This window comes from Eubalaena glacialis, chromosome 14, assembly GCF_028564815.1.
Source record: "Eubalaena glacialis isolate mEubGla1 chromosome 14, mEubGla1.1.hap2.+ XY, whole genome shotgun sequence".
NCBI classification, from domain to species: Eukaryota; Metazoa; Chordata; class Mammalia; order Artiodactyla; family Balaenidae; genus Eubalaena; species Eubalaena glacialis.
The window spans coordinates 8,830,174-8,974,352 of record NC_083729.1 but is presented as its reverse complement, the minus strand read 5'-3'; the positions used below and the strand labels follow the sequence as shown (position 1 = coordinate 8,974,352).

At 42.3% G+C, this 144,179-nt stretch overlaps 1 pseudogene; it reads right to left on the bottom strand.

Annotated features, from left to right (window-relative positions):
* Positions 1-20,872: 20,872 nt before the first annotated feature.
* On the bottom strand, positions 20,873-21,243 carry LOC133105243 (gamma-aminobutyric acid receptor-associated protein-like; annotated as a pseudogene).
* Positions 21,244-144,179: the final 122,936 nt, after the last annotated feature.

Genomic DNA, 144,179 nt, shown 5'->3' with positions numbered 1-144,179 from the left:
TTTCAACTATAATCTCTTCAAATATTTTCTCAGTCCCTTTCTTTTTCTCTTCTTCTTCTGGGACCCCTATAATTCGAATGTTGGTGCGTTTAATGTTGTCCCAGAGGTCTCTGAGACTGTCCTCAGTTCTTTTCATTCTTTTTTCTTTATTCTGGTCTGCAGTAGTTATTTCCACCATTTTATCTTCCAGGTCACTTATCCGTTCTTCTGCCTCAGTTATTCTGCTATTGATCCCATCTAGAGTATTTTTAATTTCATTTATTGTGCTTGTCATCGTTTCTTGGTTCCTCTTTAGTTCTTCTACGTCCTTGTTAAATGTTTCTTGCATTTTGTCTATTCTATTTCCAAGACTTTGGATCATCCTTACTATCATTATTCTGAATTCTTTTTCAGGTAGACTACCTATTTCCTCCTCATTTGTTAGGTCTGGTGTGTTTTGACCCTGCTCCTTCATCTGCTGTGTGTTTTTCTGTCTTCTCATTTTGCTTATCTTACTGTGTTTGGGGTCTCCTTTTCACAGGCTGCAGGTTCGTAGTTCCCGTTGTTTTTGGTATCTGTCCCCAGTGGCTAAGGTTGGTTCAGTGGGTTGTGTAGGTTTCCTGGTGGAGGGAACTAGTGCCTGTGTTCTGGTGGATGAGGCTGGATGTTGTCTTTCTGGTGGGTTCGTCCACGTCTGGTGGTGTGTTTTGGGGTGTCTGTGGCCTTATTATGATTTTAGGCAGCCTCTCTGTTAATGGATGGGGCTGTGTTCCTGTCTTGCTAGTTGTTTGGCATAGGGTGTCCAGCACTGTAGCTTGCTGGTCGTTGAGTGAAGCTGGGTCTTGATGTTGAGATGGAGATCTGTGAGAGATTTTTGCCGTTTGGTATTACGTGGAGCTGGGAGGTCTCTTGTGGACCAGTGTCCTGAAGTTGGCTCTCCCACCTCAGAGGCACAGCCCTGATGCCTGGCTGGAGCACCAAGAGCCTTTCATCCACACGGCTCAGAATAAAAGGGAGAAAAAATGGAAAGAAAGAAAAAAAGAGGATAAAATAAAATAAAATAAAGCAATTATAATAAAAAATAAGAAAAAAAATTATTAAGAGTAAATTTATTAAGAAAAAAATTTTTTTTTAATTTTTAAAAATAGATTTATTAATTTTTTATACTAAAAATAAGAAAAAAATTATTTAGAAAAAATTTATTAAGAAAAAAAATTTTTTAATTTTTTAAAATAAAAAATATGAAAAAACTTATTAAAAATTTTTTTTAAAAATAGAAAATGAGGAAAAATTATTAAGAAAACATTTATTAGGGAAAAAAAAATTTTTAAGCCAAAAAAAAAAACAAAAAAAAAAAACAAAAAAAAAACGGACGGACCTAACCCTAGGACTAAGGGTGAGAGCAAAGCTATACAGACAAAATCTCACCCAGAAGCATACACATCTACACTCACAAAAAAAAGGAAAAGGGGAAAAGTTAATATATCCTGCTCCCAAAGTCCATCTCCTAAATTTGGGATGATTCGTTGTCTATTCAGGTATTCAACAGATGCAGGCACATCAAGTTGTTTGTGGACCTTTAATCCGCTGCTTCTGAGGCTGCTGGGAGAGATTTCCCTTTCTCTTCTTTGTTCGTACAGCTCCCGGGGTTCAGCTTTGGATTTGGACCCGCCTCTGCATGTAGGTCCCCTGAGGACGTCTGTTCCCCGCCCAGACAGAACGGGGTTAAAGGAGCAGCTGCTTCGGGGGCTCTGGCTCAGTCAGGCCGGGGGGAGGGAGCGGTACGGAGGAGGCGGGGCGAGCCTGCGGCGGCAGAAGCCGGCGTGACGTTGCAGCAGCCTGAGGCGCGCCGTGCGTTCTCCCGGGGAAGTTGTCCCCGGATCACGGGACCCTGGCCGTGGCGGGCTGCACAGGCTCCCGGGAGGGGCGGTGTGGAGAATGACCTGTGCTCGCCCACAGGCTGTTTGGTGGCGGCAGCAGCAGCCTTAGCGTCTCATGCCCGTCTCTGGGGTCCGCGCTGATAGCCGCGGCTCGCGCCCGTCTCTGGAGTTCGTTTAAGTGGCGCTCTGAATCCCCTCTCCTTGCACGCCGCGAATCAAAGAGGCAAGAAAAAGTCTCCTGCCTCTTCGGCAGCTGCAGACTTCCTTTCGGGCACCCTCCCGGCTAGTTGTGGTGCGCTAGACCCTTCAGGCTGTGCTCACGCAGCCAACCCCAGTCCTCTCCCTGGGATCCGACCGAAGCCCGCGCCTCAGCTCCCAGCCCCCGCCCGCCCCGGCGGGTGAGCAGACAAGCCTCTCGGGCTGGTGAGTGCTGCTCGGCGCCGAGCCTCTGTGCGGGAATCTCTCCGTTTTTCCCTCTGCGTCCCTGTTGCTGTGGGATCCGCGCTGATAGCCGCGGCTCGCGCCCGTCTCTGGAGCTCGTTTAGGCGGCGCTCTGAATCCCCTCTCCTTGCGCGCCGCGAAACAAAGAGGCAAGAAAAATTCTCTTGCCTCTTTGGCAGCCGCGGTCTTTTTCCCGGACTCCCTCCCGGCTAGCACCGAAGCCCGAGCCCCAGCTCCCAGCCCCCGCCCGCCCCGGCGGCTGAGCAGACAAGCCTCTCGGGCTGGTGAGTGCTGGTCGGCACCGCTCCTCTGTGCGGGAATCTCCGCTTTGCCCTCCGCACCACTGTGGCTGCGCTCTCCTCCGTGGCTCCGAAGCTTCCCCCCTCTGCTACCCGCAGTCTCTGCCCACGAAGGGGCTTCCTAGTGTGTGGAAACCTTTCCTCCTTCACGGCTCCCTCCCACTGGTGCAGGTCCCGTCCCTATTCTTTTGTCTCTGTTATTTCTTTTTTCTTTTGCCCTACCCAAGTACGTGGGGATTTTCTTGCCTTTTGGGAGGTCTGACGTCTTCTGCCAGCGTTCAGTGGGTGTTCTGTAGGAGCAGTTCCACGTGTAGATGTATTTCTCATGTATCTGTGGGGAGGAAGGTGATCTCCGCGTCTTACTCTTCCGCCATCTTGCCCCTCCCTCCTCAAATAGGTTTAATTAATACTGCTATTCATTAGTGGTCCTTTATCATTTTGGGGAAGAACTTTTCTATCCAACATGTAATGACTGAGCCTCTAATCTGTGCAGAGCTCTGGGCCAGAAGACAGAAATACAGAGAGCAGTAAGTCCTGGCCGGCGATGTCCTGGAGCTCCAGGTCTAGAGGGGAAAACAACCCATAAACCTCATCCTGATGTCATCTGACAACTACTGCATAGCCATGCAGAGTGATGGGGTAGGTAGGGAGTCCATTCTTTTTGGCACAGGGAGGGATGGAAAAAGAAACTTACAAAAGTTTCACTCATCTTCCAGGGCAACAGAAGAGATAGATATTAAATGTACTGGTATCACATTTATAGATATCTTATTAATAATTTAAAAGTTTGCTTCAGAAAGGGTTACCTGTCCATAAACATGTTTCCCCAATTACATCATTCTTCTACTTTTCCATACAATTCTGCAAATGTAATTTCTAGGTCTACTTTAATTCAGATAATCACAAATTATAAATTAACAGGACCTACATTTAATGTATATTTTTCTTCAGGCTATTAATGCTCACTCATGTCAAATGATTATTTCTTCAGAAGGATGAGAACCATCACAAATACTGTAGGAGTATTTGCATGCTAATAAATTTAATTAGAGGCAAGATACAATTTCTCCTCGTGAAGATGGAATTCCTGCTTTGGCTTTACCCTTCAGCAAACATAAAAGGAGCCTCACAGTGGAACTAATATAAAATTTCAGAGCTGAATGGATACCTGAAGTCATAAGTTCCCATCTCCAGCTTCCAGATGAGAAAATTCTTAAAGCATCCAGGAGAGCCGGAGGTATTTGAGGAGATTCCAGAGCTTCAGCCTCAATGCCATCCTTAGCTGGCAGTGTTCAATCAGGCCTGAAGGCATCCTTCCTCCTGCTCACTAAGCAAACATGCTGGCTAGGAAGTAAGACCATTCATTTCTCCTCCACCCTTCCTGGAGAAAAAAATTCAGACAGTATCCTCCCCCAGGAACACTTCACATATTGGAAGTCAGTTGTTTTGGTAGCTCCATGATAACAAACATCTGAATGTAAATGATTGTGCTTGAGTCTTAAATAATATTCCACTTATTCCACTTAAATATTCTACTTTTTGCCTTCATATGACCCCAACTCCCTAGAGCTTACTGGAAAGTCTCCATCTAATGTAGCTCTCATGTTGCTCGTCTACAGACCTGCTGCAATTCCTAAGCATTCTGTTTTGAAACAGGGAATGACATTTGTCTCTTTATTCTAATAATGGCTTGATGAGTATTTGACCCATCCAGGTATAAACTCATACTAATCAGGAAATGAGACAGTTTGACCAAGACAAGTATTTGTTCATCCCTTTTAAATAGATGATGCTAGTTGTTTGAAACCTGCAGACAAATACATAAGCTGGGAATCTCACCCCTCCATCCACCAACACTCAATCAATCCCCAGTTTCTATGATTCCACTTCCTTCCATATCAGATATCTCCTTCTCTCTAGCTTTACCATCACTGACTTAGGATATACTTTTCTTGCCTTTCACCTGTACAGCTGGCACCAAACGTACCTCCTTTGCTTCATTCCTTCCACTGAAACTAGAGGAATCTTTCTCAAATCCAAATCTGACTATGCCATTCCCCTGTGTAAAGACAACAATTTTCCATATCCAAACTTCTTGGCATGACATATGAGATTCCTCAAGGAATCCTGTTTATTTAGGTTTCATCCTCGTCTCCCAACACCCCGCTGTGATTTAAGCCCCCGCAGTACCAACCTACATATGTGCTCCAAACCCACTCCGGGGTTCTACACATCCATTCCTTTCAAAGTCCTCTCCAGACCTCCAGCCACATTCTCTTCTCTCCACCCTTCTACTGGTTTGGCCGGACTTCTCCAACCTGGGACGAGGTATAAGGTCATAGTCCCAATAAATTCTCACACTACAAAGTAAGAGCTCCTCTTTCAGACCCCAACCTACCTCTGGGCTCCCAGTTCCTTTCCTATTTCAGGTGTGCTCCGGAATAAGTATCTCGTGTTTTCCCACTTGACTGCGTTTCCAGACCCCATGCTTTCCCCTAACTGCAGCAATACCCTGAGGATAACAGAACAAAAAAACAACACAGAGAGTAAGTTGCAACCGTTCAAAGATCTGACAACTTTCAATGTCTACAGACTCAAGTCCACCATCCGTCTGATCTGCGTAAGGCTCCCGCTGTGATGCTGGCCAGTCTGCAAGCTGCTCTGCCCACCATAAAAGTTCCTAGGGCCTGACCCTCATTATGGTCTCAGAGAGAAAAGAGGGTCACCTTTCTCTGGTCTGAAGCCAGCCTCCCCACCCTAATTTCTTATTCCCAAATTTGTCTCATCCTAGGATGAATGATCGTGGGAATATCACTTCCCCTGTTGGGGAACCCTATTCTCATCCACAGGGGTGTGGTTCTAAATTGCAGCCCCAAAAGGAGAACAAAATTCCATCAGCACACAATAGCTGAAGTCCAGTACGTGTTGGGTTATTCAGTCTTAAATTCTGTGAGTAGGATGTTAAGAGTGGGACCGTGAGTGTCCTGTTTCACAGTCTCCAGCTACAGGTAAACAGAGAGCGAACGTGCATGCAGCCCCCTGCGCCCTGGGGGACTCTCCAACAATGAACCTCAACTGACCTGAATTCCAATGAATACATGGAAGAGGTAGGCTGCCAGTTTGCAAATTCTTCCTGTTTTTAGGGAGAACCATATCGCTGCAAACTTTGTTGCAACTTCAGGAGTAATTCTTTCTTTTCATGTGTTCAGGGGGTCATTGTGACTCTCCTTCATTTGCAGAAGAGACAGATTCATGGTGCTCAGAATAAAATCCCCTTCCCCCAGAAGGCTGTGAGCACTCAGACTTTGAATATTCTCCAGTACCCCCTTTTGCTGCTCTCTGCTTTGCCATCTGGAACTTCAGCTTCACGGGTCCCCCTTCAGTCCTTGAAAAAGGTAAGCAGCTAAATGATTCCTTACACTAGGGCCTTTGCACATGCTGTTCCCACTGCCTGGAACACCATTCCTCCCCACCCTGCTACTCATCCCTGAATCTTGCAAATTCCAGATGACCTTCTGAGACCTCTCCTCCAGCATCCTCAGACAAGGTCAGGACTGTCTCTCCCATAAGTCTGTGCTTATCCTTCATGATGCACATAATTCCTGTCTTTCCAAACAGGCTCCTGAGCTCCAGCGGGGCAGGAACCACATCTTTTCTGTTTGCCTCTCCCCAGTGCCTGGCCAACACAAGTGGACATAGTTAGTAATTCTGAATAAAATGATTTTCACCAAACAATGGATTATCCTGGTCCAAAGGTAAATTCTATTTTCCTTGGTGGGTAACAAATATTAGTTTAAAGCTTTGAAATGTCAGGTTTTCTTTTCCTCTAACTGTACCTATTTGACATACATTTGGGGCTTCTTTTCAGCCACAGAACATTCCGTTACACTTAATTCAGAGGTTTTTTCTCCCACAAAATCTCCAGCTAGACATGACACAGATCTTCAGTAAGCTTTTCCGTCATTTAGGCTGCCTCTTCCTTGCCTGTAGTACTCCTGCTCTACTGCCAAATCTTATCTGCATTTCAAATCCATCTTCAGTGTCACCTCCTCCATAAAATCCCCCTGGTTCTATTCAACCACAAGTTCCCCGCCCCTGCTTTGGACTGGAATCCCATGGCATTTTCTTTAAGGATGCCATCACACTCTACCACATGTAATCATCAGCTGGGGAATGGTTTGACTTTTTTTCCCTCACTCCACTAGCTTGTAAAGTTGCACTGTGACACTTGAGACTGAAGGAAATGGAGAGCTTGAAAGAGGTATGATGTTTTCTGTGAGTTCATTTATGTTTGTTATATTTATTTATTTGTTTTATTTTTTAGATTCTACATATAAATGAGAACATACATTATTTGTCTTTCCCTTTCTGACTTATTTCACTAAGCGTAATACCCTCCAGATCTGTTCATGTTTTTGCAAAGGGGGCGGGGCAAAATAGGTGAAGGGGATTATGAGGTACAAACTGCTTGGTATAAAAGAAAGCAGTTACAAGGATGTAATGTACAGCACAGGGAATATAGTCAATATTTATGATAACTGTGTATGGAGTATGATCTATAAAAATATCAAATTTCTATGTTGTACAAATGAAACTAATACAATATTGTAAGTCAACTATACTTCAATAATAAAAAGAAAAAAAAAGAGGCATGATGTAATGAAAAAGGCAACAGCTCTGCAGTAAGAGCAACTTAACTGTGTCTGAAACCAACTTGCCTTATGACCTTAAAAATGTTATGAGCCTGCACAGAGCTAGACTTCCTTAACCATAAATTCTGACTATTATTACCTACCTCATGGAGTTGTAAATGTTAAATGCAACCATGGTTGTAACATGCCAGGGGCCCCCGGGCACAGGCTTGTTTCTCTTCCTACTCTTGTTGGCATTGGTAGGCATAAAGAGCTCAGGAGAGGGCTTCCCTGGTGGCGCAGTGGTTAAAAATCCACCTGCCAATGCAGGGGACGTGGGTTCGAGCCCTGGTACAGGAAGATCCCACATGCCGCGGAGCAACTAAGCCCGTGCGCCACAACTACTGAGCCTGTGCTCTAGAGCCCACGAGTCACAACTACTGAAGCCCGCGTGCCTAGAGCCCATGCTCCGCAACAAGAGAAGCCAGTGCAATGAGAAGCCTACGTACCGCAAGGAAGAGTAGCCCCTGCTCACAGCAACTAGAGAAAGCCCGCGCACAGCAACGAAGACTCAACGCAGCCAAAAATAAATAAAATAAATAAATTTATTTTTTTTTAAAGAAGAGCTCAGGAGAATCACTTCCACTTTCCTGTTACTGGATGATAATTATATGACTTGACTTTTGCTGAGACTTTCTCTAGTTGGAAGATAAAGACATTCTGTCCCCATATTGCAATTTCTATTTCCCAAAACTGAAATTCTTGCTCAGTTAAAAGGTTTTCATCAGTACCTGTAGGTAAAAGCATGTCACTTTCACTAGTATAAAATAGTAACTAACTCCTTGAATTGAACATCCAGGCCATATAAGAGTATGCTCCTTATCGTGAACTTGGCACTGTTTCGTTGAAACAGGCTCCGTGGGATAGGGCTTCCTTTGATTTCTCTGGGGACTTTCTTGCCATAATTTGATAGATAGATCTAGTCTATTGGAAAAGCTACTAGTTTTTGTTGGGCAGGTAACAAATGATTAAGTAACCATTTGTGATTATGACATATATTCTGATCTCAGAAACTGCCCATAGTTTTTTTTTTTCCTTCTGATATTTTTTGCTAATCCAAATAGGCAGAAACAGTGACTTTTTATTTATTTCCTGGCTACAGATAATATATAATTCCTTCTGCCTCTTTGTGCAGTCTCCAGACCCTTCTTGTCTAATCCATCACACCAAAAAAAAGCCATTTCTGGGACCCTTTACCTGGCCTTTTCTGTTCTCTCTACCTGGAATTCCATTCCAGAATCAACACAAATTCATCTTTGCCATGAAGAAATACCTGACTTTTGCCTTGGCCTTTTAAAATTACTTTTGAATCAATATAATTATAAATAAGTGAGTAAAATAAATTATTACATAGTCCAAGTTTGTACCCGCACACCACATGACAGACCAATAAATCGAGAGAAGAGTTGTTGAGGCAATGAATAGCGACTTCATTCAGGAAGCCATCAGACGGAGAAGATGCTGGACTCGTGTCCCAAAGAACCACCTTCCCTGAGTTAGAATTCAGGCTTCTTTTATACTAAAAGGGGAAGGGGATGTGGTTGGTTGTTGCACACTTCTTGGTGAGGGAATCCTTTCTTCTTGCAGCTTTCCACTTAGCTCAGGTCATGATGTTCCTGTAAATCTCCAACAAGACAAATGCTATTCTCTGTTCTGCAACTTTTTATCTCTATATGAATAGAAAAGTGTTATATCCTTAACAATGGGCTCTCCTGTATATTTCAGGCTATAGGCAACATTCTTAACTTGTAGCAAAAGCAATAGAATACAAAGGTTAAAGTAAAAGAAGTAGATCTAATGTGTAGTCAGATTTGTTCTTCCCTATCATAAAACTATTCTATCATCAGGTACATGTATATCTATTCTCATTAAATTGTATGTGTGTATTACTAAATTTAATTCTCATTTTATTCTGAATATTTGTGAACCCAGCTCAGCTACTATGAGGTAGTAGGTGAGCACATTTTTTATCATTTTTAAAAAACTATATAGTACCCACTATCCTCCAAAGAAACATATCAAGCAACTTCTAAGACCCTTAGTAGATATTCAGGAAGTATTTTTAATTGGATGAATGCATAGCTGAGCTACCTGATAGGGTAGTCACTAGCCACATGTGGTTTAAATTTAAATTAATTTAAATTAGATAAAATTAAAAATTTAGCTCCTAGCCACACTAGCCTTATTTCAAGTGCTCACAAGTGTCTAGTGACTGCAGTATCAGTAAGTGTATTTCTGGGGTACATGCATCATAACAGAAAGTTCTCTTGGACAGTCCTGGATTCAATGAATGAATGAATGAATGAATGAACAATCCACCATGAGGCTTTCAATGAAGCCCCTCTCTACCTCTCTGCCTGATTTCTAACGTGGAACATTTTGCCCGCTTTGGAGATGAGCTTCCCAGGGCAAGCTTCACAGCTTGGATTATTTAAAAAGAGCTCAGGAAAGCAGTGAACACATCCTGCAGGCGTGGTTGCTTCCTTTCCACAGACCCATCAGCCACATTATGACAGGAGTGCTTTCCAGCTCCAATTTGTCTAATTCTCAGCTGTTCTGTTAACAAAGAATGCCTGGCCAGAACATGTCAGTCATCTCCACAAAGAGTTATTTCCGTCTTCTCTCTTTTTCCAGAACTGCAAAGATTGATTTTAGGCAGATAATCTTTTTTGTGTATTCCTGCACACAGACTGCAGCTGTTCTCAAATGCAACATCAATACATGTTTTATGAGTCACTTTTTTTTGTAATGTCTGAAGCTAATCATTTTTATTATGACACAAAAATATTTGCCTTGAAATCTCGAGTGCCGTGTTCCTCGTTCAGTCTTGCCGTGAGCGTGGCACTCCTTGGACTGTCCATTGCGTTGAATCTCAATTTCATAATGCAATGATGCAGCAAGGTATAAACATAATAAGCACTTTTCTTTTAAAAAAGAATGAAATTTTGCCATTTGCAGCAACATGGATGGACTTGCAGGGCATTATGCTAAGAGAAATGAGTCAGAGGAAGACAAATACTGTATGATATCACTTATATGTGGAATCTAAAATACACAACAAACTGGTGAATATAATAAAAAAAGAAGCAGACTCACAAATATAGAGAACAAATTAGTGGTTACCAGTGGGGAGAGTCATGGCGGGAGGGGCACCATAGGAGCAAGAGAGTAGGAGGTACAAGTTATTGGGTATAAGATAGGCTATAGGGTTGTATTATACAGCACGGGGAAATATAGCCAATATTTTGTAATGACTGTAAATGAAAAGTAACCTTTAAAAATTGTATAAAAACAAAATATAATAATAATAAGCACCTTTCATATTGGGCTTCTGTCTTAGCCTGAGTCATCTAGAAAACAAACCTAAGACTTTATTTGGGAGGTGCAAACCCAGCGTAGAGAGAATGAAGGAAAGGCAGGGTAAAGAAACATGGGAAGCCAGGTTGAAGTCACCATGATTCTGCTTCACCATGAACCCTGAAGATACAGCAGGCAGCTCCACATTTGTGTTCACCAGGCACACAGGACTTGTCAGGAAGACTGCAACACAAATCTGCATTTTGGAGTAGAACAGGGGAGAAAGGAAGGAAGGGGATGTATCAACCTAGGACCTTCCCATCTCCTCTTTCCATTGATCTGTCCATGCCATGAAGAGTTAACACCTCCAAGATTCCAGGTTGCATTGGACCCTTCAGTAGCAACTCAGGTATCAGATCTCAGCCCTGTGTGGGGTACTTCGTCCATGTCTGGAAGTAGACAGGCATCTCACTGCAGATGGGCTAAGTGTGTGGCCACATGGGCCAGGCAGGCTCAGGGGTTCCACTGTCTAGGGCTGTGCCCATAAGTGAAGTCTGGGAGGTGGGTGGTGCTTTAGAAGGAAGGACAGTCAAGGGAACCCAAAGGGGCACATGATTTCTTGGTCCAGTACAGCTTCTCTCATATGCTTACAGGATTTACCTTCAGTTGTAGGAAGTATTACTTTTTAATGGAAAATATATTCTTCTCCAGACTCTTCAAAAGAATGTCATTTTTTTTTTTAAGGTTTGCTTTTTTTTTTCTTTTTAATTTATTTATTTATGGCTGTGTTGGGTCTTCATTTCTGTGCGAGGGCTCTCTCTAGTTGTGGCAAGCAGGGGCCACTCTTCATCACGGTGCGCCGGCCTCTCACCATTGCGGCCTCTCCCATTGCGGAGCACAGGCTCCAGACGCGCAGGCTCAGCAATTATGGCTCACGGGCCCAGTTGCTCCGCGGCACGTGGGATCTTCCCAGACCAGGGCTCGAACCCGTGTCCCCTGCACCGGCAGGCAGACTCTCAACCACTGCGCCACCAGGGAAGCCCCAGGAATGCCATTTTGAGAGGAAAAGCCTCAGAGGTGATCAAATCCTACTCTTCATATGTCACATATACAGAAATTGTTGTTGAATAATTTGGTGTTTGACAGACTTAAATCCCCACAACCTGGAAAAGTGAGTTAAATGCTTCTGTCTCATCTCCAAACAACAGGAAAATAATATCTATGCATTGATTGGTGAAGAAAATAAACCTAAACCTGGAAGGCTTCACTGGATTTGATTCTAATGAGTCTGAGAGCTTCCTGGGCAGCTGGGGCCATTAAAACCTGAAAGCATGAAGAGTAGAATCTAGATGGGTCTAGATGATCTTCAGGTAGGTGAGTCCTGGGGCTGCAGGGAGATGAAACATGAGTAATGGCACTTCCTAGAAACTAAGGTCTGTGCTTCAGATAACTCTGAGTGTGAGGAAAAGGAAGCTCAGTGACAGGAAAGGAGGCCTGAGTTCACAGAGGGGAGGTAAGAGCATTGTGCATGGTGAGGAAGGCCCCAGGGGTCCCCAAAGACTGTGGGGTTCAGCACTCAGGGGACAACTGAAGGAGGGGCCAAAAGTGCCCCCAGCTGGGAGCAGTGAGAGGAGCACTGAAGCTGTTTACACAGAAAAGTGATGTGATCATTTTTGTGTTTTAAGTCAGGGACCCCCATCCCCCAGGCCATGGACCGGTACCAGTCCGCAGCGTGTTAGGAACCGGGCCGCACAGGAGGAGGTGAGCGGTGGGCGAGTGAGCGAAGCTTCATCTGCCGCTCCCCATCTCCCCTCATCGCTCGCATTACTGCCTGAACCATCTTCCCCGCCTTCCCCAACCTTCCCTTCCGTGGAAAAATTGTCTTCCATGAAACGGGTCCCTTGTGCCAAAAAGGTTGGGGACCACTGGTTTAAGTCACTCTGCTGTGTAGAGAATGGAGTTGGAGTGAATTTTCTGGGCAGAAAGACCAGGGTGGAGACAGTTGTCCCAGACCCAGTGAGAGGTGATGAGGGTCTGAGAACGGCCCAGGTATGGCACACTGGCCTCACTAGGGAATGACTTTATTTTCAGATATGTGACAGATGAGCACACCTGCGGTCACCCAAGGCCCCTAAAATAGTGAATGAAAGATGCTGTGTCATCTTAGAGCAGTAGGGCCAAGAAATCTCAATTTAAACCCTTAACTTTATAGGTGGGACACCTGGGCCCTGGAGAGGAAGAATAGCAGGAAAAGTGGAAACCAACAGTCGAGTCTCCCCATTTTCATCTCCTTGCCCTCTTCACTGTCTCCTGCCCTCAGTTGTGATCACTATGGCCGCAGTTATGTCAAATTAACCATTCCCCATCCCTTCTCTCGGAATCCCAGATTGTGCCATGGAAATAACCTAAAAGAAGCATCATTGTCCAGCCAAGTGGACGTAAGAAGGCTTATGAGATCATCAACAATTAGAATATTTCACTAGGGTTTGTTTGGGGATGTGGTCCATGGACTCACTCGAGATACACCTTTTTGACTTCAGCAGGATATATGCTACCCTCTATGAATGATGTCAAGAGACTGACACACAGACTCAAAGACAGAATCTCCCAATTTTTAGCCTACCATACATAAGAGTTTTCTAAGATGTCACAGACAAAATAAATAAACTTTCTTCAAAAGCAGGCACATGGAGGAGACCTTCAAGATGGCAGAGGAGTAAGACGTGGAGATCACCGTCCTCCCCACAGATACATCAGAAATACATCTACATGTACAACAGCTCCTACAGAACCCCTACTGAATTCTGACAGAAGACCTCAGACTTCCCGAAAGATATATATATTTTTTCTTTTTCTCTTTTTGTGAGTGTGTATGTGTATGTTTCTCTGTGTGATTTTGTCTGTATAGCTTTGCTTTTACCATTTGTTCTAGGGTTCCGTCTGTCCGTTTTTATTCTTGTTTGTTTGTTTTTAAGTATAGTTTTTAGCGCTTGTTATCATTGGTGGATTTGTTTTTTGGTTTGGTTGCTCTTTCTTTTTTTTAATTACTTTTTAATTTTTTTATTTTTTATTTTAATTATTTTATTTTATTTCTTCCTTTCTTTCTTTTTTTCTCCCTTTTCTTCTGAGCTGTGTGGCTGACAGGGTCTTGGTGCTCTGGCCAGGTGTCAGGCCTGTGCCTCTGAGGTGGGAGAGCCGAGTTCAGGACATTGGTCCACCAGAGACCTCCCTGCTCCACATAACATCAAACGGCAAAAGCTCTCCCAGAGATCTCCATCTCAATTCTAAGACCCAGCTCCACTCAACGACCAGCAAGCTACAGTGCTGGACACCTTATGCCAAACAACTAGCAAGACAGGAACACAACCCCACCCATTAGCAGAGAGGCTGCCTAAAATCATAATAAGGTCACAGACACCCCAAAACACACCACCGGACGCAGCCCTGCCCACCAGAAAGACAAGATGCAGCCTCATCCACCAGAACACAGGCACTAGTCCCCTCCACCAGGAAGCCTACACAACCCACTGAATCAACCTTAGCCACTGAGGTCAGACACCAAAAACAACGGGAACTACGAACCTGCAGCCCGCAAAAAGGAGACCCCAAACACAGTAAGTTAAGCAAAATGAGAAGACAGAGAAACACACAGCAGATGAAGGAGCAAGGTGAAAACCCACCAGACCAAACAAATGAAGAGGAAACAGGCAGTCTACCTTTAAAAGAATTCAGAGTAATGGTAGTAAAGATGATCCAAAATCTTGGAAATGGAATGGAGAAAATACAAGAAACATTTAACAAGGACTCAGAAGAACTAAAGAGCAAACAAACAGTGATGAGCAACATAATAAATGAAATTAAAAATTCTCTAGAAGGAATCAATAGCAGAATAACTGAGGCAGAAGAACAGATAAGTGACCTGGAAGACAAAATAGTGGAAATAACTACTGCAGAGCAGAATAAAGAAAAGAATTGAGGACAGTCTCAGAGATCTCTGGGACAACATTAAATGCACCAACATTCGAATTAGAGGGGTCCCAGAAGAAGAAGAGAAAAAGAAAGGGACTGAGAAAATATTTGAGATTTTAGTCGAAAACTTCCCTAATATGGGAAAGGAAATAGTTAATCAAGTCCTGGAAGCACAGAGAGTCCCATACAGGATAAATCCAAGGATAAACACGCCAAGACACATATTAATCAAACTATCAAAAATTAAATACAAAGAAAAAATATTAAAGGTAACAAGGGAAAAACAACAAATAACATACAAGGGAATCCCCATAAGGTTAACAGCTAATCTTTCAGCAGGAACTGTGCAAGCCAGAAGGGAGTGGCAGGATGTATTTAAAGTGATGAAAGGGAAAAACCTACAACCAAGATTACTCTACCCAGCAAGGATCTTATTCAGATTTGATGGAGAAATTAAAACCTTTAGAGTCAACCAAAAGCTAAGAGAATTCAGCACCACCAAACCAGCTTTATAACAAATGCTAATGGAACTTCTCTAGGCAGCAAACACAAGAGAAGGAAAAGACCTACAATAACAAACCCAAAACAATTAAGAAAATGGTAATAGGAACATACATATCGATTATTACCTTAGAAATAAATGGATTAAATGCTCTAAGCAAAAGACATAGACTAGCTGAATGGATACAAAAACAAGACCTGTATATATGCTGTCTACAAGAGACCCACTTCAGACCTAGGGACACATACAGACTGAAAGTGAGGGGATGGAAAAAGATATTCCATGCAAATCGAAATCAAAAGAAAGCTGGAGTAGCAATTCTCCTGTCATACAAAATAGACTTTAAAATAAAGACTATTACAAGAGACAAAGAAGGACACTACATAATGATCAAGGGATCAATCCAAGAAGAAGATATAACAATTATAAATATTTATGCACCCTACATAGGAGCACCTCAATACATAAGGCAAATGCTAACAGCCATAAAAAAGGGAAATTGACAGTAACACAATCATAGTAGGGGACTTTAACACCCCACTTTCACCAATGGAAAGATCATCCAAAATGAAAATACATAAGGAAATACAAGCTTTAAATGTTACATTAAACAAGATGGACTTAATTGATATTTACAGGACATTCCATCCAAAAGCAAGAGAATACACTTTCTTCTCAAGTGCTCATGGAACATTCTCCAGGGTAAATCATATCTTGGGTCACAAATCAAACCTTGGTAAATTTAAGAAAATTAAAATCATATCAAGTATCTGTTCTGACCACAACGCTATGAGACTAGATATCAATTACAGGAAAAAAATCTGTAAAAATTACAAACACATGGAGGCTAAACAATACACTGCTTAATAACCAAGAGATCACAGAAAAAATCAAAAAATACCTAGAAACAAATGACAATGAAAACACGACGACCCAAATCCAATGGGATGCAACAAAAGCACTTCTAAGAGGGAAGTTTATAGCAATACAACTCTACCTCAAGAAACAAGAAACATCTCAAATAAACAACCTAACCTTTCACCTAAAGCAATTAGAGAAAGAAGAACAAAAAACGCCCGAAGTTAGGAGAAGGAAAGAAATCATAAAGATCAGATCAGAAATAAATGAAAAAGAAATGAAGGAAATGATAGCAAAGATCAATAAAACTAAAAGCTGGTTCTTTGAGAAGATAAACAAAATTGATAAACCATTAGCCAGACTCATCAAGAAAAAAAGGGAGAAAACTCAAATCAATAGAATTAGAAATGAAAGAGGAGAAGTAACAACTGACACTTCAGAAATACAAAGGAACATGAGCAATTACTACAAGCAATTATATGCCAATAAAATGGACAACCTGGAAGAAATGGACAAATTCTTAGAAAAGCACAACCTTCCGAGACTGAACCACGAAGAAATAGAAAATATAAACAGACCAAACACAAGCACTGAAACTGAGACTGTGATTAAAAATCTTCCAACAAACAAAAGCCCAGGACCAGATGGCTTCACAGGCGAATTCTATCAAACATTTAGAGATGAGCTAACACCTATCCTTCTCAAACTCTTCCAAAATATAGCAGAGGGAGAAACACTCTCAAAATCCTACGAGGCCACCATCACCCTGATACCAAAACCAGAAAAAGATGTCACAAAGAAAGAAAACTACAGGCCAATATCACTGATGAACATAAACGCAAAAATCCTCAACAAAATACTAGCAAACAGACTCCAACAGCACATTAAAAGGATCATACAACATGATCAAGTGGGGATTATCCTAGGAATGCAAAGATTCTTCAGTATACACAAATCTATCAATGTGATAAACCAAATTAACAAATTGAAGGAGAAAAACCATATGATCATCGCAATAGATGCAGAAAAAGCTTTTGACAAAATTCAACACCCATTTATTATAAAAACCCTCCAGAAAGTAGGCATAGAGGGAACTTACCTCCACATAATAAAGGCCATATATGACAAACCCACAGCCAACATCGTTCTCAATGGTGAAAAACTGAAACCATTTCCTCTAAGATCAGGAACAAGACAAGGTTGCCCACTCTCACCACTATTATTCAACATAGTTTTGGAAGTTTTAGCCCCAGCAATCAGAGAAGAAAAAGAAATAAAAGGAATCCAAATCAGAAAAGAAGAAGTAAAGCTGTCACTCTTTGCAGATGACATACTATACATAGAGAATCCTAAAGATGTTAACAGAAAACACTAGAGCTAATCAATGAATTTGGTATAGTAGCAGGATACAAAATTAATGCACAGAAATCTCTTGCATTCCTATACACTAATGATGAAAAATCTGAAAGGGAAATTAAGGATACACTCCCATTTACCATTGCAACAAAAAGAATAAAATACCTAGGAATAAACCTACCTAAGGAGACAAAAGACCTGTATGCAGAAAACTCTAAGACACTGATGAAAGAAATTAAAGATTATACAAACAGATGGAGAGATATACCATATTCTTGGATTGGAAGAATCAATGTTGTGAAAATGACTATACTACCCAAAGCAATCTACAGATTCAATGCAATCCCTATCAAACTACCACTGGCATTTTTCACAGAACTAGAACAAAAAATTTCACAATTTGTATGGAAACACAAAAGACCCCAAATAGCCAAAGCAATCTTGAGAAAGAAAAACAGAGCTGGAAGAATCAGGCTCCTGGACTTCAGACGATACTACAAAGCTACAGTAATCAAGACAGTATGGTACTGGCACAAAAAGAGAAATACAGATCAATGGAACAGGATAGAAAGCCCAGAGATAAACCCACGCACATATGGTCACCTTATTTTTGATAAAGGAGGCAAGAATATACAATGGAGAAAAGACAGCCTCTTCAATAAGTGGTGCTGGGAAAACTGGACAGCTACACGTAAAAGAATGAAATTAGAACACTCCCTAACACCATACACAAAAATAAACCCAAAATGGATTAAAGACCTAAATGTAAGGCCAGCCACTATCAAACTCTTAGAGGAAAACATAGGCAGAACACTCTATGACATAAATCACAGCAAGATCCTTTTTGACCCACCTCCTAGAGAAATGGAAATAAAAACAAAAATAAACAAATGGGACCTAATGAAACTTAAAACTTTTGCACAGCAAAGGAAACCATAAACAAGATGAAAAGACAACCCTCAGAATGGGAGAAAATATTTGTAACTGAAGCAACTGACAAAGGATTAATCTCCAAAATTTACAAGCAGCTCATGCAGCTCCATATCAAAAAAACAAACAACCCAATCCAAAAACAGGCAGAAAACCTAAATAAACATTTCTCCAAAGAAGATATACAGATTGCCAACAAGCACATGAAAGGATGCTCAACATCACTAATCATTAGAGAAATGCAAATCAAAACTACAATGAGGTATCACCTCACACCAGTCAGAATGGTCATCATCAAAAAATCTACAAACAATAAATGCTGGAGAGGGTGTGGAGAAAAGGGAACCTTCTTGCACTGTTGGTGGGAATGTAAATTGATACAGCCACTATGGAGAATCGTATGGAGGTTCCTTAAAAAACTAAAAATAGAACTACCATACGACCCAGCAATCCCACTATTGGGAATATACCCTGAGAAAACCATAATTCAAAAAGAGTCATGTACCAAAATGTTCATTGTAGCTCCATTTACAATGGCCAGGACATGGAAGCAACCTAAATGTCCATCGACAGATGAATGGATAAAGAAGATGTGGCACACATATACACAATGGAATATTACTCAGCCATAAAAAGAAATGAAATTGAGTTATTTGTAGTGAGGTGGATGGACCTAGAATCTGTCATACAAAGTGAAGCAAGTCAGAAAGAGAAAAACAAATACCATTTGCTCACACATATATATGGAATCTAAAAAAAAAAAAAAAAAAAAAAAAAATGGTTCTGAAGAACCTAGGGACAGGACAGGAATAAAGACATAGACGTAGAGAATGGACTTGAGGACACGGGGAGGAGGAAGGGTAAGGTGGGACAGAGTGAGAGAGTGGCATGGACTTATATATAGTACCAAATGTAAAATAGATAGCTAGTGGGAAGCATTCGCATAGCACAGGGAGATCAGCTCGGTGCTTTGTGACCACAACCTAGAGGGATGGGATAGGGAGGGTGGGAGGGAGATGCAAGAGGGAGGGGATATGGGGATGTATGTATATGTATAGCTGATTCACTTTGTTATAAAGCAGAAACTAACACACCATTGTAAAGCAATTACACTCCAATAAAGATGTTAAAAAAAAAAAAAGATTCCACATATAAGCAAAAAAAAAAAAAAAAAGCAGGCACATGGGATGGGAACTACATGAACAATATGGAATTATTAATGCTACAGACATCTAAGTGTGCAGAAGGTATTTTGGAAAATGGGGACAGTAATCCCAACACAACAGGAACTGCCTTCATGGAACTTGATGCCAACTTGGGGAGACAAAATACGCATGCAGAGTAGCCAGAATGCAAAAGAGAAAAGGACTTATGCTCTAATAAATGTAGTTACCTATAAAGTACCTTAAGAGAAGAATGTTCCAACTGGAAGTTTGAGACAGCGTCTCTGGAGGATGCTGTTCCTGAAGCAACTATGGACCAATGGTTTGGATTCTGACAAGTGAAGGTGAAGAAAGAAGACACTACAGGAAAAGCTGGAGCAAAGGTCTTGAACTGGGGAATGAGGAGGCCACTGAAGAAAGAGGAGCATGCAGTACGGTCTTTGCTTCAAGGACTATGCCGTCTTATTTAGGATAAGTCTTAAAAAGATATTAATCTCTGAGGGGCAGAAGAGTAATTTAAGTGAGAATGCAGGCTCTGCAGACAGACTGTCTGGGCGTGTAGGCTCACACTGTTCATTTCTTAGACACATGTCTTTAAACAAGTGACTTAGTCTTTCTGTACCTCATCTGTGGAATGGGGATGATGAAATTACACCAGAGGGTTACAAAGTGCCTAGTAGAGATCTGGGCACAGAATTAGCATTCAATAAAATATCATTATCATCATCAGTATCATCATTATCATCATCATCATTTCATCAGGGATCAAATCAAAAGGTAGGCTTAAATACTAGTTGCCTAGTCTTTCCTCTAATTTGTTGTTGATAACATTAATCTTCCCAATTCAACAATGTTCAAAAACAGTTTATTGAGCTTCTCGATCTTCACTGTCCAGTGGACATCTCTTCTGTGATGAGCATACTCTAGACCTATGCTGTCCAGTGTGGTAGCTGCTAACCACATGTGGATACTGAGCACTTGAAATATGGCACGTGTAACTGAGGAACTTGATTTTTAATCTTAATTTTAATTAATTTAAATTTAATTTCAAAAGCATACTGATTCGGTTATTTGAAAACTTTTATTTCTTTTTTGCTTGGTGGTTTCCTCTTTATTAATGTGCCTCCTACCTTCCCCCCACAATTTCAGTCCCTTCCATCTACCCCAAGAAAAGAAGGTAGCGAAAAGAAGGGATTGTTGGGGTTCTGAGCCCCTTGGGCAGTTAGAAAGGGAACAGAAACCAAAACAATCACGGGGTGTGACAGAGATTGGCAATCAAGAAGTCTAAAGCAGAATGGGAAAGGTGGTAAAGAAAGGGGAAGAATGGAGAAAGGAGAGGTACTAGAGGCCATCTCCCCCATTAACCCTTGTGTTAAGAGGGGCTGGAGGAGAGTCTCAAACATTAGGAAGTGCAGGTCCTGAAGAAGGGAGGTGGTGTTTGACCCTCAAGGAGGAGTAGGTCAAGGAAGGAGGGCCCCCTCTCTCTTTGTATAATGGGACTCCCCCCACCTTAGGGACAGCAGCTTCACAGACCATAGACACTTTCATCACTGGAGGCAACGTATAGAAAGAAGTCTTCTTCATGGTGTTCCTGGTATAGCTGACCCATCGTGGCACTGGTGGGTGGAATGACATTGTTGACAAAGGAAAACAAGGCATCCTCAGCTCGGAGATGAATTCACTTCCGGATCAAGAAGTAGAACTGACCAAGTGTAAGATCAGAAGGCAGCAGGCATTTCCTTTTGTGCAGGTCTCCTATCCGAGCTTTGGGAGCCTTTTCTACTATCACCGGGAACCGGTCCGGGTATTTCTTTGGATCTTCTCGCCCTCAGAGCGCCGCTTCTCAAAAGGATGCTCCTCTTTATACACCAACTTCATCCTCCGGGGAACCGGGCTGAGGGAACCCCAGGGTGGGGGCTGGGACGCGGGGGGGGTGGTGGGGGTGGCGGCAGCGAGGCGCGGGCTGAAAACTTTTATGTTTAGAACAATTTGGGTATGTGAATCTACACTTATCATTGCATAGTTTACGAAAACTAAGTATAGATCAAATATTTCCAATGAAAATGTAGCTTCCAAATTGAGATATTCTGTAAATAAAGTACACACTGGATTTTGAAGACTTAGTAGGATAAAAAGAATGCAAAGTAGCTTATTGACAATTTTTATTTTGAGGGTATATTAAAATAAGATTTGGGCTATATAGGGTTAAGAAAAATTATCATTAAAATTAACGTCACCTATTTCTTTTATTTTTTTAATGTGGCTACTAGAAAAAAATTTTAATTGCATTACATTATACTGCTATTGAATAGAACTAAACTAAATCAATAAATTCAATCAATGCATTAAAAAATAAAGTTCAAAATTATTTTTGTGTTTAAATAAAATTTTAAGTGAATGAAAAGTAATAATAATGCTCCAGGCATAGCAAATAGTTTAATACGGAGTTATTTTACAAGTCTCAAATATACCAATGTCTTTATATGCACACATTTGAAAATCAAAAGTATTCTCAAAACTACATCTTTAAACATAAAGATTTGGTGAAATGACTAGAATTTTCAAGTGTATTTTTCTGTGGTATCTATAAACCAGCTATCCCCTGACCTTGTTCACCCAAAAATGTGGGAAAATGTCTCCTCACTCCAAATCAAAGTATTCCCATACTTAGATTAGAAAGAACATGATAATCACAGGGACCCTCTTGAACTGAATTCTAAAGATTGTTTTTTGTGAGAGTAAGAAAGAATCAGCCTCACTGAGATGATTTGAGTGGCCTGGCCCTTGAGGCCAGTGAACCTAAAATAGCTCTGTTAAGAGATGACTGTGATGGCTTTGGGGAAGAAGAGGTGTCACTCAACTGTCAGAGGCCAAGATGGAAGCAATTTCAACTGCTCACGCCTGTTCCATTCTTGGAGGTCATTCCATGATCTTCCCAGGAAAGAAGGATAAATAACACCTTAAAAGGGCAAATAAAGAAGGGTAGGAAAAATAACACTTGTTTTGATCTGTATTAGAATTCCAGACACATTTCTACTAACTTGTGATCTTTGGGCAAATTACTTCACCTCTGGGAGGCTCAATTTCCTCATCTGTAAAGTAATAATAATATGCATCTCCGAGTGAAGCTGAAAAGATCAAGTATTCAATATTGCTAAAGTTCCTGACACATAGTAGCTTTGGTGGAAAGACTCTATGTTGGCCCCCATGACTTATTCCTCCTATTCTTGCCCTTGTATAACTCACTCTTCTTGACTGTAGGTGAGACCTGTGACTTGCTTCTAAACAACAGAATACAACAAAGGTGACAGGATTTCACTTCCTTGATAATGTTACATAAAATTGTAAGGACCGTCATGATGAAAGACTCTCTTCCCTCTTGGCTTTGAAGCAACAAGCTGTCATGTCGGGACCTGCCCTAAAGAACAAGGCACATGGCAAGGAACTGAGGGAAAACTCTGGCAGCCAGCCAGCAAGAAACTAAGCCCCTCGGTCCAGCAGCTTGCAAGGATTTTAAAGATGACAACAACCATATGAACTTGGAAGTCAATCCTTCTCCAATCGACCCTCAGATAAGAACTCAGCCCTGGCTGACACTTAGTTAGCAGCTTTATAGAGAGCCCACCTAACCCATGCCCAGACTCCTGACCCACAGAAACTGTGAGATAATAAATGTATGTGATTTTAAGCTTCTGTGTTTGTAGTAATATTATTCTGCAGAGTAAACCATAATACAGTGGTCTCTCCACAATCTTTAGCTCCCTCACCATGGGACTATCCTATCCCTGCACTGGCATGGTGAGTGTGAAAAATGTTATTGATATCATTTATTCATTATCCTTCCCTTTAAATATATCTATAAAAGATCTTTAAGTTTTAGAAGAATTTTTAAAGTGTGTGTCTGTGTGTGTGTGTGTGCATGCATGTATTTGGGGAAAGGATACAAAAATGCTCAACATTATTTACACAATGAATTGTGCACTGTAGCCACTGGTCTTCCCCTGAATTAGAACTAGTGACAAGTACCAGCAACTCCTCCCCAGACTATGAATATAATTGTTAAGGTATATGTACTCTCTGAACCTGTGTCAGCTTGCCTGCATTTTAGCATTTTAACTTTGGCAAGTTCTTAGCCTCTCTGATTGCCCAGTTCCTTTCTCAGGACTTATACACAAACTGCTTCAGTGCCTTTAGCTGCTCAATTTCCATTTTACAGTAATTGCCCAAGGGACCTGGGCTTCCCTGTCCGTTCTCTTCCAAATGCCCTCTACTTGACTACTGTGGTGGGAGGGACAATCCCATCCTCCTTGTACGCTTGGTGGGAAGAAGGTCAGAGTTCTGTCTGAATGATTTCCCCCTACTTCTTACATGCCCTTTTTCTTGTGGCTATTTACAGTGCCTCACTTTTTTTTTTCCTCTTCTATCTCACTTCCAAATATCCCTTGAGCTATAGGAGCTGGAGACAAATGTTCTCTTTTTCTGGTAACATTCTCCTTGGGGTAAGAAACCATTTCACGCTCACTAGACAAAGTTTATGCCTATGCTTTGGATATTCAGGATGGGGTGATATTTTCCAGATTGTTGATTTTTTCATTTTACGCAACACAACAATTTTATTAGTTATATTAATTATGTCTACTTGGGAACAGAATAAGAATCAAAATTTCACCACTATACTTCCCACACTGAGAGTGATAAAGTTCGTCATAGTTGCTGATAATCAAGGGCCTCAGAAAGTGCCATGCATGTGCTGTGTGTTTAGCATGCCATACTGTAGTTGGTTCTTCTTGAACCCTACAGGATGAGTTCTGTAAGAATCCCATTTTACAGATGAGGAAGCTATTTGGACATTTGTGAACTTCAGCTGGTCAATGGTAGAGCTCCTTCAAGTTGGCTTTGAACTTTCAGCTTTTGCTCTGCTGGAAGAGGTGATTTGGACCCTGAAAAGAGGCACTGAACCCTGAACAACTCCATCATCAGTAAATCCCAGAATTGTTCCCATTACTCTTTCTTGTGATACCAGTGTACTATTTTTCATTATGCACAAAGTTTCAAAACTGAAGTCTGTTTTTACTTCAAGATGTTTCAGAATCATGGTGAAAATTGTTTTTGGTAATTCTTTCTAGATTTATATGCAGGACCACAAAGGTGAAGGTGATAACCATCTCCAAAATTATGATGAAGAACTCCTCTTATAACACACAAAGTGACTAAGGTCATATCTTGGCAATGCTATCGTGACAGCACCTCCTCCCCTTTTCTTATTCTTTGCCCTTCTTTAAGAAATGTAGAGCAATTTGAACTTCTGAAAGATAAAAGTCAGTAATAAAAATGTTCAATATCTATAAACATCTGTATTAAATAGTTCTCAATTTTAATAAACTGCACAACATCTGGTTCCATAGAACACTTCAAAATTTCCCTCAAGTTCTTGTCTGACAAAATCCCTCCTGCCACTTTCAATTTGTATTAAAAAACCAAAAAAAGCACGTACATCCCCAACTCACTGAGTCATTTGATAAAAGCAACAGGGTGCAGTTTGTAAGCAGATGGAGAATTCAATGAATGGGCTGGCTGAGGTCACAAGATCTCACGACCCCTACAATTTCTGTCCCGTGGCTGCCGGGAGTAACACACACTGCTGAGGGGCAGATCAATCGAAGTCACTGAGACAGAGAGGAACGCAGATTTTCAGTACTTTCGAGGGCAAAAGCACAATGATGCCTTCTTATTTTCTCGTGAAGGAGGTCATAAGGGTGAGTGTGTGCCATGACATGGAAACTGTGTGGCCACCAAATGATTCGCTCCAGCTCCGTATGGGAAGGTCCCTTTATTAAAGCCAACAGAACCAGAAAATGTTCTGAATAAGAGTTGCTCTGATCTTACACAGGGAGAGTGTGAGGCAGTGAGTGACCATGAAAGCAGCTCTATTGCTGCAGAAAAGGTCACACAGGTCTGCCAAGTTAGTGACACAGTTGTCAGCTGCTGGCGATGGCTCCAGCCTGACTACGCATCTTGTGGGGTAAGATGAGCTTGAGGTTGAAGAGGACATTTTTATGGGAAGAGATGATAATGATCTTCTAGTCACAAGCATGCTCTACCTTTTCCTCAGTAAAGGAACTGCAGCTCAGAGAGGACAATGTCCAAGGTGGTGCAGCCAAAGTCACAGTCAGATACAGGACAGTAGGTCCCTGCCCTTGAGATTTGAACTGCGATGTCCCAGATCTGGAAGGAGAGATTAAAGCGAGGGTTTAGCGTTACTTAAAAGACTGTGGCCATCAAGATAATAATCTGTTTGTGCTAAAACCTCGCAATCCCTCTGCTGGCTGAAAAAGAAAAAATGTTAAGTATATTCATGATTTATTGGGGAGGAGGGCAGGTGTCAGTTAGATATCATAAAAGTGATTACTATCCCACTGGCAGTGTCGGGAACCCCGCGCAGCCCAAAGGGCTCACTTGCAGCTGCAGCAGGCTGCTCTCTGCATTCTTGCTGACAAGGCTGTAAGTGAGCTCGGAGAGGCCTGTGGGTTGAGTGGAGGTGACTTGTGAATGCAGAAACCTGCTCTAAGGAAATGCAGTAACATTCCCGTCACATTTTTAGCTTCAAGGATAGTAACCATGGACTGCACAGCCAGTTCTCCTTACAGGGGGCTGATGAGTGCTTGCAGGGCCTCCAGGCAACCATTCCCGAGCTCCAAGTGGAGCTAAGCAAGGAAGGAGAGGAAATGGAACTTTCCTGAGGTTTTCCAGTCACTCAGTTATATATAATCCTTTATGGGAAATGCTTCTAAACATGGAAAGTATGCCAAGGTTTTATGCCTGACATCGTTTCCTGTTTTCTACTAGTTTTTGTTTTGCGTTGCTTTAAATCAATCTGGATTTTGTTTTTCAGTGTGCTTTGTCTTTCTTGCCCAACCAGGCAAGCTTTGTAATTAAATGACAGTAACAACTTGCAGATTTTAAAGCGCTTTCACAGACCGTATTTTGTGTGGTCTTTATAACAACCACGTGAAGTATGTATTTTCTCCATTTTCAGATGAGGATGTTATTCAGAAAGTTTCAACAACTGGCTCAAGGGCACTTGTTTATTTGACAACACGTTATGCTCAAGCCCAGGCCTCTGACGCCAAATCCAGACGCTTGGCTCTGTACGGTGATGCTGCTAATTAGGGGACCTGCCCCCGCCGCATCCCCTCCTATTGACCCAATGCTTCTTTAAAGATGTGAGTTAGTTTGCTTCCATCCCCTGTTCTTTGTTTCCGATTCTTCCATCATTTTGCATTCAGTCTGTTTCTGGTTTTCTCCCTTAGACAGTTGGGCCATGTGTGAGACTTAATTAATCGACCATGCTCTTTGCCAAAGTGCCATCCATCAGTCAGTGAAGAGGTGCTGCGGGCACACTGGATGCAAGGCCCAGAGCAGGCAAAGAGAAGACTAAAATCAAAACAATTGTTCTGCATTCATGGGGAAACACTCCTGACTTACAGACAGAATAAACAACATTGCCTCTGCTCCTGTTAAAGGGATTATGAGTTGCTGGATGAACAAGGAAAATGGGAACAAATGCAGCATTAACGAGGAAATCAATTCAGGACTCTGGGTGACAGCCAGCCCAAGGAAGGAGAACCTCCATGGAATGGGCCTGGTCTAGCTGCCATGATAATCTCCCTACTTCTGTCATAGCCAAATACCAACAGTGACTCAAACTTGCCACGCACTCTCAACACACAGTGTTTTTCTGCTCCCTTGGCCCAGAATGCCCTTATACTTTATCTTCCAGAATAACTCTTTTGCCTCAGTCTTCCCCTCTGGACCACTGTTCTTCCATATCACAATAATTCCTGTGCTTGTTTCCTCATTACGTGGATTTCTGTCTTTCCGACCATAGAAATAATCACATTTTACTAAGACATGAATATATTAACAAAAAATTTAAGATAATAAAACTAATGCTTTTGTGTACACTAACAGATTTGCTTTAACATATAATTGAAGATTTTTAATCTCTATGTGATAAAAATTTTCTTGTTTGGGTGCTGAAATCATATTGGCTGATAAAATAAGTTAGATAACTGTTTTCATATCTTCTGCATCATTTTGTTTAAATCACTGTTCTCTGAAAGTTTAGTAAAAGTCACCTGAAAACCATGTGAGCCTGCATCTTTTGGTAAGAAAATCTTTGATTACCTATTTAACTTAGTAATAGTTATAAGCTTACTCAGATGTTTTCTCTTTTTTTCAATGTATATATGATTTCTTTCTAGAAGAATTTCAGCTCTATCTAAATTTTTGAAATTTATGGGCATAAAGTTGTTCAGAATATATTCTTATGCATTTAAAATCTTTACTATTTTTATGCCCTTTGTTTTGTTTTTAATATTGTTTATCAATGACATATCTCATTGTTTTTTTAATAACATTATGCACATTGTATTAGCTAAAGTTATGCTCATTTTATTAGCTAGTACAAAGAACAACACTCTAGGTGTGTTGATAAACTATACTTTCCCTATTTTTAAAGGAAAGGCAAGGAAAGACAAGTACATCATACTTTATTAAAAAGCATTTACTAAGGGAAACTCATGGAAACAGGAGCAGGGGCAGGTGTTTGGGTGCTGTATTAGTCAAGGTTCTCCAAAGAAATAGAACCAATAGTATGTGTATATATAGAGAGAGATTTATTTTAAGGAATTGGCTCATGCGACTAAGGAGGTTTTCAAGTCTAAAATTTGCAGGATAGGCCAGCAGGGAAGAGTCAGTGTCGCAGTTCAAGTCCAAAGGCAATCTGCTGGCAGAACTTTCTCTTGTTCAGGGGAAGTCAGTTTTTGTTCTGTCCAGACCATCCACTGATTGGATGATGTCTATCCACATTATGGAGTGAAATCTGCTTTAATCAAAGTCCACCAATTTAAATGTTAATCTCATCCAAAACATGCTCACAGAAACAACCAGAATAGTGTCTGACCATATGTCTGGACACTGTGGTCCAGTCACATTGACACATAAAATTAAACATCACAAGTGCCCAGTTCCAACTGCACTCTGGAGAGTACACAGAGATCCATTATGACTCTGTGTCAGTCTAAAAAGAGAGGCCCTCCACCTCTTGAACTGTAGGGCCCTTAAGCTGCATTATTGGGGAAGCACAGCCCCTTCCCTGGCATTAACAGGGGCTGGCACCCAACAGCAATATGATGTGGCAGAACTTTGGCCCCTACTGCTGTTTTGCTGTCTCATTCATCAGTTAGAAAATCTCTGGCCTTTACCCTGGCATCTTTAGAGACCTGGTGTCCAAGCTTTCCACTGTCTTCTACCACTATGTTTTCAGTGAACCAACATTTATTTATTTTTCCTCTTTTCAAACATATTTTGCATTGATAATAATTTCTATATTCCTTTATTTATTTTGGGTCTTAAAATTTTTCTTGTCATCCAGTGTTTGGGAATCTATAATCATAATTCTAGTTTCACACTTACTGTTCTTAATTTTTAACTGTACACTCATGATATATATATATATATAGAGAGAGAGACTTTATATATATATATAAAGTCTAAAGTATGTGAGGGTTTTTTGTCTTTTTCCAGAACATGTATAAATTATCATGTTTTAATGGCCGCTGAGCACCACTAACATATCATTGTTATCTAGAGGCTTAATTTTGCACTTTTTAATATAAAACAGTTACTTTTATAACCAATAGTTTCTGACATATTTTATTAATTTATATATCCACTCATTATTATTACTTTTACCCCTGCCTTTGTTTAAGTGTCATCCTCCTGCAGTAGATCCTTTACAAATATGTTTAATGAAAACTAACAGTAATAAAATTCTCTGGTCCTCTTACACATGAAAATATAATTGTTTTGTTCTCAATACTGAGCGATACTTCTGCAGGGTGTAAAATTCTCAAAGCTTATGTCAATCACTAACCTTCAGTCCCAAAGTTGGTAAAACATGAATCCAGTTGTTTTCGTCATTCAGTCATTGTTTTGTTCTATAAATTTATCTCAAGTCAACAGTAACTTTATATGTGGTTCTAGGCACTTTCCTAATGTCTTATCAGTAGTAAGATTAGAATATTGCTTGGCATTGATGACCCTTTACAATTAAAGGTTAATATTTCCAGTTGGACAAATCCAAGTATAACATAAATAACAATATTTATTTATAAATAAATAACTACATAAATTTCTATATTAAATATTAAATGATACACAGAGATTTAATATAGAAATGAGCAAGGTTGGAGGGCTGAGATGGCAGAAGGGCCCTTGTAAAACCCAAAAGTTATAGGAAATAACCCTGGGTAAGTTATTAAGAATATTTATTTTGTTTGTCTTACACCATGCACTGTTCTGTGAATTATGGAACCTACTGCAAATAAGACAAACAGAATTACTGCTTCCCAGGAACTAACATTCTAGCAAAATAGGCCATGACAGATTATATTAGAAAATAGTCAATGTGGTCACCACCTATAAATAGTAGTAAGTTTCCTTGCTTCATGGGGAATAATGGAAGAATATAGTTGTGCCCCAGATGTAGAAGGGCGATGCATTGTGCAGGCGATAACTACTGCATGTCCTGTGGTTCACGAGAAGGCAAGAAAGTGCAAAAATTCTATCTAAATAAATAGGAGGGGGTCTAGTACCTAAGACAGCAAGAGCTGACAGTCAGGGGGACTCCCTAAGTCCAAACAATTATCAGCATTCACCCTGGAACCTAGGAAATCTGTACACCTGAAAGTCCCACATACATTTTGTCATCAATTCGTAGTTACTGTGTGTAGTCTACCCACTTGGTATGGCTTATAGTGCACTTTCTATTATTTAAAAATCTTCAGGGGGAGGGGCAAGATGGCGGAAGAGTAAGACGCGGAGATCACCTTCCTCCCCACAGATACAAGAGAAATACATCTACACGTGGAACTGCTCCTACAGAACACCCACTGAATGCTGGCAGAAGACGTCAGACCTCCCAAAAGGCAAGAAAATCCCCACGTACTTGGGTAGGGCAAAAGAAAAAAGAAATAACAGAGACAAAAGAATAGGGACGGGACCTGCACCAGTGGGAGGGAGCCGTGAAGGAGGAAAGGTTTCCACACACTAGGAAGCCCCTTCGCAGGCAGAGACTGCGGGTAGCAGAGGGGGGAAGCTTCAGAGCCACGGAGGAGAGCGCAGCCACAGGGGTGCGGAGGGCAAAGTGGAGAGATTCCCGCACAGGAGCGGTGCCGACCAGCACTCACCAGCCCGAGAGGCTTGTCTGCTCAGCCGCCGGGGCGGGCGGGGGCTGGGAGCTGGGGCTCGGGCTTCGGTGCTAGCCGGGAGGGAGTCCGGGAAAAAGACTGCAGCTGCCGAAGAGGCAAGAGACTTTTTCTTGCCTCTTTGTTTCGCGGTGCGCAAGGAGAGGGGATTCAGAGCGCCGCCTAAATGAGCTCCAGAGACGGGCGCGAGCCACGGCTCTCAGCGCGGATCCCAGAGCAACAGGGACGCAGAGGGAAAAACGGAGAGATTCCCGCACAGAGGCTCGGCGCCGAGCAGCACTCACCAGCCCGAGAGGCTTGTCTGCTCACCCGCCGGGGCGGGCGGGGGCTGGGAGCTGAGGCGCGGGCTTCGGTCGGATCGCAGGGAGAGGACTGGGGTTGGCGGCGTGAACACAGCCTGAAGGGGCTAGCGCACCACAGCTAGCCGGGAGGGTGCCCGAGAAAAAGTCTGCAGCTGCCGAAGAGGCAAGAGACTTTTTCTTGCCTCTTTGTTTCGCGGCGTGCAAGGAGAGGGGATTCAGAGCGACACTTAAACGAACTCCAGAGACAGGCGCGAGCCACGGCTATCAGCGCGGACCCCAGAGACGGGCGCGAGCCGCGGCTATCAGCGCGGACCCCAGAGACGGGCATGAGACGCTAAGGCTGCTGCTGCCGCCACCAAAGGGCCTGTGGGCGAGCACAGGTCATTCTCCACACCGCCCCTCCTGGGAGCCAGTGCAGCCCGCCACGGCCAGGCTCCCGTGATCCGGGGACAACTTCCCCGGGAGAGCGCACGGCGCGCCTCGGGCTGCTGCAACGTCACGCCGGCTTCTGCCGCCGCAGGCTCGCCCCGCCTCCTCCGTACCGCTCCCTCCCCCCGGCCTGACTGAGCCAGAGCCCCCGAAGCAGCTGCTCCTTTAACCCCGTTCTGTCTGGGCGGGGAACAGACGCCCTCAGGCGACCTACACGCAGAGGCGGGTCCAAATCCAAAGCTGAACCCCGGGAGCTGTACGAACAAAGAAGAGAAAGGGAAATCTCTCCCAGCAGCCTCAGGAGCAGCGGATTAAAGCTCCACAAACAACTTGATGTGCCTGCATCTGTTGAATACCTGAATAGACAACGAATCATCCCAAATTTAGGAGGTGGACTTTGGGAGCAGGATATATTAACTTTTCCCCTTTTCCTTTTTTTGTGAGTGTATATGTGTATGCTTCTGGGTGAGATTTTGTCTGTATAGCTTTGCTCTCACCGTTAGTCCTAGGGTTAGGTCCGTCCGTTTTTTTTTGTTTTGTTTTGTTTTGTTTTTACTTAAAAAAAATTTTTTTCCCTAATAAATGTTCTCTTAATAATTTTTTCCTTATTTTCTATTTTTAAAAAAAATTAAAAAAAATTTTTTTAATAAGTTTTTTCATATTTTTTATTTTAAAAAATTAAAAAATTTTTTTTCTTAATAATTTTTTTCTTATTTTTAGTATAAAAAATTAATAAATCTACTTTTAAAAATTAAAAAAAATTTTTTTCTTAATAAATTTATTCTTAATAATTTTTTTCTTATTTTTTATTATAATTGCTTCATTTTATGTTATGTTATACTCTTTCTTTCTTTCTTTCCATTTTTTCTCCCTTTTATTCTGAGCCGTGTGGATGAAAGGCTCTTGGTGCTCCAGCCAGGCATCAGGGCTGTGCCTCTGAGGTGGGAGAGCCAACTTCAGGACACTGGTCCACAAGAGACCTCCCAGCTCCATGTAATACCAAACGGCAGAAATCTCTCAGAGATCTCCATCTCAACATCAAGACCCAGCTTCACTCAACGACCAGCAAGCTACAGTGCTGGACACCCTATGCCAAACAACTAGCAAGACAGGAACACAGCCCCATCCATTAACAGAGAGGCTGCCTAAAATCATAATAAGGCCACAGACACCCCAAAACACACCACCAGACGTGGACGAGCCCACCAGAAAGACAACATCCAGCCTCATCCACCAGAACACAGGCACTAGTTCCCTCCACCAGGAAACCTACACAACCCACTGAACCAACCTTAGCCACTGGGGACAGATACCAAAAACAACAGGAACTACGAACCTGCAGCCTGTGAAAAGGAGACCCCAAACACAGTAAGATAAGCAAAATGAGAAGACAGAAAAACACACAGCAGATGAAGGAGCAGGGTCAAAACACACCAGACCTAACAAATGAAGAGGAAATAGGTAGTCTACCTGAAAAAGAATTCAGAATAATGATAGTAAGGATGATCCAAAATCTTGGAAATAGAATAGACAAAATGCAAGAAACATTGAACAAGGACGTAGAAGAACTAAAGAGGAACCAAGCAACGATGAAAAGCACAATAAATGAAATTAAAAATACTCTAGATGGGATCAATAGCAGAATAACTGAGGCAGAAGAACGGATAAGTGACCTGGAAGATAAAATGGTGGAAATAACTACTGCAGAGCAGAATAAAGAAAAAAGAATGAAAAGAACTGAGGACAGTCTCAGAGACCTCTGGGACAACATTAAACGCACCAACATTCGAATTATAGGGGTCCCAGAAGAAGAAGAGAAAAAGAAAGGGACTGAGAAAATATTTGAAGAGATTATAGTTGAAAACTTCCCTAATATGGGAAAGGAAATAGTTAATCAAGTCCTGGAAGCACAGAGAGTCCCATACAGGATAAATCCAAGGAGAAACACGCCAAGACACATATTAATCAAACTATCAAAAATTAAATATAAAGAAAACATATTAAAAGCAGCAAGGGAAAAACAACAAATAACACACAAGGGCATCCCCATAAGGTTAACAGCTGATCTTTCAGCAGAAACTCTGCAAGCCAGAAGGGAGTGGCAGGATATACTTAAAGTGATGAAGGAGAAAAACCTACAACCAAGATTACTCTACCCAGCAAGGATCTCATTCAGATTTGATGGAGAAATTAAAACCTTTACAGACAAGCAAAAGCTGAGAGAGTTCAGCACCACCAAACCAGCTTTACAACAAATGCTAAAGGAACTGCTCTAGCCAAGAAACACAAGAGAAGGAAAACACCTACAATAACAAACCCAAAACATTTTAGAAAATGGGAATAGGAACATACGTATCGATAATTACCTTAAATGTAAATGGATTAAATGCTCCCACCAAAAGACACAGACTGGCTGAATGGATACAAAAACAAGACCCATATATATGCTGTCTACAAGAGACCCACTTCAGACCTAGAGACACATACAGACTGAAAGTGAGGGGATGGAAAAAGATATTCCATGCAAATGGAAATCAAAAGAAAGCTGGAGTAGCAATTCTCATATCAGACAAAATAGACTTTAAAATAAAGACTATTACAAGAGACAAAGAAGGACACTATATAATGATCAAGGGATCGATCCAAGAGGAAGGTATAACAATTGTAAATATTTATGCACCCAACATAGGAGCACCTCAATACATAAGGCAAATACTAACAGCCATAAAAGGGGAAATCGACAGTAACACAATCATAGTAGGGGACTTTAACACCCCACTTTCACCAATGGACAGATCATCCAAAATGAAAATAAATAAGGAAACACAAGCTTTAAATGATACATTAAACAAGATGGACTTAATTGATATTTATAGGACATTCCACCCAAAAACAACAGAATACACATTCTTCTCAAGTGCTCATGGAACATTCTCCAGGATAGATCATATCTTGGGTCACGAATCAAGCCTTGGTAAATTTAAAAAAATTGAAATCGTATCAAGTATCTTTTCCGACCACAACGCTATGAGACTAGATATCAATTACAGGAAAAGATCTGTAAAAAATACAAACACATGGAGGCTACACAATACACTACTTAATAACGAAGTGATCACTGAAGAAATCAAAGGGGAAATCAAAAAATACCTAGAAACAAATGACAATGGAGACACGACGATCCAAAACCTATGGGACGCAGCAAAAGCAGTTCTAAGAGGGAAGTTTATAGCAATACAAGCCTACATCAAGAAACAGGAAACATCTCGAATAAACAACCTAACCTTGCACCTAAAGCAATTAGAGAAAGAAGAACAAAAAAACCCCAAAGCTAGCAGAAGGAAAGAAATCATAAAGATCAGATCAGAAATAAATGAAAAAGAAATGAAGGAAACAATAGCAAAAATCAATGAAACTAAAAGCTGGTTCTTTGAGAAGATAAACAAAATTGATAAACCATTAGCCAGACTCATCAAGAGAAAAAAGGAGAAGACTCAAATTAATAGAATTAGAAATGAAAAAGGAGAAGTAACCACTGACACTGCAGAAATACAAACGATCATAAGAGATTACTACAAGCAACTCTATGCTAATAAAATGGACAACCTGGAAGAAATGGACAGATTCTTAGAAATGCACAACCTGCCGAGACTGAACCAGGAAGAAATAGACAATATGAACAGACCAATCACAAGCACTGAAATTGAAACTGTGATTAAAAATCTTCCAACACACAAAAGCCCAGGACCAGATGGCTTCACAGGCGAATTCTATCAAACATTTAGAGAAGAGCTAACACCTATCCTTCTCAAACTCTTCCAAAATATTGCAGAGGGAGGAACACTCCCCAACTCATTCTACGAGGCCACCATCACCCTGATACCAAAACCAGGCAAAGATGTCACAAAGAAAGAAAACTACAGGCCAATATCACTGATGAACATAGATGCAAAAATCCTCAACAAAATACTAGCAAACAGAATCCAACAGCACATTAAAAGGATTATACACCATGATCAAGTGGGGTTTATTCCAGGAATGCAAGGATTCTTCAATATACGCAAATCAATCAACGTGATACATCATATTAACAAATTGAAGGAGAAAAACCATATGATCATCTCAATAGATGCAGAGAAAGCTTTCGACAAAATTCAACACCCATTTATGATAAAAGTCCTGCAGAAAGTAGGCATAGAGGGAACTTTCCTCAACATAATAAAGGCCGTATATGACAAACCCACAGCCAACATTGTCCTCAATGGTGAAAAACTGAAACCATTTCCACTAAGATCAGGAACAAGACAAGGTTGCCCACTCTCACCACTATTATTCAACATAGTTTTGGAAGTGTTAGCCACATCAATCAGAGAAGAAAAAGAAATAAAAGGAATCCAAATCGGAAAAGAAGAAGTAAAGCTGTCACTGTTTGCAGATGACATGATACTATACATAGAGAATCCAAAAGATGCTACCAGAAAAGTACTAGAGCTAATCAATGAATTTGGTAAAGTAGCAGGATACAAAATTAATGCACAGAAATCTCTTGCATTCCTGTATACTAATGATGAAAAATCTGAAAGTGAAATTAAGAAAACACTCCCGTTTACCATTGCAACAAAAAGAATAAAATATCTAGGAATAAACCTACCTAAGGAGACAAAAGACCTGTATGCAGAAAATTATAGGACACTGATGAAAGAAATTAAAGATGATACAAATAGATGGAGAGATATACCATGTTCTTGGATTGGAAGAATCAACATTGTGAAAATGACTCTGCTACCCAAAGCAATCTACAGATTCAATGCAATCCCTATCAAACTACCACTGGCATTTTTCACAGAACTAGAACAAAAAATTTCACAATTTGTATGGAAACACAAAAGACCCCGAATAGCCAAAGCAATCTTGAGAACGAAAAATGGAGCTGGAGGAATCAGGCTCCCTGACTTCAGACTATATTACAAAGCTACAGTAATCAAGACAGTTTGGTACTGGCACAAAAACAGAAATATAGATCAATGGAACAGGATAGAAAGCCCAGAGATAAGCTCACGCACATATGGTCACCTTATCTTTGATAAAGGAGGCAAGCATATACAGTGGAGAAAAGACAGCCTCTTCAATAAGTGGTGCTGGGAAAATTGGACAGGTACATGTAAAAGTATGAAATTAGAACACTCCCTGACACCATACACAAAAATAAACTCAAAATGGATTAAAGACCTAAGTGTAAGGCCAGACACTATCAAACTCTTAGAGGAAAACATAGGCAGAACACTCTATGACATAAATCACAGCAAGATCCTTTTTGACCCACCTCCTAGAGAAATGGAAATAAAAACACAAATAAACAAATGGGACCTAATGAAACTTAAAAGCTTTTGCACAGCAAAGGAAACCATAAACAAGACCAAAAGACAACCCTCAGAATGGGAGAAAATATTTGCAAATGAAGCAACTGACAAAGGATTAATCTCCAAGATTTACAAGCAGCTCATGCAGCTCAATAACAAAAAAACAAGCAACCCAATCCAAAAATGGGCAGAAGACCTAAATAGACATTTCTCCAAAGAAGATATACAGATTGCCAACAGACACATGAAAGAATGCTCAACATCATTAATCATTAGAGAAATGCAAATCAAAACTACAATGAGGTATCATCTCACACCGGTCAGAATGGCCATCATCAAAAAATCTAGAAACAATAAATGCTGGAGAGGGTGTGGAGAAAAGGGAACCCTCTTGCACTGTTGGTGGGAATGTAAATTGATACAGCCACTATGGAGAACAGTATGGAGGTTCCTTAAAAAACTAAAAATAGAACTACCATATGACCCAGCAATCCCACTACTGGGCATATACCCTGAGAAAACCATAATTCAGAAAGAGTCATGTACCAAAATATTCATTGCAGCTCTGTTTACAATAGCCAGGACATGGAAGCAACCTAGGTGTCCATCATCGGATGAATGGATAAAGAAGATGTGGCACATATATACAATGGAATATTACTCAGCCATAAAAAGAAATGAAATGGAGGTGTTTGTAATGAGGTGGATGGAGTTAGAGTCTGTCATACAGAGTGAAGTAAGTCAGAAAGAGAAAAAGAAATACAGTATGCTAACACATATATATGGAATCTAAGGAAAAAAAAAAAAAGGTCATGAAGAACCTAGTGGCAAGATGGGAATAAAGACACAGACCTACTAGAGAATGGACTTGAGGATATGGGGAGGGGGAGGGGTGAGATGTGACAGGGTGAGAGAGTGTCATGGACATATATACACTACCAAATGTAAAATAGATAGCTAGTGGGAAGCAGCCGCATAGCACAGGGAGATCAGCTCGGTGTTTTGTGACCACCTAGAGGGGTGGGATAGGGAGGGTGGGAGGGAGGGAGATGCAAGAGGGAAGAGATATGGGAACATAAGTATATGTATAACTGATTCACTTTGTTATAAAGCAGAAGCTAACACACCATTGTAAAGCAATTATACTTCAATAAAGATGTTTAAAAAAAAAAAAATCTTCATATGCCTCGATGATAACAAAGCTTGGATTTTATGTATGGTATTTCTAGAACTAAAATAAAGAAGAATTTGCATCTCAGCATAAACATATTTCATGAAATAAACTATCTGGGCAATTCATTAAATATCACTTGGATTGAGTTGCTATCCATATATAATATCAAGACTTTATTCTATAACTACCAGATACAAACTTTAAAAAATATATATCAACAACTAGAAAGGCGTAGGAAAAATGTTATCATCTTCACAGTGATGATCATTTGACAGCATTGATTTTAATAATCTAGAAATGTATGGTTCTTTATGGTGATTTTAACCTCTTTTTCATTCATATTCTTAACTGGTACCGAAACTTACTCTTGGGAAAATCATGAAATTATTCATACATTTTTTATTTCTCGAATTCTAATATACATGATGACTGAACTTCCTGTAGATTAAATGCAAGTATGAGATAAAATGAATGTGAAGAAATGGATTCTGAGATAGACAATTTTTCATTAATATTTAATTGGTTGCAAATTTTGCTATCTCAAAAAGTTTCTGCTCTCTGCCTCATTAAGTGAGTTCTGTCATTATTCAGTGTAATTATACCTTTGGGGAAATTTTCCCAATAAAAGCTTAGGAGGGAAAAAAAGGAAGCATAAAAATTAGTGATAAAAGCTTAGTTAATAGTTCTGTTTCCAGACCTTCTCAGACTTCTGATCATGTAAGTTTCTATGACCTATAAGGGTAGGTTAGATGAATGTTCATAATTGATTTAGACAAGAGAGAGGGTGTCAGGAAAGCAAACAGATTTTTCTCCACTTAACAATTTCCCTCTCTGTCTGAGCATTTCCTGAATTCTCTGTTTCACTCGTCTGTTTAATATATACTGTGTATATGGAAAACATCTGCAGATTCTCTGCTCTTGCCAGTTTCCCAAATGTTTGCTCAAACTCAATACGAGACATTCTAGAGCCATGTTTAGAAGCATTTCCCATAAATGAAATACTCATTTTTGACCCATTTAGATCCAATTTTGTTGAAGCATTTGAATTCCTGACATGATTGCTTTCTATCTGTATGGTTCCCAAATGTGAATCAATGCTTTGAATTCTATTATGCATAAGGCATGATGTATTTTCAAAGGGCAAGTTGCCCTCTCCACCTTTTATAATGTGTCTTTCTTCTGTGTTTTCTTACATATTGACTGCAGGGCAATTGGATACGACCTAAGAGGTACCAGCTCGTGCAAACATCTTCCTCCAGCTCATACAATCAGCCCCATGAGACGCTACCAATCTACTTTGAAGTAAATAGCCCTGTGACCATTTTAAAGATGAGAAAATTAAGACTTAGAAGATTAATTGGTTTCCCCAAACACTTGGTTCCAGCAAAGTAAAAAACTAAGAGAACTTCTGTCTCCTACTTCAGAGTACTTTTCATCATAACAGGTACCCCCGAAATGTTGTAACTCCCTCCTTTTTGATGGAGTAATGTTCTGTTTGAGAAGAGGGAGACAGCTGTCAAATCAGATTCAGTTCCATTACTAGAAAAAAAGGCAAAAGGCTCAGCTACCAAATGATGAAAAATTCTCCGCTTTTATAGACTGCCAAGCTTCTAAAAATATTTCACCACTAGTCTCTTCTTTCAGTTAAGACACTGAAAGCTCCTAGTAGAGGTCAAAAATGGCATCTGTGGGTAGGAGTAAGTTAGATGATTATCCCCTTGGCACCCAGAGTAGATCTAAGTAAGCACAGTTGGAGGATTGAGTTCGCCCATTCACCTGATCATTGCGTAGTTGTCAGTTAAACCTGTTCTCCACTCCTGACACTATGATTCATACACGGATATATAGCTGAAAACAAAACCAAAAAAACCAATAGTGAGATCATTATAAATAAATGATAATGATAAAACAATGCAGTGTGATTATCCTCTAAGGTGATCAAATTTGGCTCCTTACCACCTGTTTTCAGAAGTAAAAGTTTATTGGAACACAGCTATTCCTGTTCCTTTACACCATTTTCCATGGCTGCCTTCACAGAACAATGTCAGAGTTGAGAAATTGCAACAGAAATCATATGACGCGCCAAGCCTAATATATTTACCATCTGGGCCTTTCTGGAAAACATTTGTTTATCCCTGCCTAGGCCATGAGCCTTATACTACAGCCACATCAGACTCTCAACTTTTTCAGAATCCTCATGTAGTTCCAAGTCTTTTTACAAGTGTTTCCCTCTGCTTACATATCACTTATGATTAGGTTCAGTTGTAATTAACAAATCCTACAGTAACATAAGCTGTGAAAAGATCGAAGTTTATTTCTTCCTCACATAAAAGCTGAGGTAAGTAGCCCAGGTCATTCACCCCATCTTTCAGAGCCTCAGGCATTTGTGAACTGTCCTTTCTGCCATCCGTAGGTATGGTCCTCAACCTCAGGGTCCGAGATGGTGGCGGGGACTCCAGCTGTCACTTCCAACAGAGTAGAGGAATGGATAAAGAAGAAAATGGAAAAAGAGCACACAGCTGATCTGAAGGAGTTTCTTGGAAGTGGTCACATAACATACACATGTATCTCATTGGCTGGGACTTAGTCACATGACTCTACCCAGCTGCATGAGAAGCTGGGAACTGCAACCTCGACCCAAACCAAACTCAGAGATTCTAGGACTGTAGCATGGATGTTAGCTGTCCACCAAAGATTCCTATTGCCTTTTCATAGTGTCAAGTTGTTGCTGGAAAGTGGCTGCCCAGCCAAGGACTTGATTTCTCAGCTTCTCTTGTACGTAAAAGCACTCAGCAGACAGAGATGAAGTGGGTACTTCCACACCAAGGTAACTCAGAGGCTGATGCATCCTCTCCTCACTTGGAAGTCAGATGTTGAAGATGGTGGAGCCACAAGATGGAAAGAACCTGGATCTCCAATTTACTGCTTAGAGGAGAGTCTACCCCTTACTGATTAGAAAGGCACACTTTAGACTTCATGTGCGCAAGAAATGAACTTCTGTTGTGTTTAGCCACTTAGATTTTAGGGTTTATAGTATTTTCCACAGTGCATTATAATATTACAATACTGTGTTCAATATTAATGAGAATACCACGTCAAATTCTCATTAATTTTCTGAACTCTCAATCTCTGTTGCATTGCCTGGTACCATAGGATAGGCTGAATACAGGCTGGGTGCATTATCACTGAGTAATGGAACCATGCACAAATACTGTGGGGACACAGAGGAAATAGTATTTAATTCAACCTAGAAACATTATTTTTCAATTCAGGGCCGTATGTGTAATAATACTATATGAAGCATGAATATTCCATTGGATACATTTTCCAGTTACTCTCACATGGGTCTTTTTGTTCTGTCCCACGTTGCACATTCAAATACTGTTGTCTGTGCTGCCTTGATAGACACCTCGTATATTTTAAAGAAGAGACCCTAGACTCTGGGAGGATTTATGAAGACTGACTTCAAGGAGAAAGATCAACTTACAGGCAATAGGGGTTCTCTTTCAAACCCCAAAATGGTGATTGTATGGAGAACAGAAAGGCTTTCTTCATGCTGTCATTTTAAAATATTGTGACAGCCAGACACTTTCCCACCAACATGGAAACCCAAAGCGTTGATAATTCTTAATGACAAGGTGAGTTTCCAAACAGAGCTTTTCCTTCATGTGGAACCAGTAGATGAAAACTTGTCTTGGCCACCTCACTTTTCTCTACTCCTTCTCTTTTTATTTATTTATTTTTATTATTTTTGGCTGTGCTGGGTCTTCGTTTCTGGGCGAGGGCTTTCTCTAGTTGCGGCGAGCGGGGGCCACTCTTCATCGCGGTGCGCAGGCCTCTCACTGTCGCGGCCTCTCTTGTTGCAGAGCACAAGCTCCAGACGCGCAGGCTCAGTAGTTGTGGCTCACGGGCCCAGTTGCTCCGCGGCATGTGGGATCTTCCCAGACCAGGGCTCGAACCCGTGTCCCCTGCATTGGCAGGCAGATTCTCAACCACTGCGCCACCAGAGAAGCCCCTACCCCTTCTCTTTTAGCAAAACTTTCTCATCCTTGCTCTTAGCAACCTAAGCAATTCCTCGTATTCTTGTTAGAACACTGCATTATGTTTATGTGTATTTGTAATGATTGTCTCTCCTCCTAGAATTTGTGTCTTGAAGATTGAAACTTCTGGGCTTCCCTGGTGGCGCAGTGGTTGAGAATCTGCCTGCTAATGCAGGGGACACGGGTTCGAGCCCTGGTCTGGGAAGATCCCACATGCCGTGGAGCAACTAGGCCCGTGAGCCACAATTATTGAGCCTGCGCGTCTGGAGCCTGTGCTCCACAACAAGAGAGGCCGCGATAGTGAGAGGCCCGCGCACCGCGATGAGGAGTGGCCCCCACTTGCCGCGGCTAGAGAAAGCCCTCGCACAGAAACGAAGACCCAACACAGCCATAAATAAAAATAAATAAATAAATAATTTAAAAAAAAAAGATTGAAACTTCTTTCTTTCTTTTTTTATTGATTGATTGATTTTAGGCTGTGTTGGATCTTCGTTGCTGCGTGCAGCTTTCCCTAGTTGTGGCAAACGGGGGCTGCTCTTCATTGCATTGCATGGGCTTCTCATTGCGGTGTCTTCTCTTGTTGCGGAGCACGGGCTCTAGGCGCACGGGCTTCAGTAGTTGTGGCACGTGGGCCTCAGTAGTTGTGGCTCACGGGCTCTAGAGCACAGGCACAGTAGTTGTGGTGCACGGGCTTAGTTGCTCTGCGGCATGTGGGATCTTCCCAGACCAGGGCTTGAACCGGTGTCCCCTGCATTGGCAGGCGGATTCTTAACCACTGCACCACCAGGGAAGCCCTGAAACTTCTTTCTTATTCGTCCTTAATTTTCATTTGCACAGTGCCTCCTATGTAGTCGCAAATACGAGACTTATTTTGAACTAGTTGTCCCTAAGTTAACAGGAACACTGGAGGAGAAAAACTACGTCTGGTAATGGGACAGGAAGAAAAACAAAAAGCATAAAATCACTGAGAAAAAGAGTGAGTCCCAGAGTCGCAATATGGTGAAACAAGTTCTGGGCTAACGGCAGGAGGGTTGGATGCTGGTCCCAGCTTGGCCACCAACTGAGTGACCTTGGACATGCCAGATGACCTCTCTGTGTCTCAAGATCATGATCCTTAATATCCTGGTGTTAGAGGAAATGACCTCTACAGGCCTCTCATGCTCTACAGCTTCCTTCGAGAGAGAAAAAGGCCACAATTTAAAATAAGACAGGGCCATCCGTGTGAGCCACCCCCCAAAATAAGGGGAACCATCAATGAGGTATGAAAGGCAGCCCATCTTGCCCTCCCAGGGGAAAGTGAGCAGCCTCTTATAATTCTAAACTTGAACGTCTCTGTGGCCATGAAGATATGTAAAGATGGAGCCCAGTGAGGCCTGCCAGGAGGGGAAGAGTGCTCACCTACCGAAGCACAATCAAATCCTTTGTTTCTCCCTGTAATCTTCTGCCTGACAATCAAAACATCTTGGTAGGCAGCACTGGCCTTAGCTTTGCAACTAGGGGAAGCTGGCCAACCCTGGGGTGGCTCCCCCAAGACTGGAAAGGGCAACGTGACTGTCAGTTCCACAGGGGCCAGCGTTCCGCATCCTCTCCAGCCAGGCCTTGCGGGGCTACGAAAGGCCAAGCTTGGCCCAGAGACACAGGGATTGTTTGGCTTAAACAGGAAACTGGGTGAGAGAGACACTGCTGCAGAGTGGACCAGCAACCCCACCTGCACTGCTCTGGATGGAGTCCTCACATGGCAGAGGGCCGGAAGGGCCATGGTGAAGGCAAGGCTCTGCCCATGGGGGAAATCCTTTCTGGATTCCGTGAGCCCCAGAGTTTATGTAAAAGCCAGGCAATGAAGAGAGCCAGAGAGCTTGGTATCGGGTTTTAGATGACTCCCCTCGGTCTCCCCACTGCAGTCACTTGAGTCTGTCTGCTGTCCTCAAATGAAACAGACATGGTCCTGCCTCAGTACCTTTGCTCTGCTGTTTCTTCTGTTGGGAACACTTTCCCTCAGATTCCACTTGCTAATTCCTTCACCTCCTTCAAGACTTCGTTTAGATCGCACTACCCGTACAAGGTCTACCCCCAACCACACTGTCAGATACCGTACCTGCCCTGCTCCCCCCACAACCCGACTCTTGTTCCTCCTTACCCAGATCTACTTCTCCTTTTTGATTCAGAACTTAACCATTTTCTAACATGCCATAGAAGTTGGTTCAGTATTTCTGGTCTGGCCAGCCCCCTCCCCCAAAATGCATGTTCCTCATAATCACGGGTGTCTAAGAATCTTTGTTTTGCTCACCTGCTCTAGGGCCATACCGTTGATGAGCAAATAATTAATAATTATGATGTAATGAGTTTGATACTCTTCTTTGATAGGCCAGTTCCCTGAGTTTTTCCCAGAGATAAATACGCAGTTGCAGGACTTTCTTCGATCAGTAGAAAAATAGCCCCACCTTGGGAAAAAACTGTTGAGGCAACAGACTAGTAGAACAAGCGTGCAATCATTTTATCGTCGTGGGCACATCTCTGTCCTTGGCATCCACCGTGGAGCTGCGAACCATTGCATTCCTCTCCCTCCTCCTTTGCCTTGCCTCAGAGAATGCTGCCCAACAGCGTGATCTTGGCAAAAGATCACAATTCTGAGAACTCTTAAGAGTGGCTGTGGCCTTTTCCTCCTCCAATCATCTAGCCCAGGGCTCTTCACACTTTAATGAGCATAGGAAGCACCTGGTGGGGGTGGTTCTTGATAAAATGCAGATTCTGACTCAGTAGGTCATGGGTGTGCCCATTCATCATTTTTAAGAAGCCCTCAGACGATGCCAATACTGCTGGTCCAAGGATCATACTTTGAGTGGCCAGTTTCTGGAGCACTGCCCATGTTTCTGCTCATGGTCCTGTTTCCACCTTGCCTACATCATTTTTTTTAATTGAATTATAGTTCATTTACAATGTTGCATTAGTTTCAAGTGTACAGTGAAGTGATTCAGTTATACATACATATATTCGTTTTCAGATTCTTTTCCATTATAGGTTATTACAAGATATTGAGTATATTTCCCTGTACTATACAGTAGGTCCTTGTTGTTTACCTATTTTATGTATAGTAGTGTGTATATGTTAATCCCAAACTCCTAATGCCTACATCTTGTAGAAACACGGCTTACCCCCCTAAAGAAGCTGGAAGGCCATGTAAAGTAGTTGGAAAGGTATGTATTTTGGAAGCTGAAAAGCATATATCTCATCCTGGACCTTCCTCTTAATGGTTTAGTGACCCTGGACAAATTAACCAATCTTTCTGTTAGTTTTCTCATCTTAATATGGACATAATCATTATTGCACAAGATGATTGGCAAGGATTAAATGAGATCACAGGTTTTTGATCCCTTATCCAAAATACGTGCGGCCAGATGTATTACAAAATCCAGAATATTTTTAGATTTAAAAAAAGTATTATGGTGCATATGCAATATATTATGTGACAGCCCCCAAGGGGTCTGGGGCAACAATGTTTAATCAAGTGTGTTAATATTTATGCAGCAAAATATGTGAACACTACACCAAACAGGACGACTAAGCATTATAAGTAGCTAAATTTCTCTACTCAATGTTCTGTAATAAGCTATATGGGAAATGAATCTGAAAAAGAATGGATATACATACATGTATGACTGGATCACTTTGTTGTACACCTGAAACTAACACAACATTGTAAATCAACTATACTCCAATATAAAATAAAAATTAAACTAAAAAAATAAGTAGCTAAAGTTCACATCAGGTTTTGTTACCAAATACATTCAGGCCAGGTAAGAGATACCAAAAAGCTTTCAGTTTTCAGAGCTTGCATGATTTTGTAAGTATGGATAGAGGGAGTGCACCTGTGCTTCACCTGTGAGTGCATCCTCTTTTTTGTTGAAAGAGCAGGACGCACTTCTTTCTTCCCACGCATCACAGGCTAAGAAGGCAAAGCCTCAGAGACTGGGACCAGACGTGGTGCAGTATCAACCTGGGGCACAAGGTAACCAAATCAAGGTAGAAGCACATAAACCAGGACCAGGTAGGGTTCAAGGTCAAAGCCACACCAGCACCGAGAATACCTCCATATTGAATCCTGTCAGCACTCTTTTAACCACATGTGTGTGCATGCACACACACACACACACATGCTCCCGCTCACACACCTAAAACCTTCAGGACCTGGGGCTAGATTCAGAAGTTGGGGTCTGGCAGAAAATGGAGGCAAGAAGCCAGATAATTTCTGAGAAAAACACACCTCAAGTCCCCCTTTAGCTCATAAGATTAGATGGGAATCTCTCCGTGGAGGGCTTTCAACTACCTTTCTTAAATATCTACTTAGGAAAATGAGCACTAGACAGGAGAACAAGTCATTTCACACCTCCTAATTTACATGTGCGATAAGGTGTTTGCAGGTGCAGCTCATTTATATTTTTCTGATGCTCTTAAAATTACAGCTCTTTGTGAAGTTGAACACTTTACATAGTACTAAAAAAAAAGAAAAAGTAGTTACTTGTCAAGTGGTTACTTGTCAAACCCTGGCTCTGCCATTCTCTCATTTTTTAGGACACAGGCTTCATAACCATAGCTCATGGCCAAATCTAAGTGCAGACAAGATGTGGGGCCACCTGTGTCCTGTGGCTTCAGTGACACGGAGTGCAGACACTGGACACGTGCTGCAAAGAGAGATAAAGACACACCCTGAGCATCTGGCTGAGGGGTCGAGATCTGATATGAGTCACAGGTTCTCACCCTGAAATGTACTATATTCTGCAACAAAAATTGGACTCTGAGGTTGTTTCAGAGACTAGTTTGGAGAATATATTAGGAGGGGTAGTTTGTGTGGTGGTTATGAGCTCGGTTTCTGTAGCCAACCTACCTGAATTTGATGCTTCACTCCACTGCTTGTGAATTCTGGGACCTTTATCTAGTCGTTTCAGCTCTAAGATTCAGTCCCCTCCCATGTAAAAGAAGGATAATATAGTTAAACAGCAAGGTCCTATTGTATAGCCCAGGAAACTATATTCAATATCCTGTGACAAACCATAATGGAAAAGAATATAAAAAAGAATATATATATGTATAACTGAATCACTTTGCTGTATCGCAGAGATTAACACAACATTGTAAATTAACTACACTTCAATAAAAAATTTTTAAAAAAGAATGTATCCTAAGGAAATAAAGGAATTAAGCACAGAAAAAATAAAAAATAAAAGAAGGATAATAATAGGACCTGTTTCATAAGACTGGTATGACTGTTAAAGGATTTGATATACATGAGGTCTGAGAAGAGATTATAGTAGGTACCCCTGCATTTGTTGCTTCTCTTGTATTAATCTAGCTCCTGTTTCTAGACTGAATCGGATGGAAAGCCAGTCCCTGTTGACTGACCTTCTCTGGAGGCTGGCAGTTCTTCCCGACATGGAGGGAGATCTTCTGGGTGTGGATAGGGGCAACCTCACTCTGCTCTAGAGCTCTGAGTGGGTCCTCACTCACAGGATAGAATTATCTACCAAGCCCCGTGCACTGTATCTCACTAGGTAGATATTCGTGATCCCCATTTCATGGATGAGGAAACAGATGCTCCATGGATTTAAGAGACTTGCCTAAATCCACACAACTAGTAAGTGACCAGGTCACATCTGGAAACTATGTCTAGACATAGTTTCAAATTCCAGATTCTTTCCATCAATTTCAGCCTCCAGAATTGTACACAACTTGTGGAATCTTCGTCTGGAAAGTTTAAGGACACACATAGGATCACTACCTTTTTCAGGACAAGGGGACAGGGCAAGGGAGGAGGTTGATCATGAACCAAACAACCGTAACACAGAAATAATGACCAAAAAGCACATGATGTATTATCACCATCGTGTCATTAAATCCAAGGCATGTCAATGACAAAAATGTGGATCCAATAGAATAGCAAAATACAGGACAGAGCTTTGAACCAGATCAGTCCAGCTCTCCAGATAACTCATAACTCCAGCCTCATTTTCTTCATTTACAGTCCAGTCCGCAGACCACGTCTGGGACCCCTCTGAGCTGACTGCAGAGTGGAAGCCAGTGACCAGCAGACAGCGGTCCAGTGTAGACAACTGCTCAGACTTCCCCCACACACGTAGCTCTGGACCTCATGGAGCCAAGAAAAGGAAAACACTCTTCCTTTCAATAGCTAAATAATTCTGCTTGGAGCCCCAGGAGAGGTGCGGCTGGGGCCTGTGTGGTCTAGCGGAGGGTCTCCTTGGCTGTCTGAGGAAAGAGAGATGCTCGCCTACCCCTCATCTATGTGATGGGGAGAAGCATGCAATTGCTCCCACGTGTCCACGGCCATGGCTCCTGCCAGCCGGGCCATAACTCAGAAGCAGCACCGCTGAACACAAGCACTTCCAAACAAGTAACCTATAGCCTGCATTGGAGCCCCGGCCCAGAAACCAAAAATCTGGCGGAGAATGCATGGGATACCTCTCAGCAGAGTTCCAAGTTGGAAAGGATCATGACAAATGTGGCCATAATGTCTCTGCAGAAAAAAAAAAGAGACACTCAGGGTCATTCTCAAACAGTCTTTGCAGGTTGCAGCTTTGCTAAGCCAATGGAGTACACGGTGCTTCCGGTCTCTTGGCAAGCTGATGGAAGGGTGTTTGCATGGAGAATAATACATTTTAGTCACAAATGCCCGGCATGTCTGCAAATATTAAATTAGAGGCCACACAGGTGGGGGCAGGCTGGCGAGGGAGGGCGCATGGCTGAGCTAATGGCCTTTCTCTGGCTGCTGCAGGCGCTGGAGAATGTGACTGCGGGGACCTAATGAATCTGATAGCAACTCTGAGTCCGGGCTGGGAGATGACTCATCAGCCCGAGACTCAGTCCAGGGTCACCCAGGGACGGAGGAGGTTCCTTTCAGAAAGAGAGGCACAGACGTCCAGGACCCTCCTTGAATTTCAATACCTCCTTTAAACAAGTAGAAACTGCCTCTGCAAGACCGTGGATTTACATTCTCAAAAGAAGAGCTTTATTGCAGCTCGTTAGGAGCGGTTTTCTTGATTTCCAGTAAGATTTGGGGAATTTTAAAACTCTGGGTATTAAGTGGAGTCAGCGTTCTTTTGTTTCATTCATTGTTTTTGTCCTGAAATGCTGGCTGCTGCATCCCATGTTCCCACAATTCTGGCCACAGGTGCTCCCGTGGGACCTGAATGTGCAGTGTCCCCGTCAACATTGGTAACATCAAATGCCCTATTTGCATTTGTAAAAACAATGTCATAGTAGGATTAGAAACATCAGTCAGAGAATCATGTTAATAGTAAAAGACAAAACTCTTCTTCTGAGGATGAAAAGGGCAGATGCAGCTCACCTTCTCCAGTGGAACCACTGCTCCGGTCCAGCTCCGGTCCACTGGAGGGGACCTCTTTGCAGAAGTTGACATTAGAGTCCTCCTTCCTTAAAACTCATTCTCTCTTGGTTCTGGTGACACCATTCATGTCTTGTCTTCCTCCTGCATCTCGGACCATTCCTTCCAGACTTTTCTTTCAGGCTCCTCTTCTCTGCATCCCTTATAAGCTGGTGATCATCCAATTTCTTCCCCAACTCTGCTGTACTTCTCTGCATTCACTCTCAAGGCTTCGATTTCCATTTCTACACTGATGACCTTCATATCTACTCTCTAGACCCATCCTTCTCCCAAACTCAAGTCCCAGGGAGCCAACAGCCAGTGTATAAGTCTTTCAGGTTATCTATCTGACAATACATCCTTTCCCTTTGCCTCTAATCCTGCTGCCATCTTGCATTTCCATCATCTGCCAAGTCAAGTAATCCACAGAACTGAGAATGGTTCTAGATCATGCTCTCTCCTCCATCTGCCTCAAATATTGTGGCCCTGACAAGTGGTATCCCTGCCTCTAGCCTCATTCCCTTCCACACTTCCTTTTACACTTTTATAAAATGAAACTCTGATCATATGAGGTCCTATGTAACCCTCCTTTAGGTCTTCCGGGCGCCTGGGGAAGCATTTCCAGACAGAGCAGTCCATCATGTGAGGCCCTAATAATCTAGTCCCTGTGTTATTTATCACAGCACCTTCCCTTTAATGTTAATTCTGACCTCCAGTCAAGCACAACCACTTATAAGTCTCCCAAATTGCCTTGTTGTGTCACAACTCTTCTTTCCTTGAAGCTGAAATACCACCACCACCCCTTCACCCTTTCTCTCTTGTAGTTCCACCTTCCATCACAGATTCTATCATGCTGCATTGCACATGTTTACATGTCTTTGGTTCTGCTACCTCCCAGCTGAGTGACCTTGGCTAATTACTTCACTCTTCTCATCCATCAAATGGGTATAGCAATAACTACCTCAAAGGCCTGTGCTCAGGATTAAGTGAGTCAATATGTTTAAAGCCCTTAGAATAGCATCTGCCAGAGTGACTGGCACAGGGTAGGTTCTTAGTAAATGTAGGATCAAAGAGATGGAATAAATGAATGGATACTAGTACTTTTGGCGGTCTATGTATGAGTTTGCCAGCACTGCCATAGCAAAGTACCACAGACTGGGTGGCTTAAACAGCAGAAATATATTTTTCTCACAGTTCTGAAGGTCAAGTTCTAAGATCAAGGTGTCAGCGTGGTTGGCTCCTTCTGAAGCCTCTCTCTTTGGCTTGTGGATAGCCATCTTCTCCGTGTGTATTCGCGTGGTTTTCCCTCCGTGACTGTCTGTGTCCTAATCTCCTCTTATTATCATTATTATTAGGACACCAGTCAGATTGGATTAGGGCCCATGCTAATGACATCATTTAACCTTAATTACTTCTCTGAAGACTCCATTTCCAAATACAGTCACATGCTGAGGTCCTGGAGGTGAGGATTTCAACATGTATATTCTGGGGGGACACAATTCAGCTCATAACGGCCCATGATTCTCAATTTCTGCAGATGTTTTGCTTTAATCCCTTGAGAAGTAAACAGAGAGACCTGAATGCCCAGTGGTTGACAGCATGACAGTGTGATATCCCAGTGCTGACATGAATATGCCCTGAGGCCTTGGGTGAATCTCACTGCCCCTCTAGGCTTTGGCTTCCCACCCTACAAAGAGAGGAGATGGACCTAATTGATGAGTTATGTCTCTTCCAGCTCTGATTTTCTGTGATTATATGTATAACAAATGCACATCCAAAAAGTAATTCAGAACATTTCCTCCCTTGCACATTCGTACCAAGGATCTCCCACTCCTACATTTGGGTCACTGACTCCTGAGTTCCTGGTGGGCGTGGCTCATCTGTTTGGAGATGACTTACTTTTTTTCACCTCACCAAACACTAAATCTGAAACATTTTTAGATATTTTTTTAATTCCATTTTTTTATTTGTTACTGTGTGCTCATTTTGCTATAAAGTTTCAATGTTAATTTAAATCTAATATAAAATCTTGTCCAAATATAGAAATCAAGATAGTACCAACCTTGAGGGGGTGAATATTGACTAGGAAGGAGCATGAAGGAACATCCAGGATAATGGAAATGCTTGAAATCTTCTCCACTGGGTGCTGGTCACACAGGTATATACGTAAAAATTCCACCCAGCTCTCTACCAGAGAGATTTGGGTACTTCACTATATGCAAGTTGTTCCCCAAACAAAAAGAAAAAAATAAATACCATCAGAATATACTGCATTTGGTGACAGTCACTGTGAAAATGCTGACTTACCAGATTTTCTCTGAGAAGCTGATACTGTCTTATTTGAAATCTGAATTTTAAATCCTGTGATCCAGGGAGGGAGGGAGGGAGCGAGACAGGAGTGTGAAGTCTTTTCCAGGACTCTTTCTACACATCCCTTGTCTCTAAAAAGTGAGAGGAAAGAAGAATGTTTAAATGAACTGAGAAAGGGCAAATTCTGTTGGGTGTGACCTACACCAATATCCAGAAATGCTGGAGAGATTAGGTCTCCAAGAAAGGAGAGAGAATGTAGGTCATCAGAGAAGGTTATTAGGAACATGTAAAGAGACCCAGCTCCCCTCTGGAAGGAGTTTCCATGGAGATGAAACACCATTGAAATTTGGGTCTGTCTTCTTGCTCAGCATATTCTTCACCCCAGCAATTGCTACACACTCAGAGGAGACTCAGACTCCCTCTGTTACTTCAGTCCCTTGAACTGGGGGAAAAAAAATATATATATATACACACACACACACACACACACACACACACACACATATATTCACTGTTGTTAAGATCTCTAAAGGGAGAAAATCTCCAAGTTCCTTTGGCTCCTCTCTCCCCCTGAAAACTTGGTGTGATGGTGCCAATCTGGACACATCAGTGAGAACCTCCAACATCCTGTGAAAAATAAAACTTTCTTACTTACCAACCTTGCTCCCTCCTGGGACCTTGGACCCATTGCTGCCTCCACGTGCTTGGAAAGTAGCACTGAAGACAAAATTATTTTTCTAGAGTTATGCATGCCAAGTATTCGTTATTGTATCAAGGACCACCTCTTAGTGTTTGCCGTCAGGTGAAGGAACTACGATATTGCCTAAGAGAGCAAAGTCATAAGGCATGTTTTCCAACAAGGCAACTAAATGTGTGTTGTCTTTAGCTTCATATATATGTGTGACGGGGCAATAGTCTGAATTATTCATACATAACCTGTTGTTTTTCTGAGTACTTGACCTCAGCCATGGTTGCTCAGGATGCCCACCTTCCAGAGGGGAGGTTAGAACTTATTACAGATGAGATGCCTGTTTGCCCCACAGTAACAAAGAGTTAGGTTCATGTTAAAATCTGGACACAAATGTTCATAGTAGTTTTCTTAATAGAAATGGAGAACAGGTTCATGGTTGCTAGAGATTAAGGAAGGAATAGGAGTAGAAGGGAATTGGGTGTGGCTATAAAAGTGTAACAACAGGAGGGATCCTTGTGGTGATGGAAGTGCTCTGTGTTTTGGACATTTCTTTTTCAATGTCCAGATCCTGGTTGTAATATTATACTAGAGTTTTCTAAAATGTTGCCATGGAGGGAAAATGGATACAGGATCAACCACGGGATCTCTCCGTATGATGGCTTTCAATTGCATGTGAATCTACAGTTATTTCAAAATAAAAAAATTAATTTAAAAACTGAAGAAAAGAAAGAAGGCACGTCTCTGACAGGCAAGATAGTATCATAGGATATCTGGCTTGGTGAGTGTGGAAAGGTACACCCATCTCCAAGCACCCCTCAGGGTTTGCTGCAGAGTAAAGGGATTGTGATTCTACTTGAGACAGCAAAGGCATAAGGCTTCCTTGCTCCTTGACAGAAGGAGGATCTGACCCAGGGAAAGACAAGCTCACCCTTCTCAACCCCAGGGCATGGGGGGAAGAGACAGGGAGAGAGAAGAAGGAGAGCACGTTGTGTTGCCATGGTCTGTACTTTCCCCTCCCCGTACTTTTTATTAGAGCACAAGGGATCCCTGGCCCTCATTCTCCTTTGAGAGTTCTGAAAGGCTTCAGCAACCCGAGCAGAGCAGTGTCAGCCTTGGGGCTCGGTGTCCTGGGGAGAGGAGGGTCCTGAGCCTTGTCCTTCTGAGCCACTTCATTGAATTAAATCAACGGCAGATCTGAGCAGAGGATGCCAGCATGGCCAGCAGCCACCAGGAGGGTAGAGGATGTCACCCAAGGACCAGAACCCTCGAGAAGCCCAGCTCTTCTCTTCTGCCAAACACATCGACCTGCCTTGGCGAGGAGCTGGGAGGGCAAGGGGAGCTTCCTGGGTGGTGGGCACATCGATGTGCTGGGAGGTTCTCCATGAGAAGGTGCAGAGACCCCACTCTCCCTCCAAGAGCTCGCCCTGTGTGTATCCCTTATAATAAAACTTTCATCATAAGTATAGCACTTTCCAGAGTTCTGCGAGTTGTAATATCAAACATTAGAGGTTCATGGAAACCCCCAAATGTATAGTCATTCCGTCAGAGGCAGGAGGCCTGGGGACCCACAGCACAGCTGATTTCTGGAGTAGGGCCGACCTGCAGAGGTCCAAGCCTAACACGTGGGTTCTGACGCTGACTGCAGGGCCCGCATCAGGACTGCATTGCAGTACACCCAGCTGTGGTGAAAACAGAAAAGAACCCCATCCCAAGCTTCAGTTCTATGGACAGGCTTCTCAGCAGGTCAGGAGTTCCCTTCTCTGTGCCCCACTGCACTCTGCAGGGTTTCTACCCTAGTTTCTGGAATGTACTTAGGCATTCATTTGTTTACATGAAGGCTCCTCCCACAAGACTGAGGCTACTCTTGGGGAAGGACTAGGGGCAGATTCAGGTTTCATGCAAACTGAGGCCTTTATCATGTAAAGAGGGGCCCTCTTTACATACATGTATTGTACAAACACATGTGACCATGTGAACACATTGCGAGGGCCCCTCCCCAAGCCTCAGCCGTGAGGGGCCCCGAAGCTTAAGCCACGAGAACTTCACAGCAAATCCGCTTCTGGCATCTAATTCCTCCCTGGCATCTGGCTCACAGTGGACCTTCAGAACCCGTTTAGTGAATGAATGAAAAATTAAGTTTGCAGCCACAAACACAGATACAAGTAAGAATAAGGCATTTCTTAACCTTACATTTAAAAAATGATTTGACTCCTTCTACGTAGATGACAAGGGCTCTTTTTTCCCTTTGGGGCTGACCTCACTTGCTATTTTTGTCTGAGTCCCTGAAGTGGGATTTGTAGGGATTTATAGGCTGTGATGACCAGGTCTAAACAGACAGAAGCTGGTGAATTTGGTCATCTGCTACTTGCAGCCAGATTAGAAAAATCCCCCCAGGAAACTGTGGTTTCATTTCCATGTTAAATCACAAAAGAACTAAAGAAACAGAGCTAAAATGCAAATTTAGGGCACATTTTAAGTATAGAGGGATTTAAGGTCTTTGTCTCAGAGCCAAAAGCTTTTTCTCCGTGGAGAATCCAAGTCATTACCTTGCCCTGACATTTTCTGGGGTTTATAATACGACAGTTACAGGCTTTTCCACAATCATCCAGCATTGAGACATTATGTAGCACTTTATGCTTCTCAAGCCACAATGAATTCTAGAATCTTGAATACCTCTTGCATTCACTCTTTCTTTCCCTTCCTGCTGTCACCACCCTGGGGAGGCCCCTGAAGCAGGTGGGAAGTGGGCTAAGGAGTACTGGATGTGGGATGCCATGGATCACCATCCTGCTTCCCACCGTCCCTTTCTCATCAGCTGCATCATCAAAACTTCTCCAAGCCTCCATGTATCCATAAGACCCTGGTACTCAAGAGCTTCCACCATCTTGGCATCTTCCCACACTTTTGGCACCATTTCCAGCTTGCTTTGTATAAAATAGGAACCCCAAATGTTCATCTCAGGTAGGTGAAGTGTGACACCTGCAAAGGAATTTGAAATCCCTAGCTTGGCCTCTATCTCTGGCTCTGGGATAAGACCCCACTTCCAAGGGGATAAACCCATAAGGGGCTCCCTATAACCTAGGAAACTGATGGCACTCATGGGCACCTGAGAACAAGTGGAATGTTCTGTTTGGTACCAAGCTGCAAAAGGCCCAGTGAAGGTGGAAAGGTCATCCCAGGAAATGCAATTAGGAGGTGGAGATCTCACAAAGATAAACGTGGAACGGTCAGACAGTAAAATCAAGAGGTCATGTGCAAGATAGGGAAATAATTCTGTGGGGAAGAGGAGGCCCCTTTGGCCTCCGGGGTTCTAGGAGCTCATTACTGAATAATTAAAATGTTGTTGACTCAATCATCAACCCCAGAAGGAAATGAGTTCCTTGGACATCCTTTCCCGTGTTGACCTTTCGTGCCTCTGAGTCTCCTCCCCGGGCAGAGCCGATGAAACGGTCATTTGTGCCGGGGTCACTGAGAGTTCAGAGCAGCCTGCAGTTCTCAGTTCAGAGCCAGAAGGGCTGGATGTGTTTCAATTAGGTTCACAAGACTATGAAGTCATCCTGGATCCCAATCAGTTGATTAAAAATCATCACGTTCCGTTTTAAGAGAACTTGAGTGTTTTGAGGGGAGCGAAAATTCTAATGATTTTTATATGATTGCCTCATTCTAACTACTCAGGAGATAGCAAAGGAAACTAATGTTTTTCCAGCTCCTACCACTGACAGCTGGGTACTGTGCTCATTGCTTTTCCTATGTTACTTCCTGTGATGCTAACATCGAGTCTGGAAGGCAGAATCCTTACACGCATTTTAGAGGTAAGGAGACCGCAGTTCCAAGAGCTTAAGGTGACTTATAAAAACCCATGCAATAGCACAGGGAGACCAGCTCGGTGCTGTGTGACCACCTAGAGGGATGGAATAGGGAGGGTGGGAGGGAGACGCAAGAGGGAGGAGATATGGGGATATATGTATATGTATAGCTGATTCACTTTGTTATACAGCAGCAACTAACACAACATTGTAAAGCAATTATACTCCAATAAAGATGCTAAAAGAAAAAACCAAACATGCAAATGGTAAAGACATCATCTAATTCTAATCTTGGGTCTGGTCAACTGCAAATTCCACACTCTTTCCCTTGTGCCCAGGCACCAGTTGGGAAGGGGGCTGAAGCCCAGGACGAAAACCCACTTCCTTCTCTCTGGGACCGCCCTGTCTTCTTCCTTCTGGGCCTGACTTTCTTTGAGATCCACGTGAAGTGGTCAGGTGGGCAGAGTTGCAGCAGGACCAGGTCGTGTGTCTCCTGGGTACTGTCCTGGGTGTCGTGATGCTCAGGGTCCAGGCTGATGCTGTGTGACCAACACCAAGGGGGTTTTCAAAGTCAAAAGTGCACTAGGCTACGGTCAAGGCTAGTTTACACCATTCAGTCCCTCTGAAAACCGCTGCACTCTCATATTTCTTAGGGGAATATGCTGTCATCCATGTGTTGATAGACTGCTGGCTGTATTTTTCCACCCACCTTGCACTTGGGAATATATTCCTCAAAGGAAATAGACAAAAGCTTTCACACATTTTGTATAAAATCTCACCTTGGGGCTCAGGTTTCCCACCGCCACGCTTCCCTTCACACTGTTCCTCCTGCCTGGGTACCCGTCTTCTTCCCTCCTCCAAATAAACTCCTTCTCCTGCGTGCTCCTTCCTCCGTGAAGTCAGACCCGCATCTTCAGCAGGACGTCACCTCTGCTCTCTGACCTTTGACATCAGCTCCTACCCCGGCACTTACCACACGGCCTGTGTCCTTGGGTGACATGTCCTGGGAGCCGCCAGCTCCTTCGAGTCTCGTGCTGTCCCCTATGTCTCTCATAGATCCTGGCAGATCCCACTCGAGGTAACATACAAAGCAAGGGCTGTGCATCCAGAAAGACCCATTTGCCTCAGTTGCTCCATTTTGTACAAGTCCCTTAGCCTTTCTCGGTCACTCCTTCGGCCTCTGCAGGGGCCTGCCTGACTGGGTGTGGCATTTGTGTGTATGAACGTGTGCACAACGAACTCGCTTGCCATCAGTCCTAGAGTCTGGGACACAGCAGGCCACTGAATCATAATCCTCCTGGACCCACAGTGAGGCCTTGTTTCCTCAGATGAGGCCCTGTGTGCACCTGGCCAGTTGGTCTCTGCCGCCCCCTGGCCTGCCGGCTGAGGCAGTGACGGGGTGGCATCCAGTAGGCTGGCCCAGGCAGGACCCACCTCTGGCAGTCTCCCCACAACCCCTGGCTTTGGGTATTTGAGAAAGTGACTTTCTCCTGAAATCAAGACATGCTAGAGAATGGGCTACTCAAACTTACAGACAACTGAGACAAACGAAAAGCGGTGGCTGGTAGAAATTTCTCACTTTCTAGTAAGGAAGGAAATGCTACAAGTTCCCATGGGATTCTCCATGGGGACTGTGGGCCTGGCCTTTCCCTGTGAGTAAAGCCTCAGTAGGAAATGCATTCAGCACCTGAAGTATTCTGGGGGGACCCAGAGTTGCAGCAAAACTCTCTGTGGGATCCCACGGGTCAGCGTCCTCCAGAGAGAGCACCTCACTAAGAGAGAAAGATGACTTCTTTTGGCTCCACCGCCGGCCTGCCCTGGTGGACCTCCAGAGCCTGTGACCAATCTTATTGCTGTTCTAACATGCCTTGCCATTCACCAGCACTGCTGTCCTCCCAGTATTGTTTCTTTCAGGTATATTTTGCTTTCCCAGACAAGAGAGTTCCCTACATCTCATTTTATTTATTTATTTATTTATTTATTTATTTATTTATTTTTACGCTTCTTTCAGCTTTGTTTTTTTTTTCTAAACATCTTTATTGGAGTATAACCGCTGTACAATATTGTATTAGTTTCTGCTGTATAGCAAAGTGAATCAGCTATACCTATACATATATCCCCATATCCCCTCCCTCTTGCGTCTCCCTCCCACCCTCCCTATCCCATCCCTCTAGGTGGTCACAAAGCACTGAGCTGATCTCCCTGTGCTATGCGGCTGCTTCCCACTAGCTATCTAATTTACGTTTGGTAGTGTATATATGTCAATGCCACTCTCTCACTTCGTCCCAGCTTACCCTTCCCCCTCCCCGTGTCCTCAAGTCCATTCTCTCCATCTGTGTCTTTATTCCTGTCCTGCCCCTAGGTTCTTCAGAATCAATTTTTTTTTTAGATTCCATATATATGTGTTGTCATACAGTATTTGTTTTTCTCTTTCTGACTTAACTTCACTCTGTATGACAGACTCTAGGTTCGTCTACCTCACTACAAATAACTCAATTTCATTTCTTTTTATGGCTGAGTAATATTCCATTGTGTATATGTGTGCCACATCTTCTTTATCCATTCATCTGTCGATGGACACTTAGGTTGCTTCCACGTCCTGGCTATTGTAAACAGAGCTGCAATAAACATTGTGCTACATGACTCTTTTTGAATTATGGTTTTCTCAGGGTATATGCCCAATAGTGGGATTGCTGGGTTGTATGGTAGTTCTATTTTTAGTTTTTTAAGGAACCTCCATACTGTTCTTACATCTCATTTTAAATGACGAATATTCACCTAGGCTTTTCCTATTCACAAAATGCCTTCGTAGACACGATTACATTGAACTGTTGCAATGCGCTGTGAGCAGGGGAATGTTATTTCTGTTTAAAAGACGAGAAGATTAAAGTGCAGGGTCATGGGGTCAATGGGAGTGACTCACTCAGGAAGAGCGGAACCAGGATTCGGACCCAGTTCCTCTGACTGCAAATGCTTTGTTCTTTCCATCGATTACATTTGTACAACACTTCTTTGTTTTCAGAGTGCCTCTGCCAGCTCTGGGAACAATGCCGGGAGTCAGCATCCTGCCTGCTTCCAGGTTAAGCTCCAGTAGCAAGTGGAAGCTTGGAGATGCAGTAGCTCTATCTGCCCATCGCGCTCTGTCCGGACCTCAGAATCCTTCCTGAAAACAGGAGTCGGCCAATCAATATTTTATGAAAGAAAGAATGAAAAGTATATATTAACTAACTCATCCCGAATTATACCACTAATAGATGTGAAAGCTGTGAATTGAGCCCTGGTTTCTTGATGTTAGCCTAATTATAGTCCTAATCTACGTTTTGTTTTATAAACTGACTGCAAGACCATTTTTTCCTATTATTAGAAGCAGCACTTCCCCTTACAAATTCCCTCAACGGAGGGAAGTCAGGAAGGTAAAATTAAGTGTTTTCTTGTGCACCATGCCTTGTCATTCCAAAATCACCACAAAGGGGGATGCCTTTGAAGTGTCCTCTTTGTACAGACAAGTAAAAGGAGTCTGAGAGAAATGGTATGACTTGCCGAGGATCACGATGGGGGACACACATCCACCAAGAGGCCTGATCATGTAACGTTTATAGCAGCTACTCCAAGGAACGTGGAGAGGGGGGCAGTGACAAGGGTCTAGATCCCTCCTGGGGGCTGCGACAGTACTAATCTCTGGATGAGTTTGCTTCTCCCATTTCATAAAAAATATGAGCAGATTGAATAGTAGGTCTAGCCACTATTAAGCAATGAGACAATTATGACTAATGTGCAATTATTGAAGGGCTGACATGTAGAAAAGCTTAAGGTGCCATGATAGTTCAAGGACATGAGAAATACCACAGACGTGCAGTATTGAAGGAAGCCTTTGCAGAGACCATGGCGTCAAGGCCATTGTACTGGAAAGATGGACATCTCCAGTTTTCAGCACCTACTGTCTGTGACATGAACGGATAACTTAACCTCGCTTTTCCCCAGCAAAATGGGGTGATAAGAGCCTGCCTTCGAGGGCAGTATGGCAGCAGATGAGCTCCTCTCAGAGGGCTTAGCTTGGTAGCTGGCACTCCACAAGACTCAGCAAAATCTGTCTGTAGCAATAATGAAGGCACCATGTAATCACCATCCAGGGTGCAGGGCGGAGGCCCTTCCTCTTGGCTGTATCTCAAAATCAAGCTCAAGGATCTTATGTGAATCCTTTCCTAACTGCCGCCCCACCCCAGAAAGACCTCCTCCTCCACGTGCACACCCCTGTGTTGGTGTCAGGCTCTCTTCTGCCTCATTCAAGGTCTTCCTCTTGTCAGGGAGCGTTTTCATGGATCTCTCCATCCTCAGTGCCAACCCAGGGCCTGCCACATTTTAGGCCCTCAGGAATGACTGGCAAACATGCCAGAGAATCAGAGATGCATGAGAAAATGGACCTTCATTTGTCTGTGCTCACACTGTAAATTTTAGATGATCTAAATGGTGATTTTATTCTATAAATATTCACTGAGCAACTACCAACGTGCTACACAGGGTGTTCAAATTCTAGAGCTAAAATTCTGTGGCCTAGCGGAAGGGTCAGAGAAATAAACCAATAATTACGTTAGATTACAGAGCTTCGGACCGTCCAGGACCTCCAGTCTCCCGAGTGGAAGGAGAATCCAAGTTGACCCAAACCCTTAGGTCGTCATCCCATGACACATGTCATCTCTTTCCTAAAGCTGCCAGGCATGTCATTGAACATGTGGGGGTAGAAGTCTCAGCCTGGGACAAAAGGGACACATAGGGAAGAGGGAACAAACCTGGCCTCCGGGGGAAGGGCAGGGCGGTTACAGCCCAGGTGAAGATATGTCAGCCAAGCCATGTCAGGAATTAAGCTGAGATCCTGGAGCAGGAGAAGGGTGATCGCCAGGTCCCTGGGAAGGGATGGGCTGGGGAGAGTGAGTATTTATGCTTCAGTGTGGCAAGGACTCGGGCCAACTTAGAGAAAAGGGAGTAGAAACACATAAGCATGGCTTCTGCTACTGTGTCTCTATCCTGGCCAGTACAGGGCCATGATCACGCGTTCAAGAGCAGGCTGCTGTAGGACAGAGCATCATAAATTGGGCGGGGCGGGGGGGGGAGTCTGTTGTGGAGGGATTCACTGATGGCGGGAGACGTGTCTTAGGAGAGGCGATCACAGCAAGCCATGGGAATAGCGAGGAAGGCCTCATGACTTCATTGCAGGAACTGGCCAAGGGCAGAGCAGCAGACGCAGTGGAGGAGACATTTGATCTTGGGGTGGGGATGGGGGTGGGGATGGGGGTGGGGATGGGGGAATGAAGGTAAGTTTGCCAGTGAAGGAAGAGAAAGAGAGCCTTCAGTGGAAAAGAGAACTAGACGATCGAAGGCCTGGTGTGTGAAGAAACATGGGTTAGGGAGGAAGGTGACAGGCCCCAGCTGCAGGCAGGGTGTGACAGGAGCAGCAGAGACCAGACTAGGAGAGCCCCACGCCTGGTGGGACAGTTCCCTCCCACGCGCTCCGCCAACTTTGGACTTTGTCCCACAAGCATCTGGCACTTACCCTAACACTGTCTGTAGTTTACTTTTTCATCATCTTTATTGTTGTCCTTCTTCCCTTCCCTAAGGATGTAAGTTCCATGAGAATTTTATTCACCGATAAACCCCAAGTGCCTATGACTAAGCCAGCACATAGTACCTGCTCAATAAAACTTGCCGAACGAATGGATGCCAACGGCTCAGAAATGTGCAGTGTTTAAATGTCACCTATTGCTAGCTATTCTCTCAAATAAGCCAATGACTTATGCTCTTGAATTGCATTCTTGGTCCATTTTTGGAAGAGCAAGTAAACATGAAGGCAGGGCTCTTACGATTTTATTCCACGTCTGATTTTCCTTTCAGTGATTTTCATGAATGTCCTCCCCTTCTTCCCTCTCCCCACTCCCCACCCCCATGAATTTCTTTGCAGGTGAGAACAAACCCTTTCACCACTTCCTTCCGACACGAGAGGCCCGACCCAGGGCATGTGAGGATAAGGAATGCACGGAGCGTCAATAGAAATATTGATGCCGAGCTTCCTGCGTGTCAGGCTCTGACAGCTTGCCTTCTGTCTCAAAACTATGTTCATGTCAATAAATCTGCTAAACTCCTCCACCAACCTGCTCTCTCTTCCCACAGCGGAGAAGCTGTGAAGAATGGTTGTTCTGGCTTAAAAAAAATAGTACTACACCCCAGAGCACATTGGAAGTGCACCTTGGTGGAAAACTGCATCTTTGAGAACTTTGTACAATTCCACCTGAGCTCAAAAAGTGAGATGCTGACCCCAAAGTGCTACAGGAGCTGAGATTGTATGGGAGGTGGGAAACAGGGTGTGTGTGTGTATGCAGTATGTGTGTGTGATGAGGTATGTGTGATGCAGTGCGTGTGTATGTAGTGTGGTGTGTGTGCAGTGTGTGTGTGATATGGTGTATATGTGTGTGTAGTGTATGTATGATGTGGTGTATGCATGTGTGTGTATGTGCCTGTGTGTGTGTATAGTGGGTGTGTGTGATGTGGTGTGTGTAGGGGGGGTGGGGGGGGTAGTGTGGTGTGTGTTTTGCCTGTGTGTGTGTGTGTGTGTGTGTGTGTGTGTGTGGTATGAGTGTGTGTTTATGTGTGGTATTTTTCTTGGCGTAGGTCATAATGTAACGATGGATCCAGTTATGTTTCTAAATATCGGCTCAGGTGGAGGTCCTGCCATCCTGATGAGGCTTTCCCATTTCTGAAGAGGCATGTGGTTGGTGGAACAAACCACAGGCTTTGGAAACACATAGGCTCAAAGTCAGATCCCAGCTTCATCCATAGCTGTGTGAAATCAGACATGTTATTTAACCTCCTTGAATCTCATTTATCACATCTACAGACTGGGGGGACTATCTCTTGGGTATTTACCCTGTTGTAAGGGTTAAATGAGAAAATGTTCATGAAACACTAAGTTCCATAACTGACACTTAGGAAGTACTTTACAGAATAAGCTGGGGACTCTGTCCCATTGATCTGATACATCCTAGGTGTTCCCTATATGACCACGTATAAGGCACACATTACTGTTACCCAGACTGGTAGTGATTATGGCAATGAGGGGAGGTTGGCAGAGTTGAGAGGAGAAGGAAAGGAGAAGGCCTGGTTTTCTTATGTTCAGTTAGAGATTCCATTGGTAGCTTCTGCTGAGGGCTCCCACCTTAACAGGACAAGGCAGTGAAGCTGGAAGTCCCCTCCGCTCTCATGAGGGTGCGGCCCCCTTATGGCAAGAGAAGGTGCCCACTTCAGTTGCAACTGCTATGAGTCCTCATCCTAACATCCTCCTCTCAGCCACTGTGCCACTGAACTTGAAGCAGTCCCTTCCCTTTCTGGGCCTCAGTTTTCCAAATTAAAGGAAGTATCTGGATCAGATTGAGTGATCCCTGCAGGATATCCACAGGGAGTATGTTTGCAGCTGGAGGGGGAATGCAGGGAAGGCAGTCCTGGGACCACCCTTGTCTTCAACGTCAGCAACTCCATGTTTATCTGTTTTGGATATGGGGCTCCTGCTTCCCATAAAAGATTTAAAGGTAACAAAGGATGCCATCTAAAGCTAAAATATCAGCAAAACAAAGATAAGCAAATATGAGTCCAACTTGTGTCATGACAAAATCACTTTTCCGAAAAGCATCAATGAGGTTGAACAAACCTGCCTCAAAGAGCATTTCAGTCCTCTGGAAATCAAGCAAAATCAGACAACAAACTGAGAAGCATTTCTTCAGAAAACTACTGAATTTCCCGAAAGGTCAGCAGGAATTTATGGTGTTCTTGCCCAGAGCCACCGCCGTCTCCATCTTCAACCCTATCAATAGCTCAAACAGGTTGGTGAGGCTGTAAAAATAATAAGCTTTGCTACCATTCCCAAAAGGGCTCACTTGATTTGTGGTATTGCCAGTGCAAGTGGTAAGGAAACAGGAAGAGCAGGTGGCTGAGCTCCTTTTAGGGTAAGCAATGGACCGACAGACTAGGCCAGAAATAAACTAATAGACTAACCAGGGATTTTACAGAGAGTCATGGGAGGTGAGGCAGCCATGAAGGGTCATGACAAGCCCCCACATATCCTGGGTTGCCCACAGGTCATGCACATGTACAGCAGAGACAGGAGCAGGCCCAAGGCACCCACACATTCCTGGACTTCAGAGCTTGTGTGCTTACTTGTGCAGAAGAGATATGAGAGGTGAGTGAGTCTGGCCAAAAGGAAAGTCAGAACAGACTTGAAAATGTACTGTCCAGCCCACATACAGCACACACAAAACTTTCCACGGGATAGACCATATACTGGGACACAAACCACATCTCAGTTAATTTAAAAAGATGGAAATCATACAAAGTCTATTCTTTGACAACAATGAGATTAAATTAGAGATTGACAAAAGAAAGATACCTTGCAAAATCCTCAATATTTGGAAATTAAACAAAACAATACTATAAAACCCAGGGGTCAAAAAGAAATCACAAAGGCAGTTGAAAATATGTTTTAAAAGAATGAAAATTTTAAAACAGCATACCAAAATGCATGGGATGCAGCTAAAGCATTACTTAGAGGTAAATTTATAGTTTTAAACACCTATATCAGAAAAACACCTAAATCAATAACCTAAGCTTCCATTTTAAGAAAGGCAAAGAAGAGCAAATTAAACACAAAGCAAATAGAAGGAAGATTAAAGTGGAAATCAATGAAATAAAAACAGAAATTCAGTTTTTTAAAAAGTTATATATTTGACCGGACTAAGATTGACAAACTCTTAGCTAGACTGACACAGAAAATAGGAGAGGAAAATGGAGGCAGAAAGGAGGGAAGGAAGGAAGGAAAGGAGGGAGAGAGGAAGGGAAGGAAGGAAGGGAAGGAAAGAGGAAGAGAGGGATGTAGGGAGGGAAAACCCTAGGAAAAAAGAAAGAGAGATCAGAAAGGAAGAAGTAAACTGTCTTTGTTCACATATGACACAATTCTATACGTAAAAAATCCTAAGGAATCCACAACAAAACCATTAGAGCTAACAAATGAGTTTAGCAAAATTGCAGTATACACTAGCAATGAGCAATCAAAAAATGAAATTGAGAAAATAATGCAATTCACAATAGTATCAAGAAGAATAAACTATTTAGAGAAATTCTAACAAGAGAAATGCATGATCTGTACTCAAAAACTACAAAACATTGCTAGGAGAAAGTAAAGAAGATCTAAATAAATGGAAAGATATTCCATGTTCATGGGTTCAAAGAGTAAATATTGGAGAGATGGCACGTCTCCCTAAATTGATCTACAAATTCAACACAAACTCTATCAGTATTCTAGCAGGCTTATTGGTAGAAACTGACAAGAAATTGACCTACATTTACATGAAAGTACAAAGAAGAACCAAAGCAATTTTGAAAATAAAAAACAAAGTTGGAGAACACTACCCAGTTTCAAAACTTACTATAATGCTACAGTCATCAAGACAGTGTGGTACTGAAGGAGGGATAGGCATATTGATCAAAGTTTGAAATTAAGTGTCTAGAAATAAACACTGGCATTCATGGTCAATCAATTTTCAACGAAGATGCCAAAGTAATTCAGTGGTGAAAGGATGATCTTTCTAACAAATGGTGCTGGGAAAATTGGAGAAATATATGTAACAAAACAAAACACCTTAGACTATTGTCTCATACCACACACAAATTTAACTTCAAGTGGATTGTATACTAAATATAAGAGCTAAGATGAAAAAACTTCTAGAAAAACACATAGGAGAAAACCTTTGTGACATTTGGTTAAGCAAAGAGTTCTTAGACACAATACCAAATGATTAGGCCGTAACAGAAAAAAAACCGATAAATTGGACTCCATTAAAATTACAACTATTTGCATTTCAAATGACACTAAGAAAATGAAAAAAAATAAGCCATACATTGGGAAAAATATTTGCAAATCATGTATCTGTTAGAGGACTTGTGTCCAGACTATATGAAAAATTATAATTCAATAATAAGATACCAAACAACCCCAAAAAGTAGTGGGCAAAATGTTTGAACACTTAAACATTTCAGCAAAGAAGCATACAAATGACTAATAAGCATATGAAAAGGTATTTATCCTTAGTAATCAGAAAAACTCCACAAGCATTGGAATGGCTATAATAAAAAGGCAGGCAATATCAACTGCTGACAAAGATGTGGAGTGAATGACATCCCCAAACATTGCCGGTGGCAATATAAAATAGTACAGCCCCTTTGGAAAACAGTTTGGAAATTTCTTAAAATGTTAAACACAAACTTGTCATGAAAACCAGCAGCTCTACTCCCAGGACTCTACCCAAGAGAAATGAAAACATACATCCACACAAAGACTTATATATAAATGTATGTATTGTATTATACTATACACAGTCCATCTCACAGTAAATGTATAAAGAAATGTATAAAGCTGTAGAATAGAATATACTCAGCAATAAACCTCAAAAATATTATGCAAAGTGTAAAGAAGCCAGAACAAAAGACTACGTATTATTCATTTATATGAAATATCTAGAAAAGACTAACTTATTAAGAGACCAAAAGTACATCAGTGTGTGCTTGGAGCTGGGAGTTGGGGTGGGAATTGATTGCAAACAGGCTCGAGGGAATTTTAGGGGGTGATGGAAATGCTCTAAAACTAGATCATGGTGAAGGGTGCACCACTCTATAAATTTTCTAAAGCAGTAAATTGTACTTTGTGGGCGAATTTTATGAAATGTTAATTTAAATAAAGCTTTTAAAAAAGCAGATTGGAAGCTGTAAAAACAAAAACAAAAAGCCTTTGAATACCATCAAGCTGAACATTTTTGAGTCTTTAATGCTACATGTGGCTTAGACTCTGGGTCCCAGCTCATTTCAGCCCATTCCCTGAGGTCTAAAACTTTCCAGTTCTGAAAAAATTCCATGCTTAGCTTTCCCTGATTTTTTTTATTCCATTTGCTAGGCAACACTCACCTCTTTTTGCAACCTGTAGTTTATACACTTCACAGACTATCTCTTGCATGCGTCTGCTTCCAAGTACAAGCTTAGCCCACCCTGAGATTGACCTACACAATAACTACTTTATAGTCTAATAATGCTTTCAGCTGCATTTTTAAGCAGAAAGCTCTGTTTGCAGAAGAGTTATCATTTTGTGTTATAAAATTTACCAATTAAATTGAGTGCATTAGACCCAATTTAAAAGAGAAGAAAATGCTCTGGTATTTTCAGATAAGGCTTTTTTTTTCTTGGCAATAACGGAGCTACTTTCTCCATTTCCCAAATGCCTCTAGGCAAGGAAATATGTTAGCAAAAGAGCTAACTTAGAACCGAGTTTGAATTTGGGCTTGACAATGGCTCCTTGCACATAGATTCTACAAGAATGTGCAGCTTTGGGGAGGATTACTACCCTCTTTCCATTTCCCACTCTGATTTGCTGGACAGTTCTACTTTCTGGAGCATGGTCACCTCTGGGAATGGGTTCTGTCCTGAAGGCAAGGGGAGATTTTAACTGCAGAACCAGAAACCACCATATATTGTGAGATTCTGATATGTAAATCGTATGGCAAAAAGCTGCAGCAAGATGCCTGAGCCCAGCTTTCTGTAGAGATCTTCACACTAATTTGAAAGCTTCTCCAATGTGAAAAGGACACCGTCTTCTTTTCAAATGCATGTCCTGAGCTTGCATGGTGGCCAAGAACAGATCTCATGCTCCAACTCAAGTCAAAGAAAATAGAGTCTAAAGTAAAAATGACTCCATTTAAATCATAATCAGCATGTCACATCTGTCCCCTTTCTCATTCTCCCAATCAGACTCAAGTTCGAGAGAACCTGGCCTCGGCATACTCTCCATTAATCCTCCAAAACCTACCTCTAGCCTTGCTCATCTGGTCCATTCTCCTAAATACTGCAAGAATAATCTTTCAAAAAGTTAATCTCTTCCCTGCTCATTTATTCCTCATGAGCTCTACCTGCTTCTAGGAGAAAGTCTAGACATCCAAGCCTGGATTCTACCCTCTCATCCACATTTTGACTGAAGCCTCACTGCTAAGTTCAGGGCTCCTTGTGCAGTGGATGGTCTGGGGTCAATGGCTTGCCTTTTCCTAAACGGTAAGTGCCTGGCACTCATCCTGTACTTTCTGCTTCTTCTGAAAATATTTACTCTTGCTTCAAGCCTCAGCTGCAGTGTAATCGCTCTGAAAACTTTGCCAATTGCTCTCCACCCAAAATCCATCACTTCCTTCTCTTTGTCCTGTGGAACTTCACAGATATACCACGCAAAACATTTCTGTTCCAATGCAATTTAACTGTTCACGTATCAGCGCCGCAGAAAGACCACACACTTCTCCAGATCTGGCACTTTCTCTTGTTTATTTGGTACCATTCATTTGATAGAATAGGAAGAATAAAAATAACAAGTCGAGGACTGAAGAAGAAGGAGTTAGGGTTACTCTCAGCCGTGTAGCTGGGAGGAAAAGGCAGGAGGTGAGACCAGAAACTGAGATAAAGAACACAGGTACAAAGGAGGCTTTGAGGAAGAAAGGAGAAAGTATATTTGTGACATGGGGTATACAAACAGCCTGGGGCAACCTCGTGGAGCTGTCAAGTGGACCAGACTCATCCCTGAGTCTGAAATGCGGGGGAAAGTCCAGGCAGGTTTGGAAGTGAAAGCTGTTAAAAGTCATCAGTTTGGGGAGAGATCTGAAGCTTTAGATGTTGATAAGATCATAATCTGAAAGTCTGTAGAGAGCAGGCATGAGAGCTATAAAACCCTGAGTAATTGAAAAGTAGACAGAAGAATTTAAAGAGTAGAAGAATTCAATGAAGACGCAAGAAGGAAAATTCAGAGTGAAACTTCCAAAAGTAGTAAAGGAGAAAGTTTTCCTCGGATGAATCCCTTCCAGACAATCATCCTGCAGAACCCCACCACGTGAGGGATGGGCAGTCACCTGGCTGTGTTTTGGGTTCTGGGAGTTTGACTTCTTTTTCCATAGCCTTTCAACCTATCTGCCCGTTTTCAGTTCCATCTTTACCCCTATGATCAGAAATACCTGATATCCCCATGAGGTTCTGAAACACATTCTGTTTTTCCTTTCTTGCTTTTCCCGTTTCCTCCATAGCATTAAGCTTTTTCAAATCTGTTACATTAAATTATCACTTGCCTCTCAGCTTTCCAGATTCCAAGTCTTTTGCTCTGTGTTCCTTTCCCATTCTGTTACTCCTGTGATTAATGCCATGTTAACAGTGTTACAGGAAAGAGTTGGGGTAAATGTCTATATTCCAAAAGCCACCTTTAAGGGAAATCCAGCTTTTAATTCAGCTTTTCACAAGTCCAGCCGGTCCTGTCTCAAACACTGAGATTTTTCCTAAAACCATAGAAATTGTGATTCTGAGATGACTATAGAATCTCCTGAAGTCGTAGCGTCTAGACTAGTTATTTCCAGGCAAGCATATTACTAAGCTAGCAGATACTCAATAAACTCAATAAACACTTATCAATCAATATTCACTGAATTCTGCCAATAACCAAGATATTTTTGCCAAATCCCCAGCAGACAGACAAATCCATATTCAGATCTTAAAAAAAAAAAAAGACTACTGATACTTCGAGAAATAGTGGTGATGATTTTTGAACACTTGTTCTTTACCAGGCACTGAACAGTTCTATCAGATAATTATTAACCCCTCTTAGCAGATGAGGAAAGAAGGGATAAATAATTGTTCTAAGATTACACCACTAATTGGTGTCAAAAAAGACGCCTGGAACCCGTATTTTTTTCTCAGCTAAAGCATCAGGTTATAAGTTAGCACCCAGAGAAGACAAACTTCCTTGTACTACGGGAGGGACATTTTTATTTTACGGCCACTCTTCAGGTTGGGTTTGTGGTAAGCTGTGTCCATAGACAGATATGACCGTTCCCCTAAGTCAGGTCTAACCTGAAGGGCAGGGCACGACCGGGGCTAGTCGCCCAGTCTGGTCCCTCAGAAGAATTAAGATCCCTCAGCCCAGCACTGAATGGGAAGGCTTTGTGTGGGCAACATTTGGGGAAGCAAACTTCATTTGTCAATCTTGGTTCAGAATCCTGATCAGTGGGTACTCAGTCTGGCTGATGATAAACTACAGATTCTGTGGACCCACCCCAGGCATTAAAGAATATGAGGAGGCAAGTCAAAGAACAAAACACGGAAAATCTCTCCCCACATGGAGTTTATCTTCTACTGGAATAAGATATTAGAACAGAGAGTCAGACACAGTCGCCTAGGGAATGTGAGCCCTTGGGTGCGGTGATATACTTCTGATCAGAGGCGGCAGATGGAGGGGAGCAAGTCCACCAGCCCCCCAGGCATACTTGCCGTGTAATTGTCAGAAACCTATAACCAGTAAGCCGATGAGACTTTCTAAAAAAATGTCCTTATCCATTTCAGTTTTATTTTCTCTCTGAACATAGGGTTTTGAAATGTGGAGTACTTCAGCAATTCGGACAGGAAACAATATAAAAGGTCTGACAAGCGGTGAGCATGGGGTTCCTGCGTGGCAGTGAAAACAGCAGTCACACAGAGGGACCCATGAGACTCCAGATGGAGACCCAGGAAGGCAGTCAGGCTGCTGTGTCACTAGCCCCTCTGCAGCCAGACCGCGTCCCTCTAGAATTTTCTCTATGTTTCTGGAGGATCCTATGTTTTGTTTCAATAAGAGCATTCCCGTCCTTACAGAGTGGTTCTAATACTGAGTTATCCGTATTCCCTAATGCATCTGGAGATGTGCCAGCAGTACCAGGACTTGGAAAATTTATGTGGCCTATCTTCCTGGAGTGTCGATTTTATTTAGTGGAAGTAATTTTAAGAATTACTCTTATATCAAAATAAATAGTGTTATATTATGGACTGGAAGGCAAAATTCACTGCAATAGTTTTAAAGAGGAAAGGAATAATTTTAAAGAAAATTTCCAAAAGCAGTGAATGCTGGATCTGCAGACACCCAGTTTCTCCTGCCTTTAGATGATATTTCACTGATTCATGTTCCCATCATCAAATCCTGCCCAGGCTCCTGAAATATGCCAGGCACAGTTCCTGGGCACTGAGGCTACCACGGTGAATGAGGCAGATGAGATCCGTGTTGTCATGGAGTTTATAGTCTGGTGGAGTTAAGAGGACACACAGTGCTGACCCTGAAGGAGGAAGAAAGAGGGTAACAGATAGTGAGCTGGGGGACGGGGATGACTTTCCCAAAGGGAATTTGGGTAAGCCTCCTCAGAGCCCAAACCTGACTCTTGAGATGGAGCCAGCACGTGAAGAGCTAGGCAAGGAGCAGAGCAAGCTAAACCTTCCCGAGACAGGAGCAAGCTGGTGACTCTGAGGACAGAAAGCAGAGCCTTGCACCTGAGTTTTAGTACATGCGGGGAAGTGGGATGTGAGGAGTCTCATTCTACTCGCTCATCAGATGCCAGCATCATGATCACCTGGTGCGCGTAGAAGAAAATGCAGGTTCCCTGGCTCCACCTCACACTTGCTCTTCTAGAACCCAAGGGACAAGGACTCAGGACTCTGCATTTTAAACCAATTTTTCCAGGGTTTCTCACACACACACTAAAGTTTAAGAGCATTGTTTGAAAGAAACTTAAAACATTTTTGAAACACAGTAATGTCAAATAGGGTGACTCTACTTGGGAATTTATTCCTAGATAAGCCCTTGACGTTATACAAAAATTAACAGGGCTGTCTTCCAAAACTCTCTCCTATCTTCTTTCCTGGTGAACCCAAGACCTTCTCAGATATTCTTTATCTAGTGTAACTTTTCAGGGAACATCAAGAAGGTGATTGGCTCAGACAAGATTGGGCTATTATTTCAGAAGAGCAGAGCCCCGTTGTACCTCAAGACCTTTGTGGCAGCCTGTTCTTAGTTGGGTTTCTTGTATGAAATAAAGAAGAGCTGGAACTGGATTGGGCAACAGCTGTTCTCATGAATCAACTATTTCTGAATTTAGAAAATTGCTCTGTTCCACCAGACTATCTTCCCAGCTGGTTAAATGAAGACAAACAGAGTCAATTATTATAATTTTGTGCAGTTGTGGGGCTTTTTCTGCAAAAGTTACAGTATTTCTATATTTTTTACATTAGAGATAAAAAGAGATGAATGACTTCAATTTTCTTGGAACTTCAATTACAGGGCTTGAATCATCCCGGAAACAAAAGAGAAGTTGAGAATTCTGAACACAGAGCCATCCTATTAAAGATGATCTCCCTGTATCAGGAAAGTACACAGAGCTGTGGAGTGTGCCAGGAAACACGGATTTACTCTCATTTGCAATTATTTTAGAAGTTACCTTTTGATATTTACCTACTTCCCAGGAAAGGGCGTGTCCGTGAAACCAGCCAGAAGACTCGCTTAGATGTAAGAGTGGTTGAGATTTACAAAGGGAATCAGATGCTGCTAGGGTTTTAGCTTCCTGTATCTCTCACCTGTTCTACAGGAAAGGAAGAGGAGGGGGTATCAGTCATCACAAAGGGAGTTTAAATGAGGCTTATCATCAAATCTTGGAATATGATATCTAATGTTTGCATAGAATTTTCACAGTTTAGATAGCATTTTCACTGAGTTTATCCCTTTGATGCCCACTAGATTCTTTCCCATGTTGCACTTCACACAGATGTACTAAACTGCCCGGTTGCCCTCCTCCATATCTGAGAAAAAAATATTTAACCCCATATAAGTAGCCTTGACGTGCGAGGGAGGAGACCTGAGGTCATTATGGATACCTTACTAATTTGATAGTTTCCTCTCTGGTCCTAGTTTAGGAGAATAAACAGATAGATGATTAGACTCAGATGGATGATTTTATCTGAAATTAACTTATTCTGAGTGGAAGGATATTTTAGAATATATGTACTATAGAATATGTATATATTTTGCATATACATTTATGTATTTTGAAGTCTCATCCACTATTTCAGAGAATGTTCATAACAGTTGGATTCAATCCTCTCCGTTGGCCAGTGAAATGGACACATGGTTTGAATCAGCCAGCTCTTCAAACAGTTTGGGCCCGAAGGATTCCCAAAGACGTTTGGCTCAGCACTTTCCTTCTTTTTCTTTATACATGTTTGAAAAATATAATTTTACACTAGCTTGATTTATACAAAAGGCAGTCAAGAGAATAGAAAGTTCCACTTTTGTTCCGGAGCCAAGTTACCGTTGTGAATCAAGTCAACAGAAGTGCCCATTTGACATGTGTTTCAGAGATGCTTCCTGCCTGATGGCTTTGCAGGCTTGCCCAGCTGGCTCTTAGGCTATGAGCAGACACCCAGGGCAACATCATCAAGTAGGGCTCTAGGAGGCTTTGGGAATTGGGGGAGCAAACCCTCCTTGAATGTCAGTGTCACGTTGCACTTGTGACATAGGAGTGTTTCCTTCCAAGCTTTGGGAGGTGTATATTCCCTCTCCCAGTCAGAGGAATTCTATTTCTGAGACTCTACAATAAACAAGTCTTCAACTTAAGAAACCTGTGATCTTATGAGTAAAAATAGGGCTTAGTATTTGGAAGTGAGTCTAGAAAAGCCTTCAGAAAAACTGCTGTGGTCATTGAACTGAAACAACACAGGCAGAGACACTGAAGATAATATGAATGACATACTTCTTAAGTAAAAATTCAATATAGATACTTTACATTTAAATTTTATCTACATATGCTATTTAACTAATTCATTTCTTTTCTTTTGGTGCCTGGTGTTTCACCTGAACATTCAGTGCTTTTATGAATAGATAGAGATAGACATTTATTTCTTATCAGACTTTCTGAAAACATTTTTCAAACTGAAACACTGAGTGATTTTATCATGAACCATTTAACCTCATTGACTTAAAGCTCAGAAAGACTGTATGAATAGTTTGCATGAAGGGAAATCACAAACATTTAAGGTTATAGAAGGGCTGGGTTCGAATCTGTATTGACGCAGTAAGTACTCTTGGGCTTTGTAAAGAAGAGAGACAGTTTCTGATTGAAATAAAGAATTTTTTATTACTTCACACGTAATTAATCCAAGGTTGAGATGGCATTTGTGCTGTCCTTGAAAATTAGATAGTACTTCAAAAAACTAGTGTGGGGAAAGGGAGGGATTTGGGTGAAGGGGAATTGTGTAAGTAGAGCTGTCAGGCATGTGCGAGTTCATGGAAGAGGCAGGTTCAGGAAGGCAGTGATGGGAGCTGCATCTTGAGTGAGAGACTGTATCTTCGTTACGGAAGCTCTCACGGTGTGCTTTGCAGGGTAAAACATGGGGAGACGTGGAACAGGCTGCATGGCTGAAGTGTTTCCATCAGAATGTTGCTACAATGCCCCCAACTTGTGTGCCAGGTGGTGGGCTGGACTGTCTCTTGTGACCTTGACATGGCCATGACCCCTTTTAAACGTGGGACAGGCTGCATGTTTGAAGTGTTTCCATCAGAATGTTGCTAGAATGCCCCCAACTTGTGTGCCAGGTCGTGGGCTGGACTGTCTCTTGTGACCTTGACGTGGCCATGACCCCTTTTAAGGCCTCCACATTGTGGGAGAGGAGCCAGGACTGCATTTCTCAGATGTCCTTTCTCCTGTGGTTCCAGGTGCCAGGGAGGGGCACTCCAGAGAGACGAGGAAGCCAGAGAGAAGACCACGCCAGGATTCTGCAGAGGCAGCTTCAGCCAGTAAGTGTGCAGAGGGAGGGTCAAGGCAGAGTCCAAGCGAGCTTCATTGCTGCAGACTGGGGCTCTGGCGCGCCTCCTTCCCTCCTTCTCCCAGCCTTCCAAGGGTTCCCTACTTGGAAAGCATGGGTAGCTCTGTTTCCTGACCGAAAGCTAACTGACAGTTTGGATGGGAAGCGACTGGAAACAGGAAGAGACCATTTAAGAGGCAATTCATCATCCCAGTGTAGTACCAGGAGCCTCCAAGCTGGAAGCAGACCTCTTTTTCAGCATCTCATTTACTCACCATTGGTTATTCAGCCACTCGGAGTCAAAGTATAGCCAATCTCACCTTAGGGGCACTGTGGCGCTCACTCCCCAATTACATTTTTAAGCCGATTTCACCTTTGCCCTTTCCTTCACTTGGCTTTACCAAACGGATATTTATATTGCACCCATTAACTTCATTGGGTAACATCTTCATTCAAAAGCAGAAGGCACACAGCCTCAGAGAGGGCAATTTGATCCACTTTGAGAGTTGAGCGCTTTCTCATGTCAAGATACCAATCAAATTTGAGAAAGAGTCCCATCGGCCCAGTGCATTAGAACCTCTTATAAAAGTAAAGGCGATACAGCTCTTCTCAAATGCATCCTCTTCCAGCTCTGCTGACTAAGTTAGAAAACAAGACATGTTTTCATACCAAAAGGAAGAGGAAGGGCCAAAGGAAGTGGGCCATGGAAACAGTTTTTCATAATTAATTTAATTACTAGATGGGTATCCCAGGAATCCTTTCTCTGTCTCCCTCACACCATGGAAGTTTGATGTAACAGCCCCGTTTTGCCTGTGAGTAGCTCAGGGAGAAGAAACGCCTGGTTCAAGGTCACACTTCTGGCTGGGAAGTGGCAGAACCATTTTCATCAGGTTCTACATTCTACCCAGGATCTCACGTTCTCCATTGATCAAGTTGTCCTGAAACTCAGCCCAACTGATGAGGTTCCTCAGGACAATCTCCACAGATGAACGCATGGGAGGGTGGATGCAGGTCAGATGTGTGGAAACAAGTGGAGACAGTTTGCACAACACATTTTAGGTAGGAGGTATTTTAAATGAAATCCTTTTCTGCTTCTAAAAGTAAGATGGAGAATTGGAAGTACATTCAAGAGAGGTGCTCCATAATAGGTTCACTTTGCCATCCCGAATCCAATATTGAAGAGTTCTCCTGAGAAAAATTCACTAGGAAAGGCCACAAGCAGGCTCATTGTTTTTATTACCCTTTTAAAGACTTTGTTTTAATCCATGGGTTGTAAAATATGCCCCATTCCCTGAAATTATAGGATGGATAGAGACTGAGAAACTGGCCCAGAAAATGCACCTGACCTGCCATAGAGGGTGATGCTCCGTGAGGTCACTTTAAATATGCCCTTGACATTTCTACCGAAAAGGCCAAGTTTCCTCTATTATTGTTATTCCCTCCAGAGTGTGGATATTCACCAGCCAGATCTCAAAGTGTCCTGAGATTGAGAAAGCAAAGTTGGGAGGGTCTCAGCAGCCACCTGGGGATCACACCCTAATGCGGGGTAAGGACTGGCTCATTTGGGGCTCTCCGTATTGCAAACAATCCAATATGGGCCTCTCACAGTTGTAAAAGGAATTTCTTAATTTGTCTCTGTTTTCCTGGAGGGCTCTCTATAACCCTCAGAATGAAGCTCAGACTCCGTGACTAGGCTTTTGGGGTCCCGTGCACTATGGTCCCTGCCTCTTCTTCAGCCTCATCTTCTGATGCCCACTCCTCCTCCCCTTGCCCCCCTGTAATGGGGGAAAACAAATCCATATTGGACTCCATATTGGATCTGTTTCTTTTACTTTAACCTTTGTATTCTGTTGCTTTGCTACAAGTTAAGAATGTTGCCTATAGCCTGAAATATACAAGGTAAGCCCATTCTGAGTCTTTGACCTTAAAGGTATAACACTTTTCTATTCACACAGAGATAAAAAGTTGCAGAACAGGGAATACCATTTGTCTTATTGGAGGTTTACAGGAACATTGTGACTAGACCTAGGTGGACAGCTGCAAGAACGAAGGATTCCAGCACCAAGAAGTTTGCAGCAACCAACCACACACACACCCCCTTTTAGTATAAAAAAGCGTGGATTCTAACTTGGGTAAGATGGTTCTTTGGGACACTAGCCACCATCTTCTCTGTCTGCTGGCTTTCTAAATAAAGTCACTATTACTTGCCCCAATAACTTGTCTTTCAATTTATTGGCCAGTTGTGTGATGAGTAGTATGAGTTTGGACTCAGTAACCTCCGCCCCCAACAAACCTTGCAATCTCTCCACCACCCACCACTTCCCAGTTCTCAAGCTTGTAAAGCTTTCTGAGCCCCCCGACACCTTAAGCTATGACCTTAAGCTATGACCTTCTCATGTCTCTGCTCTGGCAAACTCAGTTGAACAACATCATCATTTCAAATTTACCTCCAAAGTGAAAGTTTTTGAAACTCCCCAGAAATGATTACTTTTCCCTCTCTGTGGATTTTCCCTGCAGTCACTGAATACCGAATACCTCATATTAAATGATAGTACATACCTTATAATCATTTCTTCCCATGTAATCCTCCAGATCAAGACCACATGCAATTCATTTTATGGTCTCTGGCCTGTCTTTGTGTTTGGCACATTTTAGATGGAGGATTCATGATTTTTGAATAGTTGCCAATTAACGATGTGCCTAAAATGATGCATTTAGTGCTTTAAGGATACTTCCCAGGGAATTCCCTGGTGGTCCAGTGGTTAGGACTTGATGCTTTCACTGCTGGGGTCTGGGTTCAATCCCTGGTTGGGGAACTAAGATCCCACAAGCTGTGGCCAAAAAGAAAAATTAATTTTTTTAAAAAAGACTGTATTTAAAAAAAAAAAAAGATACTTCCCAGATCTGGGTTTCCAGGGAGGAGAAGGAAGCTTCTCATCATCTTCTCTATTTCCTCCTTAGCCTCTCATCTTCTCTTGGCCCCAGGAGAAGGAAGCTCGCAGGCATTACCTTTGAAGATGAAGACATCCTGCCATTGGCCCCCAGCAGAGCCAGTGCCTGACACAGCATTTGTTGAAGTGGTTTGTATTTCTCAGAGAGTCAGGAGGCTTTTAGAGTTTGGAATGAAAGTTTCCTGTGCCACTATTTTGACAAAAGACGTTTTCTTGACACTCACCTCTAAAATCCTCCGAACTTGCCCCCAGATATTGGCCAGCACTAGAAGCCCAGATATCAGAAGATGGCGTTTCAAGAGGAGACACGCAAAGTCTAGAGTGAGGATTGGAAAAGCAAAAGAATGATTTCCAGGGGAATAACTGAAGTTTGGCAAGAGCCTTACTGAAAAAGGCTCTGGCTTATGGCTATAAATTTAAGAAGAAAGAAAGAAAAGAAAAAAGAAATCCAAATCCCATGTCTGCACAGGAAAAGTATTTCTCTTTGCTGGAATGTCGCAGAAGGATTGGACATAATTAGGAATAAACAAATTTTCCCTGTCTTTTCAACTTCCTACCTAATTACTAATTAGCTTGACCCTGTGCTATTAGAAGAAAGACGTGAATAATGTTTAGAAGCCTTCAGAAAAGGACAATGTTATGACAACAGAGAAAACCAACTCCACTGACACAGAGAATGATGCTTGATTTCTGAGGTATATTCATGCGAATGTGCCTTACAAATATTTATCGTATATCATGTAAGAGCAGCTAAAATTGGCCATGGTAATCAGGGTCTCTGTATTTCAGCACTCTCATTTGTAAAGTAGACCAAGAATACCTGCCTGCAGGCACAGTCATGTCTTCATAGTGAAGCAGCAGTGCCCTAAAAGTGCTAAGGCAGTCCTGAGGGCTAGGGGGTGGGGGGAAGGGGGCCTGATGGATCCATTGAATTGATGCTAAATAATCACTCTCTGGGACAATCAGGTCAGGCACCAGGTCAGTTTTAATTAACAATCATCTACTGAGCCTGGCATGCTGTCCTAGACGCCATGGAGAATACGAAGGTGTCACCCAATCCAAGGCTTCATAGAGAACGTCCAAAGCAAATCTATGTGGCATGCCACCAGAATTACTACATCAGCTACTGGTAGGTCTGCAGTTGTGTTGAACCACACCACCTCCAGTCACTCAGCCAAAGATGGTGTCAGTCATTCAGATGTCTGATCCATGAGAAACACTGGGGTATGTTTTTAGATGAGTGAGCTCCAACAAGAAAAGGGAAGACAGTATCAATCAAATTAGATAGATGTTTTGCTAACTTAGTCCTGAGCATGTGTACAGCACTTCAGAGTTTCTAAACCACTTTCTTGTATGTGATGTATCCCCTCCTCACAGGAAACCAATGAGAGAGACAGGCACAACTTGAAGATAGACTAAAAATCAGAAAAATCAGATGAGTTCTGCAAAGTCACGGGTGGGACAAGATATCTTCATGGGTGTCAGGCCTGGGACTCGTACTGCAGGGTCATCCTGATGCACCAAACAACAGCCACACGAAAGCAAGTCCTTGCTTATCAACAACCCCTACTCGCCCTCCCTTTCTTCTCTTCCTTCTCTTCCCCCATCACTGGATTATCTGGTAACAGCACATGAGAGGGTTTTACTATGGCACAAAATGCATTGGCAATTCCTACTACTTCACACACACACACACACACACACACACACACACACACACACACACCCTCATGCCTTATTTCTGTAGCTGTATCTAGTCTCTGTGTGCCAGAGAGATCTTGGTGAATTCATTAGAGTTTTGTTCTTCTGAGATTCTGTAGTTGCACAGAGAGTGGAGTGAGCCTAGCAGTTTGAAGACAGCTCCTAAAAATCTACACATTCTAGATGTTTCCTACTGCCTCAAACAATCATCTGAATCAGTAGATTCCAAACGTTTTGATCATCCACCCGATCAGAAAAAAATATGTTGATCACAGACTCCTTGACATATGAAAATTTACTGCATCATAAATTTGGCCTGCGTATCTGTAAATCGATGCCTATGCCAATATGTGATATAAACAATGAAACATTCAAAAACTAGAACATTTAAAAATGAAAGCTGCAATGAGAAATATTGAGTTTTTATTTTCCTTATTTCATTTATTAGTAGAACAAAGAACTTAATACATAAACATTTTAGAGAGAAGTATACAATTCAATAAACTATTATTTTTTTTAAATGTGGATTTAAGTTTTTCATACAGAAACTGGTTTTAATTTAGATTTATTTCAATCCTTGGCTTTAATCGTTGCCACAGATGAAAAAAATACCTCAAAAGAAAAATATATACAAAACAAAGAAGTGCATTGTTGTATGTGCTTTAATAAATCCTGTCACTTACTTTCCAATCCTTTCCACTGATTATGCAAAGACTTTACTGAAATAACTACTGATGTCAGTTGGTAGTTATAGCAAACTAATATAAATGCCATATGTATCTCTCTCAAACCAGTAAATTCAAACAAATGAGTTCAAACTCCATTTCAAAACCCATTGAGAATGTTCTAACTTGGTAGTAATTCTGTTGCCAAGTTTTATTTTTTAAGTATGCAGGCATGAGCCTATTTAAGTGATTTATTAATTTTAACAAATCACAAAACAGTAGAATCATACCTAACCATGCATGTCCAAAATGTTCTCTTCTCATGAAGAACTTTTTTCAAAAGTCTGTTATAAAACTCACATTTTAAACATACTATTACCTTAAAGGGAAAATTAAATATATGTCCTCCTGTCATTTGTCCTCTCATGAGAAAGTCAGGGCATCTGGAACATGTTTCATGTTATTGCTATTAAAGAAAATGCATCTTTAGATTCTAAAAGACTTCTAAGTTATTTGCAAAGAGAAAATCATAAACCTTCTGTATGACATAAAAGATTAAAATGATCACTTGCATATCAGTGCAAAGTGTTGCAAATATTATTTAAAGCCATTGTCATTATAATATCTACCACATCAATCATGGTCTTCTATCACAAATTAACTGCAACGCACCACAAGCCTCTGATAAGCGAATGAACCAGCAATGACGCCAATCCCGCTCTCCCCGCAGGACACCTCGTGTGCCCCTTGGAACACATTATATGCTTGTTGGAAGTCCTCAGTGTCACCTTGTACCCTACAAATTTGTAAAGCTTAATCCCTCTGACTTTTTCAAACATAAAATACATCATATTGGAAGTCCTGACATGTTCTTCCCACACCCAGTGTGTCATCCTTCGCTTTCTCTGGGGTAGAGGGCCCCACTTTGAAGATCGCTCGTCTAGGTAACTCCTGCCTCACAGTAATTTACAACATCCATACCTGACCATGGATGTTTAAAATATGGTCTCTTGTCCTAGGTGGGTTTCCAAGAGTCCATCCATCTTCATGAATTCCATGTAAAACATTTCTTGGACATCCGTATAAATACTTTTTTTTCCTGGAGAGGCCACAGTTTTATTATATTCACAAAGGGCCCCTGAATCCCCAAAAAGTTTACTTGCCACTAACCCAGATAATTAATACAAAAAATGTTTTATCCTATTCAATTATTTAGATAATTGCACTGATTTTCAACCAGACACAGTTGAAACCAATTTTGGTTGCTTAGACCCTGAAAAGGAAAAATTTCCCAAGGGATGGAGGGATGTGGTTCTGCTATTAACACCCTCCTTAAGGATGAGATACGGAGACCGTTTGGAGACACAGGGCCTGTGGGACCCTACAAGGTGCCTAGTCCTGCCCTTCCCACGCAGGTGGGTTCAGTGATTTGTCAAACTTGAGGGAACAACAAAGCGAGGTTACAGCCTAAGAGCCATGACCTCCAGCTGGGCTGTCCTTCCCAATGCATGATATTAACCACCAAAGTCTCTCCACTGAAGTCACCTCACTTCTAGAAACTCCTAGCCCACAAGATGTAAAATCTCCTGTAAGAAAATCTGTTTACCTGGACTACACTCTAAAATTAGATTTTAATTCTTATTTTTCTTTAAGGGGACATTGAGGAGCTCAGGGCTGAGAGGAAACCTTGAGCCTCGGAAGAGTCTGATTCCCTGTTGGTTTGGCAATTGCCCTGATTAGAATTTTTATCTTCTTTCATGGATGCATAGATTTCCAAAGAGGAAGCCGCTTCCGGGCAGCCTTCCCCAAGCAGCAACTCAGAGGATGGCATCTCTTCTGTGCTGTTTTGAGCTTCCCCTTTGAATTTTTTGCGTGGACGGTTAGGAGCACTCACTTTGGCCCCCTGGACTGTCCCCTTTTGGGGCAGGGACTGTGTGTCCCCTACCCCCAGCCCTGCGCCTGGCACTTGGGGTCAGTAAATGAGTGATGGTGATCACAGACCTTGGTCCCAAAAGGAAATGCTTCTTGGTGACTGACAGCAGCTGACACAGACCCACCTCCCCGGGAAACACACAGGAAGTGGGTCTCACAGTAATACTGCATTCACTGATTCCTCAAAATTTCAATAGCACCTCTTTTTTTCATCTTTACATTGTGAGAAACACTGTCTGCCCGTCATTGAATCCAGGCATTGGCTTCTGCAGGCTGTGTCATCACTTCTCATTTGGTGATCACAGAGCAAAGTACCTGTGAGATGATTCTTGCCTTTCACAGATAATTTTAGATTTTGAATACATTTTTTTCTCTCCAGCACATAAAGTGCTAGTACACTTAGCCTTAAATGACCTGAGGATGTCAAATTACAAGCCAGTGTCTTGAACAAGAGCACCTCACATACCATGATGCAGACATAAAGACTTCAAAACAACTGTGGCCAAAGAGACAGCAACACTAGAAATTAGAATGTTCTTGAAGAGGTGGTATCTTGCTGGTTCCATCAGTTCTTCCACGCTCTGAAAAAAAAGAGTAGATGAAATCACTATATCTAATCTTATTTTTCATTTCTAATGTATTATAGTACAAGCTTAAAAGTTTCATATTAAGTATTACTGATCAGATGAAAACTTGAACACATTATTGATAACTTAGTTTATTTCTCACTAGATGTAAAAAACAGCGTTTCCAGGGCCTCTAGAATTACATAAGGGATGAGCATGTGTAGGGGTGCCTAAGGACACAAGATTGCATGAATTCACCTTTATGGGGGCTGCATTTTATGGGGCGATGCTTTTCAAAGGGCAAAAATCTGGCAGTAATCACAAATTCTGGATCATCGTTCTCCATCTGGTTTGATTTTGGGAGCTGGGAAAATTTCAGGCCCCCTTGGGCTCGTGGCAAATTCGAGAAGACACATGGCCATGGTCCTCTCCTTTAGGTGATAGTCCTTCCACACGGTCTCCTCAACCCCCCCCCCACACACACGCACACACGCACACGCACGCATACACGCACACCGTCAAACCCAGCTTTGTCCCCAGGCTACAGGAGTGCTTGGCCAAGGAGTCCATCTAACCTGACTTTATCTAAACAACTGATGTAGTTGGACAAAAAGTAATTCCCAGAAAGTTCTTTCCAGTGAAACTAGCTGGACCCAGAAAGGTAAAATGAAGTTATGAATCCAGGGATTCAGAGAACACCTTGCGGGGGGGGCTTCCCTGGTGGCGCAGTGGTTGGGGGTCTGCCTGCCAATGCAGGGGACACGGGTTCGAGCCCTGGTCTGGGAAGATCTCACATGCCGCGGAGCAGCTGGGCCCGTGGCCACAATTACTGAGCCTGTGCGTCTGGAGCCTGTGCTCCGCAACAAGAGAGGCCGAGACGGTGAGAGGCCCGTGCACCGCGATGAAGAGTGGCCCCCGCTTGCCGCAACTAGAGAAAGCCCTAGCGCAGAAACGAAGACCCAACACAGCCAAAAAATAAATAAATAAATAAATAAAATAAATTAGACAACAACAAAAAAAGATTGCTTACAGAGAACACCTTGGAAGATATTTGTGGCTCCCGTAAATCAGTGGCAAATGTGAAAATACCAAAACAAGAATATCTGTCTGCCTTGCCCCTGGCTTTGCCTGGTAGCACTGGGAGAGCCCCTGGCAGCAAGCCAAGGGGCCCAAACCAAGACTCCTCTGGGGACAGGGAGCACACTTCATAGCAACCCAGCTCCTAGGAAAGGACATCCGTGAGAAGACCCGCTGCTTCTTACTTCTAACCCTGCCTATATTGAGGTATTCACTCGTCAATGTGCATAAATAAAGGAGAGTTTGATCAGGCGCTGAACCACGTCTGAGGAATTCAGACATAAATCACACACTGCTCTTGCTCTGGGCATCAATGCAGCACTAATAACAATAAAACAACCACATTTGCTCAAGTACATATGCTACACTAGGCTCCTTAAATTTGTCATCTCTAAATCTCAAAACAACACTTCAAGGAAGGTATTAAGGTAGAAATAAAATCAGCTCTTTTTGTTTGGGGGCAATCTGAGTGACATACACCATACTGTCGTCAGAATATCTCTTCCACTGGGCTCAGGTAATTAACCAAACCTTTGTCCCTGACTTCCTCTGTCCACACGTTGCGTTTTCTCCAGGAGGCTTGGGTGATACCACTGTGCCAAGTAGAGTCCAGGGTGGACAGACGTGCAAGAGACTCAAGGTTCCCTCACTGCACACACTCACACACACACACACACTCCCTTCTCAAAGGGAGGACTTCTTCTTTGCAAAGTGGCCATGTTATTTTTCTATCTTCTCCAGGACTGAAGCTGTACTTTGCATGTTACCCAGCCTGAAGCTATGCAGTCAGCTAGTGCATTGAGACTGAGCGTGCTGTCACAGGTCTGGGAGCATCCTTTCCTGGGAAGTCTGCATATCCTAAGTTTTACCTGTAAGCTCCAGCCATGAGAAATGCAAAGGAGGAAGCAAGGGAGAACAGACAGAATGCAATGTTCAGGCTACGAGCATGCGATCTCCCTTTAAGAACAGGGGAAGACTCTGCCCGGTGATGAGGAGAGAAGAGGGAGATGGAGAGAGGGTTGGAGGCCCACCGCCTCCCTCCACTGTTAGCCCACAGCCCCACAGGGACCAATTTACTTCCTCGTTTACGCTGGGCAAAGCAGCCAGAAGATGTCAGTGCAGTGGGGTTTGCAGAGAGCAGGAAGACTCCAAGCAAGGAGGATGTGGTCCAGCCATGGGAGAGGGTACTGCAGCATGACAAGGCACATCTGTGGAGCCCCCGAGAGCCTGGAGCTCCTCCGACTTCCCAGAGCCCAGACCTCCGCCAGGCAGTCCTGACACTTCCTGCTCCTGCCAGATCGGGTCCTCTTTCATTCCTGTCTCTCACCATTCACACATGTGCATTTATTCCTCCACGCTTACGTGCTGAATGTCTGCCTTGTGCTAGTGCTCATCTAGATGTGTGGGACATGGCAGTCAATAAAACAGGCAAAAATCTCTACCTCTTTGAGCTTCTGTTTTACTGGAAAGAGACAGGAAGTAAATATGATCAGTCGGCAAGATACTTACTAGGGTAGAGGTGAAACTGCTACAGAGAAGTATGACACAGGGAGTGTTGGGACCTGGGGGGAGCAGCTAACTGAAGTGTTCAAGGAAAGGACTCCCTGCCAAAAGGGCACAGGTGTAAAGACCTGGAGGGGTGATACCTGCCAAGCGCTGGGGGAGGGTGCATGCCTAGAACATTCAGGGATGACAAGAAGGCCAGTGTGGCCAGAAAGGAGCAAGGCAGAGGGGAAATAGAAGAAACCAGAGAGGTGGGAGACACCTAGCACCTGTGGGGCCATGTAGACCCTTGGAAAGGCTTTGGGTTGGCCTTAGGAAGGAAGCCATCACAGGTATGAGCAGAGAAATGACATGATCTGACTTATTTTTGATCACCATGGCAACCATGTTGAGAACGGATGAAAAGGCACAGAGGCAGAAGCAGGGCCATCAGTTAAGGGCACTAATCGAGGTGAGAAATAATGGCAGCTTGGCCTGGTTATTCGCCACGATGATGCTGAGAACTGCTCGGATGCTGGGGATCCTTTGAAGGCAGAGACAGCAAGATTTGCCAATGGGTTGCATGAGAGATATGAAATATAAACTGGAGGTAATGTGAACCACAAGTTTATTAACCTGAGAACCTCAAAGAATGGAGCTGCCTTTTCCTGAGATGGGAAAACAGTGAAAAGAGCAGCTTTGGGGGAGAAGATCAAGAATTCAGTTTTATACCCGTTAAGTTTGATAGGACTGATACAAGAGGGAGGACAAGGAAGCAACTGGGTAGATGAACCTCAAGTAGGAGAGAGGTCTGTGCTACATACACGAATCTGGGATGTGCCCGTGCATAGACGGTATGTAATTCCATGAGACTTGATGCGATCACCTGGGAGTGAACATAGATGGAAAAAGGAGAGGTCCAAGGACTGGGTGCTGGGGTCTCACCATGAAAAGATTGGGGAGATGAGGAGACTACAGTGGAAGAAAATGAGCAGAGAACAAATCCAAGTGCAGAATTTATTTCAAAGCAAAGGGAAGTGACCAACTGTATCTGAGGCTGCTGGGAGGTCAACTAGGATGAGGACTGAGTTGACTGATCGATTTAGCACCTGGGTATCCTCTTGTTGGTGACCTTCCTGTGGAACAACAGGAGAAGTTTTGGTGGAGTGATGGGGGCAAAAGCCAATTACAGCATCATGGTGGGGCTGGCGAGAGACTCATCAATCTCACTTCCTCTTCCTGGGCACTGAGGAGGACCACGGTTTTTTCCAGTCAGTTTCATCAGTTTCATAAGTAAGGGACACACTAAAATTTACTCCTAGACACATAGTTCTTAAATGACCTCTTTGCTTCTTCAACACATTCTCCCATCTCTCTCTCTCTCTTCCCTACCCCCTCCCTCTCCCACCATCAGCCTTGAATGGGAAGGTCAAACCCTCAACCTAATCTTTGCTCTGAGTCGCTTTATCCAATCCAGGAGTGTTCTGAGAATTTATCACTCAAAGCCTGATTAAATCCTCTATCTTGCTGTTTAGAGACTGAAACAGTTGGTTTTTCCAATCCTGTAAGACCGCACATTTCTGGACTTTATGTGCTTTTATTTTTGCTTACAAACTGGCCGGTTCATACAGAGCACATCTGTTTTTAATCTAATATCTCGTACCCTCAGTCAACAATAGCCTCCACACTTCACTAATGTTCAGCTTTCCAATTTTATCTTAGAGCTTTACCAAATAATGTGCTGCTACATAACGTGGATTTTTAACTCTCCAGTGTGTTGTATCTACTCTTCTCATCTCTAAAATTTCCAGTAAGCCAAAGTCATCTATTTTAGTTTTTTAGCACAGCAAAGACCTATACCAATGTCTGCATTAGTCAGGACAAGGAATACTAGAGGCTGCAACGAAAACCTTCCAAATGTTAATGATTTAGCAGGAGGAAGGTTTATGCCATTTCCTTTTCCTGGGCACACTGGAATTCTACATCCTTCAGCTTCCCTTATAGTTATGTTGGGGCCCTGTGACCTGGATCTCAGGCATAGAAATGTGAGGAGGAGGATTTGTGCCAACTCTAAGCAGGCCTGCCCACAAAGACCCCCGTGCAATCCTGCTCACTTCACATTGTGGTCACCATGGAGGATGCATGTTGAAGATGGAGGTGTCACAGCAGAAGTACAGACTGCCAGCCTGGATCACCCCCTGGAGGAGAACCACCCAGGAGAGACATCAATCCACACCAACTAGGATGTGAGAGAGAAAGAAATGTTTATGGTCATTCATTGCAGGATTACTGTACTATCCTGACACAACAAGGGGAAAAAAATTGAGGCAGTGAGTTAGGACATTTTTCTTTGAGGACTTTTGGTGTAAAGGAAGCGGATAAATAGAATGATAGAGAGGGAAGTAGATTAAAAACAGAGGATTTTGTTTGTTTTTTGTTTTGTGTAAGGGGAAAAATGACTATGTTTGCACGCTCATGGGAAATAGCTGGTAGAGAAGAAAAACTGATGGTGAAGTCAGAGGGCAGAGAAGTGGGGTGAGGAGATGGAATCTGGAATCCACATGTCGGGAACAACATTGTCTAGGAACACAGACAATTTATCTGTGCAACAGAAGAAGTAGTGTATACGGGCACAGATGCAGGTTAGTAGGTGGGTGAGTTGATGGAAGCTTGCACAAGTTTTCTGAAAACTTCAATTTTCTCAACAAGATAAACAGCTGAGACTGAGGATTGGAAAGGAGACATCACAGATTTGAGGAGGAAAATGAAGGTGAATCATATAATTGTCAAGGACTGTAAGACTGCATATGTAAGGCAAGGGAATTATAAAATATTGGCTGGATTGCTTTAAGGGTCCACTTGAAATGAATGATCATGAATGTAAAGCAAGACCAGCGTTTCTTCTCCAGGCAAGTCCAGCTTCGCACTGGTTATACTGAAGGGCCATGGAATTTCAGCAGGGTACATAGGGCAGTGACAATAGAAGGGTGAGAGACAGTGACAGAACAATGATAGGCTGAATAGATTGAAGGACCCTGTGAGGTTAAAGGACCCTTGGAGTCAAAGACACTAGAAGAAAGGAGCTGAAAAGGTGATCAAAGAGAGAAGGTCGCTTACAATGGGAGTTATGGAGAGTAACGGTTGTTACTGGTACTGGTCGTGGTGAGATCTTGCATGTGACTGTAGGATGCATGGCTGAGCTGGGTGGAGGAAAAGGAGGAAACAGAGGAGAGGAGACCAAGGAATGTTAGAAGGGTCATCTAGATGGATACCGAAATTGCCCATGGTGGCGATGTTTCTCATATGAACCATGAGTCCGAAGCTAAAGCAATGATGGGGGAGGGACCTAGAGGTTGGTGGATGGCTTCAACAAGGAGGGCAGTGGGGGTGTACACTGATGACACAGAGATCCAGCAGGGAAGGTTAGGATATAAGAAGGAAAGAAAGGCCTGGAATCTCCACAAAGAAGCAGGACTCCAAGGCAACAGAAAACAGTCTTACTCAAGTGCACTAAACTCCCATTTTATGCCTGGAATGAATGAGTGAATGAATGAATGTGTCAATCAACTAGTCCAAGCCTTTCATTTTAACGAGGAGGAAACCTAGGTCTGAGGGGTAGAGTCCCTTGTTTCAGACCACTTGGTGAGTTAAGGTCTCCTCTAGGGGGAGCACACTGATGGTTGGACACAGTTCTTGGACACGTGCCAACCGGGTGGAGTACCAGCTCTGTGACTTCAGGCAATTTCCTTAGCTTCTAGGACCCTGGTTCCTCATTTAAAAAAAATCATGGATAATAAAAACACCTGCTTCACCAGTTGTTGAAAAAAAAAAAAGGTTAATGAATTCTCAGAACAATGCCTAGCATTTAGCAAATAATCTTTAGGTGTTACCTACTATTATTAACTAAGAACTGTGGTCAGTCTCTTTATGCCTGAAGTTTTTAATTCACATGTCCCCATGTCTTCCAGCTGTCTGGGCGCAGCCTTTCTTTGTATCCAGATCAAAGGGCCTAGATTCCCATTCCACATGCAGTGGGAAATCTGGCCCCTCCCCCAGATTTGCAAGGATTCCCAAGGACTTACTCCTCTGCCAAAGGTGAGCGCACACACACACACACACACCCCTGCACACAACTGTTCTCTCCACCCTCCTATGAGCCAGCAAGACCCCAAATTCCTGCAAATTCCTGTTACTTTTATTATGCAGATCAATTTTCACTCTCAACTCCAACCATAGACTATGAAGATTAGTCCTACCTTTGTTTATATTAAGGTCTGCTCTTGTGTATATGAAGGATTGACCCACCTTTTTAAGATTATTTTGTTCATTTTCTAGCACATTCAAGTTTCTAAACCGGGCTCCCTCATGCTAACAAGAATTTATCTGCTGGTCAGGTGCCACATAAAGCACTAGCCAGTGTACAAACCTCTGAAACAAGTAAGGAATTTGTACGGAGGGTCTGAAGGCCAGGACCCTGGATGGGAATAGAGAGTGGTTGTGGAAGTGCCAGAAGGCAGGCTTCATGTTTGTGGGCTCTCTGCCGCTCCAGTAGGAGCCGTTGGAAGGAAAGAAGCTCAAAAACATGATAGATGATTTTAAGTCAAGGTCAAGAGCACACCTTTGGCCAGCACCCATGCCAATTGTGGGCTGACCCTCCAGTGAAGGGCCAGGCACAAATTCAAGCCACACAGCCCTTCCTGTGACCTGCAAGAAATGAACAGGAGAGGCACATTCTTGAGAAAAAATAAAGCAACACTCTTCCCTACACGAGCCAGTTCTGGATGTCTGTGTTTCACTATCCCTCAGAGAATGGGGGAAATGAGAAAAAGAAAATGAGCAATGTTTTTTTTAAAGGAGAAAAGGGGGAAATGAGAGAGCAGCAGTGCTGGAGAGATGAACATTTGAGGGGCTGGGGACCGGGGAGCAGGAAGCAAGGCTTTTGCTTCGGGCGGGAGAGTCCCTCCTCCGGCTCTGTCTCACGGCTCATCAAGGGTGAATTTAGGACTCTGGTGTGATTCTAGGTGACAGCACAGTATCGACTGAACTGGCTCCTTTTTAAGTCTTCAAAAGAGAAAACACCCAATCCTCTTTGTGAAAATTCAAGCAGAGTTTGATTTATTCTTTACTATGGATAATCCATTTAAAGTAGGAACTAACTTGTGATATCAAAAATTAAATCCAACCTCAATGCACGGATTAAATCTTCACTTTTCTCTCTTAAATCCAACTCTCAATTCTCTTATTTGAAATACACATTGGCTCCATCCACCTATTTCAAACACAGCCTCTGTCACACAGCTGTGCAAGAAGAGTCCCTCCAACCATCGTTACCCCTGCACACACTGGGGAGGGGGTGTTACAAGGCAACTCTCTCTACTGGAGAAGCTGTCACCATTTCAGAATGAACTGTAGTCTTTCGTTCTAGCTCATAATTTATGAGAGAGAGAAAGACGGGTGGTGGGGGGAAAGGAGAGGAGAGAAAGAAGAGAAGGGAAGAGAATAAAGAAAAGAGAAGAAGAGGAAAGGAAAGGAAAGGAAAGGGAAAAGAAAGACAAGAAAACTCTTATATGTGACTACCCCGAGTTTCATTACCTAGACGTTTCTTCAAAGCCATGACATTTTTTCTGAATGTTCTAAAAACGGATGCTATGTATCAGCTAAAAATATGATAATTAACAAGTATGCTTTGAATCACATAATAGCAAATGTCATTTTCCCGTAAGATAGGAGTGTTACTCATAAGCTCAACAGAAACCAGCAGCGCCTAACAGGTGCCAAGAGGGCACTTCCAACTTGGCAAGTAGATTGCAGTCTCCTTTGGCAAACAGTCCATAAAAGTGCCCAAGAGCATGTGCAGCCTTGGGGCCCTGCTTGGGGGGCAAAGAGATTTCCAAAATCTGGCTCCCTGAGCTGGGATTCACAAGCCACCTTCCTGCTATTAGGAAGCCACCTGCCATCCTCTCAGCTCAGGTTGGATGCCAACAAAGGACAGAAAACACCACTGCGGTGGGTTATTTCTGTTAATAGCTGCCAATCACAGAGGACACTGGGATTTAGTATCCTGGTAATCCCAGTGGTATCCAAAAATAAACTTTTTCCGGCCATCTTGATTAATTATGCCTCTGTGGATGAAAGTCAGGAAACGCCAAGAAGGGAAGTTTGTGGTAAGTCATTCGTTTTATTTCATTGAGCTTTCGTTCCCTAAATGCCTGTTCCTTGTCAGGCAATGTGTTGAGTGCTGGTGACACAGAGAGATGTCGACACACAAGCAATCGAGGACAACAGGGTCTGTGATGGAAGCTGCTCAGGAGTTGGAGTGGCACAGAGGCAGGGAGAACGGAAGGAAAGCGTAGCACAGGAAGAGATTTTCTGAGTTGAACCTTGAAAGATGAGCCGCGGTTACCCCAGTTACGAGCAGAAACATGGAGACAGGACTGCGTAGGCACCACTGGGGACCCGTGGGTATTCCCTAGGACGGTGGTGGTCAGGGCACTATTTTCCCTTGGTGAGGCACCCTCAGAAGAGAATTATTGTTGCACATCACACTGCAGCATCAGTATTAGTCCTCTGTCCTTTTTCCCTCCAAGAAGTGCCTGTGCTCCATGCATGCCCTCACTCAACAGACCCGCATGTGATTCAGGCTCTGCAGACAAAGAGGTGACCCTGCCTTCAAGCTGCTCATCATCTAGCTAGTCAACAAATTCGCGTGTGTGTAATCACATAGGTACCTGACCATCGACAAAACTTCGAGAAAGAGATCAGTGTCACAGGGGGTGGGCAGGAAAGATGGAGCGCATCCTTGGGCATCTTCACGGTCCTCCTGGACCTCTGGTCCTCACCCTGGACTTGACTTTGCCCGAGGCTCAGCAAATCAGAACACCGTTAATGGCTCTGCTCATTTCTGCCTGCAGGATGCCCCTCACTGGGCCCCAGCTGAAGTGAATCGGGGTTACTTCCTCCTTTATACTAGTCCTCAAATGTGTGTTCTCCCCTCACTACTCAGAGTGTGATTTGGGAACCAACAACATCAGATCACCTGGTAGCTTTTGGGAAATGGAGACTCTCAGGCCTCCTCCCGAAACTCTGGAATCCGAATCTGCATTTGAAAGATACGGAGTGATTCAAACTAACAGTAAAGTTTGAAGAGCACTGGTACTCAAATTTGGCTGCACATTTTAATCACCTGAAGAGTTTTAAAAAATAAAGGTGTCTGGGTCTCATCTCAGAGTCTGATTTACTTGTTAAGGGTACAGACAAGCATCAATTTTTCAAAACTCCCCAAATAATTCTAATATGTAGCTAAGTTTGAAAACTCCTAAGTTACCTCTTTAGTCTGACAGCCACTGGCATGGATGAGAGGTGCCTGTGGTTAGTCCAGAACAGGTGAGGAGGGAGGAAGAATAAAGGCCAGTAGGAGCAGAGGCATTGAGAAGGAAGCAGTCATCCAAACGTGGTTAGAGATGGTCTCTAATTCACCTCTAATTAGACAGCCTCTGCTCTAATGCCCTCACTTTTCAAGAGTCCCAGAATGGGTTGGTGACTTGCCACTGTCATAAAACAAGAAGATCAAAAGAGATAGCAGTTCAGGTGGGGGAATTGGAGAACGCAGTTAGCAAGACCTTCAAGCCTCCTAAGTTGTTGACTTTGAGCTGTTCTCATCCCCAATCCCCCTCTTTGGTGCTGAGCAAAATCCACAGGTGCCTCTACTCTGTTACCTGTGTCACTTCACATGTCACCTTTGTGTAAACCATAGATGCCTTCATGGTTCCTGCAATCCACCTGCACATCTGGCTCTGAGTTTCCCGATGGTCAATCCAGAAAGGAAGATATAGTCAGTCTTGTCACCAAAAAGTTATAATTGCCCCAGCTCCTCAAAGGAAGCCAAGCTTTTCCTGACCTTTATCTCTACAGAAGAGTTTCTTGCTTCAGGCTCCATATAGAAGGAATTGAATGACCTAATGCATAGTACTTCAAAGACATCCCTACAGTAATAGTTTTCATAAAGCTATTATGTATAATATCCCTGGATGTAAGCCAAGGAAATAACATTAAAATGGATGAAAATTCTGCTGGGGACTAAGAACATATGGTCCAAGTGCACAGCTTGATGCAGGAATAAAAATTAGCACACTAGAGGAAAGGATAAATAGCGTGCCCTTCAAACAAGTCCTCATAAATATCACTTCCACTACCTGGGCTTCTGATAAGGCGGTGGAAGATTGAGGTTTAATTCATTGGCCTGCCATGTCATTGCTCTGTGTCCTGGATTGAAGAAAAAGCCCAAGCAACCAAAATGTAAGGTTATCACCCATTTATGAAAGTTCATAACTCTATCCAAGACTTGTGGGAGAATAGAGAATCATCCATTTTTGTGTAAAGCTGGGCCACGGGTATATCCAAAGGACAATCCAGGGGTTTTCTCAAGAGCTTGTCTCCATTAGGGCACATGAATATATAAATGATGGATCAAGTCCTGAAGTTCTATACACCATGTTTGGTGCATAGAATGTCTCTGTGCCTTTCCTTGGCACTTGTTTCTAATTGCTTACAGGAGCCCTGGGCAATACCATGTCAGAGGGCTTGGTACACAGGGAATTCTTGCAGAGGAAATGAAACTTGAAATAAATCTTGAAAGATGAGGAGGATATCAATAAGTCAAAATAAATGAGAATGATTGGGAGTGAAGAAAATAACTAAAGAACAGTGTTAGTTTTAGAGATGGGAGTTGCTGGACTCCTAGACGGAGAGTGGGAGCAGCCAGGCAACTTGCCTGCCTAATAGGAATTGTTTGTATGGGGTAGTCATGGGAAGTGCAAGCCAGTTCTCTTCATTCCAATATCCACTCCTCCCACCTTCAAGAGCTCAGCTTATAGAAAGACCATCACTGGGTGGTTCAAGCTAGAAACTGGGCATCATCTGGACTCCCTTCTCTTGCCCCTTCGCACGCTACTGGCACTACGTCAATTCTACTTATGGAACACCTTTTGAATCTATCCTGTCCAACCACCTCTACTTTCCTTAGTCCAGACAGTGTCATCTCTCACCTGGTCCATTGCAAAAGCCGCCTAACTCATCTCTGCCCCAGGCTGCCCTCCACATTCTAGCCGGAACAGTCTTCCTAAATGTCTCAGTCACCATCTTTTGTTTTAAGAAACGTAACCCCACTCCAGCTGTTTAGAATAAAGAGGAATCTTTTAAAAGCTATAATGGGAAATCTCAGGGACACAAGAACAGAAAGGCCATGGGCTTTTTGGGAAAAGGAACAGGGAAGAGCCAGGATTCGATGCCATTCTCTCTGATTTTGGAATCTGTATAATCACTCTCAATATTGCCTTTATATTCCCTTTTGTCTCTTTCCTCTCTCTTGACTAACTTCCCCCCTTGCAGTATCCCCAAATGGCTTCCACCTCAAGACTAGGAGATGTTAGAGATTCAACACTCACCATCAACTGACTAGAGCTTCAATATCTCTTAGTTGATATCCTTGAGAGAGAGAATCTGATTAGTGGATGATCAGCCAATGAATCAGCTTGGCTTGGTCCATTCCTAATTCGGAGGGCAAGCTCCTCACATGCCATGAACCGAGGTCATTAAAATCTGGTCTTTAGCAAGATCTGTGAACAAGTCACCCATCCCACAACTATTTATTGAGCACCTACTATGTGGCGAGCATTGTACTGGGAACTGCAAATAAACTGTTAAAAAAAAAAACAACTAAAGCACAATGTGGTAAGTGCTATCAAGGAAAAGAAACGGACACTGCAAAATAGACTGATGGGATAGGAGAGTGGAGTCAGGAAGGTCTTTCCGAGCAGATGATAAATGTGTTGAGCGTGAGAGGCGAAAGGATTCATCAGCACAGGAGCCTGAGAAAAGCCTGCACAGCAGAGAGGAGAGAGGTGGGAAGAATGTGTCAACTTCAAGGACAAGAGGAGGAGGATGTGCATCAGGTGATGGGAGGAGGCTGAACGGGACGCAGTGAGCCTGGAGTAGTCAGCAATATCCAGACCTGGAGAGACCCTACAGGCTACAGGAAGACATTTGAAGATTATTTAGTGAGAAGCCACGAAGATGTTTTAACATCTTAAATGTTAAGATGGTGAGGTGTCCATGTGATGGGATTTGCATTTTCAAAGATATCTCTGGCTGCTGTGTGAGAAGGGAAACTTGGGAGGCATAAGTGGAAGAGGGAAAATCCACTGGGAGATGGTTGCAGGAGTTTGGGCAAGAAACAATGGTGGTTCTGACTAGGAAGCTGCAAGGGTGACCAAGAGAAGTAGCAAGATGCGAGGTACCCTTAAGAGGTGCGAAGAACGGACTTGGGATGATTTGAATGAAAGAATTGAGGAAGCAAGAATCAAAAGGATTGCCAGCTTTTTGGATGAGCGATCGGATGATAACACCCAGAGGGGAAAGTTATGGGTGGAGGAGGCCAGCCAACATGGCCACCCCAGTAAAACACAAGGTGATGGGTCATCATCCTCTGCTGAAATGCTCTTGTTGCCGCCTCATTCATTCATGACAATGTCCAGAGTCTTTAGCATGAGGTTGAAGTTCCTTCACCATCTAGTTCCAGCCTAACCTCTTAGCCCTTCCCACTCCCACCTCATCCCTGATGCCTACATTCCAGGTATATGTCTGACCCTGTGACCCTCCTGTGCCTTGGCACAAGGCTTTCCTTTTCCTGAACTGCCCTTTCTCTGAACTAACTGACTAACAAGACCAGTTCTTTAGCTGGCAACTAAGAATGCATTTTGACGCTTCCAAAGTAACTGCTATATCACTGACCCTACCTGTAATAGTCTGCGGTTACCTCTTCCAGGGAGAAGTCTAGATTCAATGTGTGTTATTTCTGAAACGCAGTAAAACCCACTAAACTGAAGTTGTTGAGTTGTGCGACCTCAGCTCCCCCGTGTGAAAATAAGGGGTCATGCTTGGTGATCCCTATGGGTTTTCCAACTCTAACTTTTATGAGTCTTTGATGACGAATGAAATTGAAGAAGATGAAGTGACAGACATATCTGTATGCTCACTGGAGTGAAAATTGGAGACCAGTCATCACCTCAGGGGATTAGTCATGTCATGAGCAGGAACTATGCGTATTTTTAAATCCCTAAAGAATACATGCTGGGAAGAAAAAACAGTAATAGATAATATTGATTGAATTCATATACTTGCCAGGGGCTCTCCTAAGCATTAAAAAAAGTTGGAGGGAATTATCCCAAAGTGCAGTGTACTTTGTTTGCCATGGGTGATCTGGAAAGCACGGCAGGGGAGCTGATATGTGCATCTCATGGAGATGGGCAATCCCAAGGGGGAGCCTGGGGTGCCCGATTCCTGCATCACACAGTTATTTGTGCAACTTTGCTGATTTTGCTGCACAAATGACTCAGGCTCAAATAGCATGAGGAGCTGGTGATTTTGTTTTTAATTAGAGGAAGAGGATTTCAAAATAGAATCATAACTGAAGATGGAAGAGGTAATTATCATTTTTGAAATCATCTGTGAATCCAGGGAAGAGGCACCAATCTTTGTTAACTTTTTGAGAGTCTCTGTTTTGGAAAAATAACAAGCAGCCCCAAATGGAGGGCTCTCAAAGACCAGGTGAAGAAACCAAGTCCAGAATTGGGAAAAGATGTTTCCAAAGTGACATCAGCAAGACCTTGTGAGCAATTAGATGGGGCTGGTGAGGAAAAGGAAAGTGGAGAGAATGACTCCCATGTTTCTGCCTCATTTCCTGATAGGGAATGAGAAGAATTTAAAGGGAAGATGAGTTCTACTGCAGCATTTGAGACCTCTGTAAAAAATGCAAGTGAAGGTGTTCGGGAGGCAGTTGACTTAGGTGAGCAAAAACTGGCCAAGAACTTTGAATGCAGGATGTGAGAGTATGTGGGTGGAAGCTGAAGCCCTGGGAGTGGATAGAACTGAGCCGGGTTCATTAACTCCCGCGTTAATGATAGCAGTCCCATGCCCCAGACACAGCGCTCTCCACACCACATGGACAGGTAATGGCCAGAAGCTTCGCTGCAGGAGATAGAAAACTAAGACTAACTAGTAAAATTTCCCCCATTCCTTTTTCTAATATCATCAAGGCATCCTTGAAGTAACACATTTCCTCTCAGAAGTTCAGTTTCTCCATCTGTGAAAGGAGATAAGAGTCCCCCAGGGACCGAGTGGCTCAGAACATGTGATTGGAGTGTGGAAAATACATTAGGAAAAATTAATTCAGTCTCAGTTCCCATTTCTAAACTAGAGCTATGTCATTTGCACTCATTCATTCATTTGAGGTACATCTATTAAGCACCCGGTCTGCGACAGGCACAGGACAGAGGTGACCGAGGATACGGAATCAAGGAATGTACAGACTGCAAGGGGGACAGAGACTTGATCTCTCTTCCGGAGGCATAAACCAGTTACTGGGAACACTCAGGGAGGGGTTGATTCCTGGTCTGGGGTGGTTGAGAAGGTCCACGAGCAGGGAATTGTTGATGTGAGTTTCAAAGGGTGAATAAGGGCTCACCATGCAAAGCTGGGCAGACAGAAGTCTTAGGAAGGAGGCATAGTACTGGTGTGAGAAAATGCAGAGCGTGTTTGGGTGCATTGAATAGTCCTGTGCAACTGAATCTCAAGACTGGTGGGAAGTGAGGCTCAAAGTACAGGTGCTAACCAGCCGCGGAGGGCTTTGAATGTCACACCAAGAGCTTGGGTCTTATCCAACTGGAAGGGGGCAGCGTGTCACGACCCTGGTCAGACAATTATTCAATTTCCTAATTCTAGCCAAAGGATGAGAGGATACTGACTTCTTATAAACAGCATCTCCTCCAGGGCACCCCTTTGCCTTGAACCTGGCTTATTCTTAACTTGTCATCAGACATAGTTTTTAATGCTGGATGCACATTATAAACATCTGGGGAGCTTGAAAAAAAATGATGGCTAGGTCTCACCCTGAGCAATTATGTCTGAATATTTTCTGTAAGGTTCAGCCACCAGTGTTTTTTTTAAGATTTCCAGGTGTTCATAAGATGCGGCCAGGGTCAAGAAGTAATGCTTTAGAGTCAGACCTTCTGTCACCAGAGGAAATGGCCACTAGCTAGTCCCCATCCTTCTGAGATTGTCTCTATAAGACTCGTAAAGGTCAAAGAGCCAAAGCAATCATATTATTCAAAAAGCATATTTGAAAAACATTCAGAAAAACCCTAAATCGTTTGACTTTAATAGGTTCCTCATCCTCAGTGAGCCTAGAATTCGATTCAGATTCATACACCCTTTAGTTTTTATTCAAACAAAGCAAATCTAGGCAGCAATCCACGTAGCTGAACCCTTCCGGCCCCTCTGTCTGAATAGATGCCCTGGACTGCTCATCCGTATCCTTGCACCCACCCGGAAAACTCACATGAACCATTTTCCAGTGTGGGAGGCCATGAAATGTTTCAGATGATAGAATTTTTCTGATACTTTTACTTCTGATATTTATTAAAACAACAACCAGACGAACAAGTATCTTGTGAAAAGCTTCAATATGCATTGAAGTTTTGGCTCTTTCTGCCCCAGATGTAACCTATAATATCCTTGAGATACACTCATTAAATAAGTAAATAACTCATGACTATTAATATAAGATATGCATATCCACTGGAACATGTCGCTTACATATCTAATAAATGTGACTTTTAAGGTTTGGGTAGGACTTCAACACTGACCCAGAAAAAGAATGTATAACTTCAAGCCTCACAGCGGGGCGGAGGCACATCTTTGAAGGCAGCCGTGGGAAGGAATCACATCACCTAGGTTCTGACCTCTGCCCTAAGCTGACACACCACGTGACTTTGCACAAGCCCCTTTCCTGGGACTCAGTTTCCCTATTGGTATAAGGGGGGTCGGATTTTCAAAACTCTTTTCCAACTCAAAAATTTCATCTTTACCAATCAGTAACTTTGACTAGGAAGGAAAAGTCCTTTCCTTGGTTTGTATCACAGCTGTTTCTTGTTCTCTGGGTGATACTAAGTCACAACCTCTTTCTTTTCTGTAAAGGGGGACAGAATGCTTTACTGAGCAGAGGTCGCAGGTAAAGCAAAGTGCCTGAAATTCTAGGGGCTCAATAAAGCTAAAAGTAAAAACAGTCATCATTTACTGAGTGCCACTATGTACTCTGTATAGGTGATTTATATGCATGATTCAGTTAATCAACAGCTTAAATTTCTCTGGAACCCATCGGGGTTAGAAATAAATTGACATCATTTCCCAGTTGTCACAATACAGCAGTTTTACAGATGAGGACAGGAGACTGGGGAGGGTCTACAGATTCCCGGTGATGCTAAGATAGGCATCAATGGACCCAGGACTCGAACAAAGGACTCTCTGATCCCAAACTGGCTGCTGCCACGGGTCTCTCCACAGCTGGTGCCACCTCCCTTTGTCACTTTCAGAAAGTCACTTCATCCTCGGGAGCTTCCCCTACACCCCACCCTCTGCTTTGCTCACACGGTTGCCATAAAGGGTAAATCAACTGAGAACTGGGAAAGCACCTTTTAAACTGTGGCGCACACCCAGAAGTGAGCAGCTACTGATACCGTAATGACTTCTCACTTGCTGAAAAAGAACGAAATAATCATGAAGAATCCTCATTTAACCTTCGTTACAGAAGAATCCCTTTTAAACCCAGAGTTTCAATCCACTTTCTTTCAGATCTGCTTGGGGGAGGGGAAAGGGGCAGGGAGGAGAAGGGCGGCCCCAGCTCCAGCGCTGCCCGTGACCCCCGCCTGCACTGGGCACCCTGCATGCCATCTCACCAAGGACTCCCCACCACCTGCGCACGAGATGCTCTATATCTGCCATTCGGGTCACAAAGCAGAGACATTACCCCAAAATGCAGCTACTAAGCAGCCTAAACCAAATCCTGTTTGAAGCTTGGCATTAAGTGATGGGGTCTCTAAAGCCCTTCTGAAGCATCCCCTACATCCATTCAACACGAGATTTTGTAAAACACTGTCTTCTCTTCACAGTCTTTTAAGAACAAAATCTTAACATATCCAGACACGTGGCCAATACATCAATTAGGATGTGACCTAAGCACTTACATCCTGCAAAAAAAAAAAAAAGAATACAGTTGTCCTGTCCAGTCTAGGGTAGGGTCCTCCTGAAATCCAGCCTCCACTGACTCTGCCCCCGGGTCTTGGATCCTGGAAACCCTTTCCCCAAGGAGCTTGTGAGTGACAAGGCTATTATGGGATGGCGTAGGCACTCAGGGCGCTCAGCACCATGACTGCAGTGAACGGCAGTGGTTATTTTCCCCATTAGAGAAAAGGCCAAGCTCTACTAAACAGCCCGAGTGCATTAAGAAGAAATCTAGGTCATTTCTGATTTGAACAGACAGTGTGATACCCGGCGGCGAAAGAACAAAAATGACCACTTCAGAGAAATGCATTCCCAGTCGTAGCCACCCCCATGACTAAATGACAGGGTGAGATCTGTCTTTGTACCTTCCCAAGCATCTGTAGGACAACATTTTTGACCCCTATTTTGTGAGTCGCTGTTCTAGGCTCCCTGGGGGGAGCAAGGAAGCAGGAAATTAGTGCCTGGCCCAGAGCAGCTCCCTGATCAGTGGAACGGATGGGGTCGGATACAGGACAGCACTCCTTATGGGGGAGGAGATGAAAAGGGCAGGGTGGTGGCAGGAGTGGGGGGCAGAAAAGTAGGAGCTGATGATAAGAAACCTTTAGATTGATAACAAGGGCCCAGGCTCTATCCCCCAAGGCACATTAGGAGCTACTGAAGGGTTTATGCAGACACCTCAATTGGGCATATCTGTGTTCTATGCGCATCGTATTCTCGTGTACATTTGAGTGATATTTATGAGTCCTGTGGCTTCTAGCTGAGTTGATGCTTTAACAGATCCTAAAAGGATTCCACGTACCAGTGGGTGCACTGGACCCACAAGTGAAGATCCTCATGGGGCAAAGGTGTCCAGCAAAGCCCTCAGCAGGGCTGAAGGTCCCTGCCCATCTGTCATTTAAGCCCAACCCCATCTTCTGAACTCCAAGGAATCTCTTTCTTACCTAAATTGGTTTAGGCTTGGTCTAGGCTTTTCTGGGCTTGAAGGTGAGCCTTCTCTAGTGTAGCAGCTGGTGGGGAGTCGCAGGACCCCAAGCCCATCACCACTATCCCCCTTTGCTGCTGCATGGTCCCTCTTATAGCATCCTCCATGAGGTCCAGCTATACCATCAACTGACATGTGCCTTGTGCTTGCCTTCTTGTGGGAAGGGCACCCATGTGGGGGGCAGGAAACCCTACCTGCTCTTGAAAATTCAACGACTGGAAAGTTGTTCTTAATATTGAGCTGAAATCCAACTGCTAGTTACTTACATCCACTGGTATCAGTTTTACCCTTTTGGGTCATTCAGAACACACCAGCTTCCTCTCCAATGGGGCATGTTTATTTACCTGATTCTCCCTGGAACTGTGAGGTCCTTAAGGATGAGGATGGTGCCTGACTCATGTGGAATCCCCAGAATCTAGCACAATGCCTGACATACAAAAGGTCAATAAATGTAGGCTGAATTAATGGATGTACACAGGATAAATGGCATTAACAAACCTATGCCTGATTAAATATGCAAGTGAATGTAAAAACAATATTTGTAGGTCATATTCTTGTCTTATAACTTCTCATGATCCTCTTCTCTCATGACTCTTATTTGTAGGTCAAAGACTCTCAAAAATAAAACTTGGGGGCCTTTGAGCTAAGAACCTTCCCCTGGTAGCCCCAATTCAGACTGAAATATTCCATTCGAGTAGGAGAACATATGACACTCTCAGAGCCCATGTTCCTTTATGACTTGGGTCAGTGTTTCAAAGCTACACTTTCTCAGCTGGGGAGACTCTGAGGAAATGCAATAGAGGGCACATCCATCTGGCGTGAGCCATGGAGGTGAGAGGCATCCAGAGGAGGTGACCTTCCTTCGTGATCCCTTTGTTACACCTTTCCCGTGCTCCCCGGAGAGAGAATCCTCCCTCCTCTGTGCCAACGCGAACCCCCTCAGCTTCTCCCCTCATCGTTGCGCGTCTCACGCGGACGGTACCGACCTGCCACGGGCGGCATCCTGAAGGCAGCAGCAGGGGGTGACTCTGTGTGTCCGATTTATCTCTGTGTCCTTAGCCCAGCACAGGGCCTGGCAAACTAACCAGCAGACTGAACGCTCCCAGTGCATGCACTGAGAATTCTTCCATGCCCTGCCAAATGCAAACAACCATGGCCGTGTGTCTGCCCTTCAGAAGCGGGATTGCCTTGTCAGGTGCCTCTGACCAGAAGGTTCCTATTTCCCTGTACTAGTTCTACAAATGACGAATATTTTCATTCCCAGCAAATGGGTCCCAATTTTCTGCCAGGGCTTGCAGTTTTTCTCCCTGCCCTTTTTTTTTTTTTTAATATTTATTTATTTATTTATTTGGCCGCGTGACATGCAGGCTCTTAGTTGCAGCACACATGCGGGATCTAGTTCCCTGACCAGGGATGAAACCCGGGTCCCCTGCATTGGGAGCGCGGAGTCTTAACCACTGGACCAGCAGGGAAGTCCCTCTCTCTGCTTTTTGAACCCCCACATCCACTGCTTGATTCCAAGCTCCTGGAAGACATTAGCTCAGCCACGTGCGCATATGAAGCAAAGCCATGAAAACCATATCATGTCACTTTGCCGCTGTGTCCCTTACACTTGGAATGACATCTAAACGCTTAACTGGGGCCTGCCAGACCCAGCACGACGGGTCCCTGCCTCCTCTCCAGCTTCACCTCCTGCCCCCCCGCCAGCCCTCTGTTCCCCAAGCTCCAGGCATCCTTGGCTTGCTGTGAGTCTCTAGAACATGCTACCCTCGGCACTGCGGCAAAGGCTTTCTGCTCGCCAATCCCTCAGCTGGGAATCACTCTCTCTGACGCTTCCAATGCCTGACTCTTCTCATAGTCGAAGTTTAAGTGTCATGTTTTCTGAGCCCTTCCTCAGGCAATCTTTCCAAAGTAGAATCTTCCCTGTGTCTCTCATAGCATAGTGACTGTTTCTCCTGCAGTGTGAATTTCAACAGTAATTACTCTGTTTATTATTTGCCACCCCTCGATGGTGTGAAGCACATCTTCCTGGCATTCTGTCATGTCTCCAACTCCCCACATCATAATAGAACAATGCAAATTAACATTTCCTGGGTGCTTACGTGGGTCAGGCACTGTCCCGTGTACTTCTGGGCCATTGTTTCTTTTAATTCTCACCACAACACTAGAGGGTAATTACTATGCCCACTTTATAAATGAGAAAATGAGGCCTTAAGTAAGTTGCCTGAGGTCACACAGTAAGTGACTTAGTCAGTATTTGAATCCATGCTGTCTGATTTCAGAATCCATGGCCATATGATTATAACCTAGAGCTATAGCATTCAGTAAATATGCTCTGAATAAATAAATATTAAAAGCAACAATGGCCGATCTCATAACCTGTATGGTTGTACATTTCTAGAAGATAAGAACTATGTCATATATCCCTTTGGTGTTTTCCAATACCCATTACAGTTCTGGGGATAGAGCAACTGAATTGATGATTGCAAAAAGCAGAAACTTAGGGGACTTCCCTGGTGGTGCAGTGGTTAAGAATCTGCCTGCCAATGCAGGGGACGTGGGTTCGATCCCTGGTCTGGGAAGATCCCACATGCCGTGGAGCAACTAAGCCTGCAAGCCACAGCTACTGAAGCCGGCATGACACAACTACTGAAGCCCGCGGGCCTAGAGCCTGTGCTCCACAGCAAGAAAAGACACTACAATGAGAAGCCCGCGCACCGCAAAGAAGAATAGCCCCTGCTCGCCACAACTAGAGAAAGCCCGCGCACAGCAACGAAGACCTAATGCAGCCAAAACTAAATAAATTAATTAATTTTTAAAAAGCAGGAATTTAATGATAATGCAACCTGTGGCAGTGGTGCTGAGTATAGCGACACCAGGCTGCTGATGTGGATCAAACTTCAGAATGTACAGCATATGCAACATTAGTTCAGCTCTTCTCTTTACAGACTCGCATTTGCTCCCAAGTCCATGTTCCTCAGCAAGGCACGTGTGGTCCTCCGGGACCTGCCCTTGCCTCACTCCAGCCTCATCCCCCAGTCCTGTCCCCACCCACGTCATCTTCAGTAGCCAGAGAATCAAGGGCCCATAGACCTTGTCCTGTCGAGGAACTTGGCCTTTAATTTTTAGGTAGAGGAACCACCGACAAGTTTTAGTCAAGGGATCTGGCAGAGTTAAGTGGAACACAGCAGACCAGATTGAAACTCATGGCACGGACCACCACTAGGAGTGCACTGGGCTTACACCCCATGGGTACTCAATGAATAATTGTGGAAGGAAGAAAGCCAGGAATACAAGGGATTGCCCTTGGAATAATCCAGCCGAGTGAAGACAAGGGATTAGTTAAAGGACATGGTCTTTACATTTTAGCTGCAACTATAACAGCATCCTAAGAGTGGGGGATTAAAATAAATAATTTGGAAGGTGCCCTTCAGGTTGTGCCATTTCTCTGTCACATCTTCAGCAAGTCACCAGACAAAAACAGAGGTGAATAAGACAGACTTCCCAATATCAAGGAATTCACAGGGCAAAGGTGACCAAAAAATCTGTGACCCTGCCGGGAGGAAAAGCCAAAGGTAAAGTGAAGTGAACACGACCCTAGGCTGGTGCCAAAGAGACCTGAGTTCTGGCCCTGCCTCGGAGAACTTTAGTAACCTTCCCAGTGTGGACGAGGCAATTGAACCTGTTCCTCAGATTCCAAACCTCAGGCTCTTTACAATAAGATTAAATCATCCTGTCTATGAGTCAGCCCATCCCCCGCCTTGGAGGACCGCAAGAGAGTCAGACAAATGGAACCCTAAAGAGCTGCTCATCTCGAGTGGTTGTTGTTGATGGTTGCTCCCATGCACGCCTTAGGCTTAGAGAGACACTGCCTGCTGCTCTGGGAGCAGGACCCTTCAGCAACTTCACACATTCTTCCTCATGACCTCTTTTTACTGAATCAAACCACTGGGAAGCTTGCATAGTAGATGGGTTGGTCCTCAGTGTCCCCTGAGGCCACAGCGTGGAGACTTCCACCATCCTTTCCCCCTCCAAGTCTCCCTCACCCGGTCCCTTTTCCTCTCTGTCTTCCCCTCTGTTGGTGCAAACCACCTACGGCGATTTCTACACTCAACCAGAAATAGATGTTTTTTAAGTTACTTTATTCATTACAAATAATGGCCTGGTTTTTGTCCTATTGTGAAATCAATACATATTAAAACTCGGTGGCATGGGTCTCCATTTTTTTCTCATATGAAATCTAAGTTCTCCTCCAGTTCTGCCAATATGTCCTTTCCCATTTTCTGAATTTGGGGCTGCAGCACTCACTCCACTCCCCCTGCCATGGTTGGCCTTGTTTTGAAAGTCCTGTTCTGAGCAGAGGTCAACATTCTAAATAACCATCCTCAATTCTCTAATGATGTGGTTCAGTTTGTCCCTACACTGTGGGAAATGAGGACGCAGGTTATGGTATGGTTCCTCCCCTCGAGATCCAGGAATACTAAGGTCTCCCACAGACCTGCAGCTGTTCTTGTCATTTCAGACCCCAACACAGGCATCTTCCCCTCACCCCAAATCAGAAGGATGCACATGTCCGTAGGTCCATCCTCATTAAGAGGTCACTCTGATTACAGCTCTTCCAGGACTCATATTTCATCCTGAAGAATGTAGATCCTTTGTCATTTCAAACACCCAGGCAGAGCAAAGGATATTTAAGGACTCTGAAATAGCATGGCAGGAAATTGAGATTCACTTACTGCATATAAAGTGATCAAAAAATCCCCTCTTTCACTATCTCTTTTCCCCTTGGGTCTGTGGTTCACAAACTGCAGAGCATAAATCGTGGAGCAAACCATGCTGGAATATCAATAAAGCCACATCAACCCAAGGCAGGAACTCAGCTTGCAGCATGAGGATTTTTTTTGTTTTTAGACATTGGTTGGCAGCCAGGTTGATGAAAGGAGAAACCAAAGAGAATAACAGCTTTGCAGCAGCAGCAAAGGAAGTTAGGATTCAGGAAATGTTATTCATGTGCCTCTCTGTTAATTCATAAGGGATGGAGTTGCATGCGGTAAATAATGGAAATGCCAACATGATGCCGGAGGCCACAAGACCCCAGGTCCAGGTGGCCCCCAAGGGTTATGGGTTGATTTGCGCCCCTCTTAAAATTCATACGTTGAAGTCCTAACCCCTAGTGCATCAGAATGTGACCTGATTTGGAGAGAGGGTCTTTACAGAGGGATTCAAGTTAAAGTGAGGTCATTAGGGTAGGTCCTAATCCAATATGACCAGTGATTTTACAAAAGGGAAATTTATACACAGACACTCATGGAGAGAAGCTGATGGGAAGAAACGTAGGGAGAAGACAGCCTTCTTACAAGTCAGAGAAAACCCTGGAACAGATCTTTCCCTCACAGCCCTCAGAAGGAACCAACCCAGCTGACACCTTGATCTCAGACCTCTAACCTCCAAAACTGTGAGATAATGAATGTGTGTTGTTTAAACCACTCAGTTTGTGGTACTTCATTGTGGAAGGCCTATCCAACGAGTATACCAAGCTTCCAGAAATGCCAGAGAAGGAACGAGAGAGCTGCCATCTTCTTCTGCAGATGCCACCTACCTTAACTCCCCAATGGATACAGATTCTTTCTTTAATTGTCCCCACTCTGTCATTTTTCAAATAATTTTGCCTACCTGTAAAAGTGCATGTATAAAATAATAACCAATTTTTTATTATCATTCTACAATAATCAAAGAGAAAACTGCCATCAGAACATCTGATCAACATGAAGAGAAAGCGTGACCATCTTGAAATAATACGATTTCACTTAAAGACAAAAACACATGAAATTGACTAAGTTTGAATAGATTCTTCATGGGTAAGTGTAGCAATTCCATCAGGCTTTCAGAAATGTGAGAAATACTTCATGAATCTCCTTCCTTCTCCCCACTACCCCATATGACCTTCATGGGCACCAGGTGGAATTAAGAATCTAGGCCTGAGAAAGACAAATATCATATGAGATTGCTTATATGTGGAATCTAAAAAAAAAAAAAAATGCAAATGAACTTATTTATAAAACAGAAATAGACCCACAGACATAGAAAGCAAAGTAATGGTTACCAAAGTGGAAAGGGATAGGGAGGGATAAATTAGGAGTATGGGATTAACATATACACACTACTGTATGTAAACTAGGTAACCAACAAGGTCCTACTGTATAGGACGGGGAGCTCTACTCAATAATTTGTAATAACCTTTAAGGGAAAATATCTGAAAAAGAATATATATATAAAACTAAATCACTTTGCTATACACCTGAAACTAACACAACATTGTAAATCAACTACACTACAATTTAAAAACATTTTTTTAATAAAAAAATGTTTTTAAGGAACTAGGCCTGTGTTTCTCAAGGGCTAGTGGAAGACATGTACAGAATTAAAAGCCCAATAGGTTATTTTCATAAGCCACTGTCACCACCCCCACACCCCAGCTCAAGAACACGAATTTCTTCCCATTATTTTTTTGAGAGATGCCACCACTAAGTCAATGTTTCAAGAACCATATATGAAACTCATACTGTGAGCTCAAGATGTGCCAGACATCAGATGATTTCATAAAATACAGTCTTTTCCCTATGTAGCGCCACATCCTGTGAAAGATTCAGACATAAAAACAAGCCATGACAATGCTGGGTTGTGTGTGAAGTGAACGCCAAGGAAGGACTTAGAGTCAGACTCAGGGAGTCAGCAAGCTCTTCTGAGAAGTGCCTTCTTTTTTGTTGTTGTTGTTTTTAATATCTTCATTGGAGTATAATTGCTTTACAATGTCGTGTTAGTTGCTGTCGTATAACAAAGTGAATCCGCTATACATATACATATATCCCCACATCCCCTCCCTCTTGCGTCTCCCTCCCACCCTCCCTACCCCATCCCTCTAGGTGGTCACAAAGCACCGAGCTGATCTCCCTGTGCTATGTGGCTGCTTCCCACTAGCCATCCATTTTACGTTTGGTAGTGTATATATGTCCATGCCACTCTGAGAAGTGCCTTCTAAGCAGAGAGTTAGCCAGGCAATAGCAAGGCAAAGAGGACGGGATGAGCAAAGACACGGGGAGGTGGAGCACCGTGTGTGTGCGTGCAGGCACGCGTGAGAGAGAGAGAGAGAGAGCACATACGTGCCCACATGATACAAGCACGGTGGGAATGGGAGAAAGAGTAGACTTGTGTCTAGGGGACAACAGTGATTGACTACAAAGAGCTTGAATTGATGGAAAGCCAAGTGTGATGTGGTGAGGAGCATGACATGAAACTGGACCAGATCGTGGAGGGCTCTTTAGGTCCATCTAGCGAGATCAAGTGGTCGACACAAGGCCACTGAGCTAGTTACCAGAGATAAGAGTGGAGTCTTCTTTCTCCCAATTCAATGCTACCTCCACTAAGTAACAATGGCTTACGGGTATTAGTAGTCATGGTGAGACATTACATGCATTAAACCATTTAATCTTTACCACAATCCAATAAAATAATTATCCTTATTACTAACCCCACTTTTATGATAAAAACCATGAGGCATGGGGAGTTTAAGTATTGCTCAAAGTCACATAGCTGGCAAGTAATATCAGCTCTCTTAGCCATTATTTCATTAGTAATAAGCCATTATCCTTATTACTAACCCAACTTTTATGATAAAAACCATGATGCACGGGGAGTTTAAGTATTGCTCAAAGTCACATAGCTGGCAAGTAATATCAGCTGTCTTAGACATTATTTCATGGTTCCCTTGTACTATCATCTAGGACTATAGTATGTACAGAAAAAAGAAGGTCAGCTTTTATGATATATTTGAAATAGGGGGAAAATACATACAAGCAACCTTGCAAGATATAAGTTGATCTTTATTGAGGAGAAGAGTACAATTTTATCCACTTAATTCTCAATATGGTGAGAATTTACACTAATTTCAGGGATGTCTAACATTCGTCTTCAGTGGAAATAGCAAACCAGAATCCAAAATGATTCCTCTCTCACTTTAGCTTTCCAACTCCCACAGTCCAATGTCCAGAGGAGCATTTTGGTCGGGTGTGATTTATATGCCCATGCATTTATTTTGAAAACTTCAAATATATCAATTGTGCAATCATATATAAAGGGATTCTTTTAAGAAGGAAACATGATTTGAGAAAAGGAAGACTAACCTGCAACACCTTTCTGGATTGATAAGCATCAGTTGTTAGAAAAGTTAGGGTTGGACAGAGGGATTACACTTTAAATGCTATTGTGAGCTCTAATTCCCTGCTGTGCTGTATCAGGGCTGTGGTGGAATGCATAAATATACTATGTCGGAATAATGACTTCCAAAGAATTAATAAAAATAAAAAACAGTCATTACTGTTTTTAACACAATGCAGAAATTTATGTGTTCCAGGCTTGATGCTCTGTGAGGCGGAGAGAACACAAAACCCTCCTGCATTCAAATCTATGGACCACTTAATGTTTGAGCTCAAGCAATTACGTCACCTCTATAGGCTTTAGCGTCCTCATCTGTACATTTATAATAAATAATAGTCCTGATTTGATGGAGATTTGTGAACAGCAAGTGACATAATTTCTATAAAACTCTTAGCACAGCCCATCCCAGAGTTAATACTCTTCAGATATTAGCTATGATTATTATTATTTGAAGAGCTGACATTTGAGCCAGGCTGTGAAAGATGAAGAGTATTTTGCTAGGTGGAAAAGGGTGGGGGAGGACATTCCAAGGAGCAAGATTAACATCGGAATGGATTTTCCAGGCCAAGAAGAAAAGTACCTCTTTTGTGAAAAGCTCCTTTTTTTAGCTTGACTGTTAGCAAAAGCAAGCCAAGAGTTTCACATGGGAAATGGGATCTGAAACTCCACCTTTCATTCTGAAATTCAGGAGATATAAGTTTGCATCTTATTATTCTCAGTCTGTTAGTCTCTTCTTTTCCTTAACCTCCGTTCCACCCAACCCCAAGTGCTTTGCTAAAGCACTTTGCTCTCAGGCCAAGAAATGAATAAATTATTTTGGAGCATAAAGGATTGAGATAGGGATGCTGGTAAATGAAAATAGAAGCTATTCAGGTTGATCAGCCCTTTGGTCATTTTGTTTGTGGAGCATGTATTGGGTTTCTACTCTGTGCCAAGCATTATGCTGGATGCAGAGGATGTAAAGGTACTTACATCATCGTCCCTGTCCTTGAGGGACGTCCCTGTCCTAGTGAGGGAGAAGGGCAGGTAACCAGACATTTCAATTTCAAAGGACAGAGGGAAGAAACAATGTAGACGGTAACAATAAGCCCAGCCCAGAGGGGTAACAATAAGCCCAGCCCAAAGGGCGGAGGGGGAAAGTCACATGATATTTTAAATCAATATTAACAACCTTTAAATCCCCCTCTTGAAAGAGTGTTGGAGTTAAGACCATGTAAGATGGAGCTATTCTCAGGTATCAGCTGGCTTGCGCTAGCAAGTGTGCATAACGCAGCCCAATATATAAGCTATAGAGAGCTTCTTTTCAATTGAAAGCCACACACGTTAGAACCTTTTCCTCCCATCCTGTGTTTCACACTTTCAATTTCCTCCTTCTGAAAGAAAAGATTTAATCAGGGCTGAATTAAATTAGAAATGTTAATGCTGAGATAATTACCACTACTTTTGGAAGAATTATCTTTAATAACACATTTCATTCATCAACCCTAAATGCAGTTTTGATCCTACCATCTCCTGATGCGAGGAAGTGTTGGATTTTCATACTGAATTGTAGCTTTCAGGCATTCATCACACGCCAAAGGCTTGTATCTGGCATAGAAGATGATGTCCAGCCACTTCTCATCTGAGTGTGAAAATTCAATGTACAGATGCACAGCTGCTCAGAGATTCTTTGACTTTAATGAAGATGATTCACAGAGCTGGAGGTAGGAAGGACAGATTCTGAGGGTGTTGGCAGTCAGGGAAAGCAGGAGAAGAAATTTCAGTTAGGTCTCTTGAGCTGCCTCCATGGGACAAGTCACCTGGGACAACATTTTTCCACTGCAGTCTCACTGACTCTTTTCCAAGTTGGAATGTAATGCGCACAAGCACAGAAGGCAGAATCAGACAGACTTGCCCACTGGCCCCCACCCACCAGCTCTGATCTTACTGGAATATATGTTGGCTAAATTCATTAAAACCATAATTTTCTCATCTGTAAAATGGGTTAATAAAATCTATCCTAAAAGGTTGTCATTATACCACCTAAAAGGTTGTAACATAAAGAAATAATTCCCTGACTGCCAAAAACACTAAGAACTAAAATAAGTGACTAGCAAACACTTCTATTATTTACTTATTTATTCCCATGATCAGTTGAGAGCAGGATTCATGCCTCACACTTTTGGATGCCCTGTGCTCTAATACAGCAGGGGCTTGGAGACATTTGAACAGTTGTGAGCATCTGTATCTGTTAACTCATTTAGTACATTTCAAAAGCACTTTGTTTTAGAAATTTTAATAATGTTTACAGTGCAACAACAATGACTAAGAGTAGGCAAGGAGTATACAAAAGAGTGTACAAAACGATCTTAGTCAAAGATGGTTTCCATTGCAAGAGATAGAAACCTACTGAGGGAGTTCCCTGGTGGCCTAGTGATTAAGATTCTAGGCTTCCACTGCCGTGGCCTGGGTTCAATCCCTGGTCGGGGAACTGAGATCCCACAGGCCATGCAGCACGGCCACAGAAAATAAATAAATAAAAAATAAAATAAAGAAACCTACTGAAACTAACATAAGCAAAATTCTGAGTTTATTATCAGGGTCACAGAACAGTCTCAGAGGATCCAGTGGGGACACAGGGCTACCCCACTGACTATGGCAGCTGGATTCCAGGGCTTTGCCCTCCTGATCCCTTCCACAGGATACAATGACTATGCTCTCCAAACCCATGACCTTGGTAGAGGGTTAGAAATTGCTTCTGTGTTTACTGACCTTATCTGTCTCACCAGGGAAGGCTTTTCATGATTTCCTTTTGATTTTGCAGGTTTAAATACTTGAGAATCAAGTTTTGGTAAGTGAACATGATGACCCAATAGAGTTCTCATCACTCCACTTTTGGAAAGTGACGACCAAACTGTAACAGAGAGTCCAATACACTGGACAAAGGTGCTCTGCTAGAAAACAAACGGCACAAATAAAATAAAAAATTTAAAGGGCTCTGAGGAAAGTATTCTTCATTGTCAGCTTTTTTTTTTTTTAGCACTTTGAATATAACATCCCACTCTCTTCTGGACTACAAGGTTTCTGGTGAGAAATTTGCTGATAGCCTTACCAGGATTACCTTGTATGTGATGAGTCTTGTTTTCTCTTGCTGCTTTCAAAATTATTTGTCTTTGACTTCTGAGAGCCTGATTATAATGTGCCTCAGAGAAGATCTCTGTTTGGGAGTCTTTGAACTTCATGTACCTGGATGGCTATATCTCTCCCCAGATTTGGGAGATTATTACTTTAAGTTTTCTGTTTCTTTCCTTCCCTAGTTTCCTTCTGGTACTCCCATAATGCAGATATTGTTTCACTTTGTGATATCCCACACTACATATATGCTTTTTTTTCACTCTTTTTCATTCTAATTTCTTTTTTCTCCTCAAACTGCATAATATCAAGATATATGTCTTCAAGTTGCCAGATTCTTTCTTCTGCCCAATAGAGCCTGATACTGAAGCTCTCTATCATATTTTTCATTTAATTAATTGTATTTTTTAGCTGCAGAATTTCTGTTTGGGTCATTCTTATGATTTGTATCACTTTAACTTCTCATTTTGCTCATGTATTATTTTCCGGAGTTCATTGAGTTGTCTATCTGTATTCTCTTGATTCTTGCTGAGCTTCCTCAAAATAATTATTTTGAATTCTTTTTCAGGTAACTTGAAGATCTCCATTTCTTTGGAGTTAGTTACTAGAAAATTATTATGTTTCTTTGTTGGTGTCATGTTTCCTTACTTTTTCATGTTTCTGATGGCTTTTCATTGACGTCTGTGCATTTGAGGGTGCAGTCACCTTTTCAAACTTTTGGACTGGCTTCAGTGGGGAAAGACTTTCACCTGAAGGTGGCTGCAAGGGCACTGACTAAAAGGGTTGCAGTGTCTTTGGTTCCTAGGAAGGCACAACCATGTAGTTTCCATGCAGCTCTGTCAGCCGAGGTCAATATCAGCACAGCTAAATTCAAGATATATGGAATGAGATATTGATAGACAAATAATTACCATTCTGTAAAATAAATAATACAGCAATATAGGCAGTGATGTGAAAAACATAAATGAGATAGCTAATAATTGTGCATTAGAGGTTTTTCTGACCAGATAACCTTTAAGAAGATTTCTGAAACCTGAATAGGTAATTCTATAACAATTTAAATACAATCATCTATATAAGTCCTTAGTTGTATCAAAAGCAGAAACACTTTGATAAGTGTTAAAAAACAGTTTTCATCTGTAGTTTATATATACATACATTCAGTTCTCAAACAAACATGTTGTAACTGTTCATTATCTGCCAAGTACAAGACCATAAGACATGGTCCTGCCTCCAAGAAGTTCATATTCTAGGAAGGGAGACAGAGAAGTCAATTGAACAACATAACAATATGATATATGCTGAGAAAGATGTATGTACAAAATGTATGTACAGGGAAGGAAATAGGTTTAGACTATGGAGGTCAACATAGCATAACCTTCTAAACACATTGAAATATGGGCAATATGCTACATTAGTATTTTACAGAATTACAATACACTGTAAGATACTACAATAGGAGATACTGTCACACAAACCTCAATTACAGTCCCAGCTCTCCTGCTTACTAGCTGCATAATTTTAACTGAGATTTAACCTCTTTTAGCCCCAATTTCCTCAGCTGTAAACTAGGAAAGAAATAAATCACCTCACAGAATTAATCGAGGTAGTGAGGTACAATTTATTAGAAAACACTCAGTAGATTTTAGCTATTATTTTTATTGTTGTTGTTAATAACAATTTGTCTACCAATTAATTTAACTCAAAATGAAAAGAAATATTGACTAACTGGTAACCATCCAGCATACTATCTTGCTGTCTTCAGAATAACGTAAAGGATCAATGTTGGGTCCTTTGAAATCCTAAGGGACATCTCATCTCTGTTGCATTCTTATGCTACAGAGCAGGAATACAGACATAATCAAAGTAAATCTGACAGTAGATTTAGCACAGAGACACAGCTGGCACCCAAAGGAATCCTTGTTTGCCAAAGTGACTCCTCCCTGTCAAAGCACCTGCCACATTACCTATACACAGAAAGTCCTCAATAAATTCTTGCCAACTGGATGAATGAATAAATACATGAAAAAGAGAGGGCATGAATGAACAAGTTTATGAATAAGTCTTTTCCTCTCAGGCAAGTTTCCCAAACTGAACAAACCATTCAGAGTGAAATCTTCACCATTCTTCAAAGTAAGAACCTCCAGCACATACTAAGCCCTGTCATCTCAAGTAAGGGGCTTCCATATACATTATCTTTGTTCACTTTCTCAACAACCCTTTGGATAGTATTTGCCCCCATTTTATAAGTTTGGAAATGGAAGTCCAGAGTGGTGCAGTGCCTTATCCAAGAATTAAACTGCTGAGTTGGCGGACTTTGAGGCCAGCTAAGTGCATTCTCTGTTTAGTGATGCAGCTCTTAGGAAAGCTGTGAACTCAAAACCTCTCCACTAAAAGTGCTCCTCTTTTACTTTCACTTTTCTCATTTAAGGCTCAACTGTCTACCAGTCACCTCTTCTAGAAACTAGGGCATCAACTGAGACTCTACATTCTCCCCCCACTGCCTTTTATTTCCAGTGAATTACCAATAGCCACCAATCCCCCCATCCTAAAAATCTCAAATATGGCCTCCGTCCTCCAACCTGCATGCTACTCCCTTCATTCAGCCCACTGTCTTCTTTCTCCTCATCTAATTTAATTGCCTTGTAACTGATGTTGAGCCTTCTAGCCCCTGGATCTTAAATCCATCCTCCAAACAGCAGTCACAATGGTCTTTATGGAACACATGAGTGATCACCTCACTCACCTGTTTCCTGTTCTTCAATCACTCCTTTTTTCATGCATGAAAAATATGCATGACATATGAAACTCATCCTTTTCTGATTCTTCCCAATAGGTCCATCTTCATCCCCTAATATTGCTCTACCCTCACCACCACACAGTGCTTACCATATGTCAACACTAGGTGTCAAGAACTGTTCCAAGTGCTTTACATCCAATAACTCCTTCAATCTCATAACAAAGCTATGATATAGTTGCTGTATTAGACTGTGAAATCTATAGGAGAAGAACGTACGTGACCATATCTTATTCAACTATCCATTTCCAATGCCTAGCACAGGCCCTTGTCCATAGTATATACTCAGTGAACATTTGCTAGACGGGGGGATGAATGGATGAATTTAATCTGAGACAAAGGTGTCTAATGCTGATACTAAAAATAAGCTAAAATTAGATGCTACAGCAACACTGGGCCCAGCTAATCAGAACTCTGTACTGTTCCTCTCTTCCAGTTTGAAATCTCTAAATCAATCATATTTTCAACAGGCTGGTTAAAATATAGATTCATAAAAACTCCAGAAATTAAAAATGATAAACTGATGGTGAATGAAAGTAAAATATTGCTTTTTCTCTCCTTTCCCAAAATCTTGTGAAGTCTTGCCAAGCAACCCAACGAGAAGACCACAGTCAGTCGTGAAGTCTATGTGTCCAGCCATTTGCATTCAACCAAGACCAGGGAAAGTAAACTTACCATAAAGAATAGTTGTTCTAGAATCTTTCAGTAATTGAGCTGTTTTGCATTTCCCCTTCGACATAAACTGATTCTAAGTGGGAGAAAAATCAACTTCTGTTTTGTACTTTAATGGGAGGATGAAAGTTATACAACCATGTATTCCACTGATTAGAAATTCCTGCTCATTTTCTGCTCCATGCTAGCCATTTGGTAGCATTTTAATTTAACTTTCCACTTGCATGTTCCCCATTAATATTTATGAAATGATTACTAGCTGCAGCTCAGTCTTTGAAAACTGGATTTGAAGCATTCGGCAAAATACATTTGCTAGTAGTTGTGAACAAATAATGCTATAAAGAGCTGTTATGAGGCTTTCATTTCTTAATGTATCTCTTTTTTTCCCTAAAGCTAAGATAATTAAAAAGCAGTGTGGGCCTAATAGGCAGGTAGAAATTTTAATAATTACATAAAACATTATATATTACAGGAATCCTTAGACTAAGTCTAATTCCTGACTTGGAGTAGAATCTGCAGAGTCTCAAATGCCCATTAGATAAAGACAAAGCTTTATTCTCAGGACCTACATGAACACCATAATAACAACTAGTATGCTTAATGACCTGTCTAGTTGAGAAGTTCTTTTTCACATGTTTTTTATTTTATCCTCACAACCATTCCATGAGTTGGGTGTTATCATTTCTGTTTTACAAATTAAAGATTTTTAGGTTTAAGTAGTGTTCTTTATTTAAGAAATACTGTCTGAATGGCAGCCCTGTGCCAAACTCTGCATCCAATTCTTTCATCTACAGGGTACACGTTGCAGCCTGTCCATCCAAGAGCTCACGATCTCTGCAGGATAAAGACACCCCAGTAAACAGATCACTGCAGTATGGTGAGGGCAAAGATGGACTACAGTAGACGTCTGTGCAAGGTACAGTATAAAACCAAAGAGGAACTAATCAAAACTGAAATGGGGAGCAAGAAGAGGGGCTCTGGAAAGTCAAGAAAGTTTTGAAGCTAAATCCTAAGGACTATTAAGCCAATACAGCACAAAGGCATAAAGCACTTATCTGGGAACAACATATTACCTGATTCAGGACAGCAGAGAGAGTTAGGAGAGGCTGCTTGGAAAAGGAGGCAAGAACCAGATCCCAAAGGGCCTTCTGCTGCTGGGTTCAAGTTTCATTGTTTCACTGATACAGAATCATTAAAAAAAATTAAGCAGGACAATGAAATGACAGAATATGTGGGCTGGGTGGGTTATTTAGCACCAAGGACTGACTAAATCAGAGATTAAGGGACTAGAGGCCAGCAGACCAGGTAGAAGTTCAGGGAAAGAGTGACGAGGGCTTGAACTTGGCCATGGGGCAGGGACAGTGGGAATAAATGTCAAACTGCCAGAAATTGGCCAAGCCCGTTATTGGTCCAAATGCTGTGTCTCTAAATGCCATGCTCTGCACACCACACTTCACTGTCTTTGTAAGACAGGCTTTAACAACCATCTCTTATAGGAACAAAGAAACCAATGAGACAGCATCAGAGCAGGATGAGACCCCCACAGGATATCAAAGCTGAATGACTGCGTCTATAATGAGGCAGTGTTATATTGATCAGAATCTATCTCAATAATCTTCCATGTGCAAGGCTGGCTTTTAGCAAAATCGGAGAAGGTGAGCCCTTTGGCTTTCTCATCTCCTTCCTCTCTGTCTGAACAAGAACACTTTCACTGATAGCAGCTTAAAATGTAACCTCACTCCAAGGTGTACTGCCATGAAGAGCACTTGAATATTCAAGTTGAAGAGATTTCATCTCCAATGGTGGAAATCCTGGAGCTTTTAGGGAGATTGGGGAGATTGGGGGCCACACTAGGGAGCCTTGGTCATACGCTGTTCTTCCTGTTTGTATTAATCCCCACCTCTGTGGTACATGAGGGCTTCCAGAACAACTCCTTCACTCCCATGAGCCCAGTTCTTCCTTCCCCTGGCTTGGGCTATTTGAGATTCATAGCTTTATATTATGTCCCCTAGAAGTCTGCAGGTAAAATATCATTTTATTTGAGACACAAATTCATGGAGTCCTTACCAATATTATTAGTGGATATTGATTAAACAGCTTTGTACAGGGGCTAGTTGGCTAAAAGGAAAGAGAACATTGGTAGCAAGGGGGGGAAGGACTTATGGAAAGAAAGAGTTTATTATTCAAGCTGCAGGCATTGCTGAGGTGGCACTGTTTGACAAAAGGTAGATCCTCATTCACACACACACATATACAAACATGCACACACACACATGCACACACACACTGCAAGTAGGAAGGCACTGGATGAATCACCCATTTGTCAATGACTTTCGATGACAAAGATAGTCGTTTTTATGGTGGCCATATTTTTCAAACCAAAATCAAAACTCATGTCCTAAAATACTTTCCCTTTTATTATTTTTAGTAAAATAAATGTATTTAATAAAACCCGAGTGATCATCACAGTTTAGTTCACCTGAAGCCCGGATGAACAGTGGGTTTTACCACCCCAATCCTCTCTTTTCTTCCTTAACAGGACTTGCCTCCCATTTAACCCAAGTGATCATGGCTCTTTGATAAAAATGCTTATTCTCTCTTCCTCCTCAAAGCACTTGTTTCTATTCTACTCTGTCTTCTTTTAATGCAGTGAAAAGGCATAACGAAAACTGCATGGGATCAGGAATCGGACGAATCTGAGACCGAATTCCAGCCCTGATAATTACACATTCTGTGACGCAGGGCAAGTTCTTCCACGTTTTTGAGCCTTGGGTTTCTCATCTGTGAAATGTGGATAACAGAGCCCCCATGAAGCTGCAGAGACATCGTAAGCGCTCAATAAATATTTGCCCTCATTCCCTCTCTTTTACCTTCATTTTCACAACCTTGGGAGTCCTAGTACCATTTTTTCAATTCCAGTGTTCTTCCTAATGTTGCTGTAGCCCTTTGTGCTGCTTTTCCATCAATGATATTTTCCAAACACACTTCAAGATCCAGTTCCAAAATGACTCCAGTCCTATAAGAGATGTCATATGATTTTCTCTTTTTAATATAAGCAAATATAACTTCAGGATCCCATGGACTATTTCAGATGAAAATACAGCATTCCACAGGAGGCAAGAGTTTATTTTATTTGTTTTTTTTTTAAACTCAACGTTTCTACATCTCTGTAGTTTCTCTGAAATCAATAAAGCAAAACCCATTATTTTCAATGCTTATTTTGGTGCTAATAAAAGAGAAATAAGTATATTAATGTTGCAACTTAAAATATTCACAGTAAGGAAAGCAGCACTGATCATTTTTCACTTATGCATTTTGAAGCAGTGGGTCTGAAGTGGTAATATACTTATGAGCTGCTCTAAGAATGAACGCAATTATTAACTGGGCAGCATGAAAGAGAATTGATTACCTGAAGAGCTCTCTTCTATGCTTCAGCACCTTGTAAACACTTAAAAAAAAAAAAAACTTTTACCTTAAAGGTGACTCAGTTCAGTTCAACTAACATAGAGACTAAACTAAATATTTTGCTTGTTAGAAAAACCTCATGTTCCTCTCCTCACCCCTTCTTTCCCAAGTTAATGCGTTATTATTCTTCAAGAGGTAGTTCAGGTGTCTAGCTGCTGTCTCCTCCAAGAGTCTTTCTCTGATCTTCGCAGCTGGGTTAAATGCTTCTGCTCTCACCCAGGAGGCTGTGTGCTGGCTATTGTTACAGCACTGCTGCAGTACAACAGAGTTCCCTATTTCTTCACTTGTCACCCCAATAAATGTGACCTCCTTAAGGATAGGGATCATTTATTTTATGCCTATATCCACAGCACCTAGTCCAGTGTCTGGCCCATATAGGCATTCACTAAATGTTAAACAAACCAATAAATGGATGAGTCAATGAATGCATCAAAGAATGAGTTGAAGAGTCCATTTAATCAAGCATTTTAGCCAAAGATACACAGAAGGTATCTATTGAACTAGTGCCAGCAAACACATAACTAGCTAGAACAAGATGCTGAACGACAGAGAGTTTAGAAACCTATAGAGATTACTTTCAGTACTATTTGCAGATCTATGCTTCCATTAGCAGCTGCTATCATGTGCTTCTTGCACTTAAAAAAAAATAATAATAATGTATTATAATATTCCCATACATTTGCCCAAAGCTTTACATTTACAAATAATTTTCAAATATGTCATCTCATGTAATTTTTCCCATTTTGCAGAAAAGGAACAGAGCTGAGAAGCTATGGAACTTCCCCCGGGAAGTAGTTCTGTGGCCTCCCAAGCTCTTTATGACGCCAGGGTCGATACTGGTCTACTACCCCACTGGAGGCTGGCAGCGCTCTTTGTGATTATTACTAGATTGAATTCTGTGGTAAGACACACATGTTTTTCTGACTGTTGATGACAAAGAGTAAATCTGTCAAAAATAAATTGACCAAAATGATGTTTTCTCAGGCAAAATCTTCTTCATGCAATGATTTTTGTACACAAAGGGCAAGTATTCAATCTTATTATTAATCTTTTAGCATTTTAATCCATTTCTCAGAAAGTATTTTACTTTTTCATTAATTCCATATATCTTTTATATTGTTGTAGAATTTATTCTTATTTTTTACACTTTTCCTTTTTTATTTCTAATTTACCTCCAGATAATTATGCTAACCTTCACTTTTCTAAAAATTGCATGACATTTCTAATTTTCATCTAAATGAAAATTTTCAAAAGTAGATGCTGAGAATCATAACTTCAAATGCTGATAATTTCTTGGCACTCCACATTGACTTTTTAAAATCTATCTTAAAGTAATTTGTCCATTCTCTAAGCTCTTTTACTAAAACGAATTTTAATTTAAAGAAGATATGGTGTGTATATATATATATATATATATATATATATATATATATGTAATGGAATATTACTCAGCCATAAAAGAGAATGAAATAACACCATTTGCAGCAACATGGATGGACCTAGAGAGTATCATACTAAGTGAAGTCAGACAGAAAAAGACAGATATCATATGATATCACTTATATGTGGTATCCAAAAAGAAAAAAAGAGAGAGAAAAAGTACAAATGAACTTATTTACAGAACAGAAACAGACCCACAGACATAGAAAACAAACTTATGGTTACCAAAGGGGAAAGGATGGGAGGGTTATATCAGGAGTTTGGGATTAACATATACACACTACTATATATAAAATCGATAACCAACAAGAACCTATAGTATAGCACAGGGAACTATACTCAATATTTTTTAATAACCTATAAGGAAAAAGAATCTGAAAAAGAATATATATCTATATATATGTATATGAATATACATATATATATATGAATCACTGAACTGTAGACCTGAAACTAACACATTATAAATCAACTAAAAATGGTACAGATGAACCGGTTTGCAAGGCAGAAATAGAGACACAGATGTAGAGAACTAACCTATGGACACCAAGGGGGGAAAGTGGCTGGGGTGGTGGTGGTGTGATGAATTGGGAGATTGGGATTGACATGTATACACTAATATGTATAAAATGGATAACTAATAAGAACCTGCTGTATAAAAAAATAAATAAAATAAAATTTAAAGCTTCAAAAAAATAAAATAAATAAATCAACTATACTTCAGTTAATAAATAAATAAATAAATTTTTAAAAAATAAATAAAAAATAAAATTTATCAGATATGATGCCTATTTCACTTCTTTTGTTTTCCCCACATTAAACTGTGTTTATTTTATATTCAACTAAATGTGAACATAAATTTTGCTACCACTTTCAGAATTAGAGCCTAGTCTGAACATAGAGCAAGCTGAGAACGGATTGGTTCGGTTTGGAATCTAGGTCACCAAATTCAAATGAGATAAATCCAAAGAGTCAAGGTCAGGCAGATAAAAGGTAAAGACATACAGGAGACAAGGGCAGTGGAACCCAGGTCTAGAGTATCGATCAAGTTGGCCATTGACATACTGCATCAGGGCAACCAGGCCCTGTAGTTCGGAAGGGGGAGGGTGTCCCATTCCACATGTTCAGGGCACATGGAAAATGGGAGCCAAGCTCTCAAGGAAGCTTGGGAGCCATGCCCCGTGGTTCTCTCAAAGGGTTAACAATTATCTCATGCAGTTAATGTACTCATGCATATAACAATTTATCATTTTCCACGCATATTCTTTACTGGCATCTCATTTGCTTTCAAACCAACTTCTGGGGAGGAGAGAGTAAGTATGATTGGTTGCATATACCAGATCTGACCATGCCAAGCTCTTTGAGATGTTCCAACCAGTGACATTCTTTAGATGATTTTCCTCTCTTTGCAAATGTAAAGGCCTCCCATGGCTAAGAAAAGCAAATATGGCAGCAGCTGCCATGTGCTCAACCCCCTCACTAGGTAATATAGAATTTTCGAAGTAAAATTATTGATTAACATTTTCTGCTTCTAAACTGCCAGAAGAACGGTTATGCCCATGTCATGTGAATGGGCAGCAGGACGTTGGGATCCTCTTTCAGGATGCTAGCATTCTTTTTCTGCCTGTTTCCCCATTATTATCTTCCACTTTTTGAAAGCTCCTGGCTTTGTGAACTCACAGCAGCAAACCATGAATGATAGATGAGAAGAAACAATCTATCTTTTCCAGCTATTAAACTGTGAGAGTTCTGACAATGCCCCACTTTCCCAGATAAGCCCAGTTATTCACAAGAGTACCAAAAACAAAGATGTTAGTTTGGAAAATAAAATTATTTCAACAAGGGTGAAGGAAGAAAATAAAGAGAGAAAGGGAGAATTTGAAAGAGAAGTAAACAATTTATATTGCAAAGGAGATTTTTTTTTCCTTCCATGTTTTCAACCTTTTTATCTACAAGGGAACCTGAGAATAAAAATTGTTTACACACACACACACACACACACACCCCCACCTGCTTTATCTTCTTTACCTGCTATGTGATTTTTTTAAAAACTGGTCTATTTTACTTTCCACTGTGGTCATTTCAATGCAAACCAATGTCATGATGGGATAATAACAATTTCCTAGTCAAAGAAAGCAACACACAGCTCAACCATCCTGACTTATACCTACATAAGCCTCTTGAGACTGCTCCTGGCTCTGGCAACTCTGAGCCTTTCCTGTGGCTTTTGTCCCGGGCTTGTTATTAAAGGAATGTGGAGGGATGGTATGGGGGGGGGGTCAGGGAGCTTCAAGGGAGCTGGACTGCCGGACCCACAGCCAACTCCCTCCCCTCCACGCAGAGAGGGACAGAGTTCAGAGTTTTGTCTTAATTCCTACTTTGCTGCTTACCACCAGCTTTATGATTGTAGGCAAATTATTTAAACTCTGTGAGCCTAATTTTTGTTTACCAGTAAATTGGGGGAAGTAATACCAGTTTAAAGTCTCATGTTAAGGATTAGCTATACTATATGCAAAGCATACAATGTCTGAAACATAATGACATTAAATAAACGTTAGATATTAAATCAGGTTTTTTAATATTCAAAATTAGAGATTCAATCTTCCATGATTAAGGATATTAGTTATTGTTTCAGTTATTCCAATAAGTGCCTTTTCTTGGTTATTACACTTAATTTTTTTCTATAAAATGAGTGTTGTAACTCTAGTGTCTGAAAATGAAGTAATAAGTTAGCCAATAGTAAAAAAAAAAAAAAAAAGAGAGAGAGAGAGAATATTCTCTTATTTCTTTTTGATTAATGTCATCAATCAAAATGATATCTTTAATGGAAAATGATTCATAGAAATCATCTCGTGTTGCAATATGAAAGGCGTTCTAGCACTGAGGAAGGAGTCCAGGTCTGGAAGCCAGGCAGACGTGACTTAGATTCTAGAACTTGTCCTTTCATTATCATTTAAATTTTGCACTTGAGCAAGTTATTTAGACTTTCATTTTCCTTGGCTTCAAAAAACCATTGATTCAGATCCTAGAACTGTTTTGAAGGTGAGAGAAGCTGTGATAATAGTATAAATTCTAAGAGCTACAATTTCTTCGTCTGTTAAATGGACGTCATAAAAGTCACCATCATCTTTTGCCTGGACAACTAGACCAGCCTTTAACAGCTCCCTCTGTTTTCACTCTTTCTCCTATTCCTACCCTGCCCCCTCCCCCCACCCCCCCACCCCCTCACCCCCCCCCCCGTTCATATGTTGTCTCCACAAGATCCAGACAATCTGCTGAAACATGTAAGTTGCAGATCAGGGCGCTCCTCTGCTCAGACCTTACCTGTAGCCTCCTAGCACAGGTAAAGCAAAATTCAGAATTCTGAGCACGGCCACAAGGCTGCACGGTCTACCCCCCAGACACATCTCCCCTCCCTGTCCCTTTGCTCTATGTTATCCAGACACACTTGACACACTGGTCCTCCCTTCTCCAAACAAGCCGAGCTTTTTTCTACTTCAGGACCTTTGCACTTGCTATTCTCTGTGCCTTTTCCCCTAGACTATTTATGGCTTAATTTTTCCCTTCAAAAGGTTTCCCTTCAAATGTCACCTCTAAAAAGACCTTCTCTGACCCCTTTACCTAAAAGAGCCAGCCCCTTTGTCTCCACCTCCTTGTCACCCTTTTTGCTCTTACCCTGCTTTATTATTTTCATAACACTTGCCACTATCCCAAATTACATCACATATCTGTGTATTTAATTATTAACGGTCTGTTTCCCCTGTTAGACGGTGATCTCCATAAGGGCAGGATTCTGAGGCCGTGATCATTACATTATTCTCCGTACTCTGAAATTATGTGCAAGGCTCAACATGTATTTGTTGCCTGCCTTAAACAAATAAATGCAACCGAGACTTTGGTGATTAATGAGGTAAGATATGCAAAGTGACAGCAGAGTGCCGGGCCCTAAGTGGGTGCTGAACGAATGCACTAAAAGGAGAAACTCCTTGTACTGATTCCAACATACCTTGCTCCTTCACCCAGCATTATTATGGACACTCTAATTCTCTGATAATCTTAATAAGTCCCATTACAGTTGTGTGAGAACACAGTCAAGGAGAATGGAAAAATAATAAGGAATGAAGGTGCTCATTCAAGTACAAGGCAAAGACTGCAAGGGCCCAGGATGAAGATAAACTAGAGCAGGGCAGAGTGGAAGGTACACCTGAGGCCAGGGAGGAGAAAGCAGGTGGGGCAGGGGCTAAGAACTGGCCACAATTTCACAGCAGACTGGGCTGGGAAGAGAGAGGTCTTCCTTGGAAAGAAAGAGTTAGGCAGTAACTCCTTGGGAGATGACCTCAAGGCTCTGGCGATACAGGAGGCCCAGCCCTGAGTCTGAAATTCTTCGAGGAGATGGGAGATTCCTTTTACTCTTCCCCACATGAACCTTCTTCTGTCTCCCTACTTTCTTACATCAGTCACCTGTTGATCCTCCCACCTCAATGCCTGTGCCCCCTCCCCAGGGTCATCGCCACTGCTCTGCTTCAGGCGCTCACCATCTCTCATCTCACCTGGACAATTGCAACAGCTTCTAAACATGCTCTGCCTTCAGCCCCCCCTGGCCATCCATTCCAGATTCCCACTCCCCAGTCCATCCTCCAAGATGGATGCTGTCTCTCCATCACTCTTCCAACGAGATGAAATTCAAACTCCTGAGTGTGCCATGCAAGGCCTTTTAGAGTCTAGTTCCTGGCTTCTCTCTTGTCTCATAGTCTGCTATGTCCCACCACAAGTCACATCCTCCAGCCTGACAAAATGACTAGTTATCTCCCAAATACACATGCTTTTTCTTCTGTCTTCGATTCTTCTCCAATCTTTCTGTACATGCTACATGCCTTTCCGAGCACTCCCTTAGTCCTGTCCCTGTACCATGCATGGGAGTCAGAGGCATCCATGTTTTTATCACCACCTCCTTCTCAGAGAAAACAGTGGTAGCCTAGTTTTGTCTAATCTGATTACCAACCCCCCTTTCTCTGTTAATCATACCAATTGGTGCATGTCCTTCTCAGAGTAGGGCTGGGCAGAGGACACAGGTTAGCCTATGAAAATACTCCATCCTGTGTCCATAGAGAATTATTCTAGGATGGAGACATGTCCCAAGCAAGGCTTACCAGTTCTTTCCCTGGGATTGATAGTGAGGGTGGAAAGATAAGCATCTTTTGTTTGGCTGTTATATGAAGGTAACAGGATGTGGGTCCTGGGGCCGTGATGGTCTCCTGGCCTCCCTGAGGTCGGACCTTGTTTACAGGTTGAGGCCAGACACAGACATGAAACATGCAGAGCTGCTGTGGGGTAGAATGACACAAGGCTCTGAAAATGCCTGGCACAGAGAGCGACACCGAGAGCTGATTCAATAAACAAAATGCACCCGGAAGTGTTTATTGAATGATGGACAGATGGCTGGGTAGATGTAGGACAGATAAAATAACAGTGGAAGGACAGAAGGACTGATGAGGAGGTGTACACCTGTGCCATAATTAGGACCAGATGAAGAAAGTACAACTGCACAAAGTGTAGAGTCCCTCTTCTTTCCTTTGCATTAAATGCTATTCTAAACAGCTCAGTGCCTTCCTATTTGCTGTGTAAAGCCAAGCTGAACACGTTGCATGATGCTGGGAGTCTGTGATTTTCCTACTGCTGCCATTGTTTAATCAGATGAAAGAGTTTTCAAAAGGTCTCATCTGTGCATGTTTCTAACAGCTTTTTAGGATTCATCATTGGCCATCTCAAGCTCTCTCTGCATAGCTCTAATTGACATTATACTTTGATTTATCACCACGGGTGACTTTATTTTTTACACTTTTAATTATATTATCTTCTGAAGGGGAAAGTGTTAGAGCTTGAGTAGAATTACATTAAGTTGAAAAATCTGCAGCAAAAGATTTCAAAGATTGATGATACTCATCATTGTCACAGGGGTGTAAGGAAGGGAACCCACCTACTCTGCTGATGGGAATTGTATACTGGCAAAGCTTTACTGGAGGACAGCTTGGCAATGTGTGTCAGAATTGGAAATGCCCTAGCAATTCCTTTCAGGGGAATTTTTGCTTAAGGAAGTAAGTGAATAATTGTTCAAATGTATATAGAAAGTATATTCATTGCATCATTATTTTTAATAGTGAAAATCTAAACTGTCAATGTGGGATTAGTTAAATAAATTAGAGTACATCTAGGCGCTGTAATATTATATACATGCTAAAGGATAAGATAGAGATATAGATATGCAAATATATGGATATAGAGATATAGAGATAAATACAGAGGAATATATAAGTGTATGGATATGTAGACAGATATATAAATAGAGGTAAGAGATTTTCCTGATATATTTTTATATTTAAAAGTTAAATGACAAGCTAGTGTATATAACTCCAATTCTAATGCAAATAATATAATATTCGCATATATGTATTTATACACATCAAAAAATCTAAAAGCTAAAAGTATCTTTGCCAACCTATGGCCAATAGTTCTCTCAGGGAAGTAGGTCATAGAGAGCTTTCATTTTATTTTTTACACATTTTCTGTAGTGTTTGATTTCTTAATGGTTATTAGGTATATGTTAATAATAAGATAAATAGTAAAGAGATTTCTGTTTGAGGAAAAATAGCCTCCATGTGTTGCTCTTTATTTGGGGGTATATGCTGATTACAGTACTGTCCATATTTTATAAAATGTATCTATGCAAATATGAAGATATTTTGTGTCCATGGTAACAGCACATCCAGATATTTACGAACATGTGTAGCTCGCATATTAGGGTTGGCTCTGATATTTGGTTTGAAACAGACACAACTATAGATCATTAGAAAACATACATTTATTTCTTAATAAATTCATCTCATGATATTATAGAGGTAAAACCAACTGCATTCTAAAACCCAATGTGAGAATGTATGTAAACATTAAACCCTGGAATCAGAAAAGCTTGTGTGTCTGGAAGCGTGAGAGAGAAATCACCAGGGACCGCTGATCATTTTTAACATAAAAGATGAAAATTAAAACTGTGAAGAAAAGTCAGCATCAGTGTGTGACTGAAGGAAGTGGAGGGAGTGTGGCCAGAGAGTAGAAGTTTCCATGTAACCCTGCGCCCAGTTCAGACAACTGCATTTTTTGTTGCAGTTTTAGTTTCTCGTTTTTTAAAATCTGTTAAAACTTGTTTTGTCCTTCCATTTTAATCTAAGGCAATGGACCTTATTTGGAGAGGAGCATGGTTGAATAGAGCACAGTTCCCAAAGTCACAGGACTGAGCTACACATGAACTTCACGGTCATGGCCACATTACTTCATTCCTGGGACTCGGTTTCTTCCTTTATGAAACAATGGGACGTGGCTCCTTCACCGAATTCCACGTGAGGGGGTGTTTCTAAAGGGCTTTGTAAACTGAAAAGCACTTGCAAATATGTAAGCCCTTTTTATTTTTGTCATCATTTCCCTTGAAATCTCCAGAGACCACGCTGGCCCCTAGTTTTTAAGAGATTTTTTTTTTTTTAAAAAGCCTCCTTGTTTGAGTCCAGGTTGAAAGGATAAAGGATTTAAAGAGAGACTTAGGTTCATGTCTTACCTACACACCTTACTTGATGAATGTCTACAGATAAGCCAACGTGAATGTATAGACAGACATCCTCTTCCAGAAACTGTGGTGTGTGGCTCAAATAGGACAAGGTTGTGAAAATGCCTTATGAACTGTTATATGTCATACAGATGTCAGCTATTATTAGTAGCATAGGTATTGAAAGTTGTTTTCTGGTTTTTTTTTTTTTTAGTTTTCCTTTTTTATTACCATTTTTTTCTTGAAGTATAGTTAATTTACAATGCTGTGTAAGCTTCAGGTGTAGAGCAAAGTGATTCAGTTATACATATGTATCTATTCTTTTTCAGATTCTTTTCCATTATAGATTATTACAAGACATTGAATAGTGTTCCCTGTGCTACACGGTAGGTCCTTGTTGTTTATCTGTTTTACACATAGCAGTGTGTATATGTTAATCCCACACTCCTCATGAAAACCAGAGTAGGACGGTAGTTAAAGTAATAAAAACAGATTTTATTCAAGAACTATTGCAATAGGAGAAAGGAGACCTTCGTATGGAACTAGGCTCTATTCCAAGTACAAGAAGGAAAAGCAGGGATTTACAGCCAAGGAATAGATTTGGGGCATCAGTCCAGGAAAGTTAGTAAGAGGAGACATCAAGGTTGGAGGTGGGGAGGAATTCTTCCTAGACTGAACAAGCAGGACTCTTGCTGAAGTCAGGGCATAAGGATCAGATGCTGCCTGGGCGGGTGGTGAAGGAAGATGAATATGATCAGTACCGAGGGTGGGAGGTTCTGGCTAAATTGATTCAGCAGGATTCCTGTTACAACTGGGCTCTTGAGGACAAGGTCCACAGAGAGAGCCTAGTCAAAAAAAGGGCTCAGAGAAGGCTGTCCAGAGGTTGGTCAAGGAAAAGTCTTTGTCATAATATATGCTAAGTTGGTGACTCTAATGTTATGTTAATGATATCCGTTAACACTGTATATGAGGATTGCATAGTGATAATGAAACTCAGGATCATAGTGTAATAACCTACCAACCTTCAGGTTCAAAGCTCTCAGAAAATATGTCTTGATACCTGAAGCATATGTATCGTTATCTGAACCTCTACCAGGTGCCTTTGAGGGTCCAGGTTTTTCTAGGAAACGCGCTTTGGAAGGCCTTGTACGTAGGAAGGATAAACGCTGCCCCTCTGGAGTGTTTTGGCGGGCACCGAGAAGGCCTCGCATCCCCTGCCATTTCTTTCTCGCTGCTGGAATCTGCACCATGAAGGCCTCTGACAGAAAACCAACGCGGGGCCTCCCTCCTTGAGCCAAGAGACACATGCTTGGAGGAAGCAGAGGCAGACTGTCCATCCTGGTGGATGCCAGGCCAAAACCTTCGCTGGCCCTTCCTGCCTTATTTCTTCTTTGGGGGCTGACAAGGAGGCTAATAACCTAAAATGATGCACATGAAAGCACTCTGTGGTACATGAAGAGATTATACTGAGGCTGGCTTTCTTCAAAGTTTTTATTTTCATCATTTATTCTAAATGACCCCACCCTCAGCAGTCTGCCAGGCATTCCTCTCCCACTGTTCCCTTCTACACTGGGAGGAAGTTTTGAACAGGGCTGTAGCATCAGCAAAGCCAACCCTGTGACCCTTATCATCATGATATGAACTTGGCGTTATCCTTTAGCCCAAAGCACCTGCCTGAAGGATTGTGGCAGGAAGCAATTGGTGAAAAGTAAGACTCTAGCTTCGCCTGTCACTCACTTTGCTCAAATTAAAGCCATTTGCATTTCTAACGTGTATTAGTTCTATTCAAAGCCTGCCATAGAAATGGAAATGGTCTTGGGGGAACAGCTATTTCCTAATCAGTGATCCTGGGGTGGTGAAGCAATCACTGACTTTGAATCCCAGCCTAGATTTCTCTGCAGGAGACCCCAGACGCAAGTTTCCAAAGGTGAGTGAATGTAAATGCCACTTGCCTTCTCGGTGTGACTAATTACCAGGGTCGTGGCACCCAGAGCTGTCAGAGCTGATTAGAGAGCCAGAAGACAGGGCTTCCTCTGGAGGATGTGAAACAAAAGTTACCCAATAATAACTGCAGACCAAAAAGCCAGAGTTAAATCTTCTGGGAACACTCCTGGGATGGGAAGGGCAGAAGCAAAGCCACTGGTCAGAAGTTGAACGTTTCTTAAAACCCTAGTTCCATAAAGGAAAGGAATAATGAACAGTGAAGCCCAGAAAAACAGTCAGTAGGGGAAAAAATAAAAATATTTTTACAAAATGAACCACTAAAATTGCTACTGGGAATTCATCTCTCTCAAACCAGCAATGACCTTGAAATCATCATTCATCACTTTGTACCTGTCTATGGACAGTGCCACCCTGGACATTACCCCAGACATTAGCCATCACCCCGGAATCAGACAATTGTCCCCGTATTTGTTGATGCTTTAGGGAGTCTCCAACCTTTAATCTATGTTTCTTGGGGCCAGGTTGTTCTAGGGTTAAAACTAGGCTCAGGATAATAAATTACAGACATAGATTCATGATTTAATGCCATCATTTCTCTTATTTCCAAAAAGGTATTCACTTGCACTTCGTTTGAGCATCATCCAGACTGTGTGCCCATCAAGCCACCAGGTGGTAGGTGAGCCAGGCTGACTTCCCAGCTGCCACATTGTAACAGAGCAGGACCCTATGGGGACTTCCCCTGACAGGCCTCCCCCCCCCCATCCTCTGCTTTAGCTCCTCTCTGAAGTACCTAGATATTAGTATTTGATGCAAATTTCCTGAGTTGTTTTGCAGATGTGAACCCTCCCACCACCAAATGGAAGATGTTAACTACTGGATGACCCTGAGCACGTAGCCCCAGGCCTCCTGGAGCCTAAGGACTGATAAAGTTAAGCCCTGTGACACAACCCTGTTCCCTCATCATCAGCCAATCAGAGAATTGTGCACGAGCGGATCACGTACCCTGAGATCCACCCCACTCCCCAACCTGGCTTTTAAAAATGCTTTCTGAAACCATTCGGGGAGCTCGAGGCTTTTTAGGGCACGAGCCACCTCGTTCCCTTGCCTGGCCTTGCAGTAAACCTTCCTCTGCTCCAAACTCCGACATTTCAGTTTGTTTGGCCCCACTGTGCTTTGGGCACACAAACTTGCGTTAACAGCGTGTCCACGTGGCTTGGAGATTTGCCATCCACCCCTGTGTCCACAGCAAATTCTGTGACGGAGAAGATGCTTCTGTGAGGAAAACAGCTTTCTCATGAAATAAATATGGTAGAATAAAATTTAAAAGATTTCCCATGTAAAGATATGCACGAGAAATAGGTCCTCGTTGCTTGAAATTTCGGATAAAATCAGCAAACTAGTTCACCATTTTCTTATCTATTGTTGATGAAAAATTAACCAGTTGATCTAAGAGAGAAATGGAAAATTTTATTCAAGTCAAATTTGAGGATTTTAACCCAGGAAGAGCCTCTCAGAAAGTTCTGGGAACTGTTCTGCCCATTAGAAGTCAAGGCACAGTTATATAAGTTTTCTGAGACAGAGAGCTGTACATCAAATGACCTATTATTATTGACAGTTTACATGATCCAGATGGAAGCAGCATCATGGTGGGTCACGTGACCCCTTACAAGATCAAGAAGAAATGCTGTCTTTTAAAGAGTTGTCTCGTTGATGTTAGGAGAATGTTGATCTTTACAGTTGAGCAGGTATTTTCAATGAGCAGGTATCTTTCCCCACTGGGATAGGTTTGGTGATGCGTAATGCGGATACACAATGCACAGTCCGGGGAGAGACGAGGCCAAAGGGCAGAGAAGATTTTTTGTTTAAATTTCTCTTGTCTTGCCATAAAAACACGACTTTTATTTCACACTATGAATTTAGAGATTTAAGAAATTCCTCAGGATTGACCCACTCTAACTGTCGAGGACCTGTTATGTTTGTCTCACCTGCTGTTTGGGGAATTCTAAACCCTCTTCAAAGTCTCTTCTAAATATTTCAGGAAACCTACAGGAGATATCACATATGTTTTTCCAAGAGCTAATTATCGTGCACCTACCATGTGCCATACGCTGTGTCAGGAAACAGGAATGCGGTGGTGAATAAAACAGAAGTGGCCCTGCTCACTCAGGGAATAAAATCATGTGGCCTCAGTCTCTTTCCCTCCTGTTCCAGCTGCCAGTGAGGCCAGGTGTCTGATTCCCTGGAAATCTCAAACATCGTTGGTGGCCATGAAAAATGCTGTCGTTATATTAGTTTCCCATTGCTACTGTAACAAATTACCACCAATATAGTGCCTTAAAGCAACACAGATTTGTTATCTTACAATTCTGGAGGTCAGAAATCAGAAATGGGTCTCATGTGGCTAAAACCAAGGTATCGACAGAACTGCATTTCTTCTACAGGCTCCAGGAGAGAATCCATTCCTTGCCTTTTCCATCTTCTAGAGGCTGCCGGCATTCCTTGGCTCCTGCTGCATCACTCTGACCTCTGCTTCCATCATCACACAAGGACCCTTGTGATTACAATGGGCTCACCAGATAATCCAGGATAAACGCCCTATCTCCAGATCGTTAGCACAATCACATCTCCACATTCCCTTTGCCATGTAAGGTAACATTCACAGATTCTGGGGATTAGGTCATGGACATCTTTGGGGAGACATTATTCTTTCTATCACAAACCCTAGCTCTGCCAAGGCTGCTGACAAATACTGCTATGACTTCTGGCACATGGGATAAGAGTATCACTTTATGTCATTGGGAAAAACACACTTTCACAAACAGTCAATTTATTCTTCCTAAAAGTATTTATTAAGTACCTATTATGTGCCAACATTATTCTAAGCTAGGCTCAGTGATCAACTAGCAAGATAATGTTTCTGTCTTAAATAACCTATATTTCTCATGGGGGTAGGGGTGGGGAGGATGAACAGTAGTCAAGTTAAAAATAACCAATATAATTTAAGTGTTGGTAAATTCTATAAAGGAATAAAACAGAGTGACGTTGCAGAGTATGCTTGGGGAGGTCCTGGGCATGGGAGACCTCTCTGAGGAGGTGGCATTGAAGATGAGACCTGAGACCCAGCTGATGTGAGGAACGAAAGTTCCAGACACAGGGAACACTAACGCCAAGGCTCTGGGTAGGAATGAACTTGGGGTGATGGTAAAGATCAGGGTGTCTAGAAGGTAAGGAGCTCAGGGGATCCTGGAGCGAGATGGAGATTAGCAATGCAGGTTGAAGCCAGACCACATCAAGCCTTTGAAGGCATAGTATGGAATTTTGGTTTTGTCCTGGGAGCAACAGGACGCTGAAAGAGGGACATCCAGAGGAAAGTGGCTGAATCGAAATTATTAAAAGAACTCTTGGCTACTCTATGGAGAACGGACTATTTGAAGCCAAAAGTGGAAGCAGGGTTTCAAGATGAGTTCAGTAGTCCAGGCAAGAGATAATGGCAATTTGATTATGGATACTGGAAGCTATGGCTAGATTCAGGATATGTTTTTGAGATAGAATTAATAGGTCCTTCTAGTGGATGAGGATGTGGAAAAAACTCAAGGATAACACTTGGCTTTTTTTCTTTAAAAGGTGGATGAATGGTGATGCCATTTACTGAGGGAGGATGGAAAGAGAGAAGCACAAATAGATCACAGGTTGAGATGGAAAAAGCAATGGGAGTCCAGTTCCATTTTGGATAAATAGGGTTGGATACCTGCTAGACTTCGAAGAGGAGATTCAAATCAGCAGTTCGATATCAGAGTCTGGAGCTTAGAAGGAGCAACCAGCGAGAGAAATATAAACGGAGGTAGTCAGAGACGCCAATGCATTTGCGTCTTCTGTAGGTTGACACTTCCTGGGTACTCTTCTGCCACCACCAGGTGATGCAAGGACACCCTGAATCTCAGAAAGAGAAGACCCTGGGCACGTGGGTGGGGGAGGCATCCATGGCTTATATGGTAACCCCTCTTGACAACCATCAACTGCAGCTGAGACACTTTTTCCCGTGTCACCACTGTGCTCCCTCAGAAGGACATTAACTCCTGCACCCTAAAAAAATGAAAAGCCAGATTGTGCAAAGTGAGAAAACATCACTGCTTCTTCCAAGAGACCAATAAGATCACCTGCCAAAGGTTGTCACCCTAAAGTATTGCTTTATTCTACTAAACTAAAGAAGATTCACTTGCCATGAAGGGCTGGTCCTCCACCAGGAAGCTTGTTCACCAGTCGAGATTTAGGGACATGGGTTCTAAACCAGCGGCCCCCAACCTTTTTGGCACCAGGGACCGGTTTCGTGGAAGACAATTTTTCCACGGACCGTGGGGAGGGGGATGGTTTCAGGATGATTCAAGCGCGTTACATTTATTGTGCCCTTTATTTCTATTATTATTACATTGTAATATATAATGAAATAATTATACAACTCACCATAATGCAAGATCAGTGGGAGTTCTGAGCTTGTTTTCATTTGCCACTCACTGATAGGGTTTTGATATGAGTCTGCAAGCAATTGATTTATTATGGTCTCTGTGCAGTCACACCTCTCTGCTAATGATAATCTGTATCTGCAGCCGCTCCCCAGCACTAGCATCACCGCCTCAGCTCCACCTCAGATCATCAGGCATTAGATTCTCATAAGGAGCGCGCAGCCTAGATCCCTCGCATGCGGAGTTCACAGTAGGGTTCATGATCCTATGAGAACCTAATGCCCCCGCTGATCTGACAGGAGGCGGAGCTCAGGCGGTAATGTAAGTGATGGGGAGCAGCTGTAAATACAGATGAAGCTTTGCTCGCTCGCCCACTCCTCACCTCCTGCTGTGTGGCCCGGTTCCTAACAGGCCACAGACCAGTACCAGCCCGTGGCCTGGGGTTTGGGGACCCCTGCTCTAAACAGAGGCGAAAAGGCATCCATCACTTCTCCCACAATTTTCTAGTACAAAAGAAATTTTTTTGCAGAAACATGGCTGAAATGATGCCTGGATAGCAGCTTCTACCCAATTCCCTCCACCACAAAATACCTGCGCAGACAAAGAAAAAGGTAAAAAGTCAGAGCTCACCAGGGAATCAGCCTGACAGGCAGCTGACTGCCACAACCTGGTTGGAATTTCTTCCTAGTTAGAACTGATGTTAGAAGGGAAAAAAATGGCCAAAGTTCAGTAAATGGTAAATCCCCATTTCTCTAAATGAAAATGTAATGGTCTAAAATGTATGAAGCCATTTCATAAATCTCCAATATCACCCATTGGTCCAAAGACCCCAGGCTTATAGTAACCATGTACAGCCATCTCTCATCTTAACCCATCGGGTGATGATTCCTTTCTTCAATCAAAGTTATCACCATCCTGCCAAACTGAGTCTAGAAAATGAAAAAATAACTAGACATGGAGATTACATAGAGTAGCATGTGTACATGTTGTCTTCAAAGATACCCCAGATGTCAGATGGGAGTCCCTTGCTTTTTGAATATCTGGTTAAAATTGATTCAAGCTCCCCCTCCATGGCCCTGGAATGCCAAAGCACTGCCTGCCGTTTCTGAGCATCCCAGGGGTGTTAGCATTCTCTCGATCATTCTTTTTCTTCTGGCTCAGCCTGTGTTTATCTCAGCAATGCATCAACCCAAACCCAAAGGGCATCTCCTGCCATGATTCAACAACAAAAATTCCTCATACAGAATACTTGTGGGCAGAGCAGAATTTGCTAGAGATTTGTTTGGTTGGAGGCATAGAGCATAAAGGAGAATTTATGAAACAGAACGGAGCTGAATCAATCAGGTAAGGCTAAATTAACAAATGATCCCCAAATCATAGTGGCTTCCAATAATAAAGTTTTACTGTCTGTTCACCCTACGAGTTCATCACTGCCTCTGGCTCTCTTCCCATTTTCTCCTTTGTGGTTGGAGGCTGACAGAGCACTTGCTACCTGAAACACAGCCAGTCATCACGGAAGAGGGAATCACTCACTGACTCTTAAAGCTTTTGCTTGGAAAATGACACACATCAATTTCACTCATGATTTATTGACCAATGCAAGTCCCATGGCCAAGCCTGAGTTCTGAGAGCGTGAGGATATATAATCCTCCCACAGGAAGTAGCACCAAAAATAGATGAACAGTAATACAATCTACCACATCAGCATTTTTAAATGCACTAGTGGATATCATCACCTTAAAGTGCTTTTGAAAAACCCCAAAGAGCTAAGTAGCCCTCACCTCCCTTCTGATCCTCTTCCCCACTCTCCAGAGCCAAACAACTCTTCCCTTGTTCTCATGCAAACCTCGTTAAATTTTAGTACTTGACAACACAGTACCCCTTCTACACCAACCACTTGTCAAAATATTACTTTCAAACAAAGGAATGCTGGTGTTAATTGTTAAAATAATAATTTTTTTTGCCTAATTATACAAGAAACCCCGATAAATAGGAGTGGAGAGAAGCAGAACGCTGCCTCCTGAAAATGGCATTTTTACATCATAATTTATAATAGTTCCAAATACCAGGAAAACCACAAGTAGATTTAAAGGAAGTTGTCATCTTTTCAGAGCAGAGGAGCGCCAGGTGAGTGTTTTCTAGAATCTGGGCATTAGGCTGAGATCTGCTCAGGCCCACCTGTTCTCCAGCTGTAGCTCTAGCTCAAAAAGAATTTCAATAGCAACGCTAGTAAACAGAGAACAAGGCCAGTGCCTATCTGTCGCAGAGACCTGCCCAAGACAGATCTTACCTTTTTTTTGCTTTTGGAAGTTGGTTAAAGAAAAGACCATGTTTTCAAGGGTTTCTTAGCTCTGCAAAAGTTCTTTTGTGAAGTGTCTGTTCAAATGATGTGCCCAATAAGAAAAAGTCAAATAATTCTATTTTTTTTTTAAAGGGCAAGAGATGTGCACAGACACTTTGCAAAACTGGATGCTCAAGTTTCTAGTAGGCAAATGAATAGATACCAACACTTGTCTAAGAAAATAAACTAAAATTAACAAAAAATACTCTGGTACTAAGTTTTGGTGAGGATGCAGGACAATTGGAAATCTCAAATATTAGGAATATAAATTAGTGCAAACACACTGGATTACTATTTGATTGTATCTACTGAACCTAAATATAGACCTACCCTATAAATCACCAATATCACTTACAGTTTTATCCCCAAGAGAAGTAATTTATCCATTAAAAAAATGGACAAAACAACAACAACAAAAATATGGACATTTATAGCAGCTTATTTATAGCAGGTTATTTATAGCAGATTTATTCATAATTGTCAAAAGCTGGGAGCAAATGATTATCAGTAGAAGAATAGATACATAAATTGTGGTATAGTCAAATAATGAACTCTTACATAACAATAAAAAAACAACCAACCACTGATGCCCACGTAACATGGATGAATCTAAAAAACATTACTTTGAGCAAAAGAAACCAACCACAAAAAACTGCATACTGAACTTACATGAAGTTCAAAAGTAGGACAATCTAATTGGTGGTGACAGAAGTCAAAAATGCGCTGATATCAGGGGTGGGTTATTGATGATGAAGGAACAGAAAAGAATCATCATGGGTCCTAGAAATTCTCTTCATTTTAATCTGCATGGTTATTACACAGATATGTATAAAATATTATCAAGCTCTGCTTCGGATAATTGCTATGTAGTTTATGGTGTGTGTTATCTGTCAATTGAAAACAGTAAGTTCAGGCTTTTATTTCACCAAAGAATGGAAACCTTGAAAACTCCTATGAGATGGAAATAAATTTTTCCATTTCAAAAATAATCTTGAAGTTGGAAGTAAAATTTAAAAAAAAAAAACATTTGTTTTGTGGTGCATTTTGAAAGATTCGTAAGAATTGGTCAGGTGAAGAAGGAAATCAAGTTTCAAAGACAGAGAAGCAAGAGAGAATAAGAACCGTTGAGAGAATTATAAGAAGTGTGGACCCAGCATCAAATACACATGAAAAAAATCTAGATGATTAGCATCTTTAGCAACATGCTATTGGGTTTCTAGAAAATGGGAATCATTAAGAAAATAAGAAGTTGCCTAACAGACCTAGTTCAATGATTCATTTACATGAATTAGTATTTTACTCTGGAAAATAAACAAAGAAACTGGTGCTCTGTTATTTCTGAAGATTAGATCCAGCAGTTTCCAAAGGGAGCCAGAGCAGTCTGGCTTGAATTTTAGCATCTCCATGCTCGTCCCAGATGCGCGGGCAGAGAATTAATAAGAACACACGTCAGATTGTTTTCTCTGTAACCACCAACAGCCTCCTTAGTTTGTAAGAATGAACTCTTGGGTTCCCTTATTATCATTCCTCTTGCCCTCCTCAACTGTCCCTGGGCAGAATGCCTATGGGACATAGACTAGTGATTTAAAATGTCCTATTCATTACCAAGAATGTCGGCCTTTCAATCCAGACCGAGAAACCCTGAACTATGCTGGGGACGGAGGGAACACTAATAGTAGGCTATTGTTTCAATTGATTACGGCAGCACCTTGGCCTTCTAAGCAGTGACAGACGGAGGCAGGCTTAGGAATGCTTATCTGGTGGGAACAGACAAGATGTTATCAGATCCCGCTTTAAAACATCTCTGTGTAACATCTCTCTTCTTGCGGTGGCCGGAGAAAGTAGGTCAGAGGAGGAGGGCCTGGGTGAGCCACAGAGGCCGAGTTGGAGGCTCTCCTACAGGGTTAATCAACTCTGCGACACTACCATTTTCCCCTCTGGTTTTCCCCTTTCCCATCCTTGGTTATAACGTGAGGCCCACTCTGCAGTTTCAGCTTAAATTAGGAAGGAAAGATTCATCACTGCAACTGCCTTCTTGATTTGGAGATAGTGTGGGTCTTTATCTCCCAACTGCAGAAACCTGATAAGAATGCAGAGGTGATGTGATCATTTGTAACCGATTATAGGAATTTTTAAACTAAACAGATGAAAAGGAAAGGGGGTGGTGCAGGGGGAAAGAATGTTCGCTGATTACAGCTATTATGTGCACCACTTTTTTCATGTCTTTGGATTTTGCCATGAAAAGAGAGAACAACGCCAAAATGCCCTCAGGGTTTAACTTTGGAAGACATGGGGGTCAGGACGGACCCTGATATTTCCTGAATGTGGTGGGACTTTGGGAGAGTCTTCTTAAGCTCCATGGACCTGGGATATTTCATCTGAATCAGAAGGTCCTCAACAAGAAACCCTGACAGGTCATGCTCATCTTTGAATTCTATGATTCAATGACTTCTAGAATTTGATGGGCTCGCTTTTGTTTTTTTGTTTGTTTGCTTTTCAGAATAAAATATACTGGGGTCAAATCCAGGAACTGAGACAGAGGAGCATGTGCACCCACAGTCTGCTCCAACACCAACACCCTCGCCCGGCTGAACACGGCCGGTGGCTCGCCTCTGCTCTCACTTCCTGTTTGTGTGACTTGGGCTCTCTCCTTAAGGTCCTTACACCTGCATCCTTATTTGGGAAATATGGATAATACCTGCCTCACAGAGTTGCCGTGTTTTCTATAAGGCCAGGAAAGGTACCTGATTTAGACCAGTAGGTTGTTTTTTTTTTTTAACAGTTCCATGAATTTTAATACCTGAGTAGATTTGTGTAACCACCACCATCACAATCAGGATACGCAGCAGTTCTATCACCCCAGCAAATTCCCTGTGCTTTCTTTTCATAGTCACAACCCTTTCCACCCGACTGATTAGATCAGTAGCTTTTATTATGGCTCTCCACCAAGTACTGGGGCATGAATCTGGAGCCAGATTTCTCAGGTTCAAATGTGAGCTCTGCCGCTGTCTATCTGTGTAATCTTGGGCAGGTTGCTTAATCTCTCTGTCTCAGTTTTCTCATCTGTAAAATGGAGATAATGCTACCGACCTCATGGGGTTGTTGTGAGGATTAAATGAATTAATGTTTATAATGTCCTTAAATAGTTTAAATAACTTTTTCAATATTAAATACTTGAATATTAAAATATTTTAAATATTTAAATATTAAATATTTGACACATAGCAAATGCTATGTGTTTTTCAAATTAAATGAAAAAATACATATACATACACATACACTCCCACATACATACAATTCTTATACACATAAATGCGATGGCACAAAGCAAGTGTTCAATATATGTTGGGCATGATGATGATGATCACGATGATCACAGAAATGACTTGTTTTTAGGATTAGAAATGAAGCTTTAGAAACCAGTTCCTACGTGAGGCACTGCATTGGCAGAAGGAAAGGAGAAATAGGAACATGTTGCAGAAAAAGCTATGAGGCAGGTTCAGCAGAACTGGCCACTGGATGCGCTTGTGGTTGGGGACAGAGGTAATGCAGAGGCTGAATCAAATGATGACTCTAGATTTCTCTCTGGGCAACACGGTAGATGGTGGTACCATTACTTGAGAGAAAACCTAGGAAGGATCAGATTTGAGGTGAAATAAAGTGAGTTCATGTTTAGAAATGTTGACTTTTGAGGTGCCTGCAAGACATTCAAAGAAGCCCACTTACCCAAATAAGAACTGAATAAAGAATAGAATCCTGCATAGATCCTGGCCAAGACCAATTCCAGCAACCACATAAATCATCCCATTTTACATGTAGCTACTTATACTCGGTTTAAAAAAAAAATCTGAAGAAAATCAGTGGAAGTGCTTGTCCCCGTCACCTGCCTGGGAAGCACTCTGAAGGTCAGCAGGTCTAACTTCCTCTTTAGATGGATGACCTGTGACGTTGTTCAGCCATTTGTCATTTACAAAGCACGTTCACATCCCGGATCTTATTTAAACTTGTGAAAAGATCACACCCCATTGGATTGACAGGATTTGGAGTTGAGACTAGATCCAGACCGCCTCTGTCCAGAGTTCTCTCTGCTATCAGTTAATTATAAAATATAATTATATTATATAACTATAATATTATATAATTATACAGTGTCAACGGGTACTATAACAATCTTACATACCCGATTTAAACCAGATTATCTACTTTAATCGTCAGACCAACCCAGGAGATAGACGCCACCAGCTCCATTTTCAAATAATGTAAAGTATTTGCACAAGGTCACATAGACGTTAAATGACAAATTTGGAGTCATTGAGTCCAAATCTTTGTTATATTTTTTTGTTGGATTTTATTATAATAATGTGTAAGTAATAAAGCAAGTTTTTTCAAGAAAAACTAGTCTTCCTAAATTTAAATCCTGGCTCTGTCTTTTATTAGCTGTGGGACTTGGGGAAAGTTACTTAACTTCTCTGTGTCTCAGTGCAGTGACCTGTAAAATTTGGACAATAATGGCATCTGACACATAGGGTTGTAATGAGAATACACTGAGTTAATATTTGTAAAATGTTTAGCAAAAAGCCTGAAATTCGGTAAATTAATTAATTAATGTTAGGTATTACCATGACTATAATTATGATTTCCTGTGGGATCCATTTTTTTCAGTAGAGGTCAAACTTTGGAAATCAGTCCAGTGTAAACCAAACCCAATAATGATTTCCTTATTTTTTTGCATCCACATTTATTACCAAAAAAAAAAAGAAATCAAAGGTCTTAAGGAAAACAGGGCACACAGGTTAAGAAGGGAGGAAATTAAAGCAAGAAAATAAAGGCAAGGGTTGATGCTGTCCCTGTCCATTCAATTGATGTCAGGAAGTGTCGTACGTTTACAAGATTTGGGTCACGAATTCAACTTTGAATTTCTAGCAGTCCATGCAATGAGGCGACTATGATCAGAGAATCTAAAAGACAAAAGAGGGCTTCCCTGGTGGCGCAGTGGTTGAGAATCTGCCTGCCAATGCAGGGGACACGGGTTCGAGCCCTGGTCCGGGAAGATCCCACATGCCGCGGAGCCCACGAGCCACAACTACTGACCCCGCTGCCACAACTACTGAACCCCGCACGCCTAGAGCCCGTGCTCCGCAACAGGAGAAGCCACTGCAATGAGAAGCCCAGGCACCACAACAAAGACACAATGCAGCCAAAAGTAAATAAATAAATATATAAACAAATAAATAAACCAACATGCCCATTTAAAAAAATTAAACTAAAAGACAAAAGAAACGCTCAGGAGAGGCACCACTAGTCTTTAAGGTCGTTCAGAGAGGAACTCCTCCTACTCGTCTTACAACCTGATCACAAGTGTCCCCAGTATAGGACCAGCCCGGCCCACAGCTGTCAAAAGACTGCACAGGAAAACAACACAGAGGACCAACAACTTTGTCATGAGAATAATTTTGTTTCCACCAGAGCTGGGGCCCCCTTTGCTTCGCAAGAAATCCTTTCTTTCACTTCTGCATTTGTTTGGTTTAGGGGTTTAGCTGTTAAAATATATATATACAGAGAGAGAGAGCAATGCCAATGATTGGCTCAGACATCAGACACCAGTGATGAAAGGTGTCCCTTGGGCTCCTCTGAGGTCGTCCGTGTGTTGCCTTCATTGTTCTTGGCAGGACTGTGGACAGGAGAGCGAGCAGAGACTTTGCAGTCAGGCAGCCCCATCGGTCTGGGTCTCCTCGGGTCTAGGGACCCCAGAAGGGCAGGCTGTTCACTACATTCTAATTGTGATGCCCCAGAGCTCTGAAACCCTCCCTATTGCAACTCTTGAAATTTCTGAGAACGCTGGGTCCTTCAGTGTCATCTCAGATGGACAGGATATGTCTCCATTTCTCTCAGAACCCCAGTCTTCCTGGCACTCGCCTCTGGTTGGTTTTTCCTGAGACAGGCAAGGCTATTCCCCAGCTGCTTTCCCTCCTGGCTACCCCCTCAGCTCTCCCAGGACTGCCAAGCAGAGCCCCATCTCCAGATGTCCCCAAATAACCCCCAGCTTCCTCTCCCCATGGCGTCTCCTTTATACAACTCCAACTAATCCCTGAAAGGATTTTAATGGTTCGTGCCAAAGACGTTAATTTTTTAAAAGTCATAAAATTATTAAAATAAGCCTTCTGTATCTCTACTGTAAACACAATTTCTCCCATCTCTGAACTCCTTCAGCACCTGAATTCTTTTAAATTAATCAACATATTCTGCCTGGTTTTATAGCTATTCAGATTCACAGATTAACTTTTTCTTCTGAACTATGATTTCTTGAAGCAAAACCCATAGAAAATCCATGCAAATGTTCCTTATATATCTAATGAATGAATAAATACTTATAGGGTATCTTTGGGGGGATGGGACAGTGAGGGGGCATTATTCTGGAGGAGCTCTTCATACAGTGGGTGAGAGAGCCCTGTGAGCATGATTTTAATTCACTTTTGTGAACACAATGATAGACTAAGCCAAGTGCCTATAGGAACATGGAGAAGGGATGACCTGAGACACTTTAGACAAATGAATTATTTATATGTAAATATTTATAGCTAGGATAATAAAAAGGATACGAACAAGCAATGAAAGGAGGTTAATGGGAGACCCTGACAATGAACGTAATAGTTGGTACTGAACATCCTGGCAGCCAAGTCGAAAAGGGAAATTGTATGCCTTGACTAGCTCTGGGTGTCAAATCAAACTCACCAGTTTACCGGGAACACAAACTTTTATCCTTGTTTGGTCTGACTTCCGACAACACCTCACCTAAGGGACACTGAGCTACATAAAGAAGAGATTAACAAAA